This window comes from Dasypus novemcinctus, chromosome 2 (assembly GCF_030445035.2).
Source record: "Dasypus novemcinctus isolate mDasNov1 chromosome 2, mDasNov1.1.hap2, whole genome shotgun sequence".
NCBI lineage: Eukaryota > Metazoa > Chordata > Mammalia > Cingulata > Dasypodidae > Dasypus > Dasypus novemcinctus.
Window position 1 is genome coordinate 190,758,558 of NC_080674.1, and position 144,179 is coordinate 190,902,736.

At 43.7% G+C, this 144,179-nt stretch overlaps 2 protein-coding genes across 8 annotated transcripts; one reads left to right on the forward strand and one right to left on the reverse strand.

Annotated features, from left to right (window-relative positions):
- The first annotated feature begins 1,226 nt into the window (after window positions 1-1,226).
- HNRNPH1 (heterogeneous nuclear ribonucleoprotein H1) lies at window positions 1,227-10,456 on the forward strand. 6 transcript variants are annotated; one of them, XM_058283360.2, is made up of 14 exons: window positions 1,227-1,326; window positions 1,829-1,956; window positions 3,294-3,449; window positions 3,657-3,800; window positions 5,275-5,413; window positions 6,379-6,557; window positions 6,646-6,717; window positions 6,774-6,907; window positions 7,054-7,189; window positions 7,627-7,686; window positions 7,784-7,873; window positions 8,533-8,625; window positions 9,063-9,112; window positions 9,698-10,456. In XM_058283360.2, exons 2-13 carry the CDS (start codon window positions 1,860-1,862, stop codon window positions 9,110-9,112), a joined length of 1,350 nt encoding a protein of 449 aa, XP_058139343.1. In that variant the 5' UTR covers window positions 1,227-1,326; window positions 1,829-1,859; the 3' UTR covers window positions 9,698-10,456. The 6 variants fall into 6 exon arrangements, with proteins under 6 accessions (XP_058139343.1, XP_071067402.1, XP_071067403.1 ...); XM_071211301.1 differs by having other exon boundaries at window positions 7,784-7,843; XM_071211302.1 differs by lacking the exon at window positions 7,784-7,873 and having other exon boundaries at window positions 7,627-7,716.
- A 2,768-nt stretch (window positions 10,457-13,224) lies between these two features.
- RUFY1 (RUN and FYVE domain containing 1) lies at window positions 13,225-67,069 on the reverse strand. 2 transcript variants are annotated; one of them, XM_012524567.3, is made up of 18 exons: window positions 66,784-67,069; window positions 56,277-56,450; window positions 54,972-55,089; window positions 50,944-51,045; window positions 48,701-48,824; window positions 39,903-39,964; window positions 37,066-37,131; window positions 35,433-35,502; window positions 32,946-33,047; window positions 31,499-31,615; window positions 30,732-30,899; window positions 27,103-27,200; window positions 24,238-24,357; window positions 23,046-23,175; window positions 20,575-20,669; window positions 16,498-16,546; window positions 14,815-14,892; window positions 13,225-13,919 (listed from the first exon to the last, which is right to left on the reverse strand). In XM_012524567.3, exons 1-18 carry the CDS (start codon window positions 67,052-67,054, stop codon window positions 13,776-13,778), a joined length of 2,088 nt encoding a protein of 695 aa, XP_012380021.2. In that variant the 5' UTR covers window positions 67,055-67,069; the 3' UTR covers window positions 13,225-13,775. The 2 variants fall into 2 exon arrangements, with proteins under 2 accessions (XP_012380021.2, XP_023444108.2); XM_023588340.2 differs by lacking the exon at window positions 24,238-24,357.
- Window positions 67,070-144,179: the final 77,110 nt, after the last annotated feature.

The window sequence follows — 144,179 nt, forward strand, 5'->3', positions numbered from 1 at the left end:
GGGATCCATCTTCCCTTTTATCCCATTGTTGGCCTCCCCAGTTTTCTCCAATCTGTCAAAACTGCCTTCTGCCTCTAAGGCCCTGCTCTCGGGCGGAGGAACAGGCTTCCCTCGGTGGCCCTCGCCGAGGCCTGCTCCGCAGCAGTGCTGCGGCCCTGCCCGGCACGGCCTCGCTGTTAGCCTCCTCACCGCCCCCTCCGCCCAGGCCGCGGTGCGGGGGGCAGCCGGGGTCCGACACCGGGGGGCCCGGGCACGCTTCCCGCGGTGCGGCGGGAGGTCGCGGACATCCCTCTTTCCTGCCATAAGCGCTCAGAGCGGCCCCCACGAATTCAGAGTCTCCACCCGGGACAGGGACGTAAGGGTACCCGGGGAGGTGTTTTAAGCCTTGGGAGGATGAAGCGGGTACCCGCTCCCGGGCGGCGCACGCCCGCGGCTCAGGCAGCGCCCGCGAGGCCTGCGGGACGCGGCCCTCGGCTGGCCCCTCTCGTGCGAGCGCCCCGAGGCGTTCAGGACCCCCTGACCCCGGGGCGGGCAGGGGAGGAGGCTGCGTGTGGCCTAGGCTGCGAGTTCGTTAGGGCAAAGGCGGGTGCGGGACTGAGACGAGGGCACGGGGACCCCGCCAGGGCCGGGGCCCAGGCCAGACGGCGGCAGGTAAGGGCAAGCGGAGGCGCACTCGATTCGGCCGGGCCCCAGGGGCTGGGGGCGTGGGCTGGGCGCGGGAGGCCGCGGTCCCGCAGCACAGGGGAGAGGCCCGGGGGCCTGGGCTATGTTAGCTCCGGGGGCTCTAGGAAGAAAAGGGGCACAGGCGGCGTGGCGGCGTCGCGCGCCTGCCCGCTCCAAATTGACCAGAGGCGCGGAGAAAAGTTGGGGGAGTAGGAGGACCTCCGCCTCACCGTAACCCAGAGCCTGGGGCCCTCGGACCATCTTCCTACGAAATGGCCCGCCGCCATTCCCCTCCCCCATCCTGGCGGGTTAAGCGAGAGAACGGTTTGGAGGAGGACGCATGCGCAGGAAACTAAATTATAAACCGCTGAGGCTCGAAGTTCAATATTCGCGGGAAGGCGCAGGCGCGAAAGTAAACTCGGCGGGTTTAAAGCGGTGGGGGGTTGAGCCCCCAACGCCTGCGCGCTATAACCTGAGGGCGGGAGTTGGGCTCGTTCGCGAGATTACGCATGCGCCTGAGCTCTGTGTGACGCAAGGGCGCGGTGGGGGGGCCCTACCTGCGCAAGCGCAGAGCTTGCTCAAAGGGCTTTATTTAGGTTGCGCAGGCGCCCACTAGCCATTTCTTCTCAGGCACGCCGTAGCAGTGTGTCTTGATTAGAGCTGGTAGGTGGCTTCTTTTTTTGGTTTGCTTTCCAGCTGCCCCTGAGGATTCCGTTTTTTTAATGAGGATGGCTTACCGCCCGACCCCGGGTAGGGCCTCGGGGACCTTGGCGAACCGCGGGTTGCCGCCAGGAACCAGGAAGGGTGCGCGGAGCCTCGGTGGGGCCCCCGAGGCCTGCAGGCCGCGCCGCCTCTATTGTGTGAGATGTCGGAGAAGGCGGAGCGGAAGCGGCCGCCGCCATTTCCTCGCCTCCACGCTGGCCCCGGGCCTGGGCGCCCTGGGCTTGGGCCGCCGGCACCTGGTGCCCAGAAGGATTTGGGGGGCCGGGTGCGGGGTGCCCGCCCGCCGACCACGGGCGTGTGGGGTGGTTGGAGTTCGCGGGGGTTGGCGGTACCCGCGCGGGTTTCTGCTCTCATTGCGGGGTCTCGGGCCGCGCAGAGGGCGCGGAGGGATCTGCATTTTAGTGAGTGAGGCTCAGCCCCGACCCTCGTCCCCGCCTCGCAGTCTCTTCCGACGCCGAGACTACTAAGCGACCATGATGCTGGGCACTGAAGGCGGCGAGGGCTTCGTGGTGAAGGTGCGGGGCTTGCCCTGGTCGTGCTCTGCCGACGAGGTGCAGCGCTTTTTCTCCGGTGAGTTGGAAGCGGGTGGCGGGAGCTCGCGGCCGGGGCCGGCGGGCGGCCGGGCGGCCGGGCGGGCGGGGCGGGCCGGGGCGCCCCCTGGCGGGGCGCGGGCGGGCGGGCGCCGCTCCCCGGGGGCTGCTCGCGCCGCGCCGGCCGCGGTTACGCAATGGAAATTGCGAGAGCCCCGCCTTCCCTCCTCGGGGGCGGGGGGTGGCGGAGTGCGGCGGCGGCTCGGGCGGGCTTTATTTTACTTCATTTTGTTCTTTGCTTACCTGTAAGCGCCAGCCCTTCCATACGGATGTCCGTCGGCTCTCCTTTCCGAAAGAATAAATGGGGGGAGAGGGGAGTACCCCATCCTCAATGTGGAGGAAACCTCCGATTTTAGCTGGCCGTATGATTGTACTGTTTTGCCCTATTTGACGTGTAACGATTTCTTTTCCCATTTTTGGTGTTTCCTTGTAAAGCGGCATTGTGCTTCAGGAGCTAAAATGATCACTTTTTAATTTCAGACAATTTTCGTAATCAAGAGTTGGTAATTTTCCTAATCAAGAAGAGTTCTTGCTCATCTAGTTCTTGATCTGGCCCACTTTACAGTTGAGGACACTGAAGCCCGGGGAAGTTTCTTGTCTCTGTAGCTTTCTTTGAAGTAACGTAGGTTTCCGGCGTAATTTCTACGAGAATGTCCTTGTTGCTGTTACTATTGTAGGAGTAGAGTGATATTTGGAAGAAACTTAAGGTTTTGGAAAGACACTTGTAGTATTGACTTACTGTCTGAATTTAGACCTGTAAACCAAGAACCAAGTACACTGGAAGCTACCTTGCAAGGGGGCAAGACTGGGTTGGGCTTCAGCTGTGCTACTGGAGCATTTTAGCTTGGTAACAGTGATCCCCTTTCAGGTGAGTATTGGGCCTGCAGTTTGGATTTGAATGAGAAATTTTAAGAGTGGCTGCCGGTAAGGTAAAACCAACGAATGTCCCAGATCAAGACTCAGAATTAAGTATTTTCAGCAAATGCTGTAAAATCCAGAATTGCTCTTTCCTGAGAAGTTACTATATACAATATTTAATGAGGGCCTGGATTTAGAGAGAACTTTATAAGAAATTGCGTTGATTATTGGGTTTTCCTGATGGATTGGCAATTATATAGGGAATAAGGTAGCTTGAGAGGATGACTGCGTAGCTCTTAGCAGAAATTGCCAACAGTTGAAATTGGCAATATATTGGTCATCAATAGGCTTTACTGGAAAGGTTCTGCATTGTGGCAGGGATATGGATGGGTATTTCCTCTAGTACCCGGAGGTGGCTTTAGATTCTCAATTCTGTATTAACGATTGCTTTCTTTGCAGAATGCAAAATTCAAAATGGGGCTCAAGGTATTCGTTTCATCTACACCAGAGAAGGCAGACCAAGTGGCGAGGCTTTTGTTGAACTTGAATCAGAAGATGAAGTCAAATTGGCCCTGAAAAAAGACAGAGAAACTATGGGACACAGATATGTTGAAGGTTTGATTTATGTTGCCCTAGTAACAGTAAATAAAATGTTAAACACATAGAGGTCTTACCCCTTCTGAATTTTAGGTATTTGACCGCATGGAAATGGTCATCTAAGGGAGTTTGTGGCAGCTCTTCCTAGCTTATCTAAAGACCCAGGAAGTCTGAACTTCGTTCTCTAATTTTCCAAAATTGACTAATTCTAAGCACCTCTTTCAGTATTCAAGTCAAACAACGTTGAAATGGATTGGGTGTTGAAGCATACTGGTCCAAATAGTCCTGACACGGCCAATGATGGCTTTGTACGTCTTAGAGGACTTCCCTTTGGATGTAGCAAGGAAGAAATTGTTCAGTTCTTCTCAGGTATGTAGTCGTGTTTGTTGGTGAGCAGTGAGTTTTGGCTAGTTTTTGGCAACATGATTTTATAGACCCTTGAAGTTAAGTAGTATAGCTATTTTAACAGGTTAAGTATATGCAAGTGAATTAATGTTTTCTTCTTCCTGGAGACTTTCAAATAATTTAAGCCCATCTTAAAGGTGGAAATTTTAAGAACTCCGTGTGCTAAGTTTGCCTGTATTTAATGTAGTTTAGAGTAGTTTAGAGTGTCATCAGCGTAGCTTAACTATGTCCCTCAATTGCTATTGAGCAAAGTACTTCAATTTAAAGGTAAGATCCCTCACAGTGAGATTATATGAATTAGGCATTTGTAATTATAGTGTCTGTTCTAAGAGACACTGTGGGTCATGGACCAGAAATATCTCATGGCCTAATTCTCTTTTTGTAAAAGAAGCAACCTAATTTAGCTAGGCAATTACAAACTTAACTGAAAGTTAGTCTAATATAGTGAGAGAGGTTGAATGTTCTTGCAGTCTCAGTATCTGAAATACAGAAAGTGTTTTAAAATGGTTCTGGGCCTAAAGTATTTGAATGTTTTTATGCTGAAGAGCCGAGAATATTGCATGTGTAACAATGTTAGATTATATATTCTAAGTATTAGTCTTAATAATGTAATAAACTGGAATTAAAAGCAAATCCTTTCATGGTTTAGTAGATTATGTGTAAAGTCTTGAATTATTAGAACGTAACAAGTCCTAGAATTTTGTCAATTTTTGAAATCGAGTGTTTTTTTTTAATCTAAATTGGTGAGAACTGAATGCTATCTGTCAACGTTAAATATGAACATAATTTCATATCTTCTAGGAAAGTGCTTTAAGCCCTTTTTGTAAGCTTGGGAATGTATCCACGGAAAGGATTTTTCCATAGACGGAATTTCCAGAAGTGAATCATACTACTATTAGAACATAAGAGTGCATGATTGCTGTGTAGATCAGTTTGTTGAAAGATTAGATTGTATGTTTGTCAATTATATGACTTGAGCAATGTTTCAATTTATATATAAAATGTTTAAATGTATATTTCTTGAAGTTCCACTAATTTAAAATATTGAATTATTGAATGAGGTGAAAGGTGGTGTGTATTGATTGAATTTAGTAAAATTGTTGTATTTAATGTTTGAAACTTTATTGTAATAATTGTATAATATAATGTTGAACATTAAGTTGCATAGATAAGTATTCTTTATTGTTGAATTCTTAATGCATCCTGTGTTCAAATTTTTTCTTACGTTACTCTGCAATGGGGTGTGTTAAGAATAAGTTATACTTTGTAATATTGGAACTTCATATTACTGCAATGCATATTTAAAGAGTATTGTTGAAAGCATACCGTTCACCTAAAGTTAAAATTCTGGTTTATTTAAAGCTATAAGAAGATTCATTTCTGGGCTTGTGATGTTAATATTGCCCCCCTACTGGGGTTATTTGTCCTTGGGTTGAAGGGTTGGAAATCGTGCCAAATGGGATAACATTGCCGGTGGACTTCCAGGGGAGGAGTACGGGGGAGGCCTTCGTGCAGTTTGCTTCACAGGAAATAGCTGAAAAGGCTCTAAAGAAACACAAGGAAAGAATAGGGCACAGGTGGGGATGGATGGTTGGTTGGATATGTCACTTTTCTTATGGTAAACAATTAAATCCATATTCTCTCTGCTTAAAAGGAGGAAATTCATTTCTTAGTCCCAATTAATTGATGTTTTGCCCCATTTTTCAAACCTCTCATGTCAGAGTGTCCCATATCGCATCCAAATTAAATTTTAGGTTTTGAAATTGTCACCTCTTAATTTGGTCTACCCTGACAAATTTTGTAAATTCCAAACTTATTAACCCTAGGCAATGGAGTTGAGAGACTATGGCTTTAAAAAGTTAATGCAAACCTGGCTTTAGCTGTAATAACACCCACCTAGTAAATTATATTACCATAAGAAAATGTGATACTTTCTGATCTTGTTTTTAAAGTTGAAATGCAACAAACTTTTTCTTGCTGTATAAATATTCTGCATATGTATTAATAAGCATAGCTTTCAAGAAATTGTCACAAAAGGTTTTATTCTCTTTGCTTGTGACTATTTTTCATTGAAGCATGCGCTTACCTATGCTGATTCCTACTAAAAGCATAGGCTGGGGTATTTTATTGGCAAAAGGAAATGTGTAGTGTGGGCTAGACTGTTGGTGGAGGCTGGCTTTTTAGCCCACTTGCTATACATGCTGCCAAAGGATTAAAATCTTGAAATGTTGAAAGTTGAGTGGAATTATTTCCCTCCTAAAACATTTATTATTTACAGTACTCCTCTCTACCCCTAAGGTTGGGCTTCCAGCCCTAAGAGGAGTGATTTGTTGTTTTTTCTTTCTCTTAAGTTTAAATTAATCTTAAAATTGAGTGAATTTCTGGTCATAGCCTATGCAAATTTAAGAAATCTGGCTTTAAATACTTGTCAGTTTCATGGCTATGACTAGACTGTTTACTTGTATAACTAAATAACCTGTATGAAATGTACTAATGTTTTCTCTCCCCTCCCCATTCCTTTCCCTCATGAACAATGCTTTAGGTATATTGAAATATTTAAGAGCAGTCGAGCTGAAGTTCGAACTCACTATGATCCACCAAGAAAGCTCATGGCCATGCAGCGGCCAGGTCCCTATGACAGACCTGGGGCTGGCAGAGGGTATAACAGTATTGGCAGGGGAGCTGGCTTTGAAAGGATGAGACGTGGGGCTTACGGCGGAGGTATGTAATGATGAGCACGCGTTGAGAAGTCTGTTTATTCTTTGTCCAGGTGTTTGCATTTGATGAATGGTACTTATTTCTCTTTCAGGCTATGGAGGCTATGATGACTATAATGGCTACAATGATGGCTATGGATTTGGGTCTGATAGATTTGGAAGAGGTAAGGTAAGAATTGAAATTGTCAGCTGAAGGATATTTACACTCTTGTCCATCTAGACCTTAATTACTGTTTTTCAGGAATGTCTGATCACAGATATGGGGATGGTGGCTCTACTTTCCAGAGCACAACAGGACACTGTGTACACATGCGGGGATTACCTTACAGAGCTACTGAGAATGACATTTACAATGTAAGTATAAGTATAAGATGGATTTACAAGTATTTAGTCCTAGAGCAGTAAAAGTGTGGGCTTTATTCTATTTAAGTAAATGAAACACTGTTAACATCGTAACTTTGTAACATTACAGTTAACTTGATTCTTTGAATTACCTTCAGTTTTTTTCACCGCTCAATCCTGTGAGAGTACACATTGAAATTGGTCCTGATGGCAGAGTTACTGGTGAGGCAGATGTTGAGTTTGCTACTCATGAAGATGCTGTGGCAGCTATGTCAAAAGACAAAGCAAACATGCGTAAGTGTGGAGTGTATTGGGGGGACTCATTACAGGTGGTTGTGTGTCTAGTATCTTCCAGGATATGCTGTAGAGCAATGGTGTAAAGATGTAGGAGAAACTTGTCTGTCTCAGATCCGTTCTTACTGATATTGGGGGTTTATTTTAAAATTAGTATAAGAGGGTTTGTGGTAAGGACATTCATTGACTTGAAGGATATCCGAGTCAAACTTGCATTTTTGATTTGACAGACTAAAATGAGATTTCAATGAACATATGAAAAGGAAAATTCATGAAAGGCTAGTTTTTAAACCTGTGTAAGATAAATAACTTGAGAAGCTGGTAGGATTTTTTAAAAATATTGAGTATTTGAAGTTCACAGAATTAATTTAAGAGTTTTAAATGGGTTATGCTGCTTTCTTTAAACATTTTTCAAACTGATTTTTTTCTCATTTCAGAACACAGATATGTGGAGCTCTTCTTGAATTCTACAGCAGGAGCAAGCGGTGGTGCTTACGGTAGCCAAATGCTAGGAGGCATGGGTTTGTGTAAATATCGCTTTAGTGTTTTTTTTTTTTTTTAAGCTAACCTTGTATGCCTTTTCTCTCATTTCAGAACACAGATATGTAGAACTCTTCTTGAATTCTACAGCAGGAGCAAGCGGTGGTGCTTATGGTAGCCAAATGATGGGAGGCATGGGCTTGTGTAAATATCGTTAGTTTTTTTAAAAACCACAACATTTATATGTATAAGTCAATTATGTAAGTTAAGTTAATCTGTATTTAATGAGTTTAGCATAACAATTTGTTAGGCAAAGAGCTTGAGTTGAAAGAATTTGTGTCTGATTTACTAATTCTATGTGATATAAACTTAAAATAGATAATTCTATCTAAATACTACTGGGGGTGGGGATCACAGAATGAAACAGAATGCCTAAACATAATGTTTAGATCTGAAATAAATGGCAAAAGGGCAAAGAATCAAAATAACTTAGTTTTGTGGGCATAATTAGGTGTGCAGTGATAACCTGTGTGTTGCTGTATTTTAATATATAGCATATGAAAGTACAGTCAAGCAACTTTATAAGATCTTCACAAAATGCTTTTATTTTTAATAAATCATGTGGGTTTAGTCTGGCTGACAGGTATGCATACTGCTGGCCATTTGATTTGTAAATGTTTAACCCAAATGATATATAGAAGGGTAGTCTAATCATAGACAATAGGCAGAAAGAGGCAGGGAGTAATAGCTATAGCTATGTAAGATCAAGATTGGAAAATTTTAGCTGTAGACTTACAAGCCCGGTACCACCAGGTACCACATTGTATCAGGAACAAGGTGCTAATGTTTTCTTAACTTAACAGCAAACCAGTCCAGTTACGGTGGCCCAGCTAGCCAGCAGCTGAGTGGTGGTTATGGAGGTGGCTATGGTGGTCAGAGCAGCATGAGTGGATACGGTAAGCAAGTGTTTTTATTTACTTAAAATGAAGTTTCAGGCAGGTTTCTATAGTTGGGGAAAATGTACAGGTTCTTTTCTGGTAAAATTTTGCTGTTAAATGTTTAATAGTTTTACTTTTCAGAAGCAAGCATTGGGGAGGGGGAAGTTTTCTATAAAACTTAAAACTAGTCATTATTGTAACTTGGAAATCTGTCAAGCCAGAAACCTCTGCCTCCATTTATGAAATCATGGGATAAAGTAGTTCACTTTCTGTCTTTTGGTTAACATTAAATCAATTTTAGGTGGAGGGACAATTTTAAATAGTAGAATGGTGGTTGGGTGCAGGACCGTATTTATTAGTTAACCTAGGAATGGTTTTATTTTTATTTTTTTTCAATTGGTCTAAAGAATGGTGATTTTGGCATTATAGTCTTACCCTACAAAATCCTTTTGCAGACCAAGTTTTACAGGAAAACTCCAGTGATTTTCAATCAAACATTGCATAGGTAAATATTTTCTCCAGAAATATAATTTAAATTGCCAATAGCAAATACTGATATGTTGTAATAACACTTTTTATAGCAGTCAATGGCTCTGACTTAACTCCATGGAGGCTGCCATTTGGGGCACAGTGAGTTGCCTTTAGTCCATCTTTGTCATCTCACTTCTGCCCACTATGAATAGGGAAAGCAAGAGACTTCCCCTGTGCTCCCTATTCATACATGCCATTCGATGGACACATCGTGAATGTTTATGGTAAACTTTTTTGAAATGCCTTGTTTAGCTTTAAAAACAAAGTAATTTTGCAATTTTTGAAAAACACTAGTTTTCCTTTAAACTTAATTTTCCATGTTGATCCTCAACCTTCCAATTAAATGGTAGCACAAGTCTGGCAAGTTGGTACTGCAGAGAAAAGGGGTTAATTGAGAATTGTGCGGAGTTGGATTTCCCCTTTCCCAAACATGCTTCTCGCCACTTTGGACAGCAGCCATTTGTACTCGTACACTTTTTAAACTTTTTCTTGGAATGCTATTTGTATTTGACTGATAATCTGACAATTTTCCTAACTTGTCATACTGATCTCTTTGCAGGTAGCCAAGGAGCACTGAACAGCAGCTACTACAATAGTGGAAGCCGTGCATCTATGGGAGTGAACGGAATGGGAGGGATGTCTAGCATGTCCAGTATGAGTGGTGGATGGGGAATGTAATTGATCCTGATCACTGACTCTTGGTCAACATTTTTTTTTAGAAAAAAAAAAGTTTAACAGTTTTGCGATACAAGCTTGTGATTTATGCTTACTCTAAGTGGAAATCAGGATTGTTTTTAAAGACTTCAGGTTCAGTATTTGAACACAAACATTTATCTAGGATGTAACAGCGAAGTTTGAGTAAACTATAACTGTTGAACACTTTTCTGCTTTTTTCAAGTTAGTTATGTTGTAGGATGTACTTCAGCAGTAAGCGTATTTAGGTTAAAGCAGTTCAATTATGTTAAGTGTTGCTCTTATACCTACCACATGACATTGAGCACTGTTTGGATGCATGTTGAAAGACATGCTTTTTTTGTAAAACTCAATATAGGAGCTGTGTCTACAATTAAAAGTGAAATATTTGGCATGTTTGTTAATTATAGTTTCATTTAATAACCTGTAAGGCACGTAAGTTTAAGCTTTTTTAAGTTAATGGGGAAAATTGAGACGCAATACCAATACTTTAGGATTTTTGGTCTTGGTGTTTGTATGAAATTCTGAGGCCTTGATTTAAACCTTTCATTGTATTGTGATTTCCTTTTAGGTGTATTGCGCTAAGTGAAAATTGTCAAATAAATCTTCCTTTTAAAAACTGCAATTTGTCTTGTCTGTGCTTCAGTGTCATGTGGACTGTTTCTTGGTGCTCTAGTCCTGCTGGGGCGTAGGTGACAGTGGTCCACGTCTATCTGGCAGAGAGGCTCCGCAGTTGAGGCTGTTGTATAGATGTCTCCAGACGTCTCTTCCCTCCAGTGCAACTAAGGTAAACGTAGCTTCGGGGTCCGTTTTGGAAGGGCTGTGTTTGGCCTGCCTGCACGTGGCCTGATGGGAATTGCTTATAAATTGCTGGGCCCTTGCACAAAGGGGAAGGGATGCAAGTGGACCTTAACTGCATGGCCTGCATGCCAGCCAAGGCCCTTGGGCACAGCTGAGTAAGTTTCTAGAGGCAAGGGGATACTACTAGGAGGTGTCTTTTTGAACTTGATTCATTTTTTGGGTTTCTCTTACAGGTGGGTTGTCTTACAGAAGGAAAGGCATGCACGTTGAGGTCTTTGATAATTAATTTTTCTTTTCTGTAGAAATCAGGTACATCTACCTGAGGTAGAATACCCAGGAATCTGAGGGTAAGGACACCTAGTTTAAATCATTTGTTGATATCTGTTTCTCACATGGTAGGTTAGGACTCATTAATTTACTGTTTGCTGGGAAATATGTCTCTATAAGTTGCATTAAGCAGTTTTTAAAGATGTCTGAGTTTCTTTCAGTATATACTATATACTTAAGGGCTCTGCAGTTTGGAAACTGCTTCTGGAATGAGTCCAAGCCCAAAGTTTTGGATCATTTCTCTGAAGTCAAATGTATTGAGATTAGACCCTTAATGCCACAGGCCTGTGCTCTTTGAAGTGCCATGTCAGTATTTCCGTGATGGGGTTAAAGGTTTTGTCGCATTTGTTCCTGGCTATTGTTCACGCCTTAAGCCTGAGCCATTTCTAGTAGTCCTGTACATGGCAGTGATGTTTGAGACTAGGTACCTGAAGGAGCCTGTGGGGGTCCTGTCCTGAGGACCGGGAACCCATCTCCCACATGCCCTGCCTCAGTTAGCTGTACAACAGCTGAGGGAAAGACATAGGCTGCTGGTGGTAGAGGTTTTGTTTAAAATGCCTTGTGGAGCAGTTGAGAAAACAATTTTGAGGGGAGGCAGTATTGAGTTTTTAGCTGAGTATTGATTGGTACTCAAGTTTGGTGCTCTCGCTGAAGTTTTGATCAAGTCTCTGGTATTTGACACCTAGTGTTAAGAAAGGTTCGTTTCTTTGAGTCCTTTTAGTTGGCTTAAAGTTAGAGGAATAAGGAACATCTTTGCTGACAGAAATTTAGGCTAATCCGGAACTTTCTAGAATCCTGGTTTATTAGAACCTTGTGCTTCATCATCACCAGGAAGCAATTTAGAATGACTCACCCCCGACCCTCTTCATTGGATGCATTTTAGTAAGACAAGCCCTGCCTTACAGATTTCTCCTTGATCAGGTTGGAAGGTGGTACCACGGGTTCCCAACTTCAGGTGTACACATTTGGAAGAGTAGAAAAGGAGTCTCAGGCAGCTAAGCCTTGAAGTAAGGGGGACAGGAATCCTCTTCCCTATTGGTGTGTGCAGATAAGAGCTAAGGCTCAGATTTGTCTAATCCCTCCCCTCCTCCTCCTCTCCCCCCCAGCAAGCTGGGAGTCCAAATTGGGTGCATTGAAAACAAGGTAGACAGGTGATACCGAACAGTTCACAAGTAGTACAAAAAGGCAGTTTTCCTGGAAAAGTAGGGGCCCTAATGAGGTTAAAAACCTGCTTAGGTGACTCGAGGGAAGGGGGCTCTTTGCAGCTATTAACTGCTTCCCTGATTTAATTCGGTCTAAAAACCTGTAGCTTTGTGGCTTTGACGCTGGGCAGGCCTACTCTTGAATTCTGGCCCCCAGGTTCCTTAGCTGTAGGACCTTTTTGGGTTAGTGCTGGTACTTAACCTTGCTTGAACCACTTACTTCCTACACATAAAGTATAGATAGGTTTTAAGATGGGAAACAGATGTGGAATTTGATCTTAACTGAGTAAAACAAGTATAAGAACCTGTGCTGACCCAGCTTTCTGCTGGGGTCACTAAGAGGAACCCAGAAGGGCTGGCTGGCTGAGGAAGGACTGGTGGCAAGTGGGGCGGGGAGCAAGGAACAAAAGGTGTCCAGTCTGAGGGTGAAGAGGGATGAAGCCCAGAAACGGGGGATGACCCCATCTGATTTCCAGACAGTAGGCTTGTTTCTAGCCTAAGAAATTCTAGGTCACTGGATTAACTTTGAATGCACCTGGAATTAAGACTCCTTCATGGGGGGGGGGGGGGGGGGCGGGGACGGGGACGGGACAGGGACGACGACAGGGAGTAGGAGAGATGGGGAGTTGAGGTGCTCAGGGATACCAAAGGAAGACTGAGCAGTCTACAGTCCCACGAACTGCTTGTCTTAACATTGCTTTTGAAGTTTAAGTGACTTCCTGTCAGGTACCTTGCCACAGAACTCTTCATTACCCAGCCACCTCTTATCAGTGAACAGCTTGAGCCTCAGTGCAGTCCTACGGTCAGTTCCTTTGTGCCTTTGGGTTGATGGTGACCTTACCAGTGTGGTGCATACCCATTGTCTACCAAGGCCCTTCATCAGTCCCGTCTCACGTGGGCACAACACACTCAGGGCTAAGCAGGTCAATTCCCACCTTGCTTGTGTTCCCCAAACTGTGCCCTGCCCTTTCCACCTCAGGTTCAGCGCGCCTAGCGGACCTCTAGATAAGGGCTTGGTGGGTGAGCTTCACTGATGTTAACAGTTAATTTTATTGCATCCAAGTAAAAAATAAAGTATTTTATTACGGGGTAGTTAAAGGGCGTGAACATTTCTTGACTGCAGCAGAGGAGGCATGCTGACAGACCCTTACATGCTGTAAAGCATTTGGGCAAATCAAAGGTGTTTGGAGGATGGGGTGGGAGAGAATAGAACTGATTAATCACTAGTACAGCTGTTACAAATTAGGTTAATTCCTTGAAAAGCGAAAAACGACAGTTAAACTGAATTTACCTCTGAACAACAGCAGAAAAAAAACAAAAACCCAAGTGAGCAGTGGAAGAATTCCAACCCAGAGAGTAAATTCCATATAGCTCTGAAAGGGAAAGCTCTGTTGCATTCCAGCCGTGGCATGTTTTTTTCTGGTGTGCCAGCTGGCCAGGCAAGGATTTTTCTTTCCCTTGGTTTTCTTGGGAAGTGGTGATAAGCTTTCCCCAAAGCCTGGGGTTTCCCTGAGACCCAGAGAGTTCGGCACTGTTCCCGAGCCTGCCTTTGCCTGCTCCTCTGAGAGGCCAGGAGCTAGGAGCTGCTGTTGGCGTGTGTGGACCCCTCTGGCCTTAGGAGGTGGTGGAGGAGCAGCGCTGCAGGAGCAGGGTGTGGCAGCTGTCGCACACCCGCACTGGCTTGGGGTAGGATGGCAGGGCCAGCTCGTTGCTGGAGCACGTGTTGCAGAAGATGTGGCCACAGTTGCGGCAGTGGTGCTAGAAGATGAAGGGTCCCAGGTACATTACCCATCAGTGGGGCTGAGGCATTCTGCCCACCCATCCTGGTTTTTCTTAAACGTTTATATAAATTTTAAATTAAGAGGTGGTTGCAGTGAACCACCTCTTACGTGGTGGGCAGACCGCTGCTGCCAGCAGGTGCCCCCGTCAGGCTTGGAGGAAGGGGACCACTCCAAGTACTGGCCGCAGGCACGGCGGAGGCCCCTCCGCCTCTAGAACGAACGCCTGTGGGCACGTGCGCTGCTGCTGAGCAGCCTCTGGAGGCCTGTTCTAGATGAGTCGCACTGCAGGCACTGGCAGTTTAGGAGACGTTTTGCAGGCATTCCCCCTTCCTTTTCTGGACAGCCCACCAGTTCTGCTTGGAATCTATATCCCCTCCTGCTCGCTGCCCCGAGTTCTGTTGACTGGACCAAACGTGGGCCTGAGCCCTCCTCCTGTTACCAGAACCCGAAGGCAGGCTGCACAGGCCACACAGGCTGCAAGTGGCAGGCAGGCTGGCCCTGGGGCCCATGGGTTCCCCACAGATCCTTTCTGCCCAGCTCAGCTAGGTGTCGGTCCTGTTGCTTACAGGGAATTTTTAAGTGGTCTCACCTAGAGAGACTCTACAAGCAGCCCCAAATCCCAAAATTTGCCAGTTGTTGAAAGGACTGGTGGGGATGGGCCTGTGACAGACTGGCCGGGGCGCCTGTAACGAGGCGGCCAGGCTGGGAAGCCGTCTGTTGGAGTGGAGCTGTGGTAGGCTGACCACACCAGTGAGCAAGATTCCAGCACAGCGAAAGGTTCAGAGGGCATTTCTGGCTCATTTGGAGTCTCAGGAGGAGAATCCCAGCAGGGCAATGACCCCAGCCAGTGGGTAGAGGCCGCCCCTCCCTACCTTTCTCCGGGAAATGGAGAACTCCTTTTCACACTGCTTGCAGTGTGTGGCTTCGTCGTCTTTCAGCCATGCGTGGCCCTGAGGAAGAAAAACACCCCAGGGTCCCGTTTTGCCTGGCAGCCCATGCCAGTTGGCTGTGTTCTGGCTGCCCCTTGCTCCTCACCCCTTCCTAATACCATGTTGATTTGCTTTTTGAGGAATTGCCCTCTTTACACTAGGCATGGCCTCCTGGGACTGCAGCAAGGGGACCCCGTCCTCACCCTGACCGTGGCTGAAGTTCATGTGTTGCAGCCCTAGTGCCTGCCCCCTGCTCTCGAGCGAGCAACAGGTTCCAGCCACCTGTTAAGCTGAGAGGCATCCAGACCCTGCCAATACCTTTGGGCTGAGGTAACCAGAGTCAAATTCTGTTACTTGCAACCCCCAGGCCCTGACAGACAGTATCCCAAGTGACTAACTGAAGAGGCCAGAGGGAGGAGGGCCGACTCTGCGATGCTGCCTGGCCTCTCCCCCGGGCTGTGGGAAGCTAGCACCCCACACGCCATCGCCTGTTCCTCAAAGCAGTGCTGGGAAGCAGAATTCTACAGTACGACAGGCCACGGAGGTTTTGAAAGATGATCTTTTGGGAGTTCTTACTAGGGAAGACTAGGTTATGGGATTTATTTGGTTTCAGGGATTGAGGGGTCAAAGCCTTGGGGTTTTTCTGGTTCCTTAGCCTTGGTTGGGCCTCCCTTGCCTGATTTCACACAGCATCCTGCTCATGACTTTAATCCCAACGTGAGATAGCGATAGCCCCAAGTCTGCCAGAGCCCTGCTTTAGGGTTCCCTCCTCCCCTCCCCCATACTATTTTGCTGTCCTTATTTTGTGCGAAACACGTGGGCAGTGCAGACAAGCAGCTCACAAAGCAGTTACATCCAGGAGGATCCAGTAAATTGACATTGACCAGAACTCCAGGCTGCTGTTCCCTGATGTGGCAATTTCCTTCTCTGACCTGCTTTATGTACTTAGGGAAGAAACTAATTAAAGATGTTAAAACTTATACATAAAAAACTCAAATCAGGGGAGTTCTGACTCAGGGTTTCTCTGCTCTGGAATAAAGCAAGAGGCCTGTGGGGAGAAGCTGCCTGTTAAGGGGTGGGTGGTCCCCTGCTTGTGGACTGCAGGGAATGGGAGGCTGCTGGGCAGCCAGCCGGGAAGCGGAGGAATGGGCTGGCCGAGCCTCTGCCGCCTCCTGTTCCAGCCTCCCTCCCCAGCTGCTTGAGTCCACCCCCGGGACCCTGGCCTGCTCTCACCAAAATGGTCGAGGCACTTGGGCCAGCTCAGTTTGGCTTGAGTGGGCGGGCCCCAGAAAGGGCCCAGTGAACTTGATGACCACAGGCCCCCCTCAGGGAGTTTTCTCACTTATTTTAAATCCCTGAGCGCTCAAGTGACTTTCACTGGGGCACCTCTGATCCAGGCCAGTTCTTAAGCCCTTGGCATCAGATGGCCTTGGTGGTGGGGCGCCCTGCGTCCCACCGCTTTTCAGCATTGTCACCATGGCCAAACTGCTGTCTGAGCGGCATTTTCCTTACCTAAATCCATCTCAGCCACATGTTCTCACCCAGTCACGATAGAGGGAATATAAAGGACATAAGCCAGCTAGTAACCAGCTAGTATTGAATATGCTAATAACCTTAACCCAGTACCTTTAGTGCCTTATTTACTTCTTTTATGTCTTCCATCTTCAGCTTTGACCTAAAAACAAACAAAAACCCATTTAGAAGCAGTGACAGAGGCTCCAAAACTAACAAAGTCCCATTGTTGTTTGGGCTTTGAGATGATAAATTCTAAGGGGGGTGTACAATAATAGGACTTGTTCTAAAATGCTTTCTAACTCTATAAAAGTCCCTGGAGGCCCCTCATCATGAAGGCTCACATGTCCGCCTAGGTCTGAGGCCAGAAAACAGCCTGTGGACTGAAATCTGGCTCAGCGAGTGTTGAGCCTGCGAAGGTTTAGGAAGATTTCAAGAGTAGCACTCCTTTACAAACTGGGCTCATCGATTTGTCTTCTCTGCGTGGGGCATGTGCTGGGCATGTGCTGGGAGTGGGCGGCGACCTGCAGGCTCCGGGGGGGCTCTGCGGGCTCTGGTCGCTGCAGTGGCCTCCCCTGCCTGCTGAGGCGGGGAGGGCCTTGGAGGGCACAGTTGTTGGTCCTCACTCTGCTTTCCTTGGTTAACAGTTCCTTCGTTTTCCATGTAAATGACATGACTGGACAAAGGTAAATGGATAGACTGAAAGCCAAATAAAAGCCAACACAGTGCATTTTAAAATTTGTTCTGGACCCTGTCTTAAAAGCTGAGATTAGTCTAAACTGTCATTAGACCAGGCTGGAGTGTCAAAAAGGGAGGTCACAGGCTAGGCTTCTGTGAGTGGTGAGAAAACCAACCGCTGGGGCTTTTGGGGAAAAAACAAAAAACCCATGGTTTTTACTAACCACCACCAGCAGACAGCTCCTTCACTCCCTCCCTCCCCACCTTCAGAAAGAGACCAGCAGACTGACGGGCTCAGAGAAGCTGTTGGGATGGATGGATGGAGGGAGGGCGGATGGATGGAGGGAGGGCGGACGGGTGGAGCTCAGAACACCAGGTCAAGATGGCAGCCTTCGCATCCTGGAACTTCCTGGGAAGCGCCACGTGGAAAGAACCAGCCAGTTCCTGAGCTGAACTGGGAGCTGTTTCTGGGAGAGCTGGCGGAAGGGTCTAAGGACAGGCTGTTTTCTTCTGTGTCATCTGGTTCAGGCTTACAGAGATGGAGGGAGAAGTGGGGGGCAGCCACAGAGGGGTCCTGGGCTCATTCCAACGTAGGGCAAGTGGCAGCTCCCTGGGCACTGCATCCCGGCACCACCCGGCTCTGCCGCAAGGCACCCAGGAGCCGAGCAGCTCGGGCTGGGGTTCTGAAGCTCGGGGCGGGCAGCAGCATGCAGAGGCTGCCAAGGGCAGTGGTACGTTCTAAAGGTCAGAGACAATCCAACGACTCGGCAGGGGGAACAGTGCTGCGGGCACCGGAGGGAGGCCCTGCTCCTGAAGCCTCTGCCCCCGAGCACGGCCAGCCGCAAGCCCCAGAGCGGTCTCGCGCCTGGCTCTGGCTGGCACTCCCCAGCTGCCTTGCTAGCCATCTTGTGCTCTGAGCACTGGGGGCGACTCCCGGCCTCGCCCACTCTCGAGGTGCTCCCATCTGGGGCAGGGGGACGCCTCAGCTCAACAGTGGCAGGGAGAGCCTGGGCCCCAAGAGAGAAGCTGCCCAGCGCCATCTGCAAGTACCGTGGAGGAAGAGGTCCCGGGGAGTGGGAGAGCATGTGTGTGGGCGGTGAGGCTATCTTCATCCCAAACTCTCGGGGCAAAAAACTGGACCACTGCCCCATCGGAGTTCTATATCTAGTTCCCTTTCTTCTTCTCAGTGCTTGGGTGGAGCCTGCTACTCGGCCTGCGTGTTTCCACCTGCGCCCTGGCTTGCGGTGAGCAGCAGAGGCGTCCAGCTCGCAGCCCTCCCCTGTGCACTACTGTGTCTGGCCTGCTTCTTGTCAGCTTTCCTTTGGGATTAGACTTGATTGGAGGTTTGTCTGGGTCTCACAGTGTTTTTTTTTTTAATGGCATTAGTTGCCACCGCTAAAAACTGGGGAGGTGAGAGTCATCCTGTTGGGTGCCAAAAGTAAAAATATGCTTAGACTCGAAAAGAAAAGCTGTTGTTGATCCTTGGACTGGGGGAAGAGAACAGGAGACACTTTCTCCCGAGGTCACCCAGCAGCAGGAAAACGTCCCCACAGGCGCCTCTCGAGTGACTCCTGCTTTCTCACCACTGTGAGCCCAGCAGGCTGGCTTTGCTATTTTCTTTCTTTCTGGGAAGAGCCAATTGCAAATCTGCCCTGGCCTCCCGGCACGGGATTCCTGGCTGACCTTCCCTCCCTCCTCACCCTGCGGGGACACAGCAAGCGCTCCAGGGCTCTGCCCGCCTTGCCCTCCTCAGGATCCTTCCTGGGGGCCCGGCCTCAGAAGCGTCCCTCCAGCCATTCCGCGGCGCCCCTCGCTGCCCACGTCTGTTGATCTGATGGTGCCACACCGCGGCTGGTCCCTGGGGGTGGTTGCACTGTGAAGAGCGGCGTGCCCGGCGCCCAGGAAGCCGTGACAGCTCTGGCAACCCCCGGGGCGGCGAACGAGGGCAGCCAAGGAGGAAGGTGTGGTCCGGGCTGCTGCTGCCCCAGGCCTCACGCCCATCTCCCCAGAGAGGCAAGGCCCCGGGTCATCGGTGCCGACACTCCAGGGTCAGGCCACCTTCTTTTCTTCCCCCAACCCACGCGTCCCCCATGACCGAGTCCTCCGTACCCCTGATGGGTAGCCAGACTGATTTTAAGACCGAAAAGAAATTCCCCTTTTCTAGTTTTAGGAACCTGTGCACGGGGCCCTCTTGTCTAGAGGAGTGCTACACCACGTGCGGTGTGCGGGCTGCCTTTGCCAACTCTTTTCCGGGCCCTGGGGAGGTGCAGGGGCTGTCCACCCCCAGGAGGCCGAGCGTCGATACCTGCTCTGCCAGGCACCTCGCCTCCCTGCAGCGGCTCTGAGAGCCCTGGCCCCCGCCTCCCTGCTGTTGCACACCGCGCCGTACGCCACGGGGCATTTCTTGTTCACTCCTCTCTCAGTCCTGGCCTCAGGGCCTCTTCTGGTGACGTGGACTCAGAGCTGGGCCTCAGCCCAGGCTGTGCAGGGCGCGAGAACCCCCGCTCTCTGGTTGTAGCACTTGTGTCAGGTGTGTGTACAGGATTCAGATGGGAGCAACGAGGCAATGCAAGTGTTTCTGTGGGAACTCTGATTGTAAAAAAAACAGGTGCTTTCATTTCTCTGAGAGGGCAGGCTTGGCCCTGCTGGGGGGTCAGACCCACCTGGGAGGTGCGCAACAGAGAGGAGAGCAGAAGTAGGAGGTGGAGACAGACTCCAGATGGCTTTTCTGTACTTAAGCCGGTTTGAGCTGGATTTCTGTCACTTGCAATCGAAAGAGTCCTGACTTATCAGGAAGGAGAAAAAGCTACCCACTGAGCTGGAAAACGCCTAGGTTCCTACAAAACAGTGCGTCCCACAATCTGCAATATCACCTGTCTGCCAGGGCCAGGTGTGCAGGGAGCCTCCAGTGACTAGAATACAGGGGAGAACCGTAAAGGTAAGTGGGGGACAGAAGAGCCAGGGTTCCTTCGGCAGCTCCCAGCACTGAGCAGACAGTGCAGGCAAGGAGCCCGTTCCGAGAGCGCGGGCCTGGGCTGCAGCCGGGCTGAGAAGGCACGTTCCCCGTGGCCAGTTTAAGTTCCCAAAGCATCCTGCCCCTCTGGTCTGAGGAAAAGTAGTAACGCATCCTCCAGCTGAGAGTCTGACTACCCTCCTGAGGATTTCACGTTAGGGGAAAAAAAATTCGCCTCCTTTGACTCTCCGGGGAGGCTCTCCTCACCAACCTGGTTCCCTCAAGCACCTGGGTTCTACGTGAGTGAACATGACGAAAATATTCTCGACGAATTAGTTGGCTGGTGGCGGGTTAACGTCCCGTTTGGTCGGCACGAGTCAGCCTGGATTCCGAGGAGGCCGCCCGCCTCCCGACAGGGCCTGCCCTCCTTCAGACAACAGGAAAGGGGCTTGGGGCCTGAGGTGGGCGTCCCTGGGGAGAGGGAGGCACAGCGAGCCTGGGGGCGAGCCCGCCCTCCAGCCCTGGGTGAGGGGGAGGCCGACCCGGGGCCGGGTTCTTACTGGCTGAGGTGCAGGCCCATTTCTTGGAGCGCTTGTTCTTGCTCGTCACAAACCTTCTGTAAGTCCGTCTTCTCATCCTGGAGCTCCCGCAGCTCCTGAAAGGAACAAGCCTGATGCAGAACTGCAAGTCTCTTTTTTCTTTTTTAAGGTGAATAACCAGAGCCCAAAGCAGACCAGAATGTTTTTCAAAAGCCCAAAGCCATTTTCCTGTGTTAACCTCGTTCACGATGGGTTACTTAGCGGATGACTGCTCTCCAGCTTTGTTCCTGAGAACGGACACCTCAAGGGGAGTGCCTCCGGACGCTTGGCCCCTCCGGCACTGACCAGGGCACTGACCAGGGACCCGAAGCAGCTACTGTCACCCACAGGGGCCAACAGCTTTGCCCATCTGAGTGGCTGTTAAGAGACAGGCGTTTTGTTTTTTTTTCAAACAAAACAGCTCTTTTTTTCTCCACGAAGCCTACACAAAAGGAAGCCTGCACCTGTGAAGGCTAGTTTGAAAGGTGGCTTTTTTGGTTCAATGCTGAATAAACTTCTTTTTCTTCCCGTGGGAGGGGGCCGGTCAAACGCTCCTGGGAACGAATGGCCGAGGCTCCGGCTCGCGCCTGGCCTGAGGGAGAGGAGCGCCCCTGAGAGTCCTGTCGGGGTCCTGAGGAGCCTGGCAGCCCTCGCTGAGGGGCGCTCACCAGGGAACAGTGCTGACGGCGGCACGTACCTGGGGCCAGTGGCACCTGGAGGAGATGGCTTAGCAAGGTCTGAGACGAGGGCCCAGGAAACTAGGCCTGAACTCAAGTTCAGGGCCAGCTGAGCAGCCCCCTCCCCGGCCTCCTCCAGGGTCTTCAGACCTAGAACCCGTCAACCCAGAAGCACCTAAGAGGCAACCTGTGGTTACTGGTAATGTCGGACAAATCGCTGTGTTTCATTGTTTGGGAGTGTGTGGGTGGTGTAATTCACATCTGAGGTGTATTCTGAAGGGGAGCCAAGGGGATGTGTTTCCATGATATGGCAGAACTTTCTACAATTCCCCTTCTGCCCTGTGTCCTCCCTGTGAAAGCCCTTCCCTCTCCAAGCCTGACCCGGCTCTTTCCCCAACGAGCTCCCAGTCCTGGGTCTCATCTGCTCTTCCATAAGGGACTTTAGGTACCTGCCCATAGAAATCAAAAGAGCCTTCCTTCCTTTTTGTGTGATCTATGTATTTTTTTTTTTCAAAAAAGACAATAAAAAAATTAAAAAAAAAGACAAGATAGCAAATGGACACGGTGAGCTGACGCAGCAACAAGATGATGCAACAGGATGACATAACGAAGAGACAATAAGGAAGCACAATGAGAGACACAACAAGCAGGGAGCAGCAGTGGCTCAAGCCATTGGCTGCCTCCCTCCCACATGGGAAGTCCCAGGTTCAGTTCCTGGTGCCTCCATTTAAAAAACAAACAACGAGCACACAAAGAGCATCCAGTGAGTACAAATAACTGGGGCAGGGGAAGAAATAAAATAGAACAAATCTTGGAAAAAAGTGAATGGCACATTTTATAAAATGACCTCAGCATCTGTGGAGTTGATCATATGCCTGTTCATTTTGATCCATTAATACAAGCTATATTAACAAATGTCCTTATTTTGAACTATTCTTGCACTCTGGGGCATTTGGTCATACTGTGAACCTGTGTGTAGCTGATGTAATTTGATGGTATATTAACAAACAAAATTGGCCCATTCGAACTGCTCAGCTCTACTCGCTACCCTGTTCAACACGACAGAAGCCCGGGGGGCCCTAGGCACAAGCAGCGTCCCTCGCCCTGCCCCTGCAGCGCACCAGGCTGGCAGCACTGTGCAGAACTGGCAGCGCCCTCTCACCCTCTGGCGGCTTTGCGCCAGGGGAAGAAGTCCCGCCCCCTGGAGTTTCCTGTGAGGCCAGCTCTACAGCCTGTTAGGCCAGGCAATTCTCGGTGGGCTCCAGCACCACCCGCCGCCTCCCGAGCTTGGCGCCCAGGGAGCCCAAGCCAAGCCTTCGGGGTGCTGCTCCAGCCCGGGCGAGGCCTCCGGAGGCCGGAGGGGCTCCAAGGGCGAGCGGGAGCCCGGGAGTCTGTGAGAGGAGCCTCGGCTTCCCAGGGAGGAGCCAGGACATGCGACCCTGGGTGGTCTACAGACCAGCCTTTTGGGGCGAGCCCTCCTTCAGAAATACTGGGGACTTCTCTGGCTTTTCTTTCTGTTTTCACCACTTGTTTTTGTCCTCTCCTCCTGGAACCTGCCCTCTGGGGATGGGTCTGGGGCCCCTGCTTGCTGTCCCTGAGCAGGAACGCCCCCCAGCCCCGGGCGGTGCTGGGTGAGGAGCAGGGGCTCCTCGGGGTGCGGCTCCTGGGGTGCAGCTCCTGGGGTGCAGGCAGCGCAGCCTGCGGGGAGGTGCCTGCGCCGGGGCTCCTTCTCGGGGATTTTGGAGGCTGCTAGCAGCTCTATTTCTCCCATCTTACCTTTTTCAGTCCCTCCACTTGCTGCAGCTCTGTTCGGAGGAGGGAGGAGGTGTCTTTCTCGTGCTGTAATTCTCGCTGCAGAGCTTGCCTGTGCTCTTTTTCTGATTTCAGCTCTTTCTCTAGACTTGAGCTGTTTCCACAGGATAGAATCCAGTTAGTCTCGGGGGGAGATTTTCCTGGAAAACCCACGGGCCACAACCCAATTCACTCCCCGAAACGGGGAGGCCATCCGTGCCTCTTGGGCATTGAAGCCCTTGGACAAGGTGTGGAAGCAGAGGCTGCCCTCTCCCCTGGGCCCGCCCGCACTCACAAAGATGAGGAAGGCAGGCAGTACCTGCTTTTGGTTTACCGGGGGTGGGTGGGGGCGGGGGGGGGGGGGAGGAAAAGAGTTCTAAGAAACTTGGGATCACCAGGGTAGAATCCTCCACTGACATGGAAACCTGAGGAGAAAAAAGGGCCCTGGATGTAGTCTGCTTTTTACAACCCAGAGCCTGCTGACAAGAGGATACTAGGGGAAGCAGATGTGGCTCAGGCGATTGGGCTCCTGCCTACCACACGGGAGGTCCCTGGTTCAGTTCCCAGTGTCTCCTAAAGAAGACCGGAGCTGGCGTGACAGGCAGGCGCAGCGAGTTGGCAAAACAAGATGATGCAATAAGAAAAACACAACAAAGCAAGGAGCATATGTTCCTGGTACCTCCTAAAAAGGATGAGCAGGATGGCGAGCTGACACAGTAAGAGACACAAGAGGAAAAATATAACAAGAGACACAGCAGAGCAGGGAACAGAGGTGGCTTAAGCAACTAGGTGCCTCCCTCCCACATCGGAAGTCCCAGGTTCAGTTCCCGGTGCCTCCTAAAGAAACAAAGACGAACAGACAGAGAAAGTGCAAACCATGAGAGGGTGGGCAGAGATAAATCTTTTTTTTTTTTAAAAAGGATATAGGGAAGAGGGAAGAGAAGGGGGGTGAGCCTCAGTCTGAATTCTCACTCTTCGCCCCGGCTGAGTGACCTGGAAGTCTGTCTGTTCCCGTCACTGTCAGGCTTTTTTCACTTAGCACTTAGGCTCTCCTGTCTAATTCGAGCCTGACCAGGGGTAACTAACACCTGAAGGGGGCACTATCCGTCCCCGATTTCCTTTCCAGAGAGGAAAAGGCAAACCAGGCTGGGCCCCCCGGCTGGGCCGCGGTCCTCACCACTGGTCGTGCAGCTGGGAGAGCTGCTGCTGCAGGGCGCCCACCCTCCCGCCGAGCTCCTGCTGCAGCTTGCGGCTCCTCTCCTCCGCCCCCTGCCTGGCCCGCTCCGAGTGCTGCAACCTGGACCGAAACACAAGCAAGCCCACGTTGAGGGGCCCTCTGACGAGACCCATGCCCGCCACGGAAGGTGTGACTTCTGCAGACTCTCCCTGGCTTGGATTGTCTTCTTTTGAAATTAATGTGCCGTAAAATTGACCCCTCGGTTTCATGACTTTGTTTTTAGGAGGTACCAGGGCGTGAACTCAGGACCTCCTACATGGGAAGCAGGCGCTCAACCACTGAGCTCCCGTTTCATGAATTTTAACACATCTATCGTTTCAGGTCAGTATCTCCTCCCCCCGTCAAGTATACGGAACAGTTCCAACATCCCCTGAACCTCCCTTGTGCCACCGCTAGGCTGTCGTGCCTGCTCCCTGGCCTGGACCCCCGTCAGCTGCTGTGTCCCCTGGCACTATGGTTTTGTCTGTTTGAGAATGTCATCTAATTGGGATTGAACATTCCATCACCTTTTTGAGTCTGGCTTCTTTCTCTCCACAGGATACCACGGATGTCAGTCCAAAGTTTTCCTTGTAGCAATGGCTGATTAGTATTTCACTGCAGGGACGGGCCGCTGTTTATCTGGTTGCCCGATGAAGGGCATTTGGGTTGTTTGTGGGTTTTGGTAGTTATGACCGGAAATGCTATATCATGTTCAGTTTTTTTGGGCGAACATGACTTTTCATGTCTCTTGGGCAAATATGCAGGAAGGAGATCACTGGGCCAGATGCAAATGCGTTTTTTTGGTGGTCAAAAAACTTATATTTAGCAGTGGGTGTAGCTCAGTAGTGAAGTGTGTGCTTCACATGTACGAGGGGCCTGGGTTCAATCCCCGGTACCTCCTAAAAAACCACCAAGAGAGAAAAACACAACAAAAAGCACCTTATATTTAGAATTAGCCAGGTGGACTCAGTTTAGATGATCCTAATTTTGTTGGCAACATCCGATGCATCACAGTCAGGCACCAGCTACACATACGCTGTCTTCTCTCCTGCAGGCCTGAGCAGGGTGCTGCCCTCGTCCGTGCCGGTGTCACCGAGCTCCTTCACAGCTCGTCTGAGCTGGTGCTGCTGGCCTTGGCGAGCACAGTGAGCTCACACGCACTGCCGTCTTCTCTCCTGCAGGCCTGAGCAGGGTGCTGCCCTCGTCCGTGCCGGTGTCACTGAGCTCCTTCACAGCTCGTCTGAGCCGGTGCTGCTGGCCTTGGCGAGCACAATGAGCACACACCCACTGCCGTCTTTGCTCCTCTCGAGGCTGACTAGGTGGCCAGGGGGGATGTGAGGATGGCACAGTGGTCAGGCTGACTTCCCCCGGGGGGCACTCTTCCAAGGATATTTGGGCTGTCTTCTGAGTCACAGCATCTTGGGCCACTGGACAGTGGGTGATGCGCAGGACTTTTTTGGGGGGCAGTGGGCGCCTTCAGGACTGGCTTCTTGGACTTCAAAGCCTCTGCTTTGGCTTTGGGAGGGGCAGGGGCTTCCTTCTTTGCTTTCGGCACCATCTTCATGAAAAGAGCATGTTTACCTTTATAAGGAACTGATTTCCACAGTGGTTGTACCATTTTACGTTCTCAGTGGCAATGTGAGAGTACCAGTGGCTCTGCATCCCCACCAGCATGTAGCACGGTTGGTTAAAAACCATTCTAGGGGAGTGGAGGTAGCTCAGTGGCTGAGCTCCTGCTTGCCATGTACGAGGTCCTGGGTTCAACCCCTGGAACCTCCTAAAACAAACACAAACAAACAAAAACGCATTCTACTAGGTTATAGAGTGGATTCTCATTTTGATATAAAATAATTTTTAAAAAAATCAGAGCAGGTATGGTTTACAGGAAAAGCAGGCAAAAACTTCAGAGTCCTCCTAGCATGCCACGGGGACTTAAATTTCCCTTGCTCTAATGGCTCATGATGCCAAACAACATTTCCTGGGCTTATTCTCCATCCAAAGAGGTTTGGGATGAAGTGGTTACTCGAGCGGTTGACCTAGTTTTTATTGGATTGTTTATGGTTGAATTTTGAGAGTTCTTGGTGTTTTCTGAATATAAGTCCTTTGTTGCCTACGTGATTTGCCAATTTTCTCCCAGTCTGTAGCTTGACTTTTTATTCTCTTAAAAGTGTCTTTCTTGGCAAATTTGAATTTTGATAAAGTTCAATTTATAAAGTTTTTCTTTTATGGATCATGCTTTTAGTGTCTTATCTAAGCTCTCTTTGCCCAACTGAAGGTCAGGAAGATTCTCTCCTGTGCTTTTTCTTCTAGAAGTTTTAAGTTTTACATTTAGAATTATGGTTCATTTTGTGTTACTTTTATATAAGGTTTGAGAATGAGGTTCCTTTCTTTTTCTTTTTTTTTTTTTTAATCTGGACACCTAATTGTTCCAGTGTCATTTCTTAAGAAGACCACGCTTTCTCCACTGAACTGCCTTTGCACCTTTGTGAAAAACCAGCGGGTCCTATCTGGGTGTGTCTATTTTTGGACTCTGTTCTCATCCACAGCTGACCTACTTAAATGTACCTGTGACGAGAAGCTCACTGCATAGTTCTGACCCGCTGAAGACACGGAGGTGCAGAGGCCAAAAGGGATAAACTGAGCCCATGCTGAGTGGGGCAAGGCTGGTGAACCCGCTAATTTACTGGGCAAGACTATGAGCCTGACAGAGGACAGCCGCCCCAACTCATCTGTACCTTTGGGAGAGAACCCCTGAGTAGGTAGGTCCCCAGCCCCAGAGAATGTTCAGCACTTTCCAGGGAGTGTCTGCCAGGGAGCAGTGATTACCTTTCTTCCATCTGTTTCATGCTGGACATAGCTTGATTGGTTTTTCCTTCGAAAGACAAGATGGCTTCGTTTTTCTGCTGTAAATTGCTTTCGGCACTCTACAAAAATGAAGGAAAGTGGGCTCAGACTCTGCCTGCCCCCCACCCCCACTTGGGAATACAAATGGTTTTAAATAAATAAATAATTATAATCAATCTTAGTGAAACGTCTTCGTAGACCATAATTCCATCTACAGTGTATACAATCCAAGGCATTTGGTATAAATACAGAATTGTGCATTCTTCACTTAAATCGTTTTCATTAATTAAAAAAAAAAAAACCCAGAAAACCAAAAAAGGCAAAAACAAAAAGCCCTACCCTTTAGTAGTTACCTCTTATCCCTCTATCCTTCCCCTGCCATAAATAATTGTTAATCTATTTCCATCTCTATAATTTATTTGTACTTGCATTTTATATAGATGGAGTCAGACAATGTTTGTCTAGTTTCTTTCCCTTAGTGTACTTCCCTTGTTTTTCATACTGATGGAAGATTATTACTACACACTACTGTCCACAGTTGGCTTTGACTGTATTTCTGCTCAAACATCACTCTGATATTACCATCTTGTAAAATTAACATACATTTGTTTCTGTTTCAGAGAAAAAATTCTTATATGTACACTATTAGCCATACTCATTTTTCAGACAAATGGGGTTGAATCACTTAGCTGGTACTTTTATAACACTTTCAAGGGTGTTTCATTAATTGCTGCTCTTCCCTAGAGCCCTGGAAGGTAAACTGGGTCAGAGCTACGGGTTTCATCAATTGAGAGAAAGGTAAAGAGGGAATGAAGTCTTTTGTTCTTTCTCTACAAAGGCAATCTCCTCCTCTTTTTCTCTGTGCATGCTTTATTGTTTTTATTTTTTTAAAGTTTATTTAGACATAATTTCAAACCTAAAGGACAGTTGCAAAAATAATACAAAACCCCCAACATATGCCCCACGCAAATATGAAGCGCCTCCAACTTTGACCATTTTGCCGTTTTGACACATCATTCTACCTGTCCGTCTCTCTATTGCCTAAACATTTGAAACTGGGTTATATACCTCATGTTCCTTGATCACTTCCACGTATATCTTCAGAACAAGAAAATTCACTCATGTGGCTACTGTTATTACTGTTTCTGTTTTTGTTATCAGGTTTTAGGCAACGCCTCTAATGAATGATGCTATGGTTTGGAACCCTAGATCAGATGGTAAAGGGAGTGGGGAAGGGGAGGAAATCAGACTTTCTGAAGGTCTCCTGGTACCAAGCCTGTGTGAGACACCTTCACCCCATTATGTAAGCGAGTCTTCCCAACAACCTGCGGAGTGGGTGTCACTGCCTCTGGGTTGACCCTGACAAGCTGCGCTCACATGAGGGCTTAGTCACTGCCATAACCAGAAAGTCCCAGGCCAGGCGCTGCTGCCCACCCTACAGCTGCACTGCAGCCCGCTCCGCCTCGAGGGAACGCCGAGACTGCCCGCGCGGAGCGACCGAGCCGCGCCCGCGGGCCGGGCATCACACCCATCCCCTCCCTGGGCCCTCGCGGCTCTCCTGAGGGGCGCTGGGAGCCGCGACTTCTCTGACGGAGACGGGGAGGCTCAGAAGGAGCTATCAACTGGCCCAAGGTGACACGAGGGAGCAAGGGAGAGGCGGGCCTGCGGCTCAGGCCCAGGCCTGCAGGACCTGACGCAGGCGGGCGCTGAACCCCAAAAGAACCCGAGCCATCGGGAGGGGGGCCTCTGCGTTCCTCCCTGAGTGGTTCCAAGAGACTTTTTTTTTTTTTTTACTTATCCTTCTCTGCTTTATTAACTCAAATTATTATTATTATTTTTAGGAGGTACCAGGGACTGAACCCAGGACCTCGTACATGCGAAACAGGCGTTCAACCATTGAGCTACTCTTGCCTCCACTATTACCTCAAATTAACAACCACAATAAAGATTTTTAAAAGTCCAATATTTACACAGGAAAAAAAGTTACAAAATTCCTGTTAAAGTTCTTCGGTAGTTTTTCAGATTTTTCAAATTATAAAGTAATAACAAGCTTTGCTCTTTAATTAAAAAGATTTTAAAAAGAGGAAACAGGTAAATAAATTGGGAAATACATACATGGAGAAAACAAACGAAAATAAAATAAAAACCAAAAATGGGTGTGAACTAGGAAGGACGGATAAATCCAACAGCCAGCCTAGACCGCTGGCTGCCCCTGGGGTGGGGGGCGATGGGGAAGGATTTGGAAGTGTCAGGACCAGGGGATTAACTTACAGTCCAAGAGCCGGATGCTCTCTGGAAGTGCTCTGTAAGAACCCAGAGGACACTGAGAGGCTGAAGACAGATGAAGGTGTATAGGAAGGACTCTGGTTTCCAAGAACCCAGCTCCTGGGGCCGGGGGTGGGGAGTCACCTCGAAACTCCTGGGATTTCCCCAGGGACAGCAGTGTCCTGGAGGGCCCACATCTGAGGGACCATGTTAACGGGGGGATAGGCCTCAGGATTGTCTTGGGGTGGGAGTAAATCATGTCTTTCACGGATAATTCTGGGGCAAGGTGGGGAGGGCTGGAGATTTCCAACCACGTGGGCACTGATTTCACCACTGGGATCTATGTAATGAAGCCCTAGCAGAGCCTGTGATCTCCAGGCTCAGGTCGGCTTCCCTGGTTGGTAATCCAGGCTGATGTGACGGGAGGGGACGCGTCCTGGCCCCACGGGGAGAGAACACTGGGGCTTGCACCGTGAGACGCTCCCAGACCTCGTCCTAGGCAGTTCTTCTGGCTTCTTCGGATTTGGATCCTTTAGACTATGATAAAACTGAAATCCTAAGTCTAGTGCTTTCCCGAGTTCTGTGAGTCATTCCAAGGGATTGCCATGCATGGGAAGGTGGTGGGAACCCCCGAATTCGTAGAAGGGCAGGTGGCCCGGAAACCGGACTTGTGCCTGGTACCTGATGCGAGGGCAGTCTTGGGCATTTACCCTGGGAAATCTGACCTAACTCCAGGTAGTGCCGAAACTGCACTGTAGATGTTCTCATAAATTTCACAGAAATAAAAGACAGGCTGTATCCTTTGACCTTAATGCTATAAAATCAGATGTCAACAACAAAAGAATAGCTGAAAACACCTCATATCTGGAAACCAAATAGCATACTTACTACTAAAAAATTCCTGAGCTAGAACAATAAACTAGAAGGGAAATTTGGAAATATTTAGAGCCAAAAGACAAGGTAAACCCTAAGTTGTATATCACTCCATCTAAGATGCTACTGAGTATAAGATACACCACAATTTTATATATCATTGAGAAAGAAAAAACTGCAAATTGAAACATGCCATGCCATTGAATGTGGGATGATGTATTACATTTTCAGATGTTAAAATGTGAAAAACGTGCTTCTCAGATGAAATACTTTTTGTCAAAAGTTGAGGGACACAGCTAAAGTAGTACCTGGATAATTTTTAACTTGAAATACACTTTTTTAGGAATAAAAAAGATAAACCAAATAAACTAAGCATGTATTTCGGGAAAGAGGTACGGAGCAAACCTAGAAGGTAAGCAGTGGGTGAGCAGTAGGAAACGAGGCCGTAGGATGGACACAGGGCTAACTCCCACCTGCACTTTGTGAAACATCTGTAAATTAATTGCTTTGACGTCTTCCAGCTGCTGGCGAAGGGCCACGAGTGTGTCCTGCTTCTCATGGGTATCTTTTTCCAATAACTTCATTGCAATTTCCATTTCGGTTTTCATTCCGATTTGTAATTCCAGTTCTTTTTCTAGTTCCTAGTTAATGGGGAAACTATTATTAAAGATCATAGAAATGTGTTTAATTGAGGTGGCATCTGAGGCCATGCCAAAAATATAAACTGAAGTCAAGATAGGTCAGAAAGATTTAGAAAAGTCTGCCTGTGTGAGAGCACATAATTAGTTCAAGTTTTTCTCTCTTTCCCATTTTATAATTAAAACAGAAAGCTAGTAAGTGGTGATGTGAGCTGAGAGTTCCAGCAACCATATTTTTCTAAACCCCCGAATCAGAATGCACCATCTGAAGGAATGTCCATCTTGCAGCTGAGTGCTGGGAGATAACTGGATGTTGCTATGTTAGCATTTCTGGGATGGTTTGCTGCTTTATGGCAACAGAGGTGCAATTGTTTTGAAATCAGCCCTGTCCTGGATAATTTGGGACACATGTTCCCCACACCAAAGACTGAGTGACTAAACAGCCTTCAAAAAAAAAAAAGAGAGAGAAAAGGGACAACTTCTGCCTTTCTGTGAATGTCAGCAGATTTAGGCACGTTATGTGGAAAGTGCTGATGGAATGAACTTCCGAGGGTTACCGGAGAGTTCTCGAGTGCTTGCGAAAGCCAGGCTCACGCACTCACCAGTCGGACTCTCTTCTCCTCTTTTAGCTGCTTCCACACGTCACTGTACATTTCATCCAGACCTTGCCGAGTTTGCTTGTAAGTCTCCAGCTCAACTTTTGTATCCTGTTTTGTTATCTATAGCAAACAAGAACACTGAGAGGAGTGACTTGCTTATGGAAAGCAAGTTAACAACAAAGTATTTAAAAATATGCTTTAATTAAAAAAAAAAAATTTTTTTTAAATTTTCTAATTTTGTTTTTAAGCACAGAGGGCCTAACTGTTAAAGATATTGGAACTTGACGATCAAGGGCAAGAGCAAGCAAATGGAATTTTGAGAAGGAAAGCTAGGCTGGTCAAACAATTTAGATTTGCTTTTCTTTACAACAGAACAACGGGGAATTCTGGGAAACTGAGGTCAAAGTAAGTAGGCAGAGTCCGACTCCCTCCCAGAACTGATCACTCAGTATTTGCTGAGTATGTTTTCAGCACTGGGTGGATTTAGAGATGAATCACGTATTATCTGTACCCTCCAGTCATTAGGTGAGACAGAGCAGCAAGCAAGTGATATTATAAGACAATACACTAGTTGCTGTAATGGAGGAAGGTCTCAAGGGCCATAGGAACGAGGGAGGAGGAGGGTCTGGGCTGCCCACGGTGTGAGGGAGGGCATCACGAAGGAGGCAGCACGTCAGGGGAAGCAGAAGGATGATCATAAATAAGCTTGCATGTGCAAAGGCACAGGAGGCACTTTCCGGCATCCAGCAAAGGACATGTGGTAGTTTGAGTCTTTTATGGACCCCAGAAAATTATGTTCTTAAATTGACTCATTCCTGTGGCTGTGAACCTAGTGTGGGTGGAATCTTCTGATTAGATTCCACTAAGGGCTGTTTGATTAGATGACTTGAGTGAGGCATAGCCCAGGGTGGGTGCTGATCCTCTTACTGCGATCCTTTATAAACGGAACGAACCCAGGTAAAGGAGAGACAGAGAGAAACCCCCTAGAAGCTGAGAGAGGTTCTGGAGGCCACAAGCTGAAATCACAGAACGAGGGAGATAGATGGCTGCAGAGATGGAGAAGAAGCCACAGGAGAGGGAGAGGTGGCCACAGGAGCAAAGAGCTGAAATCAACAGAACCCAGGAGAGAGGGAGCTGGGAGCTGAGGCAGTGAAACCCGGAAGAGGAGGGAGAGGCCAGCAGATGCCTCCGTGGGCGGTCTTGGGGGACAGAATGGCCTGATGCCTTGATCTGGACACTGCGACAACCTCAGGACTGTCACTTGCAACCTAGCAACTCCCCAATGTACAAGCCAACCCATTTCTGGAAGATGGCCTTGGCAGCCTCTAGCAAACTAAAAAGGGGCCTGCACATCAGGAGGACGGGGCTACTGTCACCCACGAGCTTGAGGGTTACCATGGATACGTGTGAGTGAGAAGCAAGGCGCCCAGTTCCAAGGTCGGTTTCTCACCTCCACGCTCTTTTCACTTCTTTCGCGGATTAAGTCATTTTGTTCTCTTAATTGCTGCTGTTCTTGTTGAAGTGAACAGATCCGGTCGGTAGCAGCTGAGAGCTGATTGAGAGATTTTTAAACTTCTTAATATCAAAATGAATCTTACTGCTCAAATGAAGACGAACAATTCACAATGTACTTTCACGTTCTGATTATTTCCTTATTTTATTCAATTTGAATAGGTGATAAATTCCCACGGTTCAAAATTCCAAAGACATGAGAACATATAAAGTAAAATCTCTCTCCTATCCCTCCTGCTCGCCACTGCTGCCCTTCCCAATTTTCTCCCCTTCTACAAAAATGACAGCTTACTACCTAATGTGGGCAAAGATTTATAGACATGAAAAAGCAGAAACAGGCTTAATGTCCAATTATTAGTGAAATGGTTAAATAAATTACAGTGGCAGCATAAAACAGAAAAATGTAGTTATTAGAAGTTTTTATGACTTGAGTAAATACTTGTATTATCCATGGGGTGGGGGAAAGCAGGTTCTGTGGTGTGCTCTCAACTCGAATGGAAAAAAAAAATCAATTCTGTTAAAACTGCTAAGAAAAGGTGGGAAAGCTATATACCCAATGACAAAAGTAGCTGTCACTTAGCAAAGGGACAATGGGTATTTTTTTTCCTGATTTGTCATTCTTCACGGTTTTTCTAGCCAATGAGCAAAACTACATTTTATCTCTGGAGGGAGAATTGAAGAAGTTTGGGAGAGGAAGGAAGAACCAACCACCCAAGACATGGCCTAGAGGACGTCACTTCTTCCCCTGAATGAGTTACTGTAGTTAGGAACACGTATAGAAGCAGGAGGCCTTCGTGGATGTGAGGAGAGGCAAGGCAGACGAGGAAATATGCCAACCAACCCCTCCTAATTCCAGCTCAGAACCCACATTGGAGCAAGAAAGGTGAGGCTGGAAGGAGAAAGCAAGCTACTGCTCAAGCTTGGTGCCTCCCAAGCGCCTTCCGCAGTAGTGGAAGGACCTTGGAGCACTGGACTCATCCACAGAGCTAACCCCCCCCCCCCAAGTACTCTCGCGCAGACCCAGCTCCTGGGCCTGGCTTCTTCACCATAACTGCTGTGCCCAAATAAGGAATTTTAAAGATTTTAAAGGAGGCGTTAGCTGCTTAAAAGGAAGAAACAGGCAAAATCTTTAAGCTAATTCCATTCCATTCTCTGAAGGCACAGAAAGCATCCCCTCAAGAGAGGTGTACTTTTCTTTAAAGCACATTTTCCATGACAATCATTTGCCTCTAAAGACCAAAGTCTTCCATTTTTCAGGTTCCTAAGTTTGGTGAGACCTGTACACAAAAGCACATGACCTCGTCTGGGAAACCAAAGGGTGAATCTGCTTGTTCTAAAACTGACCAACATCTCGAGAGCCCCCCCACGCCAAGGGTTTGTATAAGGCACACTTAGATGATGTTAATCGAATTTCATCTCTACGGCAGTATTCTGAGTCTGTGTTATCAACCGATTTGGGGGTGTGAGAAGAGTAAGGCTCAAAGACCTACTGACGTAAGGCAAAATGAGTCCTTCCATTTTAAGTTCAGAGAAGAGTCCCTCGGGATGCCAAGCTGGGAATACCTGCCTCTGAATTCCCTTCTCATTCCACAAATCTGAGCTCCCCTCCTGAAAGCCTTTTGGTGCGGGCCCCTCAGGAGAGTGGTCGGCGCGACGCGAGCCTGACCCTGGGTCCTGCGTTCCAAAGGTGTGCTCTGAGAGATGCCCTCTCAGCTGGGGCCTGCCTCCAGCCGGGGAGGACGGGCATTCCCAAGCCTGCCTGGAAGTCCTTCTTCCTTCCCTGTGATCTGGCGGGGACAGCTGTGGGGCTGCGGCCTGTGGAAAGGCTCGGAAAAGCCGAGCCACCCGCCCCAGCTAACAGGAGACAAGGTGTGTCCACCAAGGAGGCTGCCGGGCGGGGGGCAGCAAGCTTTCTTCCTCAGCCTCAGCCCTCCTTCTTCCTGTCCCTTCATTCTCTCTCTGCCTAGTGAGAAAGGAGAAAAAGCCCATGCTGAGGAGAGAGGGGGTCTAGGTTTTGGAGAGGCCGAAACACCTAAGTATTTGCACCTCTGAGACAAGACCTGAGCCTTCTAGGGTGGCGGGGGAAGCAGGGAAGGTGGAAAAGGAGAAAGAAACAGGCATTTCACAGCAGAAGCTAGATTTTCCAAGGAGGAGCTTCTGTGGGGTTTCTTTGATGTGATCAAATGGAAGTCACTGCGAACTGGCTCCTGACTGGCCACACCACCTGAGCGGGAGCCCTGGCCAGGGCTGAACAGACATTCTGAGGACGCAGAGGTCTGAGAACGCCCATGCTACACGCAGCTCACCCCAAGCTTGGAGATGCCCATTCCTACCCTAGAGACCCTCTAGTTAGCTCAGCCAATGATACCGTTTCCCAGAACAGCAGGTAAATTCCATTTTGTGTAAGGATTTCAGTGGTACAAACCTCTTCCTGAAGCTTTGAATTTGTCTTTTCCAAGCCATCTACCTTGGCCTGCAGATCGCCAACTGTGCAGCTGTAGAAAATTAAAATAGCAAGGAAATATGAACTTACAGAAGCTATTTCCCAGCCTGTAAAAATTGAGAATAGAGGCTTCTAGATTTCCTATATGACGTGGAAAGCCAAAGGGTTTCCAATTAACTCAGGGGAGATGAGAATTCTAAATCTAACTATCTAAACATAAGAAAACGTGGTTAACATTTATATTGTCTGAGAAAATGGACATTGTGTTATATGTGTGAAGTAAAAAGTTTAGAAGTGGGTGCAACTTGTATTTCATTCAGATCTGAAAACTGTAACAAATGTGATTTACAATGTTACTTAAGTACATGAACATTGTGTTAAATGGGTGAAGTAAAGTAAAATATATTTTCTTAGAAAATACAATGACCAAAAATGATTTATCTGTAAGAAGTAGAAAATCTAAACGGACTACCAACTAAGGAAAAACTGAAAAGCTAGCAAAGTATTACCTCCACTTCAGGTTTTCAAGGAACAAACAGCACTCATGAATTAGGAGCCGTGCCCAGGCAAAGAAACAAGGCAAAGCTTCCTAATCCATTTTACAAAGCTGCATAATCCTGATCCAAGCCAGAGAAAGAAAAACTAGGGGACCATGAGTCAGGTGACATCTGAAGGGTGATTAAATCATCAAAGCTATAATCAAGGCGAGTTTATCACCGTGATAGACAGGAATGGTTCTGTATGAAGATGCCCATTAATAAAGCACATCACATCCAAAACTTAAAGGACAACAATCACAGTTACCTTAATGGATGTGGAAAGGCATCTGAAAAAATTCCACGTTTATTCCTGATAAAAAGTCTCTAGGATTAAAGGACCTCTCAAAGTGACAGCCCTTGGAGCAGCATTTCCCTGAGTGTGTTCTGACAAGGTGCCAGCTCCTTTGCGGGTTTAACCGGGCCTCTGAGGCCAGAGACGGGTTTCCTGTCTAACAAGGCCCACGTGCCACGTACACTCTCTAACAGGGTGACCAGGGAGAGAATCACCTGTCTCCCAAACACATGAGGCTGAGAATCTACCCCCCTCCCCCAACATCTCCAAAGGCCCGTGTTTCAGAAACACTTTAGCGGCTTTCCGGTTAAAATTAAAAATCAAGATAAAGATACCTGCCATCACTATCAAATTGTTCTGGAAAGCCTAGCCCAGTGGTTTTCAACTTTCTTCCTGCCCCCAGACACCGACAGGAATATCCTATTATTCCCAGCAGTTACAGAGCTTGCCGTGGCTGTGATTTTCAGCTCAGTGGCTGTGGAGTGGGGAATGAAGAGTCACATTTTAATTTATTTACCTCCTTAAAGTGGTAGTAACTTTAAGAAAAACAAGCAAACAAATGAAAATCAAAGAGTTCCCCAAAGCTTTTGAGCAATAAGAAATTATACTTCTTCAGTCTGCACGCATGCACATTGCCCGGATGGTAACTGTTTCTTACTTGTTTTGGGGAAAAGCCTATTATGAATGATGACTGTTAGTTACAAATATATGGCAACTCAAAAAAGCTGCCTGAACAAATCAGAGGCTGCTGAGTCTGTAACTGTAAGACAGGACTGGGGCCTACCTGAGGTGCCGGTTAAGTTCTTCCACGTAATTCTTCTGATCAAGGACGTCAGTAATTCTTTCGTGCCTTGTTTTTAAAAAAAGAGCATGGAAAAGGGAGAAGTATTTTTTTTACCGTTCATGATTTTTAACTACCCCCTCCCCAACCTGCCAAGCAGCTCGCAGATGCGCTGATGTCTTGAAGGAAACCAAGGGGCAGTCAGAGTTGAGTCCTGTCTGCAGGATTCCCGAGCGGGCAGAGGGCGCGGCTGCCTCAGGGCGGTCAGAGCCTGGGGACGCTGGCCCCTGCGGAGCAGGCTCCCTGCAGCGCCCTCCCTCGTCTGCAGAGGGGGCTGCGCGTTTGGCATGAGGAGAGCAAAGCCTCGGCTGACCAGGGGAAAGCACCAACCCGCCGTATCCCAGTGGCTCTTGGGACGTGGCAGGTGACGCAATCCTTAGGAGGCGGAAGGAAAGGAGGTCCACCCAGGAAAGGAGACCAGGGATTTCGTTTTGAAACACAAAGCATGGTCAGTTCTAAAGGCCAGGGAGGTTGGGGTTTTAAAAAAAGAAAAAACTTTAGGATTTTAAAAGTTAGGTCTCCCTCCCCTAATTTCTTTGTGCAGATAGGTACATATAAAATTTACACAGATGGGATAATTCTACACAGGCTCATGTCATCTGTGGATTAGTTAGTGCATTTTTATTATTTTATCTGCTTTCCCTGTTCTGCCCTTTGCAGAGTGCTTCCCAGGTAACCCTTGATAATGTGTTGAGCATCCTTCCGTATGCACATATAGACATATATATACCTACCGATATACGCATGCATACATGTTTGCATTTATGTATATGCATATACATATGTATGTGTGTATATGTATAATGATATATATAATTAAAATATTATATCTCAGGGATTTTTCTTTTGCTTACAAAAATGGGATATCATGACTACTTCTCAGTATCATACTTTGCTCACTCAATAATACCTTGTGGAAATCCCTCCAAGTCTACTCTAACAGCAGCTCAAATTTATTCTTTTTTATGTCTCCATAATATACCATACTGTGGAATACTATGGAAGTTCTTTAATTGATTCGATTATCCCCTATTGGTGGATGATCATTTTATTTCCACTTAACCTGCCTTCCAAGCCTGCCTCCCGTCTCCTTTCCCACTGGCACACACTGTTATCAGGGTCTCCGAGCCACTTTAGAAATGCTCCATGCGTGTGCAACCGTTAATGTGTAGAAATGTGTGCATATCCTTTTTTACTCTACTGTAAATGCTTCCATGGTGTACACACTGCTCTTTAACTTCCTTTTCTTATTTCCCTCCCCCAGATAACTCATTTTAAAAGAATGCTCTTGTTACAAGGATGAGAAAGAACTAGAAAGCTTCAGGAAAGACATCCAAGATACACTATGATCAAAGAACAGGTCAAAGGGTAATTCAAATAGTGCCATCCCGGGAAACGGACTTTGGCCCAGTGGATAGGGCATCTGTCTACCACATGGGAGGTCCGCGGTTCAAACCCCAGGCCTCCTTGACCCGTGTAGAGCTGGCCCATGCGCAGTGCTGATGCGCGCAAGGAGTGTCGTGCCATACAGGGGTGTCCCCCGCGTAGGGGAGCCCCACGCGCAAGGAGTGCACCCATAAGGAGAGCCGCCCAGCGCGAAGGAGGGAGCAGCCTGCCGAGGAATGGCGCCGCCCACACTTCCTGTGCCGCTGACGACAACAGAAGCGGACGAAGAAACAAGACACAGCAAAAAGACACAGAAAACAGAAGACCAGGGGAGGGGAGGGGAATTAAATAAATAAATTTAAAAAAAAAATAGCGCCATCCCATTGATATTCAAACAAACAATAAAGCAAAATGCCCTACCAACAAATATATATCTTAAGGCATTAAAAAAAGGTTTGGGGGGAGCAGATGTGGTTCAAGCAGTTGAGCGCCGCCTCCCACAGGGGAGGTCCCAGGTTCAGTTCCTGGCGCCTCCTGAAAACAAACAAAAAACTCAAAGAACAAGCAAAGAAATGGAAAAAACAAAACAAAAACAACTCAAAGGAGCTGATGTGGTTCGTTGTTGAGCCCTGGCCTCCCACATACAAGTTGGTTCAATCCCCGGTTCTAATAATTAAAAAAAAAAAGGTTTGGAAGGAGAGGACGAGTAGTTTTCTCTGAAGGGAGGAGTGGGATTGCAGTGGAGATGCGGGGGCAGTGTGAATGGAGAAATTCCACATTTACTCTATTCCCCTGAACAGCTGTGGTGGTTTGGAGTTGGATGTATCCCATGTTCTTAACTCCATTCTTGTGAGTGTAAGCAGAAACTTTGTAAGGAGGACGTTTTGACGAAGTTACCTCAGTTAAGGTGTGGCCCAATCTAAACAGAGGGATCGTAATCCTGTTGTTGGAGGCCTTTATAAGCAGGAAGAAATTCAGAGAGACAGAGAGAGAGAGAGAGAATGCACAGGAAGCATGAAGCTGGAGGTCAACCAAACCCAAAAGAGAGGGGAGAGGCCAGGAGAGGGGAGCCAAGGAGCCCCAGCACAACAGTCTCTGAGAAGAAAGCATCACCTTGATGACGCCTTGGCTTAGACTTTCCCTTAGCTGTATAACTGTGAGCTAATAAATTCCCATTGTTTAAGCCAGCCCACGGCATGATATTTGCTTGAGCAGCCAAGGAAACTGAAACAATAGCTTAATTTCTTAAACAAGGAGGATCATGAGTATATTAGCTCGTAGGGAAAAATAACAAAATAAACTAAAATAACAAATAAAGCAAGACCAAAGGCAGCATTCTTTACCAGAAGCTCATCTAAAATATAAAGCTCAGCAGCAAACAAGGCAGTACTTACTCTTTGCCACCATTGAGATCCTGGACGTCCCTGAGGTAGAGGGAAAAATCGATCACACCAACCTGTTCAAAATACAGAAACAACACGTCCTGTTTTCCACAAATCTCAGAAGCTTTAAAACTTGGGATATTTATATTCCTGTCTCATTCTTACACACAGGTTCTTACACACCAGCTCTAGAAAGTGGCAATCAATCAAATCAACCCAAAGAAAAACAACCCTACCACTTTCTAGAAAAGCTAACTAAAAATTATAATTTAACGAAATTGTCTGAAATCTTACCACCTAGTTAAGATTCATAATCATGTTGTTTACAAAGATCAACAAGTCCTGTGGGTACGAAGCAATTAAAAAAAAAAAAAAAAAAGGAGGCCTGCACCTCTAGGGCTAAAGTAGAAGCCTTAAGTGATACATCCGACTCTTTTTCTCAAATGTTGGTGAAGCAGTCCAGTCAGTATCATAGGGAGTAGTCTACATAATTGGTGGGAACTACAGAGGACTGAGACCCCTTATACATCTCAATGTCAAGGTCTTTGTCAAGAAGTAAAGCACTTGAGAAAGAATGAGTGAGGGTCCTCGCCAGACGCCATTCAGTCCACAGGGAGTAAATGAAGCCATTTCTATTTGAAATATAGAAGCTGCAACTGAAATGGCCATCAACAGAGAAACATTTGGATAATTCATGTCATAGCCACTTCATGAAACCCTATGCAACTGTGACAAAGAACGCAGGGCATTGATGTGTAACGATACGAAAAAAAGCTTCAGCATAAAATTTGTTTTTTCTTTAACTTTTTATTTTTAAATCATGTCAGACTTACATGCCAGTCCCCAAAATAACACAAAATCCTTATAGAAAACTCCAACATATCCCCAGAGATGCCCAGACCCACAAATGTTAACATTTTGCCCCACTTGACATATATTCTACGTATGTATCCAACCATCTATCCACTTCAATTTCTTCCTATGTACAGGATAAGATTTTAAGTCAAAGGATGATATGTACAATATTAACCCCATTACAGTTGCTGTACTTATGTTAAAAAAGAAACCTATGGGTGAGGGTTTGAAACCACGTCAGCAAATTCTTTGACATGCCTCTTGCCAAGAGGAATCTATATTCCTATTCCTGGAACCAGGGTGGCCTTCGTGTCTGCCTTGGTGAACAGAAAGCAGTGGAAATGATGCTGCGTGGCTTCTGTGGCCAGGTTTAAAAAGGCAGCATGTCTTCCGTCTGTCTTCTTCTTGGGGCATACGCCTTTGAAGTCCTGGGCTTCCAGGTAGGAGGTCTGGCTGCCCTGCAGCCTACCAGCTGAAGAGACCATGAGGTGAAAGAGATGCCCGAGAAGCCCCTGCTCTTTGAGTCTTCTCATCCCAGAAGACATGCATGTAAGAGAGCAAACCTTCCAGAAGATTCCATCTGATTGTCATCACAAGGGCCTTTGAGGAAAAACCACCTTGTTGAGCTCGGTCAACCCCCCGGGCCCTGAGAGATATAGTGCTTATTAAGTGACTCTTGGCGGCGGACTTGGCCCCGTGGTTAGGGGATCCGTCTACCACATGGGAGGTCTGCGGTTCAAACCCCGGGCCTCCTTGACCCGTGTGGAGCTGGCCCATGCGCAGTGCTGATGTGCACAAGGAATGCCATGCCATGCAGGGGTGTCCCCCGCGTAGGGGAGCCCCACGCGCAAGGAGTGCGCCCTGTAAGGAGAGCTGCCCAGCGCGAAAGAAAGTGCAGCCTGCCCAGGAATGGCGCCGCACACACAGAGAGCTGACGCAGCAAGATGATGCAAAAAAAAGAAACACAGATTCCCGTGCCGCTGACAACAGAAAGCAGGCAAAGAAGACGTAGCAAATAGACACAGAGAACAGACAATGGGGTGGGGGGGGGGGTGGGGGAAAGGGGAGAGAAACAAATAGATAAATCTTTAAGTGACTCTTACTGACCAGTTACGTAGCAACAGACAACCAGAACAGACTGAATTTAAAATAAAACCTACGGGTACATAAATGCATGGAAAAAGTAGAAAAGATTCTAGAAAGATTTCCCCCTAAAACATTACCATCATGTGGGGAAAAGAGTAGGATTGGGGTGGGGAGTGGAGAAGGGAAGTTTGAATTTCATTTTTCACTCTAAACACTTCTGTATTGCTTAACGTTTTTCTCCACAGGTTTGTATTTCTTTTGTAATAAAACAATTAAACCATAAACAATGTATATTCAAGGAAGTGGATGTGGCTCATGCAGCTGGGCTCCTGCCTACCACATGGGAGGTCCTGGTTTTGGTTCCTGATGCCTAAGGAAGATGAGCAAGACAGCAAGCTAGCCAAGAGTGCCTACAGCTGCAAGCAGGAGAACTGCATCCATCATCCAAGTGGAATCTAAGCCACCTCTCGACTGAAAGGTGGAGTGGACATAACCATCCCAGGGCCCACAGGATGGAGGAATAGAGTATGCATTAGAGTGGACTACTGATATTATACTATGGAAATACTGTGATTCATAATGGAAGTAAATGTAGCATTGATGTGGAGAAAGTGGCCATGGTAGCTGCTGAGGGTAGGGAGTGGGAAGAAGAGATGTGATGTGGGGGCATTTTCAGGACTTGGAGTTGTCCTGGGTGGTACTGCAGGGACAGTTACTGGACACTGTATGTCCTCCCATGGCCCACTGGGTGGATTGGGGGAGAGTGTAGACTATAATGTGGACCATTGACCATGTGGTGCAGCAGTGCTCAGAGATGTATTCACCAAGTGCAATGAATGTCCCATGATGATGGAGGAGGTTGTTATGGGAGGAGTGGGGTGAGGGGGGTAGGGGGAATAAGGGGACCTCATATTTTTTGAATGTAACATTAAAAAGAATAAATAAAGACAAAAAAAAAAAAGACAGCAAGCTGATACGACAGGCTGGCACAATGAGCTGATGCAAAAAGATGATGCAGTGAGATGACACAACCAAGAGACACAGCAAGGAAACACAATGAGAGACACAACAAACAGGGAGCAGAGGTGGCTCAAGCGATTAGGTGCCTCCTGCCCACATGGGAGGCCCTGGGTTTGGTTCCCGTTGCCTCCTAAAAAGAAGACGTGCAGAGTGAGCACAAACAACAGGGGGAGGGGGAAATAAATAAATCTTAAAAAAAAAGAACAACACATATTCGACTGGGAAAAAAAACAACCAACAGTAATTCAAACGGGAAAGAATTAAGACCAAAAGATAGCAAATAAAGTCCTCTCCCCAAAGGAGAACTGATAAATAAAACCAAGAAAGGGCTCTTCCGAGTTCAACAAAAAGGAGATAAATCTCTACCAAGTATGATCAATATGTATAATATTACAAATGAGAACAATGAAATTTAAAAACATGAAAGAGGGAAACGGACTTTGGCCCAGTGGTTAGGGCGTCCGTCTACCACATGGGAGGTCCGCGGTTCAGACCCCGGGCCTCCTTGACCCGTGTGGAGCTGGTCCACATGCAGTGCTGATGCGCGCAAGGAGTGCCGTGCCACGCAGGGGTGTCCCCCGCGTGGGGGAGCCCCATGCGCAAGGAGTGCACCCATAAGGAGAGCCGCCCAGCGCGAAAGAAAGTGCAGCCTGCCCAGGAATGGCGCCGCCCACACTTCCCGTGCCGCTGACGACAACAGAAGTGGACAAAGAAACAAGACGCAGCAAATAGACACAGAGAACAGACAACCAGGGGAGGGGGGGGAATTAAATAAATAAAAATAAATCTTTAAAAAAATAAAAAAAAAAAATAAAAACATGAAAGAGATACTCTCAAACAACTCTAGTTTAATAGGTCTGAATGAAATCAATTTCTAGAAAAATATAAATCACTAAAAAATTGTCCTAAGACTCAGGAAAACAATAAATTGACCAAAAGTTATGAAGAGGTTGGTGAAAGGGTTGAATAGGACCAAAGAAGGCATAGGCTGAACTGATACCAGTGCTGTAGCAAATCTTCAAAGAAAAAATAAATCCTATGATGATAAACTGCTGTCGAAATCCAGAAAAGAACATTTCATCCTGCCACTTAAAAGTGATGAAGACAGTTAAGGCAAATTCAGAACAGTTTCGCTTATAAGCAAACATGCAAGCAGTCCAAGTAAAGCATACACATATTAAATCCAGGAGTACTTTAAAAGAATAATACACCATGACCAAGTAGGGCTTATTTTAGGAATGCAGGCATAATAACTCTAAGAGGAACCCTATACATTAATTCAATTATCTTCTGGGTTAAAAATAGATATGATATCTCAATAGATGTCAAAAAAGGTATCTGATAACAAAGTTAATTTTTAATAAAAACTCTAAGTAAATTAGAATAGAATGATACTTCCCAACCAGGAGAAAGACATCAAGAGTTAACATCATACTAATACATTAGAGGCTTTTTTTTTTTCTTTAATAAAAATCACAATGGAGTTTGTATCTTGAAATTTGACCAAATAATGTTCAAGTTCATCTGACAGAATGGGTAATCAAGAAATAGTTGACAAAGAAGTATAACAAAGTAGGCTGGAGGTTGAACTACCAGGCTGTAAGGCATACTCTGTGTGGTGGTTTGAAGCTGTATGTGCTCCTGAAAAACAAGTTCTTAAGCTTCATCCCCTTCTGTGGGTGTGAACCCATCGTAAGGAGGACTTCTGCATGTGGCTCCTGCAGTGAGGCGTGGCCGCCTCAGTCAGGATGGGTCTTCATCCTATTACTGGGGTCCTATATAAGTGGAATGAAATTCAGACAGAGACAAAGTCACAGGAAACAAGAAGCAGAAATGGAACCCAGAAGAAAAGGTAGACACCAGGAGGCACTGCCATGTGCCCACCTAAGGAGGAAGGCACTGCTGGCAGCCAGCCCCAGAAGCCACAGTCTTTGGGGAGAGAGCATTGTCTTGATGATGCCTTGATTTGGACTTCTCCCCAGCCTCAAACCGTGCCCTAATACATTCCCATTGTTTAAGCTGAACCATTTCATCAGATTTGCTTCAGCAGCCTAGGAAACGAAAACACCATGCTAGTAGTTAAGAGAGTGCTACTCAGTGAGCCCCGAGGTGGATGAGACTCGTGGTTGATGGCACAGACAGATGCAAGATTGTTCTTCCGTGAGCTAGAGCGGTTGTATGTCACTATGCAGGCTGCTGGGAATATGCAGAAGCATGGACAAAATACAATTAGTGTGCCCTATGGACCGTGGTTAATAGCAACACTGTAATATTCTTGCATCAACGCCAAAGATGTACTGTGTTGATAATGGGGGGGGCATGGAAAAAGTGTGTAAGATGTACACTATGGGCCACGGTTGGTGGCAGTAGTCTGATGACATTATCTCATAAGCTGTAACAAATATTTTACCATGGTGTGGTGTGTTGGTGAAGTTACTGTATGGGAATTCCACACATGTGCGTGATTGTTTTATAAGTTCACAACCTCTACAATAAAAATGTATCTTTAAAAAATGAAGGTATCTAGACTTCCCTGAATGTACCTTCTTTTGTAGTTTTGGTTTTGGAACCATGTAATAATTTTTACATAATCTTAAAACAATTAAGATGAAAAAACACTGAATATCAAGTTGATGGCTTAACCATACAGAGAGAAATTATTTCCAGTGAATTTAAAACAATTATTTGGTGGATATCTTTAGTGGGATTTATCTTAAAGGAAAAAAAGACTGCAAAAAATTACATTTTCAATAATAGTACTGCTGGTAAAAATAGTTATTTTGGTTATTCATAGATAAATTAAATCAGACATTAGGAATCCAATTTTATGATAACAGAAAGATATGAAAAATAAGAAATGAAGTTTAAAAATGATGTAATAGTTTATTAAAATTGAAACTATCAAGATAAAGAAATAATAGGGTGGATTGAGGGAAAAATACACCAAATGTAAGGTAGGAATACTGTTAGTAGTAATTTTTATTTTTATGTTTTTGTGGTACTGGGGGCCAGGGATTGAATCTGGAACCTTGTATGTGGGAAGCTGGCACTCAACCACAAGCCACATCAGTGTCCCTGAGTTGATTTTTTCATTTGTTTTGCTTGTTGTTTGTTTTTGCTTTTTGAGGAGGCACCAGGAACTGAACCTGGGACCTCCCATGTGGGAAGTGGGTGCTCAACCACTTGAGCCACCTCTCCCCCGGCAGTAATATTTTGATCATGCTCTTGCATAGTATCAAATGTTTCACAACAATACAAGATTTTGGTGGTGAGGTGATGTATGGACCCCTGTATGATGTTATGTATGTTTGTTCTGTAAGTTTACAACTTACACTGAATACTTATTATTTATGTATGTTCATGTATGAATGATATACTTCAATAAAATAAAAATAAAAAAAAATAGAATATTAAGACAAAAAGTGTGCTACTAGTGTAGGAATAAAGAGATGCACAGACTGACCAGAAATAAACCTAAGTGTACTATGGATGTTTCACAGTTGATAAAGGTGGACTTTCAAGTTGGTAGAAAAATAATACATTTAATAAATGATATCAAGAAAACTGGTTCAGCATTTGTAAAAGAAATGTAAATTCCTACTTCACACTATGTTAAAAAAAAGATTATTTGAATGTAAAAAATACATACTTGATTTTTTAAATTAGGTTAATTTTTTATTTTTCAGGAGGTACCAGGGATTGAACCTAGGACCTTGTACATGGGGGCAGGCGATCAATCACTTGAGCTACATCTGCTCCCTGAGGTTAATTTTTAAGGATGAGGAAGAAACTTCTAAGCACAACATCCTATAGGAAACTATCAAGGAAAAGTCAGTTAAATTTGCCAAAAAAGGAAAACTTTCTACAGGGCAAACCACTGCTGAGAAGCCAGAAAAACAAAAACAAAAAACACTGATAGCAAGACATTTAGACAAAAGGTGAACAGCCTTAATCGATAATAAAGAAGTGGAAAAAGGTGAAAAACAGGCAAGGATATGAACAGGTCATCACAAAAGCTGAACTGCCAAAGGGAACTCAAATGTGAAAAAAACACTTGACCTCACTAGCTCTCAAAATGAGATGAAGAATGGTTTTTTGCTTATCAGATTGAAAAAATTCCAACAACGCCCATCACATCCAGTGCTGGTGGGAAGAACGGGGTTCTGCAGATAGAGGTGTGACACTGAAGACCTTTCTGGAGGAGTGTTACCTGTAAAAATGCCGAATATGTGTACTGTGGTGCAGCAATCCCCAAATTTATCCTAAGGAAATAAATGGGTGAGAGTACAAAGAGGTATAAAGATGTTTATAATACGGCTGAGGCGGCACTGGTTAAATTATTCTATTATTTACCGGACTGTATACTTGAGAGTAATTAAAATGGGAAATGTTACGTTGCAGTTATGTTACCATGATAAACAAAGGTATTGTATAGTCATAAAATGGAACACTATGCAGCCATTTCAAGTGGTGTACATCTCTCTATTGACATTAAAAGCCCTGTGGAACATATTGCTACATTAAAAAAAAAAAGATTACAAAATGGTGTGTTTAGAATAATCAGATTTTGCTTTAATAAGAAAACTCCAAACGTCTTTCTCTAAAATACATAAACACACCCACACACCCGTTCATTCACAATCTGGAAGGATATACACCAAGATGTAACAAGGAATTAACCATCCCCGAGTCATGAGATTAGCGTGATGTTCACTTGCTTTTTAAATGTACTTGGGACTTTGTGAAAAGTTCTGTGTGCAAAAGCAATGAAAGTATTAAGAGGATAGGGGAGAGGGTGAGGTTCAGTGGCTGAGCACCTGCTTCCCATGTATGAGGGCCCAGGTGCAATCCTGTTTTTTTTTTCTAAAAAAAAAACACACACATTAAAAAAAAGGAGCAGAAGGGTGCAGGTGGGGAGTAGGAAGAATTGACCGGCGTTTAGAGAGATTAGGGAAGCCTTAGATTCTTCTGGCCCAAAAATACAGTGGGAAGACGGCTGGGCAGTGGCTTGGCTGGCGACAGATGCCCTGAAGAGGGGTAGAGAGGGAGGCTGGTTCCGTGTTTCTGTTCCCCTCACACTCACAGTTGCTGCCACCAGGAGTTCAGGCCTCAGCTGGGGCCACCAGCTGCCGGAAGGAAGAAAGCCCGTCCTCGAAGGCAGGGCTATCCCTGCAGGACACGCCTTGCCTCACCGCCTACTTCCACTTGGGCCCCAGTTTACCAGCCTGACTTCCCACATCTCTCCAACTCTGTCTTTCCATTCTCCATCCTCATGTCACCCCCTTCTAGAACAGTCTGCTCAGTATTTCTGCCCTCTCCGTCCTTGGCCGTGCTAGCTCACAACCTGAACGGCTCCAGGTTGTTCTTTCTCCACCCTGGGCCTGGTCAAGCCTGGGCACTGCTTCAAAACCTCCAGTGGCTTCCCCAAGCCCAAGGGATCAACTATGAACCCTGCAGTGTGTCACTTAAGGCCTGAGACTGGCCCAGACGCCACCTTCACCTCACTCATTGAGTGAGTGTCCCAGGTGTGTTCCAGCCACGGAGAACTGTTAGCCTGTCGCCAAAACACTGCGCACTTTTTGGGCATGTCCTGTGCCTTTGCCCCTGCTTGTTTTCTCACCTTTCCCTGAGCCACCTGTCTTCATGCTATGGCTCCAACGGCCCTTCCTCCCCGAGACCCTCGGGGGTCCCTTCCCGCTCTGCCCCGGCACAGCCTCTCGTACAGTCCTCTCTCGGAAGGGCCCTTGCCATTTGCTGTTTCTAAGGTTCAGCGCACCAGGTCTGCAGATCCTGGATTAAACTCTCTGGCCTCACGAAGGCAGAGCAGCTCAGCCGAAATTCAGCTTTACCTGAGAATCCAAGTCTTCTCCCTTTAAGCAGAGATTGGCATCAAGAACGTTGAGTCCCACGAGCAGACCGACAATCACCATCCCTTCTTCCTCCATCATTAATGCCTCCGGCTCATAGAACTCACTAGAAGAGATTTGACATAATAGGGGAGCTGCTCAGAAATACCTTCTGCCTCTCTACTTTTCCACCCCGGCCTGCCTTGCCTTTTAGACTTGCAGCTGCCGGCCTGGCTTCTAGCTTCACGGAGAAGCCAGAAACTACCTAGTATGGACATCCTTCTTTCCTTTCACTCTCCCCTATTGCTTCAAGGGACGCTACTTCTTCTCCACCCTCTTCTCTGTTCTCGGGTCTAGAAGGGGCTCCTCTTTTCTTCTGTCTTTGGTGGAACTCCTCCGTTTGGAGGAGCCTTTGTAGCTCTTCTTGGCTGTTGACAAGTCTCCACTGGTTCCTTCTTCCACATTTACTGAACTACTCCTACACTTACACTCATACAAACAGGAATAGGGATCCCATAGCCACCCCACACCCCAAAACAAAACTCTTCCATCTTCCTTGGGTCCCAATGAGCAATATTTGCTGCTTATGCTTCCCATCTGCTATCATCTCAGCCATTTGCAATGTGGCTCTGCTCTCTCCCTATTACTGCTTCTGGACACCAGTGATTTGCTAATTTACCAGATCCAGTGGCACCCAGGCCATTGTGTATGCATGGGAAAGTATTGTCCTAAGCATTAGTTCACTAGAACAAAATTTGTAACTCAAAGTTACTCAGTGTAACTGTATTCAAAGCACTGAAGATAGGAAATACTTAAAATCAGTATTCGTCGTGTAAAGATAAGCCATCATTTGAAAACACTGAAAAATTGTGGGTGATATGCCAAGCTGCAAGAAACATTTCTTACTCCAGTTAGGCAAGGGAATTAAACTTTAGAGAGAGTCATCTCTTGTAAATTCTCATTGTCCTAAGAAAATTCCGTTTATAATGATTATGTTTGATTACATGGTAATAAATAGTGTTAACCACTTTAAGTCTTTACTGATATTTAGAGATAACAACATTTTACAAGCTGGATATGGAATCCTAAAATAGGTAATTTAGGTATGTTCTCTTACAAAAAAATACCTTAAAATTACCTACCGCACCTAGTTCTAAAGTCATTTTTCCTATTATCATCCAATCTAATAAATAGTATTTCTTTAAAACTTAATGGAACAGGCTTTAAGTGCCTGTTCCTAAGTATTGATATCTTTGAAGAATTATCTTCAAAATGACACTATACCCATTAAATATATGTCCCAGAGACTTAAATCTTTGGTCTGTTCATTTGCCATTGAGGCCTGAATCTCAGAAGAGTTGCAGCCAACACCTACTCTCCAGTTCACTGCACTCGCCCAGGACAACTACAAAAGGATGATGATGGACAACACCCATCCCAAAAAACAAGGAGTGTCTTCTACTGCAAGCAAGACAGTTCCAAACACCTGCCCCATGGGATCTGAGTGCGCTCTCAGTCCTAAGCAGAGTCAGCCTCACCATCCTCAAATCCTCAATACTGAGGAATGAACAAACATAAGAGGGGGATGCAACTATGGACCAAAGTAGACTTATTATTCTAGCAATGGACGACCCTGTAACACTGATACAAAGACAGCAGTCACAGAGCTTCCGAGGGGAGGGAGAGGGAAGAACAGGTGTCATATGGGGCATTTTTTGGACATTAGAATTGATATGCACAGTATTGCAATGACAGATAAAGGTCATTACACGTTTTGTCAAAACCTATAAAATTGTGTGCTGCAAAGTGTAATCCACAGTGTAAACCACAGACCATGGGTAGCAGCAATGCCTCCATATTTGTTCATCAATGGTAAACAAATGCACCACGCTAATGAAAGATGCTGTTACTGGGTGAAAGTGTGAGAGGGGGAGGAGGTGGGGTGCATGGGAATCCCCCCATATTTTCAATGTAACTTTTATTTAACCTAAAACTTCTTTAAAAATGAAAAAAACATTTAAGCACTTTTCATTTTGAAATGCCACATGAATCTTCATTTATAATGACTTTCAGATATCAGAGGTCAAAAAATGAAATACTGCTATTTTAAAACTAAGCCACAGACTGCTTAAGATTGGTAATGATTTAAATAAAATTACATGCTTTTGCTTTAATTAAAATGATCTACAGAGTTATTTTCTAATTATTTACAAAGCTGTCATAAGCCAAGGTAGGTGATAATATACCTTAAGAGATGTTTATTGTCTGTAAGCACTTTCAGATAATCTGCCAGTTTCTTTTGCATGAGTGCAAGATAAAGCCAAGCTCTTCCTCTTCCCACAGCTGTCCTAGAATTAAAACAGATAAACTGTTGCTACATAACAACAAAGAAAATAATCTCAATTTAGCCAGAGCGCCTACAAGGCTCATACACAAGCTTGTAAATAGAGAGTATATTGTTAAAGAAGAGTTGCTTTTATGCTGGGGAGGGACACTGCTGGGGATGGCCAAGAAAACTATGTACCTTTTGTACTGTTTGAATTTTGCACCATGAGTGTAGCAGGTGTGTGTATCTTTTATTTCAATACAAAAGGAAAAAAATCTGACTTCTGGAACAAATACAATTAGATAAAACTTTGTGCAGCTTCACAACTTTTCCCAGGGAGTCAGGAACAATTGGGTAAAATTTGTATAGTGAATACACATTCTTTCAAAAAGCCTAATATAAAACATAGTCATTGCCTGTTAAAGTGTTGAAGTCTCATAAACCTTCTAAGGCCTTAGCTCAAAGGTACGGTTTTGAAAAAGTCTGTTTTTCTCCTCATTAAACATTCAAGAAGACAAAACCCTCCTAATTGCAGACCTAAAACTGTTCAAGAAAAAGAAAAAAAAAGTTCTGTTCCAGCAGAGTAAACTGCATTTTGTAACATCCAAGGAAGTGTAAGGGGAATGTGTATCAATCATCTGCAGAAAAGGAAGCTCTCTGAGCCGTGGTATTACCCCAGGGTGAAACGGACCTCAGTGATTTCAGAAGCTGGGCTTCTGAAATTATCTTAACCTAATTTCATTAATTCAAAAGGCTTTGGAACACGCACACAAAAACTGTTAAATCACAGCAGAAGGATAAAGTACAAAGAAAAAGTTATTTAATGATTGCGTGATGTGAAAAAATGGCCACTGCCACACACTGCTGGGAGTGTGAACTGGTGTAACATCTTTTCTAAAGATGACATCAGGTATCAAAACTCTACACCTAATAACACATCCTAAGGCTGTAACTCGGGACAGACATAAAGACACTGTAATGTTCGGGGATGTTCACCGCAGCGCTGCTTGTGAACGTGAGCATTTGAAGACAACCACAAAGCCCAAAGGCGGTTAAACACACCGTGCAACAGAACCGTTTGGCCACTGAAAACAATGATGTTGTGAATTTGACATGGAAAAAGTTTTAAATCTAATACTAAATGGAAATAAGGCTACAAAACAGTGTTTTAATACTTTTTATACATTTTAATACTTAAATTGTTTTATTTTTGTTTCCTTTTAAATAAGCAGCAATACCTCTAGTTGGTTCAAAAAGTCTTAAAAGGCCAACAGTTGCAAAACTCCCTTTTGACTCTTCTCCACCTTCCTACTTCCCTCTTCCCCATATATTAATATTCTCTTCTTAGTTAAGGTTGATGAATGACCAAAACGTTTTAAGCATATGGAAACAAGTACAAAAGTCCCCTTTCCACAAAAAAATTACCATACTATACATGCTGGTCTACAATTTGTTTATTTCCCTATTTATCTTGAAAATCTATCCATTATCAGTACACAAAGACGGCAATCATTTTTTACAGCTACAGAGTGTTTTGTTATAGGAATGAACCAATTTATTTAACAGGTTCTCTAGGTTGTTTCTAATCTTCTGCTGTTACAAATAATGCTGCTATAAAATAATTCTGTATATGTATCATTTTGCATGTATCCTTCTTTAGGATAAAATGCCTAGAAGTAGGATGCTAGGTCAAAGGGTGGATGTATTTTATGATTTTTGTGGATAGCACCAAACTGTCCTTCACAGAAACAAGTGCAATATGAGGCTACTGGGAGAGGGAATAAAATAAAAATAGAATCTTATCTGACTATGCACGGAAGAATCTGGAAGGATACTGACCAGGATATCAGTAGGTTTTTTGCTGGAGAGTGAGATAATGAAAGTTTTATGTCAGCTTTGTTTTTTGTTTTTGTACATTTTTACCTCCTAATTAAAAATTAAACAATAAGAAAAGAGGATTATTATTGTTTTTAAAGAAGGTTATTTTAATTTTCAAAAGAGAGAGAGAACACTTGTCTGGGCTTAAGTGTGAATATTTGAAATTCTATTTATTATATAAAGCCATGTTCAATTAAGCAATGACTTGAAAACACGGACAAAGTTTAGGTGATCGGCCATATTATATAAGATAATTTTTAATCTCAATTAGACAAGGAGTGCAAAATTCATTTTGCAAGTTTCAAACTGCCTTAGACTGAAACAATTTCCTAAAACAAAAAACATGAGTCATAACTTCCAAAATTCTGTACAAATTTCAGAACTTTTGTTCCTTTTTAATGAAATAGTAAAAATGCTGTGTGTTTTTACAAAGTAAAACAGCAGCTCTTCCCACATGGTCTCTCCATGTCTCCTCTAGAGGCACCAAGGGAAGGGAACTACTTGTGCATTTATTTTACTTTTTGGCAGCGTGAGGATTTATCCTACCTGAGCTTGTCACCTGTTTGGTAGCCACAGGATTCATGAGAAAACAGATGTGGTGGATTTAGCTCACAGAGAGCTTTGAGTTAGCACAACAAGACTTTGAATCCCTACAACACTCAAGGTCAGGAGTTCTTAACAAGGGGTCTGTGGGCTTGAATTGAAATTCAAAAAACCATTATTCTTGTGGGGACATGTTGCTGTGGGTGTGATATATTTATTAAATAACACACCGTACATTGTGGACTTAGTAAGGAGTCTGTGGTTTTTACCTGACTGGCAAACGGGTTTGTGGAACAAAAAAGGTTAGGAAACTCTGGCTAGGTGCTTTACTTTTGAGGGAGTGAGTTGGATGGGAAGGTAGTTAGAAATCATATCATATAAAGAACTAAAGAAACAAGGCAGAAGACTCAGTAGGCCGAGGAGAGAGGTCACCAAATAAATATTTGGAAGGCTGTCATGTGCAAAAGACTTTTTAACACATATCTGGTGGAGGCCCAGAGGGTGACCCAGGCATGGGGACAAAAGGCTTAAGTCCAGTCTTCAGGGGGATGTACAAGGGCTTGACAGCAATGGAGTTTAATGGGAAAATCATGGGTTTCAAGAGTCCAAGAGACCTGTGTTCTCTTCCTGGCTCCACCACTCACTTGCTGAGGGACCTTGGGCAAGCTACTTAACCACTCTGAGCCTCAGTTTCCACACTTGTAAATGGCATATCAACAGCTATTGTTGCGGAGAAGTCAATGCAATAATGAAAAATAAATGTCCTTAGCACAATGCCCGGCATGTACGTGGCCCTTCATAGATGGCGATGCTTATTATTTTATTGTTTGAAGAGAGAATGGGCTGGCAGCAAAGAAGGAACAAATGAAAAAAAAGGCTCAACAGTCCAGTCCCACCTAGGAGATGCTGCAAAAATTCTTTCCCCTCAGCCCCAAGATTCTTGAGGGGGACTAAATGCCAGATTCCATGATGACACCTTATTTGTGTTCTGTCCAGGTTTTGATTTTCAGTCTATGCAGGGGGGTACCACAGACAAACTCAGACATGGGAAATGACTCCTGAGCCCCAGTCCATTCGCAAGTGCCCCTTGTCCTGGAATCTAAAATCTGGGCAGAAAACTGCCCAGATGTACCCAAAGCAGTGATTCCAGGAGTGTAACAGTGATTCCTTTTATTTCTCTAACTGCTCTTTGGTTTACAATGTTGTTTTTCACACACCCCCCACCCCCGACCTACTTGTTGCTCAGAATAGTCCTGTGTGGCAAGCAAGAATCACTATCCCCATTTTAAAGAAAAGGAAACTGAGGCTCAGAGCAGGGTGAATCTTGCTCAAGATCTTGTGGATAATGAGCAGCAGAACTGGGAGTAAAGTCTAAGTAGGGTTGGAACCTGCTACGATTTGTTTTAAATTAGAAAAAGTTTCATCAGCAAGGAATTGAGAAATAGGCAAAATAGAAGGGAGGTTTTTGTTCGTTTACTTGTTTGTTTTTCCCCAAATATCAAATCAGTGAAACTACTTCTCACTCACTTTAATTCTGGCAGATTTTTGACACTAGTGGCTATATCTGATGCTTCTGGACAAAGTTTCTCCACCAGCTCCAAAGGACCAAAGAAAGATTTATTTTGGCCAATAAAACTCTTCTTAACTAAAAGGGAAAACAAAAGAGTTATTCATTAGAAGAGGCAGCAGAATCTCCTCAGGGGCCCCCAGTTTTTCCCCTAAAAGCCAAGTGAAAGCTGCAGAGCTCCACTGCTTAATCCTTCTGTTGTAGCCTTGAGGCCTGGCAGAGAGGTCAAGTAACAAACCAGCTCTCTCCTCCTCTGGCAACAGGGTTTCTCTGATATACCTACCATGCCTCATACCATGGCTTGTGAATTCTTCCTTTTTCTCCCTCCTACCTGATGATAAATCAGTGCTTGATTTCCTCAACTCATCACCACCATTTCTCACCTGTATTGCTGCAATAACCTCCTAATTGGTCTCCCTGCTTCTAATACTGTCTCCATCCCAATCTTAGAATCTGTTCTCAATCTATTAAAGTTCTTTCAAATATAAGTCAAGTCACATTACTTCCTTGCTTAAAACTCTACAAATACATTTAGAAATAGCATCCAATTCCTTGCCATGGCCTCTAAGAACCTACTGATTCAGCTCCTCCCCCTCACTGCGCAGCTCAGTGACCTGGTAAGTCTTCCTCAAACCAAGCCCCCGCAACTCAAGGACTTGTCTGTTCCTTTGGCTAAGAACGTTTTTGCCTCAAATCTTTGGGAGGCTAACTCCTTTTCCTTGAGGCCTCAGCTCAGGCTTCACTTTCCCTCTCATCCTAGCTGAAAGGCTGAACCCATTTCGGTTTCTTCAGTTAGTAGCAGTTTGTAATTATGATTCTGCCTTTGTCTCTTCCTCTAGAACTGCGCTGTCCAACACGGCAGCCACACGCGCTCCTGAACACTTGAAAAGTAGCTCAGGTGCGAGTGAGGACCTGAGTTAGTTGAGATGTTCTGTAAGTATAAAACGTACAGTGGATTTCTAAAGAGGTCAATATGATAATATTTAAGCTTTATCGGGTTAAAGTATATTAACATTAATTTCACCTGTTTCTTTTTCCTTCTTTTCAACGTGGCAATTAGACAACTAAAAATTGCATTTGTGTTTTTTGCTTTATACAATCCTGCCTTCTGTTCCTCTCGGACAGCGCTGCTCTAGAGCGTCAGCTTCTTGAGGGCAGGGACCTTGCTCGGTACGCTGCTGTTATCCCGGCACCCAGAACTGTGTTTGGCAGAGGAATAAATCTTAGCCCACGGTCCACACTACGGAACACTCACTCAGGCTCACCTTTCAGCCCGTGTTTGAGGCAGTGCTCCATCACTACAAAGAACTGCTGCAGGGGCGCGTGGTCCGCATCGAGGCTGCGGCCCAGGCTCAGGGCGGACTGGAGCAGGACCTTGATGCTGAGCTTCATCATGTGCATCAGGTTGACGCGCTCCTCCATCATCTGGCTCTTGGAGGCTGCGGGGGCAGAAGCAGGGACAGCTGGGTTGGCGGGCCGATGCGGGTGGCAGCCGGGGCAAGAGAGGCAAGACGGGTCCGGCGGTGCCCAGGCGGCCTGCTCGCGGCGCGGACGTCACGGAGCCCCGGCCGAGCTCAGCCCACCGCGCCGGCCGGGAGTCAGAACAGAACCGCCGGGCTCCCTCCTGGAGTCCCCTCCTAGGCGGGTCCGCGCGTTGCTAGGACAACAGCTCTACCAAGACTCGCCGCGATTGGCCACCCGGACCACCCCGGAATTCTATTTCTGACCAATGAGAGCGCGCAAGCTACGGGAAGCCAAGAGGCTGTGCGGAGAAAGTGCCCCGTCCCCGGACCTTCCTATTGGGCTAACCCAGCCCAAGGCCACGCCCACGAGGCTGGTGGGCGCCATTTTACGTTCTCTAACCGCGACGTAAATCGCTCTAGCGTCACAGCCCCCGCTACGTCTTGCCGAGATTACTCTTGTGTCCGGCTGTTCCGGGCGGGTTCTTGCCGGGAGATATCTTCCCTTAGTTCTGGACTCCAATCTTCGTTGCCACAGTTGTCCCTTTGTGCACAATTATTGCGCGTTACGAGTTTAACGCACTTCAAAAAAAAGAAAACCGGTAGAATCAGATGAACTTAGCTATGTTTCTATTTAAAGTCCATTGAACTTATCCTTTTGTTTTGAGAGTAAAAAAGACTCTGATCTATACCGGATACATGGTAAGTGCTAACCAATGTTGCCTCAAACCCAGAAAGCTGTCATTCTAGAAAAATAAAAAGTTAGACCCCAGACTAAGAGTCCTGGCAGGAAAACTAACCCTAGATCCAAAACAGCCCTTTCCGGGGCCGGCGGGCGCGTTCCTTCACACCCGCACCACCTGTCAATTTTTTACAAACTTGCCAGTTAGAGGTGGGGAGGAGGGATCGTATTGATTTAGTTTTCAGTTGTCTGATTACTATGAGGTGAGGTTAAGCAAGTTTTCATAAATTTATTGCCTCCTTGTATGTCTTCTGCGAATTGCCTATTAAACCTTTTATCCTCTTAAATGTTGAATTGTTTGCCTAGATATTAATCCCTTTCCGTGCTTCATTTCATGGACATTAATTAATATGGACGTACAAATAGTTAAAAGGAGCGCAGCATATCTGTATATAGTTAACTCTAAAAGGGAGATAACATTCCGACTGTGAATTTGTAACAAAGGTATTACGTAAATATTGTGACAGTTTAGGACTAAACATTCTAATTTCTCTCAGCAAAACCTAAGAAGGGAGGGGGAGAGAAAAACTGGCTTAAACATTTCATCTTGGTTGTGCATAGGGAAAGGCGGGACAGTATTTGGATGGGGGAGCTACAGTTATTTTTAAGTTTTGAGAAAACCCTATATGTAAATTTACAATTTGAGAATGTTAATGAAATGGAAGATTGTCAAAGCAAATAAAAATCTGTAAAGCCTGAATGGGCTGATAACCACAGAAGCAATCTGTAAATATATTTACGTATAAGAAGACATCTAGCCCAGTTCTATAAATAATAGTGGTCTTCAAGAGAGTACATGAACAGGAAGTCTTGCTTACAGCTAGGCACACCCACATGTTTTAAGGAAATCCACATCCAGATCCTCAAGTTTCACAGACACTCCAGTCCCTATCTCATATCTTCCTCTTTATGCACTGACTCGGCGTATAGAAAGTTACAGAATACAAAAAATGGAGGGGGAACCTTCCTTAAAGATTAAGCAACTCACCCAAAACATGAAGTTTCCAAGTCTCTCATTGCCTCATTGTACTTAAGGAAGCCTGGTCTTGGGGGAATGGGGTGGTCCTTACTTTCTGCTGGGTATTCTCATTTCAGGTACATGGAATGGGTGGTGGGAGTGAAGACAATTTTCGTTTGATTTTCACCTCTTCCATCCTCCAATTATTGTCAAAGTGTTTCCCTCTTATGACCGTCCCAGTGGAAAAAAAAAAGCAAAATTTAAAATGCTAAAAAAAGCTAGAAAGTTTAAAAGTTTTTTGCCCTCAAATATAAATATATGTAATTATTGTGTCAATACTCATCCCTAGTATGTCCCATTAATTGGTAGTCATTTCCATTAGCTAAGTGAGCCAAAATGGCAGCTCCAAGTTTTTGATAAAAATGTATTTGAAGTACACAATAAATTATAAACCTTTTAATCAAAAAATACTGTGTTGGCAAAGGAAAGTATGATGAAATATGCAATATTTAGGTGTCCCCAACCATTTTTGAGTATTCTGGGTTAAACAAGGTGCTTCTAAGTGAAAGAATAACAAGTTTAATTAATAGTCATTTGATAAGTCTTAGTAAGTACTTTTTTTTAAATTAACATCCAGAAGTTGAGAAATTTCTTTAATGACTAGGCTGTATCCTTTTGCAAGTCCGGTGGTTTTCAATTATTTGCTTTGAATTAAAAAAAAATTTTTTTTTAAATTAAGATCAATGTGATTTGACTAAGGCATATAACTTGAAAGGTGCTCAAAGACTGGAGCAACACTGCTATAATAAAACTTTCTATTTCTTATTTATGTGAACCAGGTTTCTCAGGGATCACATTGATTTTAAAAATTGCAATAATTTTGATGCTGAGTCATGTTACACTTTGGCAGTAAACCACATATATTCATCTACAGATACATGCTAAATGGCAAAAACCATTCAGCTCATTTCAATGAGTTTATTCTTGTATAATATTTATAAAAATTGTGATACATTTACGTTGCTTTGACCATTGTCTTACTACTAATAATTCTAAAGGTAATTCATTCCAGAAGAAAAAGCTTTTAAACACCGAGAGCCTTAGTCACAAGAAAAAATTTATTAAATTTCCATTTATTTACATGATTTTTGCTCAGAAGTATGAGAGAATGACCAATATGATTTTTTAAAACACCCAAATCTACTCCATTAAGAAATGATTCTGGAACATACAGAAGAATTGTCAGTATACATAAAAGATAACATCTTACAGTTATGGAAGGTACAATGCAAAAAAAAATTGGTTTTGTTTTTGTGGAGGTTTTAGGTTACAGAAAAGTTACTACTATGGCAGGGGAGGACCACTGGTGCAGGGTCAGTGGTGGGGGGATGTGTGGGAAAGGATGCACCTGGGGCATGTCTCTATGGATATGAATGTGTTCATGTGGTCATGGGTATTATCTCAGTGGCTTGAGACCCACATATTAATTAACAAAATATTACAGTCCTGGGAGTCCTGCTGCATTTTCTAACAGAGTGACAAGAATCTCTAGAGTACATGGACAGTGCCTAGCAAAAAAGGACAGACAAATACACCAGGCCTTTGATTTTAATGCTTCTACTTATGAACCTTATTCTTATAAAATTTAAACTTTGCCTAGTAATACCTATTGCCCAAGAGTTACCTCCTGAAAACCTCCTTGCTACTCAAATGTGGCCCCTCTAAGCCAAACCCAGCATATAAACTCACTGCCTTCCCCTTGGCATGGGACATGACTCCGGGGATGGGCCTCCCTGGCACCAAGGGATTATTACCAAGTGCCAACTAGTGATGTATCTGAAAAAAGACCTTGACCAAAAGGGGGAAATATAAATACAAATGAGTTTTTATGGCTAAGAGATTTCAAAGTGAGTCAGGAGGTTGTTCCAGAGGTTACATTTATGTATATCTCACTAACTGCTTCAATAAACAATGCCTCAAGTAGGGGTGCTTCTGAGGGCTGTAGGGACATCTAGACACCATGGGCAGGGCAGACAACCCCAGGAAGTTGGCACTCTGTTGGTGGGCCTTACCTTGGAATATATGATAACCCATCTCTCTAATCTATCAGAGTTAGACTCATTTATAATTTTCCTACACATGGTTCTGCCCCTTTTATTTCAACCTATAATTAGCACTACACCTGTTAAATATATGTCCCAGAGACTTAAATCTTTGATCTGTTCATATGCCGGTTGAGCCCTGAATCTCAGTAGAGCTGCAGCCAACATTTACTCTCCGATCATCAGACTCACTCAGGACAACTAACAAAAGGATGATGATGGATAACACCCATCCCAAAAATCAGAGCATCTGCAACTGTAAGCAAGACAGTTCCATCCATCTGCCCCATGGGATTAAGGCCCCTCTCAATCGGAAGCAGAGTGGGCCTCACCATCCCCAAATCCTCAAGATTGAGGAATGAACAAATATAAGGGGAATCCAACTATGAACCAAAGTAGACAACATTATTCTAGTAATGGAAGAACTTGTAACATTGATATAAAGACAGTGGAAACCAGAGGTTCCAAGGGGAGGGAGAGGGAAGAATAGATGTCACATGAGGCATTTTTGGGACTTTGGAATTATTCTGCATGACATTGCAATGATGGATTCAGGCCATTATACATTTTGTGAAAACCTATAAAATTATGCAGTGCAAATTATAAACCATAATGTATAGACCCTGATGAGTAGCAATGTTTCAATATTTGTTCATCAACTGTAACAAATGTACTACACTAATGAAAGATGTGGGAAACGGCTGTGGCTCAAGCGATTGAGCTCCCACCTACCACATGGGAGGTCCATGGTTTGGTTCCCTGTATCTCCTAAAGAAGACAGCAAGCTGGTATGACGGGCAGGCGCAGCAAGCTGACAGAACAAGATGATGCAACAAGAGACACAAGAAGGAAAACAATGAGAGACATAACAAAGCAGGAAGCAGAGGTTCCCGGTGTCTCCCAAAGGAGATGAGCAAACAGCAAGTTGACTTGATGGGCAGGCGTGGCGAGCTGACACGGTAAGATGGTGCAACAAGAAACACAGGAGGAAATGCACAATGAGAGATGCAGCAAAGCAGGGACAGAGGTGGCTCAAGTGATTAGGCACCTCCCTCCCATATTGGCGATCCTGGGTTCAGTTTCCAGTGCCTCCTAAAGAAACAGAGAAGATGGACAGATACAGCAAGTGCAAACAATGGGGGAGGGAGAAAATAAATCTTAAAAATATATTGGTTTTAAAAAAAAAATATGTGAATGGGGGAAAGTGTAAGGGGGGAGGGGGCAGGGTATATGGGATTCCCCTATATTTTCAATTTAACTTTTATGTGATCTAAATAAAGCATCTTTGGGGAAGCGGACTTTGTCCAATGGATAGGGCATCCGCCTACCACATGGGAGGTCTGTGGTTCAAACCCTGGGCCTCCTAGACCTGTGTGGAGCTGGCCCATGTGCAATGCTGATGCACTCAAGAAGTGCCCTGCCATGCAGGGGTGTCCCCCATGTAGGGGAGCCCCATGCACAAGGAGTGCGCCCCGTAAGGAGAGCCGCCCAGCACGAAGGAAAGTGCAGCCTGCCCAGGAATGGTGCCGCACACACGGAGAGGTGACACAAGATGATGCAATAAAAAAACACAGATTCCTGGTGCCACTGATAAGGACAGAAGCAGTCACAAAAGAACACACAGCAAATTGACACAGAGCAGACAACTGGGGGGTGGGGAAGGGGAGAGAAATAAATTTTAAAAATCTTTAAAAATATATATATAAAAAAATAAAGCATCTTTAAAAATAAGTTAAAAAAGAGGGGAAGCAGATGTGGCTCGAGCAACTGGGCTCCTGTCTACCACATAGGAGGCCCAGGGTTTGATTCCTGGGGCCTCCTGGTGAAGGCGAGTTGGCCCGCACGGTGAGCTGGCCCTTGTGGGTTGCTGGCCTGCGTGCAGTGCTGACTTGCATGGCCTGCTGGCCTGTGCAGGAGTGCTGGCCCATGTGGAGAGCTGGAGCAGCAAGATGATGCAGTAAAAAGAGACACAGAGGAAAAACAATAAGAGATGCACCAGACCAGGGAGCTGAGGTGGTGCAAGAGATTGAGTGCCTCTTTCCCATTTCAGAGCGTCCTAGCATTGGTTCCTGGTGTCACCTAAAGAGAAGAGAAGCAGATACAGAAGAACACACGGCAAATGGACACAGAGAGTGGACCATGAGCACAAAAGAATGGTGTGGGGGGGTAAATAAATCTTAAAAAACAAGAAAAGATATGATTCGGGGGGAGGGAGTAGCCTAGACTGGAAGTTAGAGTTTAAGGGAAAAAAGGGAAAATGAAAATTTCAAATTTAAAGAACACATTTTTAGGATGGATGATGGTGCTTATCACATCATGAAGATATTCACTAGATAACATTTAATAATATCATTGTTAAAAAAAGTCAATATTAACAAGCCAGAAAATGTATTCAGAGCAGCCTTAAATTTATGACAAAGAATTTCATGTCAACTTTAAATGTTGGGGATGGATGTTTTTAGGGAGTCACATGAGCAGAAAGTATGACGACCCCTGTCCCTGAAAATCAGAGTTGGGTGGCAGCAGCTCTAACCAACATTTCTGGGTACACGGTTATGTTCTGTAGCCAACTCATCCACCCCCTGCTCTGTGAGTCACCAGTTCCCATTTGTGCTCAATTTATATTCACGGAAAATCAGAGTTGGCAGGACCTTTGGGCCATTCCATCTCTTTCAGTCTTACTAGTTTTGTGACCTTGGCCAAGCTATTGTCTCTAAGCTTTGTTAATCACAGCTCAACACAACAGGGTCACAAAGTTCTACACTTATTGAATGGACGAATCCATGGTCTGATCAGGGATCTCAAACTTGGCTATCTAACGAGGTCGGGCCTATAACATAAATGAGGGCAGCTTTCAGAGGAAGAGCTCAACCCCTCCTGAGCGCCACCCTCTTGCTGGGTGAATGCTGGTCAGAGGCCAGATCTGAGCTTTCCGCAGAATCTGGAGATCAGGAATTTCATCTAAAACCTGCTGATTGGCTTAAAAAAAATATATATATATATATGTTTGCTTATTTATTTGAATGCTTATATTCTGTAAAACAGGACAGAAAAAAGCGCAACTGCCAGCCACAAACAGCTCCAAGGGCTACAGGTTGGTAACCTTTGGTATAAGTACTCAGGAAGGGGAATGGGTTTTAGGGATTTTGCATGTGGGTTGGGAATTATAGTGAAGTGACTAGATTCTTTATAGATTTGATTTTTAGTTTCGAGTAACCCTGTTTAGTCTTGAAAGAGGTTATAACACAGGATGGTGCGATCCATACTAATAAGGATGATGGATGTTTTTTACACTTGGATAATTTTCAGGAGTGTTCCTTCTCATCTCAATGGCTAATTGAAGGAGTTCAGCCGAGTGCAGGAGGAAAAAGTTACTGTGCTTTTTTTGGGCAGGAGCTGCACCACTGGTGTGGGGGGTTCTTGAGAAACGGAAGAGAGCAGGGAAAGACATAAAGGCAGATTTAAATTTAAAAAGACAAGACCACCTCCTCCTGTACCCACGTGAAAGATACTGTGCTTCGCATGCTAAATCTTATGAATAAGCACGTTTTGCTGTTCATCCTTTGGAAGACATCATTTAAAAAAGGAAGATGTGCAACATTATATCCTGTTGCTTGTGTGAAAAGTGTGTGTGTAGAAATAAAAGGACGTGCTGTATGCATAGACTATTTCTGAAAGACACTCTACTGGTGATAGTTTCTGGGTGAAAGTCTGGGAAGGAGGACTTTATACACTGAACATTTTTTTTGTATGTTTTTTTTTTTTTAAGCCATGTGCATTTATTACCTTTGTAAAAACAAAACAAAGCAAACAAAACAACTATGGACAACAAAATCCACGGTGGCAAGCTGTGTGTTACCTTCTCATGGGGGATAACATTTAAAAACAAGCATTCAAAACATTCTGCAACTTTCCATAACATTTTCCATGAGCCTATATCACCAAAAAATGTTATCTGGCAAGAGGGCTGCTCACTTTCAATCTCTGTGCTCCCTCCCTGCTCCCTCTGGAAAAATCTCACTGTTAGTATAAGCAGATAAAAGGCTTTGGGACACTGCAGGAAGAGAGAGAAATGAGCTGACCTCACCTTGGCCTTGCATGAAGGAGCAGCTGTATTCTCCCCACCTACCTTTTCTGAGCTCTTATCCCACAATCATGTCCTTTACCCCATCCACCTCCAGTCCTACCTGCTGGCTACCAATCCTAGTTACTTTCTGGGGCTGCTGCACAGCCCAGCAGTTTCCCACATTTTCAGTCTTTTGTAAATCATGTTCGCAATTTTTGCCAGATCTGAGGGGCAACTGCTGACTTCATACTTTCTTTGAATTAATTAAAACATCCATATGGCATCTATTAATATTATGACATTGGACTTCTGAGTTAAGAGAGAAGCAGCAGGGTGATGTGATTAAGAGCATGGGATGGAGAGGCAGACTATTTGGGTTCAAGTCTTGGCTCTGCCACTTCGAAGTGACTTGGTTGAGTAACTGAACATCTCTTTAATTCCGTTTTCCTCTTTACAAAGCAGGCATAAAAACGTCACCTAACCTAAGGCAGGGCCTGCTACATCATTTGCAGGGCCCAGTGCAAAATATGAGCCCTGGCTGGAGGCAGGGAAGCCCATCTCCCTTCCCAGGGCCCTAATGGATTACAACTTTTGTACAGGGATGCAGTCGGTGTCTGGAACAGGGGTGGGGGCTGGGAGGGGTGGCATGCTGAATTGCGGGCCTGATGTTGCTGTGGTGCTGCCAGCATCTTGGGCAGGGTAGTGGAAACCTTGCCCCACCCTGACACCCTCCCTAGGCAGCAGTGGCCCCAAGGTAGGGGCAAGGACGGGGGAGGGAGAGGCCATGTGGGCCAGGGGATGGGGGCGTGTAGCTGTGCTGTCCAGAGCAGGCAGGGGGAGGTGGGACCACCCTTGGGCCAGACTCCAAGACCCCGGTGCTCGCTCCTTTGTCCCATTGGACTTCACTTACAAAACACAAATTCAAAAGTGAAGTTCTTAAGAACTTCAAGCATGGGGCGCTTCTGAGTGCCTGGCCCTGCGCAACCTACCCTGATGGAAGCGTGCACTGGTTGCACGCCCATGAAGCCAGCCTAAGCTATCACACAGGGTTATTGTGAAGATTAAATGAACTGATACAAGTACCGATCTTAGACTGATGCCCGGCACCTAGCAAGCACAATAGAGTGCTATTATAAATACTTATATCACTACCATATATGGAAAACTAGTATTTTTCAAATATGCCTTTGTTCATCAATTTGTTTTGTGCCAGGCATAGTTCTAGACTCTGGCCTGTTTTATTTTTCAAAGAACGGCTAACATATATTGTTTTCTTATTATGTGCAAACTTTACATGCGGTCTTCAAAAGACCCCATGCCTTGATTCTCAGGAACAACCATCAATATGTATACAATCAAATGTCCACTGAGAAGCTGAAGTTTCCAGAAAAGGTGGAAACAGATTATGGGTCCCAGGTAGAGAGGAAGGGGCTGAAAAGAACTACTTTCCTCTGCTGGACAGGCTCCCTCATTACGTTCTAGATTTCCCACTACCAGAATTTCAAAAACAGCCAGCTTTCAAATTTACTGCTTAATCCTTGACCACCGAAAAGCTCACAATTCACTATTCTGGTGCCAGGGCTGACATCTACAGCAAAGTGATCCAGGATAAGGGAGGAAATCAATAAACCTCAAAGGTAGCTCTAAGGCTTCTTAGAAAGTACCCCAGTCTTTAGTCAGCTCTCTCCACAGAACTTTTTGTGAAGACGGAAATTTTATATACTGTGCTGTCCAAGACAGCGGCTACTGTACTGGATAGCAGAGTTCTAGATATTTATAGAGGTTTCTAAATTAGAATCATAGTATCATAAGTATTTAATGTTTCCAAGGCATAGGCTTTGCTTTTCACTGATATATTTAAAGTCCATTGCAGATTATATGCACTGAAAAGGACTTTAAAGAGACCCCTCAGACGAATAAAAAAAGTCCCTTATTTTACAGGCTGGGAAAATGTGACCAGGAGAGGCAGTGATTTGTGCACATCAGAGAGCAAGTTAGCGGCAGAGCAAAGCTGGAAACCAAAACCTCCTGACTTCTGATTTGGCTCTTATTCCAAGATGAGTCTGGGATGCGCTGTTAACACTGGGAAGAAGTGGCATTTTGAGATTTGACAGCGAAGAAAAGTACTGGGTCCATTTCTTAAGTAGTTTTTAAAAATGCATACAGATGATTTTAGTTTAAATTCGCCCACTGCTGTTCTGGGGAACACAGTTTAAAATAAAGGGTCACATATGATGCCCCCAATTTAGACCGTCCAGTCCCGCGTAGGGAGCTGGGTTCGGCCTCTAGGGAAACCGACGTGTGAACAGGTGGTTTTCTTAACACCTCGTGCAACCAGCTGCGGAGGTTACACGCCCGCGCCCGCAGCGCATCCCGCCACCTGCCACTCAGGGGAAGCGCGCGCGGCGGCCGCGGGCGGGGGGCGCGTCCCCGGCCCGTCCTACCTGCGCGCGCCGCGCCGTCCGCGCCGCCGTCCAGCCCCGCGGCCGCGCGCAGCGCGCTCCCGCAGCTCGCCGACAGATTCCCCGTCGCCCGGCGCGCCAGGGTCAGGATGGGCGCCGACCAGCTCTCCGCCGCCGCCCGCGGCCTCGCCGAGCCCCGCAGCTCGCCCGGGCCCGGCAGCTGGCTCCGGTCCACGATCTCGAACTCTTCTCCGGGGTCCGGCCCCGGCCCGGGCCCCCGCCCGGCGGGGCCGCCGTCCTCCCCGTCGGCCATCTTGGCCGCGTCACGTGACCCGCGGGCGGCGCGGGCGCTCGGGGCGGGGAAGGGCGGGCCTGGGCGCTCGCCGCCCGGGGTCTGGATTTGTGTTTGGCGGGATTGCTTCTTTCTCCTCACCGTCCTCCTTTTTTTTTCTTGGACGTTGCAAAGGTGGGGAAAGGCACAGAGCTTCTCCTGAGAAACACCCACATCCCCGCCAGCCGCGAGAACTTGCCAGCCTCCGAAGCTGTTGCCGAGCTTTCTGCCAGCGCAGATGGGACGCAGCCCTCCGCCCGGCGGACGACAGAGCCCCCGAGACCTCGCTTTTGTTTGTGAAATTATTTCCTCTTTCTGATGTTCATTTCATCTTTTGTATTTCCTGCTAGGTGATTTTTCTGCGACAGTCTAAAGAGCAAGTCCTAGAAGGATGGGTGAAGAGACTGGGGCAAGGAAAAGCAGGATTTTTTTTTTTTTTAAGATGAAATGATTAAATAGGGCGATGTGTCAGCAGAGAGCACACTGTGGTGGACTGGGAATCAGAAATTCTGGATTCCGTTACTAATTAGTTAAGTGAGGACACGCCTAGAACCTACCTCCTTAGTAAAAATTTTCCATGTAAGGAGTTCAGTGACTGGCACATGGACAGATGACAGCAGTTGTGATTGCTGTGTCTGTTATCCAGCCACCAGGCTTGGGAAACCACTCTACACTTCAGTTATTCATAGTCTGTATCCTCACTAGGAAAAAAGGAAATTTGACTAGAAATTCAAATTTCACTAGCATTTGACTTTTTGCGAAGTGTGGCACACACCACGCCAAACCAGCCGCACTGTTTCGTTTGGTTCTTATAACGTTTAACTTTTTAAAAAAGCTGTTGCAGATAACTTAGAAATCAAAAGAGTTCACATAAAACTCTGGATTTTTGGTTGTGTGTCTTGGAATATTGTATGGTATGTGGTTATATCTCAAAACTGTTTTAAAAAGAAAGCCACAACAACCAGGATTTTGACTTCCTCTTAAAATATAAAAAAATTTGTAAACTTGCGTGTGTTTTTTGTTGGCAGCAAATTGCTGGAGTGGGCAATGGCTGCTCCCTTTGGAAGTCAGAGTGCTTCCTGGTTCTCAGTCTTGGTCCAGCTCACTTCAGTAATTTTCATTACCTCGTAACTGAAGGCCGGTTCTCAGCAGACTAGTGCCACTTCATAGAGGAGTCTTTCGGGAATTTGTGATGTTTGAGTTGTCCCTGTGATTGAGGGGTGCACCTAGTTTATCAGATGGACAGACATCAGTGTGGAGTAACAACCTCCTGCATCCTTCATGACTTTCCAGTGTCACTGGACATTTATGTAGATGAAAAACTTGTTTGTAATGATCAGAGATTCAACATAATTCCATTTTGTATAACAATATAAACTTTTGGGGGGCGCACAGTTTTAATATTGTATATGGCTAGGTTATGCCTGGGTAACAACCCCAAATCTCTGTGGCTTAACATAACAAAAGTTTGTTTCTCATCACGCTACATGCCCAGTGTAGGGGGATGCTCTGTTCTGCTCATCAGAGTCGCATGGGGCCCCAGGCTGCTGGAAGCCCTATTACTTGGAGGAAAGGTGGAGTGTTGTGCATAAACATAGTGAAAGTCAACTTGGAGTTGAGTTTGTAGACAATGGTATTTTATTTAGGGACACCAAAATTTTGCTGCAGCAAAGATAGGTCACTCACAAGAAGAGAAGTAGCTTCAAGGTTCTGGGGATGGCAAACGATTTTAATAGACATAAAAAAGAAGTTGTCTTGTACTGATTGGACAAGGGTTTCTCTGTCTTTTAGGGGTGGCTTTAAGGTAGGCGGGCTTTATTTTGTATTGGGTCAAAGTAATGAACCAGGAGCTTGACTGGCTACCTGGATTAGCTGTATTGGTGAGGATTTTGTAACTGAGCTTTAGGAAATAACAAATGATTATGATTCTTGAATCATTATATACAGAAGTGTTTTGTTTTCTAATATGTTGTAGAATAGCCAAAAATAAATACCCGAAATGACTGAAACTTGCTGAACTTGAACCTAGATGCCTTGATCTTTGATAATGACTCTAAAACTATATAGCCTTTATCTTGTAATTGTAAAAACCTCTTGACTGGCCTTGCCTGTACTCCCTTATCCCATTTAATAACTTTGAAATCTTATGATCACTAGACAGCCCCCTAATGTTTATTAATGAAGGAACTTGAATTAGCCCATAACTAATCCACCCAATTCCTAAGCTGTTTTACTAGACGAAGCTAGATCTCACCAAAATTGACCTGTCTGACATGTGCGGTAGCTTAAAACTTAATCTACAAGTGACCCGTACCTCATTATAATACTAAAAATCACACCCATCACCTTTGAAGCCACCATTTTCTTACATATGTTCTGTGACTAGGCGTGCTGTCAATCTGCACATGCTGGGTGAGATCAGCTCTAACTTCTTCACTTCCAGCCACTGTACTTGTTAGCATAAACCTACCTGTCTTTATTTTATTTTATTTTTTTAAGATTTATTTTATTTATTTATCTCCCCTTCCACCCCGTTGTCTGCTCTCTGTGTCCATTCACTGTGTATTCTGTGTCTGCTTGCATTATCAGGCGGCACTGGGAATCTGTGTCTCTTTTTTGTTGCATCATCTTGCTGTGTCAGCTCTCTGTGTGTGGCACCACTCGTGGGCAAGCTGTGCTTTTTTCATGCAGGGCGGCTCTCCTGTGCGGGGGCATCCCTGTGTGGCACTGCACTCCTTGTGCGTGGGACAGCTCACCACATGGGTCAGGAGGCCCTGGGGACTGAACCCTGGACCCTCCATATGATAGGCGGACGTTCTATCAGTTGAGGAGAGACAGATTTTACTCTTTTAGGAGAGACATCTAATCTCCTATTTGTGCTTAGCAGTAAACTCTCTTTTTGAAACCCTGATGTCTCAGAAATTGGTCATTTTAGTGTGTCAGACAGAGCACACCTGCTTTGATAAGTAATTTAAAGTTTCAAGATACAAGAGGGAGTTAAAGAGGAAGTAGGGCACTTTTTTTTTGGCTCTGGGGTTTCCCCAGGGCTTTCTCTATATAATCTTATCAACATTAAATGCTCCAGCCTGAAAGTTACATACTTTACCTCTGCACATTTCAAGGACCAAAGCAAGTCACCTGGCCACTTCTCACTTCAAGGGAGTTGGGAAATTCAGTCTTACTAGTGTCTGGAAAAAGGAGAACTGGAAATATTGATGAGCAGGGATTATAATAAATATACCCAGAATTTTCCAGGAAGGCAAATTAATTTGTTCAGAAACCTTAGAGTTATTAGCTGTCTCAGTTTGCCACAGGGCTGTCAATGCAAAGTACCAGAAACGTCTTGGCTTTTATTTATTTATTTTAAAGATTTTTTTTCTCTCTCTCCCCCCACCCCCTCAGTTGTCTGCTTTCTGTGTTCATTTGCTGTGTGTTCTGTGTCCGCTTGTATCTTGTCAGCAGCACCCAGAATCTGTGTTTCTTTTTGTTGTGTCATCTTGCTGTGTCAGCTCTCCGTGTGTGTGGCACTATTCCTGGGCAGGCTGCACTTTCTTTGGCGCTGGGTGGCTCTTCTTACGGGGTGCATTCCTTGCATGTGGGGCTCCCCTACGCGGGGGACACCCCTGCATGGCAGGGCACTCCTTGTGCACATCAGCACTGCGCATGGGCCAGCTCCACACGGGTCGAGAAGGCCCGGGGTTTGAACCAAGGACCTCCCATGTGGTAGACGGACGCCCTAACCACTGGGCCAAGTCCACTTCCCTGTCTTGGCTTTTATAAGGGGAGTTTTATTAGGGGAAAATCTTTCAGTTCCAAGGCCATGAAATGTCCAAACCAAGGCACTATCGGAGATGTTTTCTCACCAAAGTCTGCTACTGGTGTTCCTGGCATCCTGCTACTGGTGAGGCAAGAGGGCGAGTGATCTCTCCGGAGGTCCCTGCCTTCCCCTCAAGGCTCACTGTCTCCCAGAGTTCAGCTGTGGACCATCAGGCATATGGCAGGGCTTGTCTGCTCAGCCTTGAGCTGCTCTGTGGGCCCAGCCCCTTGGGGGCTTCTTTCTTTCTTTCAAAAAAAAAAAAAAAAGTATTTATATATTTTCGAAAAGATACTTAGATTACATAAATGTTATATGAAAAATAGAGGTGATCCCCATATTCCCGACTCCCTACACCTCCCACACTTTCCCGCATTAACAGCATCCTTTATTCATATGGTCTCTTCATTACAATTGATGAACACAATTTGGAGCATTGCCACTAAGCATGGATTATAGTTTACATTGTAGTTTACACTCTTTCCCACACAATTTTGTAGGTTATGGCAAGATATGTAAAAAGGCCTGTATCTGTCATTGCAGTGCCATTCAGAACAATTCCCATGTCCCGAAAATGGGGGCTTGTTTCTGTGCTGCTGTGCTCTGCTGAGTCCAGACTCTGGGACCTCTCTGGGGCGTCTCTGTTTTCCTGTAGTCTCTCACATGGAAGGCTCAAAATGGCAACTTCCTTTCTCTGGGTCTCCATTTATATAAGGTTCCAGAGGACGGAGACCCAACCTGAGTCATGCTTCACTGATGTAGTCCAATCAAAATCAATCTAGGGAAGTGGATGTGGCTCAAGCAGTTGGGCACCAGCCTAAATATGGGAAGTCCCAAGTCTGGTTCCCAATGCCTCCTATAGAAGAAGAGCAAGACGGCGAGCTGAAGCAATGGTCTGGTCAGTGAGCCGATGTACACAAGTTTACACAATGAGATGATACAATGAGGAGACACAAGCAGGGAGCAGAGGTGGCTCAAGCAGAGGTGCTCGAGCAATTGGGCACCTCACTCCCACATGGGAGGTCCTGGGTTCGGTTCCCAGTGCCTCCTAAAAAAGAAGACAAGCACACAACGAAACAGATAGAGAGAGCAAACAACGATGGGGAGAGAAATAAATAAATAATTCCTTAAAAAAAATTAACCAAGTGATCTAATCAAGGTCCTTAACCAAATCAAATGCAATCAAAAGGTCTCACACCCACAGGAATGTTAAAAAACACAATCTCTTTTTGGAATTCACCAAATTCAAATGGTCACATTAACCATTTCAGAAAATTAAATGACCCTCAACCATCCTGTTTTGGGTATTTGAGTCATCAATATAATACCTGAAACAGTTGACATCTGTGCTGTCACAATCATGGCAATTCTACATGTCTGATACATTTTTCTTTTAGTGGTAGTTGTGCCTCATTTACATATTGAAATTATGTTTATTTCTCCTTTATATTACAATTAGCATATGAATTTTTTTGAAAATTTGATTGTCAGTAGGCTTATCATCTACGTATTTCCCTTCAAGAAAAATTAATAGGTTTACATGCACAGGAATGGGTTAGCTTAGGAACAGAGACTCAAACCAGGACATCACCTAATTTCTTAGACCTTTGTCGCTCATCCCTGGCCCTATCCTTTTACCCCTCTTGTCACTGCTGTCTTGATTCTCACCTAGGTTTTGCGGTCTCTCTCTGGCTTTCCTTCCTCCTTTCTTTTCTAGACTCTACCTCCTGAAGGACTCTTTAAGACACAGTTCTGATCCTGTGGCCTTTCTGCTTCTCTCCCTTCACTTGCCCATCATAGGATGCTGGATAGGGGTTATATTGCTCAGTCTTGTCAGGTGCTGCAGTTGCAGATTGCTAATTTCCTACTTGGTGTGGACAAAAAAATTAGCTAGGCAGGCACCATCCAAACCCCCTAGGTGGGTTGCTGACTTCCTTGGGCCCATACAGCATTCAGAGCTGGTTCCTGATGGCTTCACTGTGGTTAGCCATCGCAGCAGAGAGCAGCTGAGGATTTTCCTAGCCTTATGTCACATACAAATTTTATCATCCTAGTGATCTTTACAATCTGGGCATAAATGGCTCCCTGGTACCCAGGAATTGGTCATCAAAGTCAAAGCAGGGGAGCCGATGTAGCTCAAGTGATTGAGCACCTGCTTTCCACGTACAAAGCCCTGGGTTCGATCTCTAGTACCTCCTGAAAACATCCAAATGAGAAAACCCACTCTCATTGGGGAGCAGGTGTAGCTCAGTCATTGAGCTCCTGTAAAGCCAGCCAAGCCTTTAGAGCAGCACTGTCCAATCGAACCTTCTGAGAGGATGGAAATGTCCTGTATGATGGCCACTAGCCATGTGTAACTATATCCCAAGAACTAGAAAAGGGGCTCATGGGATCAAGGAACTGAATTTTACTTTATTTTTCATTTAAATAGCCAAATGTGGCTAGTGGCTACACTATTGGACAGCAGAACTTTAGATGTAACTTCCAGTTTCCAGAAAATAGAGAAAGGAAACTGTTAAACAGCTGCACTAGTCAACAGTGAGACACACCCAAAAGGGAAGTGTCACACTGAACCTCTGAACTAAGAGAAAACCCTGCTTAGACCCTGGTAAGAACAACCTACTGAGAAAGCCAGCCTGCCTGCCTACCTCCCTATCTCCCTCCCTCCCTCTTTGCCTCCTTTTCTTTTTCCTTTCTTCCTTCTTTTTTTTTTTGGTATGATGTATTGTATTAGTCAGCCAAAGGGGTGCTGATGCAAAGTATCAGAAATCTGTTGGTTTTTATAAAGGGTATTTATTTGGGGTAAAAGCTTACAGTTACAAAGGCCCTAAAGAATCCAACTGAAGGCACCATAAGAGGCATTTTCTCACCCAAAGTCTATTGCCATGTGTTGACGCAAGATGGCGGGCGACATCTGCGAGGCTCGGCCTTCCTCTTTGCTCTCGAGGCTCTGTGGGCCCAGCCTCTTCTGATCTCAGCTGGCACGGGGCTCTGCTGCTCTGTTCTCTTCAGCTGCAAGCTCTCAGGCGAATGGCTCATCTCTCCTCGGTGTCCCAGCATCAAGTTCTCTCCTCTTCCGTGTCTGTGGAGCTTTCTCTGTCCCTCTGTGTATCTGCTCCTGTGTTCTCCTTGAGTGAGTGTCCTTTTGCAGAGCCCACCAGGGGGCAGGGACTCAACCCTGACCACACCCTAGTGACGTGGTCACCTCAAAGCCCTGATCATGATTTCCTCAGGTAGACTTACAGCCTTTGCATTTAAATCAACCGAAGGTGTCACACCCAGAGGAACAGGCCAGTTTTCAAACATAATCAATATCTCTTTTTTTTTGGAATTCATAAATAATATCAAACTGCCATAGGTGTCAATTGGGAAAATTTGAGTATGGACTAGATAATAGATGATATTATGGAATTTTGTTGTGATAATGAACTGTGGTTATATGGGGAAATGCCTTTATTGTTTCAGAGCTTCATTGGAGAGTATTAAGTGGTAACATCATGATACCTGTAATTTACTCCAAAATACTCCAGCAAAAGATAATATATGAAGCAAATATAGCAAGAGGTACAAAATCTCTAAATTTAGGTAATGAGTATAAGAGTTTATTGTATATTCTCTTCACTTTTCTGAATGCTTGAATTTTCATAATAAAAAGTAAAACAAAAAAAGTAAATCCATATGAAACAGTGTAGGGAAACCCACAAAAGGCTTGATTGGGATTTTATATTGAATAATGAAAACAAAAATTATAAGTATATTTTATCTCATGTTTAGCAAATTTAGAATGGGTTGGGAGCCAGGTATGAATAAAGAATAAATAAGTGTTGATTTCTTTTTGCATATTTTTTTTTGAAAAAAATGGCATGATAAAAGATACAGCATCATTTATTCCATATTTAACTTTCCGTGGAATCAGAGAGTACAAAATTATTAAATCTGTAATCTTTTAATAGCCAAGTCATACGTGTTTTTGGTGTGTCTGTGGTTCCATTTTATTTTTCTCTCTTTGGACATAGCTAATACTCAAGCTAAGTGGCCAGAAGTGGTAAAGTAGTGATTCCATTCACCATGCTATGATCATTTTGGATGTTATCATGGGATGGCTCATGGAAAAAAATAAGTCATTTTATGATATTGTTACTTTATATTTTGGGCCTATCTAAGGTCATTTTTCACTTAAAACTTTTATTGTGGTAACATATATGCAACACAAAATTTCCCCTTTCAACCACTTTCATGTGAACAATTCAGCGGCATTAGTTACATACACAGTATCAGTGCTACACAACGACCACCTATTACTGAAACTTTCTTCACCCCAAACAGAGAAAGTCTGTATCCATTGACCAATAACTCCTCAGTTCCCCCAGGCCACTCTGGCTCCTGGTAACTTGTAAGCTACTACCTGTCTCTAGTGTTTGCTTATTTCACGTAAGTGCGATAATACAATATTTATCTTTTTGTGTCAGGCTTATGTCACTCAACATGCCTTCAGGGTTCACTCATGTTGTAGCATGTATCAGAATTTCATTCCTTTTTATGACTGTGATATTCCATTGTATGTATACACCACATTAATTTATCCACTCCTCTGTTAATGAACACTTGGGTTGCTTCCATCTTTTGGCTATTGTGAATAATGCCACTACAGACATTGGTGTACAACTATCTAGTCAAGTCCCCGTTTTCAGTTCTTTTGAGTATACACCTACAAGTGCCAGGTCATATGGGAATTCTGAAGAACTGCCAAACTCTTTTTCACAGTGACTGCAGCATTTTATATTCCCACAAGCAACGTGCAAGTATTCCCATTTCTCCTTATTCTCCCCAATACTTGTTATTTTCCATTAAAAAAAGAAAAAAAAAAAAACCAGCCATTCTAGTGTTGTGAAATGGTATTTTATTGTGATTTATATTTTTTAAAGGAGGTACCAGAGATTGAACCCAGGACCTCATGGGAAGAGAGAGGGAATCAGGTTCTCAACCACTGAGCTACACCCACTCCCTCTTGCTGTGATTTTGATTTGCATTTCTCTAATGGCTAATGATGTTGAACATCTTTTATGTATTTATTGGCCATTTGTATATCTTCTTTGGAGAAACATCTATTCAATCCTTTGCTCACTTTTTATTGGTTTATTTGTCTTTTTGTTGATGAGCTGTAGAAGTTCTTTATATATCCTGGATATTAAACTCTTATCAGATATATAATTTTCAAATATTTTCTCCCATTCTATAGGTTGTCTTTTTGATGTGGGCTATGGGTGGAAGGCTCTTTGTCTCTTCAGAGATAACCTAAGCTGAAGGCTGTGGGTGTGGAACGGTAAGAGGCTGCAGTCCTGCCCTTAGGGACAATGACAACAGGCTCCAGTCCCAGGAAACAGTTTAACAATGCAAGGGCTATAAACTTTAAGTATTTAGGGAAATGCAAAAAGTAAATATGCTAAAAGCTTATCTAGAATATCTGGAGTCCATGCTAAAAGCTTACCTAAGATGTGGAAGATATATATGCTAATTGAAGCCTATTGAGAACTGAAACAAAGGGACCATTTGGCCTTTCCTCTCTGTATAAAAGACGTTTGAAAATCTTGTTCAGGGCTCGGGATTCAAACAGAAGTTTCCGAGTCCAGCCGGCCGTCAATAAACCAGGCCGTCAATAAACCATTTTTCCTTCTCAAAATCATTCCTGAGTCCTGGCCTCTCTATACTCAAATAATTGAACTTCTCTCAAATTCTACAACATTTTTGGCGACTCTGGTGGGACAACAAAGGAAGGCCAGAGACGGTAGCATTTTGCTGCCCCTTCCAAATCCCCGAGGAAGCCGGGAGGATTTGGGTGAACCCCATATCTGGGCGCCCCTGGATTAAATTTAATCCAGAAAAGATGTGGGCTCCACCAGAATCTTCCCGACAAAAATCGAGGGCAATGGAAGGTCTGAAGAGAAAGATTCTGGGAACGAAAAAGAACTCCGAACTTGGAAGAAGGTAAGACTCCCCAGGTGAGCACAGTTTGGAAGGCCCTAGCTTTAATTGCTAGGAAGAGGAGGCTGATCACCTCCCGAGAGAACCCTAGTAGCCCCAGAAGGCTGGGGGGAAGCCGTTCTCTCTAGGCTTGGGAAAAGGAGAAAAACCGGGGAAAAGCCCTGGTGTTTTGGGTTTGTCTAACTGCATGTTAGAATCTGGTACTGGTCTTATATCCACTAAAGGAGTGGAGTCTCGATTTTAATAGGAAGGGCTATTTATAGGTTCAAGTCCTAATGTCCTGGAAATTGGTCTAGATTAAGGAAAACAAAACTTGGTTACAGGAAAATGGATCGGCTTTTCTGGTGGAGCTTGTTCTGGGTGTAAAGTTTAAACAGTGGAAAAGTCTAGCTGAAATCTTTTGTTATGGTGCTAAATTGTGAATGAATTCGCTTTATACCAAATGTTAAGTGTTCTGAGGTTTGTGATGGCTGTGGGGGCAGCCATGGTGAAAATAAATATATAAACTTGTGGGTCAGATTAGTGACCTTTGTGCTTCTGTCTGTGTCAGCTCAATGCTGGTGTTGGAGTTGTGTCCTTATGTAAAGTGGAATTACAGCTGAGCTGGAGCCCTCCCTTGCCATTGGCAAGGGGGTGAAATGATTCTGGGGCAAAAGCTGAGGAGTCTGGATGTTTGTGCATGCTCTGCTGTCTTGTCTCTGGTCTGGCCCTTTGCCGGGGCTTGGAGGCCATCTGTGTCCGTGCCAAGCACCCAAGTTTGTTGGGAATGTCCCAGTCAGGGCGGCTGGGTTCCTGGGAGAGTTGCCAAATTTGAGTAGGTTCTGTCTGCCCATTTTGGCTGAAAGCTGGAAAGGTAGGAGTGGCTTGCCCCTTTCCAGTGAGTCCACCCTTCTATTCATAAGCCGCATTCCTTTTTGTTGTGCACCCGACTGCCTGGAAGCGGGGGAAGTGAAGGGGGTGAAAAGCAGAATCAGAATAAATGCAGTAAAGTTCCCTCCTTAGGGTGTCAAAGCCAAAATACCTTTGCTTTCTGCCCAGGTTCTTAGAAGGTATTGTAGTAACTTTAAGTAAGAGAATGTGTTGTGTGAAGGTAAAATTTGTCTTAAGGGTATAAATAATTATAAAAGTTTTACAAAGCATTGTTTAAATTAAGGTATTTAAATGGCTAATTGCAGAAAGTCATTATTTAACAAAACTGAATTGATAATAATAATAATAAAAGGCAATTTTATAACAAACTTATTCGGCAGCCAATCTCCCCTGCCAACTTGCTTCCCAAAAAAACTTTCTGGTATTACATGCTACTAAGTATTTAAAGTGAAGAAAAGTTCATTATTTTAACAAGCTTGTTTAGTATTAATGGCAATTATATGTTGTAAGAAGTTTGCCTGGTAACTTAGTATGTGGGATATATGGAGTGTGTTTTTATTGTTAAGGAAACAGAAGATGATTTTGTCCTAAGATAAAATGATTGATTATTGGAAAGAGTAGAGTGTGGGACAGAACCTGAATGAATACTGAAAGTGTAGAAGGTTTGTGGAAGGAAAATTTTTATGATTAAAATTGAGTAAGATCAATATACAAAGAAAATCTTTTATCAATAGCTTCTTGTGCTTTAACCTCATCATTTCCTCAGTGTTTAAAGAAGAGTCTTACCTCTTTTAAAAGAACATTTATGTTCTAGAAATCAAATCCTGAAAAGTAGCTTTTTATTTCAAACTAACTGCAAGAGATTTATTCTTTTACTTTAAAGGAAAAATTAAAGTAATGGTTAAGTTCATTTAATATGTTATAAGTCGAATGAAAGGTATTTAAAGGTGTTATAAAATTAATAGGTTTTTTAAAAAAATTAATAAAAACTGTAACTAAGAGTTAAAATCATTTATAAATGCATTTATATTATAAAACAGTGGAAAGACAATAACTGAAATTATAGCTGGGTGAATTTAGCCTGAAACTATTATTTAAGTGTAAATTCTAAACTAACCTTTCCTTTGTTTATGGTTACTTCAAGCCTAACCTCACCCTTTGCCTTTGCCTATGATTATTTCATAATTGAGAAGAGCTGGGACATCACTGTCTCCTCTCCTGGTATTAGTAACCCTTTCTCTCATGAATTCAAGTGTAACCTAAATAAATGGCTGCCTGATAGAATAAGGTTAAATGACCACTGGAATTTTATTATCTCCAAAATCAAAAAGGGGGGTGGAGAGGGAGAAGTCTCCTGCCTTGATGGTCAGTGTTCCTAAGAGTGGCAATTCATGAGAGAAAGCAGTCTGTCTCCCTGAGGCTTCAAATAGCCTCAGTAAATATATATAAAATTAATCTTGTTGCTTATCCAAAATTCTGCTAATTTCAAGGTAAAATATAAAGTTCTAAAACAAAATGGTGCTAAGGCATTGAGAACATTTTGGTTATTACAGTCCATTAAGTAAGAAGGAAAATTCTTGTGGTAAACTGCATGGTCATAGTGCAAATTAAGAAGAGTTTCAAGAGTCTTTGAAATGTTTGCAGTCACACTTGTTTTGTAAAGATTAGAAGTTTAAAGTAATTAAAGTTATGTTTTTGTCTCAAACTATTTATATCTGCCTATTTGCTCAAATTGTTGAGGTTAAATATGCAGTTATATAAGTAATATGTATTTCTGGACCCCTAATTAATTAAGCTAAACAGTATATAAAATAATGCAAATTATAAGTAATATCAATGAGTTGTGTTTGTGTCTAACTCTTTGTGTCTGCCCATTTTAAAAAAATGCTCAATGTATGTCTTCATACATCAGGATAATATCAAATTAACAAATAAAAATTCTTAAAAGAGGTCTATTCAAATTGTTAAAAATTAAATATGCAGTTATATTTGTAAATATTCTTAAAGCCCAAATTAAACTAAGCAGGATGAAAAAGTCATAGAAATCTGATTATAGAAACAGTTGGGAAAGGGCCTCCTCTTTGCAAGAGCTTTTAAGGCAAGACTAGGTGTGGCAGATTAAACCTATCTAGTAGGCTAGGGAATTAAGAATCAGTTTGCCCTGTAATTTCCCAGTTTAAACCTTTTGTCAGCCATAAAATAAAACAAACAAACAAACAAAGATTAGGTTAATTTTCACGTAAGGAAAAAATTGTTGATTGGTGTAACCTGGCAGCCTGCTGCCTCAGTCTCCCACTCCTGGGTTGGACAGCAGTGGAGGGGACCAGTTTAGACCAGTCCTGTGGGCAGTGGAAGGATGCCCAAGAAGGACTAAGTCGATGCCATTTCAGCACTAAATTCTATTCCTTATTTGACAAAGGGGAGCAGGTGAAAACTAAAATGGTTGGAATGTGATAGAGGAAGCAGTTAAATCACAAACATTTGCGAGGGAAGGTTAGATCTCAGATAAGCTGTAACTTCTGAAGTATCCAATCTATGGAAAAACAGAGGAAGAGCTTGCATGCTAGGCTTAGGGGTATAAATTGTGTCATTTTTCTTTGTTCGGGGCACCAGCCATATCTGGCTCTGCGCCCCTTCTTGCAAGATTGAGAATAAATTCTTTTCTTCTCCACAATCTGGTGAGCCTTATTTTCTTTCAGAAGATTTCTTTCCAGCAAAATAAAGGTAATTAGTGGCTCTATTAACAAATTTCAGTAAGTAAAGGAAAGTCCATAAAAACTATGGAGAGATCTTTCCTGGGTTATGATTAAAAAAAAAAAAAATCAAGTAATTGTGTAATGTGTTTTAAAACCTGGTAGTCAGTATGCATGTGTTTTAAAACCTGGTAGTCAGTATGCTTTTAAATTATTAATTTTCATAACTTAAACAAAAAAAGAAGTTTTTAGCTTCCTGTAAGGGAAAAAGAGAACATTCCTTGCATAAACTATTATGGTTTCAATTTTATTTAACTTTAGTGTAATCTCCCATAGTTAATTTATAAACTAAATTAACATTATATGTACAAAATCTTTACAGTAATGAAAATTGTAAGTTCACATTGGTGAAATTAGGCTAAAGGAAAAAGATTGTAGATATGCTCTCTTAAATAAAGAGTAAATTTCTTTCATTGGTAATTGTAATTTAGTAAGTTTATTTAAACATGAGGTGGCTAGTCAATGTGGTTATAGTCAATTATAAAGAGTTTGTAAAACATCTTCCAAACTGAAAATGTTTAAATAGTTCTAGTTGTAGAAGTCATTGTTAACTAAAAAACTTAGATTGGTATTGGTAGCAGAAATAACTTCATGATAATAAACCTGTCTGAAGGCCACTGCAAAGTACACATTTAAGTAAATGGTAATAAAAAGTTGTCTTGATTCTATTGGAAATATTCTGTTTTCATTCTAACAATGAAAAATAATATTTTTCCTCTATTACTAAAGTATAGTACCTACTGTTATCTTCATAGTAAAATTGTGTAAGTAAACAGTCATTTGATATATGTGTTGCATTAAGTTGTTTAAAATATATATAAAAATAAGGAATAAACTTTAACATTGTCAAACTCTTGTGCATTCAAACCAGGCCTTGAATACATTACAGGTGGCCTCTCCATGTGAGTTATTGGCTAGGCTGGTCACTGACCCCTCAATTAAAATATGTGCTATATCAGTCTCTGGTTCTGCTCCTGAAGTCGATGGAAACTATATTGCAGTTTCAAGCTCCTGCAGCCAATAATGACTTGGAACAGCCAAGTGTACAATGGATATCGCCTCCAGACTGGCACTGTTCCATAGTGCCAGAGAGCACTATGCACCAGGCTAGTGGAATACTGGAAAATCTCTCTAAGATGAAGGATGCTGCAACTTGCTCACTGCGTTGAAGAACATGCTAAGTGGAGCCATGATACCAGGATACTGTAAGTGAAACTTAAACACAATTGGCATTATGGCCTGCTCTCATGGAGAGATAACATGTAAGGTATTACAAACCTGAAACTTAAAACTAATAATTGCAACTCTGAATCCTTATGCATTAAGTAATACATTAGTTAATATTAAGTGCTGTACTTTTATCCTGTACTAAATATATGCCTAATAATTGTAATGTTATCTTTTCTATTTTGGATCAAGTGCAGAAGTATATTAGACATGTTAAATTCCTGGTAAAATCATTTTCTAAACAGTTAATAACATGTCTATAGAATAAGGTGGCAGTCTCAGCCAGTCTCAGTCAACTTCTGTATTCTGCTGTACTCTGCTGTGTAGCAAAAGTGAGGCTTGCTTGCTGATGGTGAGTCACCTATTGAACAAGTCAAAATTGCTAGAAATTGTACAATGAAAACCAAGGTGTAAAAATCTTTATTCTGTAGTTCTGATCACTCCCACAGGTGAAAACTAAGAGTATTTCCAAATTAGTGTTCTAATCCTGAGTGAAGCCAGTTGCCCAAGGAGTGCCAGTTCACCAGGAGCATCTGACAGAGCGAATGAGTGTCAATCATTGAACAGCTTGGAATGTGTCTTCAGACAAAGCTAAGTGTCTGTTGCAATTTCTCTCTAAAGATGGATAACTTAAAAAAGAATATATATGCTGTTCCCACCAGCTTTTAAAGAGTGCCATCTTTATAGGCACCTAACCTTGTCTACCTCTGTAATCCAATGTCCTCTTTTAAAAACGGGTATTCCAAATTTTTAATTAAGTTTGTTTCTTTCAGAGTAAACATCTTATTAACCATATGAAAACTTCATCCAACTTCGTACAGAATGCCAGATCCATCTTCCTCCAGTTAAAATAAATTAATAAGAGTTTTACACCTTATTAGGCAAAAACTACAGCCCATGGCCAGCAGGAAGCAGTTACAGAAAAGAGATCGTCTCCCTTTAAATTAAAGGTGTAAACTCTTTAAGAGTAAAATAAAAGTAATAGATGGATCTGGAACCTGACTGGAAATCCACGTGAGTGCCACTGGCAGCAGAATAACTGCAGGAGGCCCCTGCCCAAGATTCTGCTGTCCAGAATGAAAAGTTCTAAACTTCTAAAAACAGTCCTGGATGCTGTACTAAAGACTGATAAATAATCAATCAAAACAACAAACAGCCATCCACCTCATAGCTCCAACAATAATTATGCCAAAGCTTAGCAAGTTAAACTTTGGCAAAAGGGGGTGAATGATGTGGGCTATGGGTGGAAGGCTCTTTGTCTCTTCAGAGATAACCTAAGCTGAAGGCTGTGGGTGTGGAACGGTAAGAGGCTGCAGTCCTGCCCTTAGGGACAATGACAACAGGCTCCAGTCCCAGGAAACAGTTTAACAATGCAAGGGCTATAAACTTTAAGTATTTAGGGGAAACGCAAAAAGTAAATTTGCTAAAAGCTTATCTAGAATATCTGGAGTCCATGCAAAAAGCTTACCTAAGATGTGGAAGATATATATGCTAATTGAAGCCTATTGAGAACTGAAACAAAGGGACCATTTGGCCTTTCCTCTCTGTATAAAAGACGTTTGAAAATCTTGTTCGGGGCTCGGGATTCAAACAGAAGTTCCCGAGTCCAGCCGGCTGTCAATAAACCATTTTTCCTTCTCAAAATCATTCCTGAGTCCTGGCCTCTCTATACTCAAATAATTGAACTTCTCTCAAATTCTACAACATTTTCACTTTCTTTTTTCTTTTTTGGGAGGTTGTGATTTTATTTCATGAACTTTATTTCAGACTCAAAAAAAAACACACAAAAAAACAAAAAACAGACAAAAGGCAGCTCAACAAACCATGGACATATCTCCTTAAAAAATTCTCTCCAAGCACATTTATCCTATCCAATCCCCAAAACCAATTTAACTGTTTTGTGTTCTGAAATAGGAACAAATTAGCACAGATTGGTCAAATGACATGACCAAGTTCTCCTTGTTAATGAAAAAATGAAAAAAAAAATGCTTGGACGTATTTACATCTCATAAAACTAATTCCCATATTCTTTTTTTTTTTTTAAGTTTTAGCATTGTTATAGTACATTCTTTGCCTTTGCTACAAAAATATTACAATACTACTGTGAACTATAATCTAAAATTACATTAGTGTATTTTCCCCACATATCACCACTTTCTTAATACCCTGTAATAGAGAAATATCCTTGTATTTGTATTATGAACCACAATCCTCATCTACCACTGAAATCACTGTATCATATAGTCCCCAAATATCCTCTAGTTGTCTTTCAATTAACATTAACCTCCCTTTCAGCCACAGTCACATTTATAAATCAGCAGTGTTAGTTGTAGTCATTATACTCTTTTTTTTGAAGTGTTTAATTTTTTTTCTTCTCTCCCTCCACCTCCCTGCTGTTTTTCCTATCTGTGTACATTCGCTCTGTGATCTTCTGTATCTATTCTCTTTTTGTCTTCTCATCTTTCTCTTCTAGGATTCAGAGGAATTTAATCCTGGGAACAGCTGTGGAGAGAGGTTCCCTGTCAATTGCTCCACCTCAGTTCCTGTCTCGCTGCGCTTCACCTTGACTCTCCCCTTCGTCTCTTCTGTTGCATCATCATCTTGCTGCGTGCCTCACTTGCGCGGGCACTGGCTCACCGCATGGGCACTCACGCAGGCACTTGGCTCACCACGTGGGCACTTGTGGGTACTTGGCTCGCCACATGGACACTCGGCTCACTGCGTGGGCACTGGCTCACTGTGCAAGCACGCTTTCTCTTCTTTTTCATCAGGAGGCCCCAGGGATGGAACCCCAGTCCTCCCACATGGTAGGCGGAGGCCCTATCACTTGAGCCACATCTGCTTCTCTCATTATACCCTTGTCACTTTCTTGATATGTTCTTTGATGCATCAACATTTTTAATTTTGATAAAATCCGATTTATGTCTTTTTCTTTTGTTGCTTGTGCTTTTGTGTCATGTCTGAGAATGCCCTGCTTAGTGGATGATCTTGAAGATTTTCCCATTTTCATCTAAGAGTTGTATAGTTTTGGCTCGTATATTTAGGCCATTGATCCATTTTGAGTTACCGTCTATATGCGGTGTTAGGTAGGAGTCCAAGTCCATTCTTTTGCAGGTGGATAGCTTGTTGTCCCAACATCATTTGTTCAAGAAACTATTCTTTCCCCATTGAGTGGACTTGGCACACTTGTTGAAAATCAGATGGCCATAGATGTGAGGGTTTATTTCTGAATTCTCAATTCTATTCCATTAGTCTATATGTTTGTCTTTTGGCCAGTACCACACTGTTTTTGCTACTGTTATTTTATTTTTTACATGATTATATTTCTTGTAATTTATTTGGTAAGACAAGTTGTTTACTGCTAGGAAATGCTATACAAGTAAAGGTCTTGTGTTTCAGCTTATACTGAATACTAAATATTATTGATAAAATGACTAGGGTGATAAATTCAAGAGAGTTCTGTAAACACAGTGTACTTTTATTTCAGAAGTGTTTTTGGATACAGTGGTGGAAAATGTTGATTTGCTTATGGCCAAGCAAATACAGATGAAGATCTGAGAATCTGAGAACAGGAACAAAGCATGTATTGTCCCTTTTCTTAAAGATTTTATACTCAGAGTGTTACAAGATGAAGTAGAAAGAATATCCTTGATAATCGTGGAATATAATAAAACTTCTAAAAACAAGTGATTTGTAAAGTAAAATTATCATGATTTAAATTCAGAGAAAACAATTGATGCCTGAGGTCTACAGTTCACAATTTCTAATTTCCTAATTATATCGTTACCTGCTATACATGCATGAAGATTGTACTTTACAAATAAAGTAGCATTAGATACATTTGCTAGCTGTCAGCACCTCGGGTTTGGTTAACCCTTTGTTTTATAACAGACTTTTTCCTTTTGCGAGAGAAGCATGAACTTAGCAAACTACCTTTAAGTTAAGGCCTTGGTTTCTTCTTTCTGTGTAGATAAAGGGAGACAAGCTAAAGTGACTCTAATAGACACTGACAAGGCCCTCTGTATGGGCCAGGAAGGGACCGAATTGGTACCAGCTCTTTATAATGTCCAGTTTTTAAACTTTAGTTGAAATTGTAAACGTCATTGTTACAAATTGCTAAACTGCTGTGGTACTGATCCGTGAGCAGCACAAGGCTTAACCACTTCTCCTCAGGCCAGGCAGAGGATTTTACACTAGTAACCATGCATGTTACTGTTGTTTTATAGTATGGTTTGAAATTGGGAATTAGGAGGCCTCCAATTTTATTGTTTTTCAAGGTTATTTTGGTCATTTGGGACTACTTCCATTCCATATGAATTTAAGAATTGGCTTTTTCATTTCTGTGAAGAAGGCTGCTGGAATTTTGATTGGGATTGTGTTGAATCTGTAAATCATTTCAGGTAATATTGACATCTTAGCAATATTCAGTCTCCATACCCATTAAGTGGGATGTTTTTGCCATTTATTTAGGACTTCTTTAATATCTTTCAGCAGTGTTTTGTAGTTTTTAGTGCATTAGTCTTTTCCATCCTTGGTTAAGTTGATTCCTTTTTTTTCTTTTAGATGCTACTGTAAATGCAATTGTTTTCTTGAATTCCTTTTTGGATTGTTCATTACTGGAGTTGGACCATTTTGAGTTAAAATTTGTATATGGTGTGAGTCTGGGGTCCACTTTCACTCTTTTGCATGTGATTAACCAGTTTTTCCAGCACCATTTGTTGAAGACGACTCTTTCCCCATTGGGTACTTGGTAACCTTGTTGAAATCAGCTGGCTTTAGATATGCGGGCTTATTTCTGTTTTCTAGTCTCAATTCTATACCAGTGGTCTGTATGTCTATCTGTATGCCAGTTCCACACAATTTCAATTACTGTAGCTTTGTAGTAAGTTTTGAAATCAGAATTCCAACTTTGTTCTTTCTTTTCGAGATTGTTTTGGCTATTCAGGGCCCTCACAATTCCCTATGAAGTATAAGAGCTAAAACCATAAAACTCTTAGAAGGCTGCTTCATTCTGCACGTTTAATAATCGCTTTAAATCTATTTATTTGTAGTTTTTCTACCATTCTATTTCGAAGCCCCCATCAAGGCATCAACATTGATATCCTTTTCCTCAATTATTGACTGATCTATAACTCTGCCAGCCTCAGGTGCTAGGACTTTGCGTGGGAATTGAATGAATGGATCTTGAGCATCGTTTTTGTTTACTTTGTGAACTCTTGAATTTATTAATCAGTCATTTAATGGATTAATTAATGGATTTACATCGTAGACATCTGACGACACAAGAGACTGGCCTGGCCATTAGTGTGGTACAAGGGAAAGAGGTTTTGGGGTTCAGCAGGGAGTGAGTTTTGAGTAGGGACCAACTTTATAAGTGGCTAGTTCGTAATGAATAATTTAAAGTAAGGAAGACTCTGGCTTCTCTAAATAGTCTCCTACTTAAGGTACTTGGGTAAAATATTAGGTCATGGGGACCCCTCTATTTTGAGTTTAGAACTTTAGAGTTTGCGTGGTGGCTCTAACTAAATGGGCTAGGCACTGTCACTGAGATGGCATAAAAGTAAAGCAATTATTTTGAGGACATAATCTCATATTAATTCAACATTAGACAGAGCGCTTGCAAAAGAGGCCACCCGAGAATTTGCCTAACGCTTCCCTTGAAGGAGAGAGCCATCGTTACTTCGCTGTGTGACTGACTCTTCCCCTACTTGGCACGTCGCAGTGGCCGTGGGCAGTTGGAGGGAATCCTGAAGCAGCTGAACGCGTGCTGTTTTAGGGTGCTTTATGCTGCCAAAGCAATATACCGGAGATGAGTGGCTAGTACCCTGGGATTTAGTAGGTTAAAAGCGTACAGCTCTGAGGCCGTGAGAGGGTCCACATCAAGGCTCCATGGGGCATGCGTGCCCCGAGCGGCCGCCGTGGGCGATGGGCACGCGGCAGCGCGCAGGGCCAGGCCGCTTGCCCCTCTCCTCGGGCCGCCTTCCTCCAGCTTGGGGCTGCTCTGTCCATGGCTCTTCTCTCCCTAAGGCTGGTTAACTTTTGGATGCCTCTCTCGGTCTGCAGCCTTCTTTCTGGGTCTGTGGCTTTTTATTCCTCGTTTTTTATAAAGGACCCCAGTAAAAGGATTAAGGCCCACCCTTGGCAGCCCAATCTAACCAGTGGCCTTTAGTGAGGCAATTTAATCCAAACGTCCAGCCTACAGTAGGTTTAACACACAGGAATGGGTTAGCTCTAAAACCGTGATCTCCCGGGGTCCCCCCAGCTTCAAACTGTCACACACGCTTTCTAAGGAAAGACCAGGAGACAGCAGGCACAGGAGAGTGAACTTTAAATCCCCCCCAGAGGCTTCTAAAACACTGGCTTTTTGATTTGGTAACATTTTTTCATGACAGGCCATATAAATTTGCCTAGTTCTCCTGCCACCGCCACCACCAAGCTATCTGATGAAAAAATCTCCAAACATACGGTATAACATTTTTTTTTCATGTGAAACAATTTCATGGAAGTATAGCATTCATACATGAACATACATAAATAGTAAGTGTATAGTAGAAGTTTTGAACTTACAAAACAAACATTCTTATCATCATACAGGACTCACACGCATCACCCCACCACCAACACCTTGCGCTGTTGTCTAACATTTGCTACAAACTATAAAGGAGCATCATCAAAATATTACTACTTCACTATAGCCCATATCTTACATTTGGTGTCTTTTGCCCCCAAGCCAGCCAATTAGTAACACCTTTTTTTAGTATTATATATTTGCTATAGTTCACGAAAGAATATTCTAATATTTGTTCTGTTAATCACAGTCCATGTTCCACCCCAGGCTTTACTATGTTATACAGTCTCATGCTTTGTACAATGCATTCAATTCAAAGTGTACACTTAGTGACTCTTATTTTCATCAAAAAAGTTGTGCTGGGAGGCGGACTTGGCCCAGTGGTTAGGGCGTCCGTCTGCCACATGGGAGGTCCGCGGTTCAAACCCCGGGCCTCCTTGACCCGTGTGGAGCTGGCCCATGCGCAGTGCTGATGCGCGCAAGGAGTGCCCTGCCACGCAGGGGTGTCCCCCGCGTAGGGGAGCCCCACACACAGGGAGTGCGCCCCGTAAGGAGAGCCGCCCAGCGCGAAAGAAAGTGCAGCCTGCCCAGGAATGGCGCTGCCCACACAGAGAGCTGACACAACAGGATGACGCAACCAAAAGAAAACAGACTCCCGGTGCCTCTGATAAGGATAGAAGTGGTCACAGAAGAACACAGCGAATGGACACAGAGAGCAGACAACTGGGGCAGGGGAGGGGAAAAGGAGAGAAATAAAAAATAAATCTTAAAAAAAAATTGTGCTGTCATCATCTCAGTCATTTTTAGAACATTTTCACTGCTCCAAAAGGAAAAACTCCATATCTGCTTATTCCCCCCATTGTTGTTTCTTAGAATTGATACATTTTCTGTCATTGCTGCAAAAATACACATCACTTTTAACAGTAATGTGATATTCCCATGTTTCACCATATTCTGAACACTTTATAAAAGAAGAATGTACAGTACTTACGTTTTTCCTAACAACCACAATCATCATCCACCACCGAAATCACTGTTAAAGCCCCTAGATTATTCTCTAACTATCTTTTAATTGACATCTATCCCCACAGACTACTCCTTTCCTATACAATCACATTTATAAGTCAGTAGTGTTAGTTATGCTATGGTGTGATACATTCCTGGAGTATAACATTTTATCATTGTCTATCCATTGCCTATCCCTGTATCCATTAATCCATCTTATTTTTATATATTTCAAAGGAAATTCCAGACCCTAATACCTTAAAAAATTTTAATTTAGAAATAATTTCAATCTTACAGAAAAGTTGCAAGAATACAAAGTACATCTGTATACCCTTAACCCAAATCCACTTGTAGTTAACATTTCACTTCATTTGCTGACTCATTTACCTGTGCTCTCTATTTATATACGCACATGTTTGTTTGTTTTTCTGGGACATTTTGAGTGTAAGTTACATACATCATGGCCCTTTTCTATTAAGTCTTCAGGGTGTAATTCTTGAGCATTGGGATATTCTCTTATGTAAGTATGATAAGGTTATTAACTTTAATACATTTCACATTGATATGCACACTTAATCTAATTCCTGTTTAAGGAAGTATTAGGGACTGAACCCAGGACCGCATACATGGGAAGCAGGCGCTCAATGAGAACGGGTCTTCTCGCTTGTTTGTTTGGGTTTAGGAACTCCTGGGGATCGAACCCAGGACCTTGTACATGGGAAGCAGGCGCTCAACCGCTGAGCTACATCCGCTCCCCTAATCTTTTATTTGTACCCCATGCCTAACTAAAAAAAAAAAAAATGTATTCCATTACACTGTGTGGGGGCATCTTCATTTATTTAACCGATTTCCTGTAGTCGGGTATGTGGTAGTTTCCTATTTTCAATATTCTAAATAACATTTTATCTTTGTGTATTTATCTCCTTATAACTTTCTAGGAGTGGAATTGCTGGGTCAAGGTGTCTTAACATTTTTAAAAAATCTTGTTATGCAGTTTTTTTTGACAAATAAGGATTGTATACTTCTACCAATAAATTACAAAAATGTTCATCTTCTTCCATCTTTCAACACTTAGATATTATCAACCTTTTAAAATTTGGGCTAATTTGATAAGCAAAAAAGATCTCTCATTTTAATTAGTGCTTCTTTGATTTTTAATGTAGGACATACAGTGTAGCCAATATCCATTCCCCCTTCTTTTTTGCTAACAGAACCCTGATTTTCTTAGTAGTCCTTGCCCTAGGTGAGGTACTCGTGTTTATAACCTCCCTGGCAGAAAGGGTTGCTATGTGACATATTTCTGTCCTAAGAGCTATAACCAGAAGTCTTTTGGGGGGACTCTGGGAAGTCTTCTGCTTTTCCTGATAAATGAAAAAATAAAGGTGACGATTATGCCCCTTTCTCTTGCTTGAATGTAGATGTGATGCCTGGAACCAGGGCAGCCATTATGCCCTCATAAGGTGACAAGCACGAGGGAATGGTCTATTTGTAAATCTCTTACTTGCAGATGAAAGCATTCCTAACAGATGTGCCTAGTGAGGCTGAACTTCATTTCATGTACTTATTGACCGTGATAAATAACATCATGCTGAATGACATCTTGCCTTGATTTGCCTGTCTGGCTCTTTACAGGGAAAGATCCTTGAGAAAAGGGACTACCTGACAATTAGACCCACTTCCGTGTTGCAGATTAGACACAGAATGTGTGCTCACTCAGTGTGAGTTGAAGGAATTAATGGCATAATTTGATTCCATATGCAAATTATTTTTTAAAATGTTGAGTCCCGGACAGGTATTTACTTTTCTAGGGTGGGTGGCTCTTCCAGGTAATTTCCTAGATCAATGTTCCAAAACTTTTCTTTTTTTTAAAAGATACATAGATCACACAAAACTTTTTTTTTTTTACATTAGTCAGGAAACTCTGTTGTGCTCTAAAGAGGATTGAAGGCTTGTCTACTTCCCAGTGCAGAATATGACATATTTCTTTAAAATTTATGCCAATAGAAAGCCGGCATTGTGTAACAAATGAAAATGTTTTGCTGCCACCTAGTGGTCTAAAGCAGACATGTTTCTAACATCTAAGATATGGTAGTTTCTATGTGACCATCCGTACATCCATCTCTCTATTCAGAGCTACAAGGTCTTATGTGATCTGGCCCCTGCCAAAATTTCTGACCCTATTTCATACCATTGGATGTGTATTTGTTATGTTATCACATGACTTCTTTCTGTTCTTTAAACACACTAACCTTGTTCTTTGGGTATGAATGATTTTCTCCTAGTCTTAGCATGACTGGCTTTTACGTCATCGTTAGTATCAAAGCTCAACGCTACTTTTCAGGGAGGTTTTTCCCACCTGCTCTGTCTAAAGTACGCACCCCTCCCAGCTTCCAGTCCCTTTCTGTCATTTAACCCAGTTTTATTTCCTTCATAGCACTCGCCGCTTCCTGATATTTTCCTCCTAGTTTTATGTGATAGAGCCTACCTTCCCAACCAGAATGTAGCTCTGAGGACCTCTTGTTCACTGCTGCATCCCCTCTGCTAGAACAAACCACCCCCAAAAGTTAGTGACTTTTTAAAAAATATATTGGTTATTTTTTTAAAGGATGCTTAGATTATACAAAATGTTACAGAAAAAAATATAAGGGATTCCCATATGCCCCACTCCCCACACCTCCCCCCCTTCCCCACCTTAACAATTTCTGTCATTAGTGTGGTACATTCACTGCAAATGATGAGCGCATTTGGAGCATTGCCGCTAAGCATGGATTATAGTTTACATTGTAGTTTACACTCTCTCCCACTCAACTCTATAGGTCACGGCAGGATATAGAATGGCTGGTATCTGCCGTTGCAATGTCATTCAGGTCAATGACAAGGCTCAAAAATGCCCCTCTATCACACCTGTTTTCCCTTCTCCCTATCCCCAGGACCTCCAGTGGCCACTGTCTCCATATCAATGGTACAATTTCTTCCATTGCTAGAATCACAATAAGTCTATAATAGATTACCAGTATATCCACTCTAGTCCATATTTTATTCCCCAATCCTGAGGATTCTGGGATGGTGATTGTAGCAGTTTGATATAGATATTGGATTATGTTTGTAATCTGGTCTGTACCTGGGCATGATTAATTTATGATTATGGCTTTGATTGGGCCAGGTCAGTAAGGCATTGAGTCCTCACCCCTGAGATAAAAGGCATGGCAAAGGACAGAGTTGGGGGGTTTTTGATGTTGGAGTTTGATGATGAAGCCTTAAGCTGGAGCCCCAGCAAGTAAGCTCACAGAGGAAAGAGAAGCCAGCCCCAGGAAGAGAGGAACCCAGGAAGCCTGAACCCTCACAGACGTCGGCAGCCATCTTGCTCCAACACCTGAAAATAGACTTTGGTGAGGGAAGGAACTTGTGCTTTATGGCCTGGTATCTGTAAGCTCCTACCCCAAATAAACACCCTTCATAAAAACCAACTAATTTCTGGTATTTTGCATCAGCACCCCATTTTGGCTGACTAATTTAGTGATGCCCACTCCATCTCTAATTGAGAGGGGGCTTAGATCCCATGTGGCTGATGGATGGGACTCTCCTGCTTGCAGTTGTAGGCTCTCTAGGTTCTTGGTGTGGTGGTTGTCCATCCTCACCTCCTTATTAGTTGTCCTGGGTGAGTCCAATGAACAGGATAGTAGGTATTGCAACTCTGCTGAGGCTCAGGGCCCAGCTGGCACATGGACAGCCCAGAGATTCAAGTTTCTTGGACGTACGCTTACCAACTCCAGCACCAAATATAGGTTCAAATAAAAGGGACAGAAGAGGCAAGTGTAGAGAAGTCACAACTGAGTTCAACTGTCACACTCAGGAGCACAAACTCGAAAGCAGGGCCCACAGGCTAGACACCAAACTCCAGAGCTATCTGCTATGACCGTAACACCTGGGTGTCTCCAGAGCCCTCAGGAGCCCCACTATTGGGGTAGTATCTACTTTGGCTGTCTATGAGATCCTGCTGCGATGTGCATAAGCATTGCCTCTAGGATGATCTCCCAACTCACTTTGAAGTCTCTTAGCCATATAAACTCATTTGTCTTTACCTCTTCCCCCTTTTATTCAAGGCCTTTTCCCAGTTGCATTGCTAGTTGATGCTTAGCCCACAGCACTGGACTAAGTTGCAGTTTCAAGAGCAAAGGCTCATAAGCACAGTCATCAATCCCAGGGGTCCATCAGTGGACCACCCTTCTTCACTAGTCATCGCCCTGGGGATTGCTGCTGTTCCATTAGAAAACGTGGCAGAGCTCCCCGGGAAGGGAATTCAAGATTCTTTCGCTTACTGTGTGAACCTCCACCCACCGTGACAATGCCCCATGAACACTTGGACACATTCCTATGCCTCCTGTGTATGCCTAGGTGAACCTCCTCCCTTGTATCCCCATTCCTGACACCCCACGCAAAGGGCCCTCCCCTGCCACAGCTGTAACCCTTCTGTGATCCAAAACCTCTTCAAATATGAAGCCACGAATATCGCCAAATACAATTAATAGGAAGATGAAATAATAACGATGGGCTGAAACATAATAAAATACAGATTAATGTAGAAAAACTAAAACTAAACTAGAATTTAAACATCGGAATATTTTAAAAAATGAAAAATATTAAAAAAATTTTTTTTGGATGTTTTGCCTTTCATCACTGTTGATATCTATTGTCCTGTATGTATGGTGACATTTTCTTCCATTTCAAATGATAGTGACTTTGAACAATAAAAATTTATTTCGCGCTCACTCTGCACCTTGGGGTGGCAAAGTTACTGCACACTCCTCGCTTTAAGACCCCGCTGGCTGAGCCCCCACCCTCTGGAACTTTCTTTACCTCCTCAGTGGGGAGGGGGGGGGGTAGGGGAAACAGCAGTAGGGGGAGGATAAGAAGGTGCATAGTGACCTCTTAAAGGCTTCCTTTTTATTTTTTTTAAGTTAAAAAAAAAGACTTATTTATTTCCATCCCCCCCCCCCCCCCGCAACTTGCTTGCTGTCTTCTCTCTGTGTCCATTCTCTGCGAGTTCTTCTGTGTTTGCTTGTCTCCCTTTGTTGCGTCATCTTGCTGCGTCAGCTCCCTGTGTGTGCGGCACCACTTTTTGGGCAGCTCTCCTTACGGGGCGCACTCCTCACGCATGGGGCTTCCCTACACGGGGACACCCCTGCGTGCCAGGGCACTCCTTGTGCGCATCAGCACTGCGCATGGGCCAGCTCCACATGGGTCAAGGAGGCCCTGGGTTTGAACCCTGGACCTCCTATGTGGTAGGTGGATGCCCTATCAGTTGACCCAAAGCCGCTTCCCTTCTGTAATGCTGAAGACATGAAAGCTGGACCTTTTGGTATTGTCTTACAGTTCCCTGAGGCCCTGTTCATTTTTTTCAATCCTTTTAGTCTCTGCTCTTAGGACTGGATAACATCCATTGATCTATCTTCAAGTTCATAGGGTTTTTTTTTTTTTCGTTTCCAGTCTGTTTTTGAGCCCATACAATTAATTTTTTATCTCAGTTATTATATTTTTCAGTTCTACAATTTTCTCCTATTTTATGATGGAATTGCATTAAATTTATAGAAATTCAACAATTAATTTGAGAGAAGCCCTGGTGTGTTTCTCTATTCAGATAATGCTTTATGTCATTTCCTTCCTTCCTCCTTTCCTCCCTTCCTCCCTTCTTCCCTTCTTCCCTTCCTCTGTTTCTTTCTTTGTACTGGGGATTGAACCTAGAACCTTGTAAATGCAAAGCAGGGGCTCACCCACTGACCTACACCTGCTCTGCGCATTATGTCCTTTTTTTTTTTTTTTTAATTAGGCCAGTAAAAAGAATTTATTTGGCAAATGGAAGAAGAACAGAGTTTGGTGAGAAATGGGAGATAAAGGTAGAAACACACACCAATATTTGGCGTGGTGCCCTCTGGGCACGGGCAGTGTGCTCTGCGTCACGGGCTTACCTTCTAAGCTGTTAATTCCCTCTCCCCCTTCCTAACGATAAGGGGACGGGCCCCAGCTGTCACTGGTTGCCCCACCCATGGTGGGACCCATGCTGAGGACTGTTTGGAATATCCCGGGCCAAAGGGAAGTCCCGGAAGGAGAACCTGGGAGCTCCCGGTTACACTGAGGTCCCAGCGGGTCCTGCGGCCTTGCTGTCTGCTGCCATGCTGGGGGGCGTCTTCTCCTTGTTTCCCTGGATAGCCTGCCACAGCTCCCCTTCGAGAGGTCACGCCCTTGTCCTTAAGGGGGAGCTGAGGGGCGGTCGTTCTTCTGTAGCTGCTTCCTGCTGGTTAGGGCAGCAGTCCCTGCCTGGCGGGCGGAAGCCCTCTGCCCACTCTGTCGAGGTCGAGGAGAGACGGTTCCAACACTGTGGTTGGAACCGGCTGGAAGCCCTGTGTGACCAGTGTCTTGTTCTGGAAGGTGTTCATTCTGGAAGAAAGAAACTTAGAATTTTGAAGATGTATGGTCCCACTAAAAGAATAAAGAAGATGGTGGTAAGTGGGCCCAAAAAGTGGCCTAGCTATGTTATGTCCTTTTAAAGAGTTAAAAATTTTCTCCATAGTAGTTTTGTGCATATTAACGTAAAAATTATGCATAGTCTATATTTGCTATTGAGCATGCTATCTTATTTACTATGTTTGTGCTACTGTGAATAAAGGTAATTCATCTGTATATATTGTATATACATCTGTGTATATTGACTTTTCATCTGGCAAACCAGCTGAATCCTTTTATTCTAATTGTTATTTTGGATGCTTTTTTCTAGGTGGGTGGTGACATCATCTTCAAATTATGACAATTTTGTCTCTTATCTTCCAATCCTTATACCTTTTATTTATTTTTCTTTCCTCATGGTCTTGGCCAGAACATTCAGTTCTATGTTAAACCACAGGAGATAGCAAGTCTTAATTAATTTTGACCTTAAAGTGGATGCTTTGAAATTTTCTCTAGCACATAAAATCTTGATACGGATTTTTGGTATATGACATTAACTAGTTGAGGAAGTTTCCTTCTTGTCTTAATTAGCTAAGAGGATTTTATAAAAAAATCATAAACATACTTTGAATCTTATCAGATTTGTTTTTTCCTAAATAGATTGAGATATTCATGATTTTTCTCTTATTAATGTGGTGGATTATATTAATAGATTTTCTGGTGTTGAAGAATCTTAACATTCCTATTCTAAGTTCTGATTATGATAAATTAAGAAATACAGTGTTTGATTCTATTAGCTATATTTTGTTTTACATCTATGATCATAAGTAAAATGGTTCTCTAATTTTATTTTCTTATGTTATCTGTATCTGGCTTGAGAATCAAGAATTCTAGTCTCATAAAATGAACTGGGGGAAGCAGATGTGGCTCAGGCAACTGGGCTCCTGCCTACCACACGGGAGGTTGCTGGTTCAGATCCTGGTGCCTCCTAAAGAAAATGGTGAGCTGGTACAACGGGCAGGTGAAACAAACTGACACAACATGAGACATAAGGAGAAAAAATATAATGAGAGCTACAACAAAGCAGGGAGCAGAGGTTCCTGGTGCCTCCTAAAGAAGACGGTGAGCTGATGGGACTGGCAGGCGTGGCAACCTGATAGAACAAGAGACACAGGGAGGGAAAACATGATGAGAGACAAACAAAGCAGGGAGTGGAGGTGACTCAAGTGATTAGGCACCTCCCTCCCACATCAGAGGTCCTGGGTTTGGCTCCCGGTGCCTCCTAAAGAAACAAGGAAGATGAGAATAGGCACGGCAAATGAAAGACAACAAGGGGGTGGGGAGAAATAAGTAAATAAAATAAATCTTTAAAAAAAATGAACTAGGCAATTTTTACCCATTTTCTATTTTTTTTCCATACAGCACAGTCCAATGGAAACATAAAGCAAGGTATATAGTAGCCACTTTAAAAAGAGTAAAAAGAAAGATGTGAAATTAATTTTAATAATGTATTTATTTCATCTAATATATCCAGAACAGTACCATTGCAGTATGTAATCAAAAATAAAATTATTAATGCAATATTTTACCTTTTTTCATATTAAGTGTTTGAGAGTGGTATGTATTTTACACTTATAGCACTTCTCAATTCAGATACTAAGTTTTCATAAGAAATAAATGATCTGTATTTAGATTTCATAAAATTTAAGGTTGAAAAAAGTGGGTTCACCTGCCCAAGTTGTTTCAAATATATGTAAAGTTACATCCATAGCTAGACTCAAAATGTTTCCATTTATAGGACATTCTGGAAAAGGCAAAATTATAGGGACAGGGAACAGATCAGTGGTTGTCAGAGGTTAAGAGTGGAGGAAGGGTTTTACCAAAAAGAAGTACCAGAGGAATTTTGGGAGTGAGATAACTGTTCTGTACTCTGATTGTGGTGTTGGTTACTGGTCTCTACGCATTTAGCAAAGCTCACAGACCTGTACACTGAAAGTAATGACTTTTACTTTATGTAATTAAAAAAAAAAAGAGGTGGCAGACTTGGCCCAGTGGTTAGGGCGTCCATCTACCACATGGGAGGTCCACGGTTCAAACCCCGGGCCTCCTTGACCCGTGTGGGGCTGGCCCATGCACAGTGCTGATGCGTGCAAGGAGTGCCGCGCCACACAGGGGTGTCCCCCGCGTAGGGGAGCCCCCGTGCAAGGAGTGTGCCCCGTAAGGAGAGCCGCCCAGTGCGAAAGAAAATGCAGCCTGCACAGGAATGGTGCCACACACACACGGAGAGCTGACACAACAAGATGATGCAACAAAGAGAAACTCAGATTCCCATGCTACTGACAACAACAGAAGAGGACGAAGAAGACGCAGGGAATAGATACAGAGAACAGACAACTGGGGTGGGGGGGAAGGGGAGAGAAATAAATAAATAAATAAATCTTAAAAAAAAAAAAAAAGAATGCCACAACTGAATATGCTTAATTCATGCCAAACTTAATAACATTAACACATTTTCCAATACCTGAAATAAGTATCAGTTTTTAAATTAAAATTGATTAAAGTGAAATAAAACAAAAGATTCAGGTGTCCAGTCACACTAGCTACGTTTCAGGAGCTCATATCCGTGTGTTTGGAGGCTGCTGAACTGGATGGTGTGGTTCTAGAACAACTAGCGTAAGAGGAGAACTCACTGTTCCTTGAAGGCGTGGAAGGGCTCATCTGTAAAATACCTGCGCTAGGGCCAGGGTTCTTTTTTTTTGGTCTTGAGTGGGAGGAGCTCTTAGACTACCGTTCACATTAACTCTCCTTCTGCAATTTTGGTGTTTTAAATTATGTCTGTGAATTTAACCACTTGATATAGCTTTAAAAATCATTAGCATTCTTTAATTTATTTTATTTTTAAAAAATGCACATCAGCACTGCACATGGGTCAGCTCCACACGGGTCAAGGAGGCCCAGGGTTTGAACCGCAGAACTCCCATGTGGTAGACGGACGCCCTAACCACTGGGCCAAAGTTTGCCACCTGCATTCTTTGATTTATTAATATGGTTCAGTAACACGAGGGGCTCCAAATTCCAGAGGGCCATCTCAGTTTCCAATTTGAAGGATTTCTCTGCCTGGTGGAATTCATTCCTCCCTTAAATATTACGATTTTCTAACTCACTGAGCCTAAGCAAGTGGAGGATGGGAAAAATATCTTTAGTGGATGACTTGGTGCAATTGTGAGACGGGCCATTCCCATCTCTAGCCCTGGTTCCTGGAGTCATGTTTTAAAAATTTAACTATCTATCTATCTATCTATCTCCCCTTCCCTGTGCCTCCCTCCCCCCCCACCCTGTGTGTTCTCATGCGTTTGCTTCTATCCTTATCAGCAGCACTGGGAATCTGTGTTTCTTTTTGTTGCGTCATCTTGCTGTGTCGGTTCTCCGTGTGTGTGGCGCCATTCCTAGGCAGGCTGCACTTTCTTTTGCGCTGGGCGGCTCTCCTTACGGGGTGCACTCCTTGCATGTGGGGCTCCCCTATGCAGGGGACACCCCTGCGTGGCACGGCACTCCTTGCGCTCATCAGCACTGCGCATGGGCCAGCTCCACACGGGTCAAGGAGGCCTGGGGTTTGATCCCTGGACCTCTCATGTGGTAGGCGGACGCCCTATCCGTTGGGTCAAGTCCGCTTCCCCAGGGTCATGTGTTATAGCTCTGGATGAGAGGGCACCTACTGGCTGCTGGCTTAAAGCATATACTGTATTCAGTAGGCTAGTCTGCAAACCCTGCTGTTGCTTCCTAGTTGGTGCAGTAACTGGGCCTTCAGCAGACCATTCCACACAGTTCCATCGGGCAGCTGCTTCTGGGTGCCAGAGCACGTGGAGGACAAGTGCCCAAGTCCATTGTTGCACTGCTTCCACCTTAAAATGCGCACCGTGATCAGAAGCAACGTTGCGTGGGAAAGCATGGAAGTGGATACTGCATTCTCTAGATGGACGATGGTGGAGCTGGCAGAAGTAGCGTGTCTGTCCCTGGGAGGACGAATCAGTGCCCCTCTGTGACAGGAGTGGTCTGGTAGACCCAACCCAGCTCCAGCTGGCTGAGTGGCCTCCCCAGTAAGGGGTGCCGTGTTCACACTGCCTTTGGCGGGCTGGGCCCTCGGTGCCTGTGGCCCGAACGACCTCAAGGAGGGTGTGACAGCTTGAATCTGGTGAATCCCCCCAAAAGACTGTGTTCTTCAACTAATCTATGCCTGTGGGTGTGGTACCCCCTGATTGCATTAGATTCACTTCATTTATTTTTAAAGATTTATTTTATTTATTTCTCCCCCTGCCCCGCCCCATTCCCCCGTTGTCTGCTCTGTGTCACTCGCTGTGTGTTCCTCTGTGTCTGCTTGTATTCTCATTAGGCGTCTCCAGGAACCGATCCCGGGACCTTCTGGAGTGGGAGAGAGGCGATTACTCTCTTGCGCCACCTCAGCTCCCTGTTCTGCTACATCTGCGAGGCGGCATTCCCAAGCAGGGCACCTCTCCTGCATAGGGCCACAGTCCCACGTGGGCTGGCACTCTGCATGGGCCAGCTTGCTCTCACCAGGAGGCCCTGGGTGTCGAACCCTGGACCTCCTATGTGGTAGGTGGGAGCCCAATTGCTTGAGCAACATCTGCTTCCCTAGATTCATGTTAGATCACTTGATTAGACTGCTTTTGATTGGTCTCTGTCGGCGAGGCGTGACTCAGGTTGGGTTTCTGCCCTCTTGCTGGGTCTTATATGAAAAGAGACACAGCAAAAGAGATAGAGAGAGAAAGGAAGCTGCCACATTGATCCTGCCACGAGTGAGAGAGGGAAACAGAGAAGCCCCCAGAGGCTGAGAGAGGGCCCAAGGCTGACACCAGCAGAGCACAGAGGCATGGAAAGAGGTCCCCAGGGGCAGGTCCACAGAGCGGCTCAAGGCTGAGGAAATGAGCCCTGCCATTGGCCTGATCGCCACGTGGCAGGACGCCAGGATCAACGGTAGCTGGCTTTGGTGAGGAGCATCTCTGACAGTGCCTTTTTTCTTTTTTTTAGATTTATTTTATTTTTTTTAAATTTCTCCCACCTTTTCCCCTCCCCACCCCGGTTGTCTGCTCTCTGTGTCCATTTGCTGCGTGTTCTTCTTTTGTCCGCTTCTGTTGTTGTCAGCGGCACGGGAATCTGTGTTTCTTTTTGTTGCATCATCTTGTTGTGTCAGCTCTCTGTGTGGGCGGCGCCATTCCTGGGCAGGCTGCACTTTCTTTCGCGCTGGGCGGCTCTCCTTACGGGGCGCACTCCTTGTGCATGGGGCTCCCCTATGCGGGGGACACCCCTGCGTGGCAGGGCACTCCTTGCGCACATCAGCACTGCATGTGGACCAGCTCCACACGGGTCAAGGAGGCCTGGGGTTTGAACTGTGGACCTCCCATGTGGTAGGCGGACGCCCTAACCACTGGGCCAAGTCCACTTCCCCCCTCATGGTGCCTTGATTGGACATTTCACAGCCTCAGTGGTGCCCAAACACCTGATATGTGCACTTTGCCGTGGAGGCCCTAGGAAACCAAGACAGGGAGTTCTTTCTTTGTGTATTTACTCAACAAACATTTCTGAGGCCCTGCTCTGTGCAGGTCACTGTTTTAGGCACTTGGGTAATATCGGTGAACAAGACAAAGACTCCTGCCTTCACCGATGCTCCATTTTCGTGGGAGGGAACAGCTAGTAAATAACCATAAAGAAAAAGTAGATCCTATATTGTTGTAGAAGGTGACAGGTACTAGAGGAAAAAAAGAAAGAAGTAGAGGAGGGTAAGGAGGATTGAGAATGGGGAGGCAGGGGGTGGTTTTTAAATTTTAAATAGAGGGTTCAGGGCATTAGTCAGAATTCTGCAGAGAAACAGAACTGATATATACACACATACATATTAAGAGATAGGTTATAGGAACTGGCTAACATGACTGTGGGGACTGGCAAGTCTGAATTCTGTTGGGCAGGCCATGAGCTGGGAACTCTGATGAAGGTAAAGTTGTATCCCCCAGGAGAAGGTGACTGACTGAAGAAAAGGCCAAAATTATTCTTTCTGATTTCAGAAACCCTCAGTTCTCAGTTTAACACCTCCAAGTAAATGGATGAAGAAGCTTACCTAATTGCTGAAGGCAATCTCCTCTGCTGATTGTAGAAGCAATTAATTGTAGATGCAGCCAACTAACTAATGATGTAAATCCCCCTACAAAAATACCCTCAGAATAACAATCAGTCCAGTGCTTGCTTGACCGAACAACCGGACACCATCACTGAGTCAAGTTAACATATGAAATTAACCATCACAATAGGCCTCATTGGGAAGGTGAAATTTGCAAAAACACTTTAGCAGGGTGAGGGAGTGAGCCATGCAGGATATGGGGAAAGAGCATTTCAGGAAGCAGCTAGCACAAAGGCCCAAGATGCGAGTGTGCCTGGCATGTCGGCGGAAGAACAAGGAGGCTTGGTGGTGAGACTCACACAGGGTGAGGGGTTCAGGGAGAAGGTGGTAATAAGAACCTAGATAATTTAGGACCTTGTGGGCCACCATAAAACCTGGTTTTATTCTGTTTAAAATGGGAAGCCATCTATATTAGTCAGTCAAAGGGGTGCTAATGCAAGATATCAGAAACCAGTTGGTTTTTATAAAGGGTATTTATGTGGGGTAGAAACTTGCAGTTACCTGGCCATAAAGCATAAGTTACTTGCCTCACCAAAGTCTTTTGCCACATGTTGGAGCAAGATGGCTGCTGACATCTGCCAGGGTTTGGGCTACCTGGGGTTCATTTCTCTCTGGGTTCAGCTCCTCTGTTTTCTCCACAAGGTCAGGTGTAGACGATGAGGCTCTCTAGGCTTTGCCTCTCTCCACAAGGTCAACTGTTGACTATTAGGTGAGCGGCTTGTTTATTTTCCTGGGGCCTACTCTCTTTCCTCACAACCAAACTCCTCTGTGTGTTCGCTTCCCGGGGCTCCAGCTCAAGACTCCAGCATCAAAACTCCAACATCAAATCTCCAACTCTGTCCTTTGCAATGTCTTTTATCTGTGAGTCCCCACCCACCAAGGGTCGGGGACTTAACACCCTACTGATGTGGCCCAATCCAAGCCCTAATCATAACTTAATCATGCCCAGGTACAGACCAGATTACAAACATAATCCAAGATCTATTTTTGGAATTCATAAATCATATCAAACTGCTACACCATCATAGTTTTTTTAAAAATACGAACACACTAGATTGAATTCTACATTTGAATAAACAAGCTATTTGTGGCTGATCATAGGGAAACACAAAAACAAAACAAAACAAAAAAACAAAACAACCTGTCCCAGGACAATGTGTACTTGCTCGACAAGGTGAGTTTTCCAGTCTGAAGACGCGTTTGGATACTCAGGAAGCTCTGTGGTCTGAAAGTTCATTTTCATTGAATCTGTAAGCACTGGTATATTTTGGATCTTAGCCAACAAAATGCTGTCATTAGGACTGTTAGCTTTGAAGACTACTCAGAAGCATCAGCTGGCCCATACAATCCATATACATGAAGTCAATTATAAAAGTGAATAATTTGGAGGCGGGACAAGATGGCATCTGAGGGAAACGGACTTTGGCCCAGTGGTTAGGGCGTCCGTCTACCACATGGGAGGCCCGCGGTTCAAGCCCCGGGCCTCCTTGACCCGTGTGGAGCTGGCCCATGCGCAGTGCTGATGCGCGCAAGGAGTGCCGTGCCACGCAGGGGTGTCCCCCGCGTAGGGGAGCCCCACGCGCAAGGAGTGCACCCATAAGGAGAGCCGCCCAGCGCGAAGGAGGGAGCAGCCTGCCCAGGAATGGTGCTGCCCACACTTCCCGTGCCGCTGACGACAACAGAAGCGGACAAAGAAACAAGACGCAGCAAAAAGACACAGAAAAACAGACAACCGGGGGAGGGGAGGGGAATTAAATAAATAAAAATAAAATCTTAAAAAAAAAAAAAAGTGAGGAAATAAGGCAATTTAAAAAAAAAAAAAAAAAGATGGCATCTGAGTGAGTACACCTCATAATTTCTCCTGCAAAGAAGTGGCTGAGTAGGGTAGGAGTCCTGCTGGACAGGGCTATTTCAGGTGTTTGAAAGACAGGAGGTGTCTGGATGTGGATTTGGTGAGACAGTGACAGAGGAGATTCTTGCAAGAGGTAGAATTTTGGGTCTCTTATGTGGAGCTCAGAGGTTGTGGGCAGCGATTCCTGAAAACTTTGTTGTGCTGAGGTGTTCCCAAACCCTGAGTGGGCTGTTTCAGGGGCTTGCAGGGCGGGAGGTGTCTGGATGTCGATTTGGTGAGACAGTGATGGAGGAGATTCTTGCGAGAGGTGGAATTTCGGGTTTCTGACATGGAGGTCAGAGGTTGTGGGTGTGACCCGTCCCCCTAGGGCTGGCGGCCCGGCCATGGCAATCCCTGAAGGCTTTCTTGTGCTGTGGTGTTCCCAGGTCCCATGTTAACTGGATGTGTGGTTCCCAGGTCTGTGTCTCCTAAACCCTGGTGGCCCACTCTCCAGAGACTAACACACCTTGAGTCTGCAATATCACAGACTTCCCATCCCCTAATCCACTGCTCCCTGAGGCCCGTCTGAGGTTCTTGATTACCCTAGCACTCCGTGTTTTTTGTGTTTGTTTTTTCCCTTGAGCTTGGAGGAGTGTACCAGCTGACTTGGAGAGAGTCTAGGAAGAAAGGAGAGGCAAATCTGCTGAGAAAGTCTAATTTACCTAAACATCCTGGGATAGGAAACTTGGTCTGGGAGAAGGTGCAGTCAGAAAATCAATTAGACCTCTCCTAGCACCCCTAAGGGGGAGGGACTGTAGGAGGTGCTATCCAAGCTTCCAGTAGCATATTTGGGGTTTCTGGTGAGGTGTAGGTGCTATCAGGCTGGAAATAAAGAGTCACAGTCTTCTGTGTTGAGTTGGTTCAACAAGAACCCACTTGAATCTACCAGACCTCTCAGGCAGCTTTCCTGCTGCCCTGGGAGAGAGAGAAGTGAGGAAGGGAGAAAGGGGAAGGTCAGGTCCCTAAGCATTTGATTTAACTGCAAAGAGGATTCCTAGCTTGAAACATTGGTTCTTTTCTTTGTTTTGTTTTGTTTTGTCGTGGTTGATAATACTGCATTGTCTCCTAGTCTTTTCTCTCATTTTATCCCCCAAGGTCCTTTCTCATTTATTTAGTTTTTTTTTCTCTTTTTCTTTTTCTTGCTTGTTTCCCCCCCTTTTTCTTTGCCCCCCCTTTCTCTTCTCTTTTTTTTTCTTTTCTCTCTTTTTATTCTTTTTTATTTTATTTTCTTTATATAATAGGTGCTGCAGGGAGTGCTTCATGTTTGCTGTGTTTCCTCTTCCTTCATTTCCTCTTTTCTGTGTGTCTTGATTTTGGCCACCTATACTACCCCCTTTCCCCTACATCTTTCTATCCTCCATCATCTACTGTCTCTCTTACATTCCACCACCCTTTCTTTGGCCCCCAAATTGTCTGACTTTTTATTTCTAATACCTTTGTTCTGTTTTCTGTCTTTTATCCACTCTTGATATTATTGTCTTTCTTCTCTCTTTCCCTCTCTTATGAAAACACTGGCCTTTTAATTCATACTATATTCCTCCTCATATTCAGTTGACTGTCTCATTATAGGTACTCTACTTACTGCTATAACTCTACACAACTTACATGAGTCTAATATCCATTCTCCTAGATCTCACATTGTTGCTCTGTTAACATTTATTACCAATACTACTTTATACATTTTCTTTTCTTACTCATTTTTCTTTCCCTGGCCCTAATATTTTCCTTCAAAGTGAACTTAGCCAGCAACAAGAAAATAGAGTAAGAAGAACACAGTGACAAAGAGAAGACATAACACTTACACACAAACAATAACTAATTAATCCCCAAGACTAGACAAAGAAGCTAAAGAACTGATTAAACATGTCAAGATAAATTGATGAACAGACAGCAACAAAAAACTACAAACCAAACCAATAATCAGGAAAACATGGCCGAATCCAATGAACAAACTAAAAACCAGGAAGAGGAGCAGAACATCAGACAAGTAATTAAAGATCTCAAAACATGTATTAGAGACCAACTTAATGAAGTAAAGGAAGAGATTAACAATATGAAGAAAACACTTGGAGATGAAATTGCAGACATACACAAAAAGAAAACAGATATGATGGTGATGAACACCACAGTTCAAGAAATCAAAAATGCAGTCTCAGCAAATAGCAGCAGATTAGAAGAGGCAGAGGAGAGAATTAGTGATGCAGAAGACAGTACATCTGAAATCAAACAGATAGTAGAACTGATAGATAAAAAGATAGAAAAAATCCAGTTGGGACTTAGGGACCTGAATGACAATGCAAAACACACAAACATACATATTATAGGCATCCCAGAAAGAGAAGAGAAGGAAAAGCGGACAGAAGGGGTGTTGGAGGAAATAATGGCTGAAAACTTCCCAAATCTACTGAGAGAGATGGATGTACATGTCCAGGAAGCACAATGCACCCCAAACACCATAAATCCCAACAGACCTACCCCAAGGCATATACTTGTCAAATTACCCAATGCTCAAGAAAAGGGAAAATTCTAAAAGCAGCAAGAGAAAAGAGAATCATCACATACAAGGGAGACTCCATAAGATTAGTGCCGATTTCTCATCTGAAACCATGGAGGCAAGAAGGCAGTGGTATGATATAGTCAAGGTACTAAAAGAAAAAAATTTCCAACCAAGAATACTCTACCCAGCTAAGCTAGCATTCAGAAATGATGGAGAGTTCAAAATATTCACAGATAAACAGAAATTAAAAGAGTATGCTACAAAGAACGCTGCCCTTCAAGGAATACTAAAGGGAGTTCTGCAGGAAGAAAGAAAAAAACAGAAAAGGCAGAGTTGGAGGAGAGTGTAAGAGCAACAACAACAAAAAAAAGACAAAAAGAGAAGGAAATAAACACACAAACTATGACAAACACAAGTCCAAACAAAATATGGCTAACATAAATAATTCCTTGAAAGTAATAACACTGAATGTCAATGGATTAAACTCACCTGTCAAAAGATTCAGACTGGAAGATTGGATAAGGAAATATGACCCATCTATATGCTGTCTACAAGAAACACATCTTAGACCCAGGGATTCAAGGAGGTTGAAAGTGAATGGCTGGAAAATAATCTTACAAGCAAACAATAACAAAAAAAAAAAAAAAAAAAAAAAGAAAAGCAGGAGTAGCTATATTAATATCAGACAAAATAGACTGTAAATGCAAAACAATTGTGAGAGACAAAGATGGATACTACATATTAGTGAAAGTGATACTCTTTCAAGAAGAACGAACAATCATAAATATTTATGCTTCTAACAAGGGAGCCTCCAAATATGTGAGGCAAACACTGGAAAAACTAAGTGAAAGAATAGATGCCTATACAATTATAGTGGGAGACTTTAATATACCACTATCAACTTTAGACAGAACATCTCAAAAGAGAATCAATAAAGAAACAAAAACTTTGAACAGTATATTAGAGGAGCTGGACCTAATAGACATATACAGATCATTACACATGAATATAGCAGGATATACATTTTTCTCAAGTGCACATGGATCATTCTCCAAGATAGACCATATGCTAGGCCCAAAAGAAAGGCTCAATGAATTCAGAAAGATTGAAATCATACAAAATAATATCTCTGACCACAGTGGAGTGAAGCTGGAAATCTGCAAGGGACAGAGGCCCAGATTCCACACCAAGATATGGAAATTAAACAGCACCCTCTTAGAAAAACAGTGGGTCAAAGAGGAAATCTCAAAAGAAATTAATAACTACCTTGAAACTAATGAAAATGATAACACAACATACCAAAATTTATGGGACGCAGCAAAAGCAGTACTGAGAGGGAAATTTATAGCCATAAATTCATACATCAAAAAAGAAGAAAGAGCAAAAATTGAAGAACTAACTGCACATTGGAGGAATTAGTAAAAAAACAACAAAGTAACCCCACAGGAAGAAGAAAGAAAGAAATAACAAAGATAAGAGCAGAACTAAATGAAATAGAAAATAAGAAAGCACTTGAAAAGATAAACAAGACCAAGAGCTGGTTCTCTGAGAAGATCAATAAAATTGACAAACCCTTAGCAAGACTAACAAAGAAAAAAAAGAGAGAAGATGCAAATACACAAAATAAGAAATGAGAAAGGAGATATCACCACTGACCCCACAGAAATAAAGACTATCATAAGAGGATACTTTGAAAAACTATATTCCAACAAAAATGACAATTCAGAGGAAATGGACAAATTCCTAGAAACACATAAGCAGCCTATATTGATGAAAGAAGAAATTGATGATCTCAACAAACCAACCACAAGTAAGAGATAGAATCAGTCATTAAAAACCTCCCAACTAAGAAGAGCCCAGGGCCAGACAGTTTCACAGGTGAATTCTACAAAAATTCCAAAAAGAACAAACGCCAATCTTTCTGAAACTCTTCCAAAAAATCAAAACAGAAGGAACATTGCCTAACTCATTCTATGATGCCAACATTACCCTAGTACCAAAGCCAAACAAAGACACCACAAGAAAGGAAAATTACAGACCAATTTCTGTAATGAACCTAGACACAAACATCCTCAACAAAATACTTGCTAACCATATTCAACAACACATTAAACGAATTATACACCATGACCAAGTGGGATTCATTCTAGGTATGCAAGGATGGTTCAACATAAGAAAATCAATCAATGTAATACACCATATAAACAGATTGAAGGAAAAAAATCACATGATTACATCTATAGATGCAGAAAAAGCATTTGACAAAATACAGCACCCTTGCTTGATAAAAACACTGCAGAAGATTGGAATTCAAGGAAATTTTCTGAACATGATAAAGAGTATATATGAAAAACCCACAGCCAACATCGTTTACAATGGGGAAATCCTAAAATATTTCCCTCTAAGATCAAGAACAAGACAAGGATGCCCACTATCACCTCTTCTATTTAACATGGTCTTAGAAGTACTTGCTTGAGCACTGAGGCAAGAACCAGATATAACAGGCATTCATATTGGAAAGGAAGAAGTCAAAATATCATTATTTGCAGATGACATGATCCTATACATAGAAAACCCTGAGAGGTCTACAACAAAGCTTCTAGAACTCATAAATGAGTTTAGTAAAGTCGCAGGTTATAAGATCAATGCGCAAAAATCAGCAGCATTTCTGTACACCAATAGTGAGCAGGCTCAGGAGGAAATCAAGAAACAAATACCATTTACAATAGTAAATAAAAAAATCAAATACCTAGGAATAAATTTAACTAAAGATGTAAAAAACTTATACATAGAGAACTACACAACACTGTTTAAGGAAATCAAAGAAGACCTAAATAAATGGAAGAATATTTCCTGTTCATGGATATGAAGACTAAATATTATCGAGATGTCTATCTTACCAAAACTGATCTACACATTCAATGCAATCCCAATAAAAATCAACACAAAGTTCTTTAATGAACTAGAAAAACTAGCTTTGAAATTGATTTGGAAAGGAAAGAGGCCATGAATAGCCAAAGACATATTGAAAAAGAAAAACGAAATTGGAGGAATCACACTACCTGACTTCAAAACATACCACAAAGCTACAGTAGTGAAAACAGCATGGTATTGGCACAAGGAGAGTCACACAGACCAATGGAACCGAATTGAGAGTTCTGATATAGAGCCTCATATATATAGTCATTTAATATTTGATAAAGCCACCAAACCCTCTCAACTGGGAGAGAATGGACTCTTCAACAAATGGTGCCTGGAGAACTGGATATCCATATGTAAAAGAATGAAAGAGGATTACCAACTCACACCTTATACAAAAATCAACTCAAGATGGATCAAAGACCTAAATATAAGAGCCAAGACCGTAAAGACTTTGGAAAGCAGTGTAGGGAAGCATCTACAGGACCTTATAATAGGAAATGGCTTCATGAACTTCACACCAAAAGCACAAGCAGCAAAAGAACAAATCGATAAATGGGACTTTCTCAAAATTAAAGCCTTCTGCACCTCAAAGGAGTTTGTCAAGAAAGTGAAAAGAGAGCCTACACAATGGGAGAAAATATTTTGTAACCATATATTGATAGGAGACTTATAACCTGCATATATAAAGAATTCCTATATCTTGAAAATAAAAAGACAAACAACCCATTTAAAAAATGGGAAAAAGATTTAAACAGACACTTCTCCAAAGAAGAAATACAAATGGCTAAAAAGCACATGTAAAAATGCTCCAAATCTCTAGCTATTAGGGAAATGTATATCAAAACTACAATGAGATACCATCTTACTTCCATAAGATTGGCAGCTTTGAAAAAAACAGAAGACTACAAATGCTGGAGAGGATGTGCAGGAATGGGAACACTCATCCACTGCTGGTGGGAATGCAGAAGGATCCGGCCATTCTGGAGGACAGTTTGGTGGTTTCTCAAAAAACTAGCTATAGATTTTCCATATGACCCAGCAATTCCACTGCTGGGTATATACCCAGTAGAACTGAAAACAAGGACACAAACCGAAATATGCACACCAGTGTTCATAGCAGCATTGTTCACTATCGCCAAAAGTTGGAATCAACCCAAATGCCCATCAACAGATGAATGGATAAATATAATGTGGTATATACATACAATGGAATACTACTCAGCTGTAAGAACGAATACACTACAAACACATGTGATAACATGGATAAATCTTGAGAACCTTATGTTGAGTGAAGCAACCCAGGCATTGAAGGACAAATACTACATGACCTCAATGATATGAAATAAGTAAACCAAGCTGCCTCAGAGAGCTAGAGACTGGATGATAGGCTTACAGGAAATCGGGGGGTAGAGGAAGGATGTAAGCTGACACCTACATGGATGAAATCTTTGATAAACTGGAGGTAAGTATTTGTACAAGGAAGGGATAAAATGGGGGAATAGGGTTACCTTTGGGTGGGGCTTTGTGGGCTTGATGGGGGCTAGGGATGGGAAGATGGGTAATATTGCCCAAGAAATTTGGGGGAGGGTGGGGGATCATATGAACATAGGAGATTGTCAGGTATTTGGTTGAGAGTATAATGCTGAGAAACTTTTTCAAAAATATAATAAGGAAGGTTACCTGTTTAAGATGCTTAAAGGGGATAATCTGATGCAGGACAGGCTCCTAGGGAGTATGTGAGTGCTCATTTTGCCATAGTGGGTTATATCATTGGATAGAGATCCATATAATGAGAGTGAAGGTATACTCACATCCTGGGGAGGACTGATGTTCTCAAGTAGAGGGAACTGTATCTCTCAAGAGAAATGGTGGCTCCCAATGCATTAGGGCAGTTGAGCAAGTCAAGCCCTCAACACTGTTGCAAGTGTCTCTGAACATGGCCCTTCAAGCAATGAAGATTGACTGTCACTGTGGGCCCTAGGGGGAGGGGGAAAGAGGTATTGAATAGATGGAACCAGTGTAACTGTGTGGGCAATAGAAGTGTCCCACAAGATTATGCAAGGATGGATATAAGACATGTTAAATTACACCAAAAAATATATAGGGGCTGATAGGCTAAAAAGTAAATCATAATGTAAAACATAAGATAACTAAAAATTTAGAAAATTGTATAGTCTAAAATATAAACCACAATGTAAACCCAAATGTTACCTTGTTTGAAAGCTATTGTCTCAATATCTGTACATCAGTTTCAGTAAATATAGTATGAATATGTAAAAAGATTATTGCTGTGGAAGGGAAAAGGGTTTTATGTTCGATATGTGGGAGTACTGTATATTGTATATATGAATTACTGTGATCTAAAACTTTTGTGAAGACAAGCCTAATAATTAGGAAAAAAATAGAAAGGATGTAGACACTGAGGAAAAGATGGAAGAAGTTGCCTTGCCAATTTGCATACAGGGCAACACTTATTGCAGTGATGGAAGGCAAAACATCAAAAACAAAGCTTTTACATTTTTAAATTTTTTGATACCTCAATTTATTTTTACCTTAATTTTTCTAAATTAATATGTATTCTATATTTAACCTTAAAACTCATCACTATATTCCATTTTACTATTAATGGAACCTGGCAATATATTGGGCCTCATTTTTTAAGAAGTTTTGGATCACAGAGAGGTTCAACAATAGCAGCAGAGGAATACTGGTGTGGGATGTTATTGACATGGGCATATATCCAGGGTACATAAAAATGTTTGGATATTTTCATAGTGGTTACAATTAAAAACAACAACTGAGGGAGTGCTGAGTTCCTAGCCAGGGGAGCTCTATCACAGTTCCTAAAGGAACAGCAACAATCCCCCAAGTGCAACGGCAAAGACCAATAAAGAAGGAAGGCCCAACAATGAACCTTTGACACTACTGACTATGCTTGTAAGCCTGTGCACCTGAAATAGGAACAAGGCTTAGAGCTGCAGGGTGCCTAAGGGTTACCTCCTGAGAGCCTCCATGTTGCTCAAATGTGGCCAGTCTCGAAGCCAAACTCAGCATGTAAATGTGTTGCCTTCCCCCCAGCGTGGGACATGACTCCCAGGGATGAGCCTTGCTGGCGCCGAGGAATTACTACCAAGTACTAGCTGATGATGTAACTAGAAAATGACCTTGAATAAAAGGGTCAACTCGGACCAGGAGAATATCTCAGTCTACACATAATACCAGGAGTTAAAAATGCTTTTTGACCTGAATAAAAGGGGGAAATGGAAAGGACAAATGAGTTTATATGGCTGTGAGTCTCCAAAAAGAGCCGGGAGGTTATCAGAGGGGTTGTCCTTATGCACACCTCAGCAGAGTCCCAGAGACAGATAAAGTAGATACAACCCCAGGTATTCGTTCTTCTGAGGGCTACAGAGACCCACAGGTTCTATGGTCATGGCAGATGGAGTTCAGTGCCATATCAGTTGGCCCTACTTTGGAGTTGGTGTTTCTGTGTGATGGAGCTGGACTCAGATGTGATCTTTGTTCACAAGCCTCTCCTGTTACTTTTACTGGAACTGCATTTGGTGCTGGGGTTTAATGTATACCCAAGGGACCTGAATCTCTGGACTGACCATGTGATAGCCAGGCCCTGAGCCTCAACAGACTTCAGCTCCTACACTCTGGTTTATTGGACTTACCCAACTCAGCTAACATGGAGGTGAAGAAGGTCAACCACCACACCAGGGACCCAAGAGTGCCTACAACTGAAAGCAGGAGGATTGCATCCAGCATCCATGTGGAATCTAAGCCCCCTCTTGATATAGATGTGGAGTGGACACAACCATTCTAAGGTCCACAGGATGGAGGAATAGAGTATGGATTAGAGTAGACTTACTGATATTCTATTCATGAACTATTGTGATTAGTAATCGAAGAAAATGTGGCATTGGTGTGGAGAAAGTGGCCATGGTGGCTGCTGGGGGTAGGGAATAGGAGGAAGAGATGTGAAGTGGGGGCATTTTCGGGGGTTGGAGTTGTCCTGGGTGGTGCTGCAGGGACAGTTACTGGACATTGTATGTCCTCCCATGGCCCACTGGGTGGACTGTGGAAGAGTGTGGGCTATGGTGCACCATGAGGGGCAGTGGTGCTCAGAGATGTATTCACCAAATGCAATAAATGTCTCATGATGATGGAGGAGGTTGTTGTTATGGGGGGAGGAGTGGGGTGAGGGTGGTGGGGGGTATATGGGGACCTCATATTTTTTGAATGTACAAATAAAGACAAAAAAAAAAACATTAAAAAAAAGTGAATAATTTACTTGCCTGACCAAGAAATTCAAGGTGAGATTTCAATATTGCTCTTTTATCTATTTATACATTGGCATTGTTGTGGCAGCGTTGTTGAGTTTTGAGACATAAGAATGCTCGATCTCACTTAGGTTATACAAGGTTCTCTCTGGCTGACCTGTTGGGAATAGATTGTATGGGGCTAAGGTAGAAGCAGAAGATCTGAGAGGAGGCTTCCGTAGCACGTCAGATGCTTGGTGATGGTGGTTTGGATAAGGGTGGTAGAGGAAGGGGTTAGTGCCGAATTGCAAGTTGCCACCATCTGAAATGGGAAAGATTATGGGGGTAAAATCAAGAATTCCATTTTGGATGGGTGATGTTTGAGGTGTCAAAAATCCGAGGGTAATAGAGTGGGGGTATTTCAGTGCCTCAATCCCTAGTACTGCCTAAAAAGAAAAAAAATCCAAGGTGAGATGTTGAGGGGGCTGTTGGCTATTTGAGTCTGGAGTCCAGGAGACCAATTTGAGCTGGGTTTATAGATTTGAGAGTTACTGGCCTAAAGACAGTAGTTAAAACGGCAAGACTGAATGAGATAATGGTATTGGTCAGGATAAGGTAGGCTTCTGCCTCGGTAACAAACAGCTCCCACATGCCAGTGGCTTGCCACACACAGGTTTCTTTTTCAACCATGCAAAGTCTGTTGTGTATCTGGGCACTTTTCCAGGACATCTGTCTTTCTTGTAGTGACTCAGTGATCAGGCTGCTTTGATGTTTAACAGTCCCACATCTCAACATGTGGCTCTCTTCAAATAGCTGCAGCAGGAAAAAAAAAAAAAGGCAGCTGGAGACTCGCGTGCTCGGCTTTGGCTAGGCAGTGACCCTTCTCTTCTGCTTACAACCCGCTAGGTAGAACTAGTCACATGCAGGCTTCCACGTGCCCGGAAGGGGCGGAAGGAGAAATGCATGAGCTCTGCTGACCTTAACCAGTCACCAGGAAAGCCACAGTTGATGGATGCTTGCAATTTTCTCCAGCCATTGCCTGCTGGAGAGTTGGATATAACTGGATTGGAAGTGACAGGACTAGGGAGTTTAGGGTGTGTGCGAGGGAATGCTTATTATAATTATGACAGTGTTAGCTCTGTTTGATCTGTTGGATCATGAATTGTGTTGCTAACAGCATCCATCTTATTTTTCACTTCCTCTGCTGAATTTTATAGTCTGAATATGTATTTAGATATTATGCATGCCTGTATGTATATATATCCCCAAATCTTTTTTTTTTTTCTCATTGTTTGGTTGCAATGTCTTCTTCTATTTTAAAAACAAATCAATTTTCTCGATACATCGTAATAAAACATACAGTTTATCCAGAGTTACAATCAAGCACTGTCTTCTTGACTCTCCTTCATGGTTCTAGTGACTGTTACTTTTCAAACTCAATCTTTCATTTCTTCTATAAAGTCCGCCTCTCCAGGGACCACCCGCTCTGATAGTTGGTCTCTGTCCCACCTCCGTCAAGCCTCTGGGTCCTTCACATCATCCCTGCTCAAGGGTAGTCCTGGACCAGAGGCACTGCCATTCACCTGACTGGGCAAATGCGGATTCTCGGATTCCGCCAGATGCCCCTAGAGTCAAGTCTGTGTGTGTGGGGCCCAGGCACGTGGAATGAGTGCTCGACTCCCCGAGTGATTCTGCTGAGAACATCTGCTTACTTACCCGGTGCCCTTTCCTTTCCTTCTCAATGTGGGGACAGGTCCCCCTCCCCTGCCCCGTGCACTCCCCCACTCCCAGATCTGCACTGTCAGGACCTGGGGTTCTCGTGGTCTGCCCTGGGAAGCTGGCAGGAGGCATGGAGCTGAATTTTTTTTTTTTTTTCGGGGGGCGGGTGGGAATGGCCAGTGAGCTGGACAACAAGGGTTCCTGCAGCTGTGACATCTGAGAGAGGCTCCTCCTTTCTCAGGGTCTTCCGTGCAGGTGTTCTGAGGTGCCTTGAGCGCCCGGTCAGCTCCCTGTCTTATTAACTGTTCTTATTTTCTTGTTGAACTTTCTTAGTGCTCCTTCTTTGGCTCAGGGAAAGGAGGACAAGGCGATCTCAGACTTAGAGAGAACAAAGTGACCGGCTGAGTTTCTCAATGGGTTTTAAGAACCCATAGCCCACAGTTTTGTGATGAAAATGAGAGCCACTGAGTGTACACGTTGAATGGATTGCACAAAGCATGGCGCTGTATAACGCAGGGAATCCAGGGGTGGACGATGGACTGTGGTTAGCAGGACATTTATGAGGCAGTTCTCTCATGAACAATAACAAATATATAATACTAATATAGGGGGCTAATAATCGGGTGGGCTGGGGGAAAATACACCAAATGGAAGATATGGGCTATAGTTAGCAGTAATATTTTTTATTTTTATTTTTTTAATTACTTTTTTTAAAGTTAATAAATCACACAAAACATTACATTAAAAAACAGAAGAGGTTCCCATATACCCCACTCCCCACTCCCATCAATTTTTTTAATTGTATTTTTTTGAAGATACATAGATCACAAAAAATGTTACATTCAAAAAAATATGAGGTCCCCATATACCCCACCCTCCCTCACCCCACTCCTCCCACATCAACAACCTCTTTCATCATTGTGGCACATTCATTGCATTTGGTGAATACATTTTGGAGCACTGCTACACAGCATGGATTATAGTTTACATTGCAGTTTACCCTCTCCCCAGTACATTCAGTGGGTATGGCAGGATATATAATGTCCAGCATCTGTCCCTGCAATATCATTTAGGACAACTCCAAGTCCTGAAAATGCCCCCACATCACAGCTCTTCTTCCCTCTCCCCGCCCTCAGCAACTACCATTTTGACGATGCTCTTTCATAGTTTGTAGCAAAAGTTTCATAACAGTGTAAGGTGTTGATGGTGGGGTGATGTGTGGGACCCCTGTATGATGATATGCATGCTTTGTGAGTTCACAACTTTTACTATACACTTATTGTTTATGTATGTTCATGTATGAATGATAGAGTTCAATAACATTTTTTTTAAATGAAAACATGAAGAACCAATAACCAAGGAACAAGCGTGGAAATCAAGATGCTCTTTGAGTTGCTTTGGATATGGAGAGAGACATCCTGAAAGATTCAGGGTCCCAGCACCCCCGACTGGAAGGGGGAGCAGCTGGCATCCCTGGGATACTTGAGAGAGGACTGGTGAACTTCAGGGACATTCTCAGCCCAGACAGAAGCATGCAGAGTGCGTCTCCCCGCAACCCGTCCCACTGCTGGGAGGACCAGCCATCCTTCCCTCCTCCTGACTCTGGGGCTCCACCCCGAGGACAGGGCAGAAGGGCGAGGAGGACTGAATCTGTCCCGACTGTCTGAACGACCGTAAAGCTGCGTTTTCCTGGGAGGGAAGTACTTGCCTTTTCAGAAAGTGCAGTCAGAGATGAACAACGAGGGGGAGCGGGTGCAGCTCAGTGGCTTGAGCACCTGCTCCCCAGGTGTGGGGGCCTGGGCTCAGTCTCCAGCACCTCCTGAAAGAAAAAAGAACATTGAGTGGTGAAAAGGGAAGCAACATTCTGCACTTGCGACTTTCAGGACTGAGAATTTGTCCTGGCCATGGCTAATAGTTGAACGCGAGCGGCATCTTGCAGGGGGCAGGTGGCCAGCAAGTGCCAGTTACCATCTTCCCAAGTACGCCCATTGCCTGAATAGGTGCCCACACACGTGCTCGCACACCGGTGGAAAGATTGGGGAGCAGAGAGAAGGCCCCAGGTGATGTTTTTATTCAGAAGTGTGTTTGCTTTCGTCTTCATTCATTCATTCATTCATTCATTCATTCACATTAGAGAAGCTGTGAGTTTACAAAACAATCAAGCATCCCATACAAGTTTCCCCATACATGGTCCCATCACCACCTTGCATTGTGGGACTTCTGTTACAAATGATGCAAGAACAAAATGTTCCTGCTAACTATAGTCCATAGCTTTCACTGGGTGTCTTTTCCCCACAAACCACCCTATTATTAACACCAGATGTTAGTACTGTGTAATTATTTTAATTTAATTTAATTTATTTATTTCTCCCCCCCAGTTGTCTGCTCTGAGTCCATTCACTGTGTGTTCTTCTGTGACCGCTTCTATCCTTATCAGTGGCACCAGGAATCTGTGTTTCTTTTTGTTGCATCATCTTGCTGTGTCAGCTCTCCATGTGGACGGCGCCATTCCTGGGCAGGCTGCACTTTCTTTCACACTGGGTGGCTCTCCTTACGGGCGCACTCCTTGAGCGTGGGGCTCCCCTACGCGGGGGACACCCCTGCGTGGCACGGCACTCCTTGCGCGCATCAGCACTGAGCATGGGCCAGCTCCACATGGGTCAAGGAGGCCCGGGGTTTGAACCACGGACCTCCCATGTGGTAGGTGGATGCTCTATCCATTGGTCCAAGTCCACTTCCTTCATTATTTTTTTTTGTTATGGAAATTTTCAAGCATAAATAATAAGTAGAGAGAAGACTGTAAGGACTCCTGCTTCCTACCCACATCAGTTTAAAGTCATCTCTCCCTACCCACATCCCCGCCCTGGGATTATTTTAGAACAAACTCCAGCCATTCTATTATTTGACCCATTCAGACTTCAGTTATCTCTAAAACATAAAGGCAGTGCCTCTAAATTGCATGAATTCCTTTGAAAAACATGACCGCAAGACCACTGATAGATTAAAAATATCACCATGGTTCTTCTATACCATCCTGTCTGAATACGTTCACATTTCTCTGATTGTCTCATTAATGATTTTTTAGAAGTTATTTTGTTTCAATGAGGATCCAAATTTACACAATTTTGATCATACTGTATAAGTGATTTTTAAAATAACCTTAGAGATAATTATGAGTACAAAATACTCAAATGCACTGCATTTCCTAATAAGAACTCATATGTCTATTTCTTTTCCCTCTCTCTTTCTCCTCCGAAATGATTAAATTACTCATTGGTCAGAAGCAATAGGTCTGAATCCTGGATTGGCCGCTGAACTCTCTGGGGAGCCTTGAGCAAGTGACTTTACCTCTAGGAGTCTTCACTGTGAGGTGGAAGGAACGCCCAAGGCAGGGAGCTGTTGGAGACAATGAATGACGGTCTCTGGAGAACAAACACCGTCCTGGTACTCCACTGGGGGAGTCATCAATCAAAGGATTTAGCATTGAGCCAGGCACACATGAAGAGTGGTGAACTCTTAATTCCATGCTCCTGTGTACGAGTCCTAACCCCACACCCCAAACTCACATGCCATAAACACGTGTCCCATGAGCATACACACCAAAAGGCATCTATGCATCTGCTGCACACACATACCCCATCCATCCACACACATCTTATGCAAACACACATGCACCATGCAAACACACTCCACATGAGCACACACACATCACGTGCACACACATGCAACACATGCACACACAAGCCACACCCAGTACACCACGTACACACACACCACACACACATATATATACACTGCGTACACACATATACCTTGGGTACCATGGAATTGCAATAATTGAAGGCACCACTAGGTGGCACCATGTCATTTTTATTCAGAACATTTTATTTGCCTATTTTTATACAGTCATTACATTCTATAGCAGCAGTTCTCCAAGTGCGGTCAAAACTACTTTTGTAATAACAATACTAAGATGTCATTTGCCTTTTTTCAACTCTCTCCTTCTCTCAGGAGTGTACAATGGAATTTTCCTCAATGCAATAGGCTGAAACCTGGAGCTGATCTGAGAATCGGCTGTCTTCCACCAAGCATGGCACCAAAGAGATTTGCAGGAATGTAAAACAATCCTTCTCTTCTCACGAATTCTTTTTGCTATGAAAGGTAGAGCTGTTTTTCATCAAATGTTACTTATGTTAAAATGGAATGGGCTTATTCTTATTTATAGATGAATACATACATCTTCCAAAATCTCCTTAATTTTAATGTCTAGTAAAACCCATAGCTATAATTCCCATAAACAGAAGCTCTTTAAGGTCTGCAGTAATTTTTTTAGGAGGACAAAGATATCCTAAGATCATAACATTTGAGAATTGCTCTTCTTTATGCCATTACATGTCCATAAACACGTTTCAGTGTTTTTCTTTTATTTACAGATTTGTAAAGAACCAGCAAGGACAAAGGAGAAGAACATCTCTTACCTGATTACCAGGAGAGGATCATGATTGACATTTTGCCATGTTTTTTTCCAACTGTCTTTCTGGACATATTTTTCTGTGGCTTAATGCACACTGAGTATAAGCCAAATGTCTGAGACTGTGCCAGCCGGATGTCTCATGCATCTCCTTGACAGTCACATGTGGGTCTGCAGCCCCAAAGCTCAGAGCCTTCACCTGCTCATACTGGCGGCCCAGGGCCCTGGGGAAGTGCCTTATTCCTCCATATTTCTAGGAACCTCCAAGGCGTCTTATTTTTATCTATCTATCTATCTATCTATCTATCTATCTATCTATCTATCTATCTATCTATCTATTTATTTATCCTCCCCCCCCAGTTGTCTGCTCTCTGTGTCCATTCACTGTATTTTCTTCTGTGTCTGCCTGTATTCTTGTCAGCCGCACTGGGAATCTGTGTCCCTCTTTGTTGCGTCATCTTGCTGCATCAGCTCTCTGTGTATGCGGTGCCACTCCTGGGCGGGCTGTGTGGAGTGCATTCCTTGTACATGGGGCTCCTCTACACGGGGGACACCCCTGCATGGCAGGGCACTCCTTGCACATGGCAGGACTGTGTGTGGGCCAGCTCACCATATGGGTCAGGAGGCCCTGGGTTTGAACCTTGGACCTTCCGTATGGTAGGCGGACGCTCTATCAGTTGAGCCAAATCTGCTTCCCCAAGGCGTCTGTTTTGAGCCTCCCCAGTAGCTTGTCAGCTTGTGGGGTCCGGCGAAGCCATGTCCCCGTGGTCAGTGCCCCTTTCAGCTGCGTGGCAACCCTCAGCCCTCGTGCCTTGGTGCTCCCTGCCTCCCGTACTCCAAGAGGCGGTCATCCCTGCTTGCCTGACCCCGGCCTGACCTCTTTCCTCCTGGGTCAGGACCCCTGCCCTGCCATCCACCGACGCCTTTTTCAAGGCTCGGTCTGGGTCACTAATCTGCCCACTTCTGCCCCCTCCCGTTGGTGTCCACGTCTTTGGCATCTGTGGCAGAGGGGGTTCTGTCTCTGGGATTCAGGAACTAGCCATCCCCCTTCTCTCTCTCTTGTAAAATGGCTGAGAAATGCCTGCCTTGTCCACGTTCAACTGCTTTGGAATGACTGGATGGATGGAATGGGGAGTTGCATAAGAACCTTATTGGAACACTGCCTTAGTTTCCCAGCTGCTGTAACAAACATCACACTGAGGGATGGCTTAAACGACGGGGTATTTATCGTCTCATCATTCTGGAGGCTGGAAGGCTTGCGTCTTCCCGGGGTCATCAGTGTTCTGTCTTGCCAGCAAACCTTGGGGAGAGACAGAATGCTTGCCTTTCCCACCGCACAACAGTGTCCTCTCCTTTCTCTTTTGGGTTCCATTGACCTCCAGTTTCTTAGTTTTTTCTTCCTCCAGCCTCCACTTAATAGGATTAAGGTCCACCTTTATTCCATTGGGCCCCACCTTAATTAAAAATCACATCCTCAAAAGGACACATTTACAATGGGCTCACACCCACAGGGATGGAACAAAGATTAAGAAATCAGATTACCACAGGGAGCCTAGCTGGGAAGAAGGGAGGTGTCAATGAAGGAGGGCTCAACTCTGCCTCCCCAAAGATTGTGGGGACTCCAGGGTGGGCTGCCCAGGGATTCGGGGCTTTTGCTCTCACCTCAAGCCTTGTTGCCGCCTCTGCTCATCTGCTGGCCTCCTTGCTCAACTGTCTCCCCGATTGTGAGAGTGTGAATTTGGTGAATCCCAAAAAAGAGATTATATTTTTGAACTAATCCATTCCTGTAGGCATGAGACCCTTTGATGCCATTCTATTCTGTTAAGGGACCTTGATTAGATCACTTGGTTAGGGAGCTTTTGATTGGACTACATCAGTGACTAAGGCTGGGTCTCTGCCCTCATGCTGAAGCATTATATAAACTGAGGACACTCAGAGACAGAGACACACAGCAAAGGGAGCTTTGCCGTTTTAATCCTGCCACGTGAGGATCGCAAGCAGCTGAGGCACAAAGCCCCCAGGAGGCTGCGCCCACAGAGCAGCTCCAGGCTGAAGAGATGGTGAGCCTGGAGGGGAAGGCAGGGACCTCACAGAGACGGCCGCCATCTTGCCTCACCACGTGGCGGGACGCCAGGATCAACAGCGGCTGACTTTGTCGAGAAAGCATCTCTGATGATGCCTTGACTTGGACATTTCATGGCCTCAGAACTGTAAGTGTTTACCCTGATAAGTTCCCCATTATAAAAGCCACACATTTCTGGTGCCCTGCGGCAATCTACGACACTGACCTCCAGGAGATAGGTTTCCATGCAGTCAGGAACCCCGTCGAAGGGTGCAGGGAGGGTGAAGGATCAGGGCCACATATTGTAATCTATCACACCCCTGCTGTTGTGAGTAGAAGAAGGTTCTTTATTGGATTTGAAAGGATCTAGGAGAGATTTAGGTTTAACTTGATGTGTTGACATATTAGGAATTCTCGTTTTTCATATTGCAGGGAACCAGTACTCTCTTTCTTTCTTTTGGGAGATACCGGGATTGAACCCAGGACCTTGTACATGTGAAGCAGGTGCTCAACTCCTGAGCTACATTCGCTCCCCAAGTGCTCTCTTTTAAAAGGACTTGTCAGGATATAGCTACTTTCTGTAGAGTTCCTAATTTTATGTGGCCTCTCTCCCATCCCAGGTGGCCATCCAGTGAGCATGATCTGCTTTCCTGCAGTTTAAAAGATAAACAGGTGCTAAAAAGGACATGGGATGATTTAAATGAGTTTCTTAGCTGGGTTTCCCATCCCCTACCCTTCTGCCTGTCCTTGAGCGAATTCAAAGACACAAAATTTGTAACCCCTCTCATTAACTTAAACAAGGCAAAACTGGTTTATTAGTCCAATTATTTGTGCATCAGCACAGCTTATTAAAAACCTTACATTAAGTTATTTTCAGAAGAGTGGCAGTATTAATTGGACAATTTGCAAAACGAACGGTTCTTGCAGTTGGACAGTAACATCTGCACTTGGAGTGTGATTTCTCTCTGCTGCACCCGCTGTCCCTGCCACCAGCTCTCTACCACGCTGAGCTCATTTGAAAATTTAATTCCAGCTTGAAATTCGACGTTTTTTTAAACCTTATCTGTCAACACTAAGTTTTCCCTTTATATTCCCCTCCATTCCTTATTGTCTTCTCTATCTCCTACTTTCTTGGATTCCCTGGGGTGGTGGTGGTGGTGGTGTATTGTCTATGGGTGGTACACATATGTAACTGCTGGGGAATGTATCTACTGATGGTGCCTTGAGAATGTATAGATTATGCACCCTTGCTGGAACGCTCGTTTGGCTGGGGAATGATTGGATTCCAGGCTGAAACTAATTTTCCTTCAGAACGCTAGAGAAATTGCTCTCTTGCCTTCTCGCCTTAGGGGTTAATGAGGAGAAGTCCCATGTCAAGCTGACTGTCATTGTATTGAGATAGCCTCTTGTCTCTTTCTGGAAGTTATTAGGATTTTCCCTTTTATCCTTGGTATTCCAACTTCCCTGCAATGTGTCTAGATTTTTAAATGTTCTATTTCACTTTCACTCAACCTGCTTAATATTCAGTGGACCCTATCCATCTGAAGGCTGATATCTTTCTTCAGGTCTGGAATCCCCCCTATCCCACCTGTTATTTCTTTTTTTTTTTTTAAGATTTCTTTCTTTCTTTCTCTCCCCTTCCCCCCCCCCCCCGGCGGCTGTCTGTTCTCTGTGTCTATTTGCTGCGTGTTCTTCTTTGTCCGCTTCTGTAGTTGTCAGCTGCACGGGAATCTGTGTTTCTCTTTGTTGCGTCATCTTGCTGTGTCAGCTCTCCGTGTGGCGGTGTCACCCTTGGGCAGGCTGCACTTTCTTTCACGCTGGGCGGCTTTCCCCACAGGGCGCGCTCCCTGCATGTGGGGCTCCCCCACGTGGGGGACACCCCTGAGTGGCAGGGCATTCCTTGCGCGCATCAGCACTGAGCATGGGCCAGCTCCACACGGGTCAAGGAGGCCCGGGGTTTGAAACGCGGACCTCCCATGTGGTAGACGGATGCCCTAACCACTGGGCCAAGTCCACTGCCCTGTTATTTCTTTGAGTATTTCTTCATTTTCATTTTATCTGTTTTCTTCATTTGGAATCCTAGTAGGTAGACATTGAACTTTCCGGGTCTCGCCTCCATGACCTTTGACTTTTTTTTATGGTTAAAAAAATTATTGTGGATATATATACACACATATATACATATATATAACAAAATTTCCCATTGTAACCATTTTTAAATGTAAAGTTCAGTGGTATTGATTACATTCACAACGTTGTGCTACTATCACCCACCATCATTACCAAAACTTTTCTATCAACCCAAACAGATACTCCATATCTATTAATCAATCACTTTCCCATTTCCTGCTCCTTAAAGACTCTGATAACCTCCAATCCACTCTCTATCTCTATGACTTTGCTTTTTCTCAATAGGTTATAGAAGTGAAATCATAAAATATTTACGTTATTGTGTCTGGCTTATTTCACACAACATAATATATCAAGGTTTTGTCCATGTTATAGCATGGATCAGGAGTTCATTCCTTTCCATGGCTGAATGATATTTCTTTTGTATGTATATACCACATTTTTTTAATCCACTCATTTGTTGATGGACATATGGCTTATTTCCAGTTTGGCGATTGTGAATAATGCTGCTATGAATATTGATATATAAAGGTATCTGTTTTGAGTCCCAGCTTTCACTTCTTTTGGGTATATACCAAGAAGTGGGATCGCTGGGTCATATGGTTGTTCTAAGTTTAAATATTTTGAGGAACTGCCCAACTCTTTTCCACAGTAGCTGCACCATTTTACATTCCCATCAACAATGCACAAATGTCTCAGTTTCTCTGTGAACACTGGTTATTTTCAGATTTTAAAAAATTGTAGCCATCTTACTGAGTATGAATTATTATTTCATGGTGGTTTTGATTTTCATTTCCTTACTGTCCAAAATGTTGATCATTTGTTCATGTGCTGATTGGCCATTTGTAAATCTTCTCTGGAGAAATGTCTATTCAAGTCTTTTGTTTTTAATTGGATCACTTGAATAGTTGTTGATTTGAAGGAGTTCTTTACATATTCTTGATATTAAACCCCTGTCAGGTATAAGATTTTCCAATGTTTTCTTCCATTCTATAGGTTGCCTTTTCATGTTTTTGATGATATCCTTAGATACACAACAGTTTTAGTTTTAAAGATGTCTAGGGAAACGGACTTGGCCCAGTGGTTAGGGCGTCCGTCTACCACATGGGAGGTCCGTGGTTCAAACCCCGGGCCTCCTTGACCCATGTGGAGCTGGCCCATGCGCAGTGCTGATGCGCACAAGGAGTGCCCTGCCACGCAGGGGTGTCCCCCATGTAGGGGAGCCCCACGCGCAAGGAGTGCGCCCACACATGGAGAGCTGACACAACAAAGATGACGCAACAACAAGAAACACAGATTCCTGTGCTGCTGATAACAACAGAAGCAGACAAAGAAGAGTGCGCAGTGAGTGGACACAGAGAATAGACAACTGGGGCAGGGGCGTGGAAGGGGAGAGAAATAAATAAAATAAACAAATCTTAAAAAAAAAAAAGGAGTCTAGTTAATTTTTTTGTCGCAAGTACTTTTATATTATATCTAAAATTCCATTGCCAAAGACAAAGTCATGTAGATTTTTACCTAAAATATATTCTGAGAGTTTTATGGTTTTAGCTCTTGTGTTAAATCCTTATCCATTTTGAGTTAATTTTTGTATGTGCTGTGAAGTCCATCTTCATTTTTTTGCTTGTGGACGTCCAGTTTTCCCAGTACCACTTGCTAAAGGTATTGTCCCCCCCCACCCCATGAATGTACTTAGCACTCTAGTTGAAAATCAGTCTTCTTAGATATGCAGGTTTATTTCTGGACTCTCAATCGCATTCCATTTGTCGATATAGCTATACACGAGCCAGTACCACACAGTTTTGGTTACTATAGCTTTATAGTAAGTTTTGAAATTGGAAAGTAATCATTTGTGTTGTAAGTGTACTGTTAATTATAGTCCCTGGTTTACATTAGGACTCACCGTGTTTTTTGTCCTTTTTTTAAAAAAACTTAAAATCTAGTAACGTATATACAACCTAAAATTTCCCTTTTCAGCCACATACTAATATGTAATTCGGCGGTGTTATTTATATTCACTATGTTGTGTTACCATCACCACCGTCCATTACCAAAACTTTTCCATCACTCCAAACAGAAACTACATGTATTAAGCATTCATTCCCTATCCCCTACCCCTACCCCTGGTAACCTGTGTTCTAGTTGCTGACTCTATGAATTTACTTTTTCTAATTATTTCATAGCAGTGAGATCATACAATATTTGACTTTTGGGTCTGGCTTATTTCGTGCAACATGATGTCTTCAAGGCTCATCTATGTTTTTGCATGTATTAGAATTCATTCCTTTTCACAAATGAATAATATTCCTTTGAAGTTTCTACCTCATTTTGTTTATCAGTTCATCTCTTGATGGACCCTGGCGTTGTTTCCATCTTTTGGCAATTTTGAATAATGCTATTAGGAATATCAGTGTGCAAATATCTGTTTGAACCTCTGCTTTCAATTCTTTTGGGCATATACTTGGAAGTAGGATTGCTGGGTCATATGGCAATCATATACTTAACTTTCTGAGGAATCACCAAGCTGTTTTCCACAATAACTGCACCATTACACATTACCACCAGCAGTGAATGAGTGTTCCTATTTCTCCACATCCTCTCCAACACTTGTTATTTATTTTTTAATACTAGCCATTCAAGCAGGTGTGAAATGGTATCTCATTGTGGTCCTGATTTGCGTCTCTCTGATGGCTAAGGATGTTAAGCATCTTCTCATGTGCTTTTTGGTAATTTTCATATCTTTTTAAAAAAGCAATTTTATTGAGATATATTCACATACTGTACAATCCATCTAAAGTGTGTAATCAGTTGGCCATTTGTATATCTTATTTGGAGAGATGCCATCAACTGAATTTTTGATGTTAATATTCAGTTTCTACTCCTTGTAATTAATTTTTTATGGATAAAATAGCCTTTCTTACCTCCCTGAAGACAGCAATTATGCTGATTAAAATGGTTTCTTTATTTTCTCTCTCAATTTTCTTCGGTTATAGTTCTTCTATGCTGTGCTCGATGTCTTCTTTTTACTCACAGTGTTGGGTTTTTTCCAATGTTTGGTGATTCCTGGTCAGCTGTCCATCTTTATATTTAAGAATTCCTATTAGCCCGGCTTATTCTGTCTACCACGGTTGCCCCTGATGGTTTTTGGGGTGGGACAGGGTCTGTAGCTCACAGTGGCATGGGTTGTCTGGCCTTCCCGGGTTCACTTGTCACTCACTGTTCCGGCTTATCTCTCTGGACCACCGATTCACACTCAGTGTTAGCCTGGGGGCAAATACCGTTGTCCAGTGATGGTGGTCTTTCTATTTTCCCACGCCATTATGAATTTGTTTTTCCTTTCCTTTCCTTCTCCTTTTTCACTCGTTCTAATTAAACAGCTCCTTTACATCATTCATGGGTTTTTGTTTAGGAGGGAGGTCAAATGGGGGTGCTTGGTCCTCCATCTGGCTCCGATCTGCATTTTTAGCACAACAACTAAGTTTGGAAGTTTGAAACTAACGACATTAGGGCTGAGAGATTTCTTAATGTAAATGTAAATATATTTCAGCAGAGTTAATGAAAACTTGGAGTGCTTACAAAGTTGGATATATTACATGTGTGACAAATTATATATAAACCAGACTTCATTTCCTGTTTTTTTTTTTTTTCTTTTTCATCAGCAAAAGAAAAATGGCAAGAGAACCAAGTCTCTTATATCTGAGCTTCGCGTTTTAGGGAACAATGCATAATGCATATTTAAATGTTTTCAGCATTTGCTGTTAAAATGAATTAAAGTTGACAATAAAATCCCCCCCCAAAGCATAAAGTTACAGCTAGCAATGAACCTCCTGTGCAGATAAGGTCTGATTTTGTCCCGGACTGCTGTTGTTATGTTAGCAACCGTGGTGTCATTTTTCTCACTCGTCTCTCATCACTATGGTGATTTCTTTTAAAATAAAGTGAACAGTTCCCTTCATGTGCATTGACGACTGGTTTGGCATTTTATCAGTAGCTGTCAGTTTCCACACAAGAATATGAACAACGAAAGCAAGGACTTTTTGAATACCTCCTGCCCTCCCGGTCCCTGCCGACTCAAGGATGGAGAGGGCTAACTGTTTTCCCTCAGGGAAGCTTTCTACAGAGAAGGAATGGCAAGACCGACCAACCAACCAACCAGCCAACCAACCAAACAACCAAACAACCAACCAACCAACCAACCAACCAACCAACCAACCAAACAACCAAACAACCAGCCAGCCAACCAACCAACCAACCAACCAACCAACCAAACAAACAAACAAACAAACAAACAAACAAACAACCAAACAAACAAACAACCAACCAACCAACCAACCAACCAACCAACCAACCAACCAACCAACCAGCCAACCAAAAGAAAACCACCTAGATTCCATGGATCCCCCAGCAACTGGAGCCCAACTTTACATGTTATTGGGAAGTTACTTAATTGAGAAATATTTTATGTTTGTGTGGGTAGAATCCTTCTGAAAAAATTACAGCTCACTTTGGAATGGGAGATACCTGACATGGTTCAAAAGTCAAAATAATGTAATAAAAAGCCTGTTTTCTTTCCCTTCTCGGTAAGCATTTGCATTCGAGGCTTGTTTATACTTCTAGTGCTTTCTCATGCCATTATATGAGACGATCTGGTCTAATTATTTCTTTCTTCCAGAATGGCATGCTCTGCACTTGCCAATATATCCTGGAGAGCTTATCGTATCGGTCCTTAGAGGTTTCCCTCACTGGCTTTTCAGCTTTTAATATCTCACTAGGTGGCTGTGTCATAACACATTAACCCGCCTTCTATGGTTGGCCACTTGGGAGGTTTCCAATCTTCTGCCATTACCAACGAGGCCCCAGTGAGTGATCTTGTGTGTGAGCCAGTTACCTGCGTGCAGGGGTATCTGTGTAGAGTTGACATCCTGCAGTGGGGTCAGCTGGATCAGAGGGTGCTTGCAGCTAGGCCAGGGATTCTTTTTTTTTTTTTTTTTTTTTAAAGATTTATTTTTATTTATTTAATTCCCCTCCTCTCCCCCGGTTGTCTGTTTTTCTGTGTCTTTTTGCTGCGTCTTGTTTCTTTGTCCGCTTCTGTTGTCGTCAGCGGCACGGGAAGTGTGGGCGGCGCCATTCCTGGGCAGGCTGCTCCCTCCTTCGCGCTGGGCGGCTCTCCTTATGGGTGCACTCCTTGCGCGTGGGGCTCCCCTACGCGGGGGTAGGCCAGGGATTCTTAACCAGGGGTCCACGGACCCGCAAGGAAAGATTTCAGGGGGTCTGTGAGCTTGCATTGAAAAAATTCAACTTATTATCTTTATTTTCTCTGACCTCTAACTGAAATCTAGCATTTCCTTCACTTATGAATGTATGCAATAAATTACAGTAGCATTCATTTCATGTCACATCACAGTTGCATATCTCAAAAAATTGCTTACGTGCAACCATACTTTGAAATTATAGTAGTTGTTAGACCTGATGCTAATTGAATGTCATAAAACTATCTGCTGCTACATTCTGAGAAGGGTCTGTGGTTTTCACCTGATTGACAAAGAGGTCCTTGGGACAAAAAAGGTTAACAAACCCTGCTCTGGGATTTTTGGCAGATTTTGCCAGATGTCCCTCAATGCCTTAGAGAAATTTGTCTGTCTGGGTGAGGGTATTTCTAATCCTTTTTTGTCTTCTAGTAGCGGCTAATACTTGTACCTTTGTTTCTCCATCATGCATTTGTTCTTGAGCATCATCAGAGTCTCCCTTAGCCCAAGTGAAGCCACTCGTAAGTGGACAATACGTCATACTTGCTTGACGGCGCCCCAAATGAGGAAGCAGTTGAAGGGGATGTTTGAGGGTCAATGTGAAGGGCAGGCTGGCGGGGCTCCAGGTTCAAACTGTTGAGCGTCAAGCAGTGGAAGGCAAGACTGAGTCAGAGAGTAGAGAAGTTAGGCTGCCTCACGTTAGAGCTCCAGATTGTTCTTGCAGGCAATGGGCAGCCACTGAGAGTTTCGAAGTGGAGGAAGGAAATGATTAGAACGATGTCGAGGCAGATTTTAATTCCAGTGGCAGGATAGGGACAGAGACTAGAGAGAGATTCTCAGTTTTTTAAAAAAATATTTATTTATTTTTTATTTATTTCTCTCCTCTCTGCCCCCCCCCCAGTCGTCTGCTCTCTCTGTCCATTTGCTGTGTAGTTCTTCTGTGACTGCTTCTATCCTTATCAGTGGCACTGGGAATCTGTGTTTCTTTTTGTTGCGTCATCTTGTTGTGTCAGCTCTCTGTGTGTGTGGCACCACTCCTGGGCAGGCTGTGCTTTCTTCACAGGGGGCACACTCCTTTCGCGTGGGGCTCCCCTATGCACTCCTTGTGCACATCAGCACTGTGCATGGGCCAGCTCCACACGGGTCAAGGAAGCCCGGGGTTTGAACTGTGGACCTCCCATGTGGTAGACGGACGCCCTATCCATTGGGCCAAGTCTGCTTCCCTAGACTCTCAGTTTTAATTCTTAAACTGACCTGTCATGGCTTACTATGGTGCTAACTGTATCATATTACTAGGCAGTAGCAGTTGTCTAGTTAAATCTCTTGGAGGGGCTTGGGGGGGGGGGATCCTTGGGCAGGAAGGGTAATTCTTCCATTAAGTTCTCTGATGACGAGGGGCAAGGGGCCACTTTCTCACTTGGTTTCCCTCAAGGGCCGCCCTTTATGTGTTGGCATTCAGGCACCCGGATTGAAACGCCAGTGAGCGACTCGAAGCTCACAGAGTGGCTGGGGGGTCCTTATCCTCCCGTTTCCCCACACGACTCCCCACGTCAGAGGGTGAGAGTTATGAACGGGGCCATGCCTGGTCCCAGATCCTGGGGTGGGAGGGCATCGAACCCGGGCAAGGAAGGCCAGCTCCCACAGTCTCTGCTCAGCTCTTTCCTACCCACCGCACGGCTTTGCCAACTGCAGTCGTCTGGCTCCTTGAGGGTGCCAGGAGGCAGGCGACGCTGCGAGTGGTTGCCATGGCAACCAGCAGCCGAGGTCCGTGGGGGCCGAGGAGGGTCGCCCGCCTGGCCATTGGCAGCCTCGGTGACAGGGGGCAACGGCAGCCTTCTTCAGCCTCTCCTGAGGGATGGGGTTTTCAGGATGTCTCTCTGACTCCCTCCAGAAGGCTGATCCTTGTGGGAGAGACCCTTCAAGTTCTGGGCTGATGAAAGCTGGGACTTCCTCTCAGAGCAGAGTGAGCGGCTGTGGTTCAGGGCACCAGGGGTGGAGAAGACCCAGAGGGATACACGTCTTGTGCGGGAAATGAGTCTGGAACTCAGGGGCGAAGCTGAGAGTGGGGGGTGCAGGGAGAATGCTTTCCAGGGCAGAATGTGAGGGTCAGCCCTGAAGGGCCGCAGGTGTCATTGACACCGGCTGTGAGGATTCGGGGTCTGGCCCTCCTTGTTTCATGCGGGTCTCCTCGTTTAATTAACTGGAGAACACCGTGCATGCCGGTGTTATCTGCTGCAGCCTGGGAACGTGGGTTTAATCACGGTGCTGCTATTTTCCAGGGGAAATGTCATTGCAGGATGTCTTAGTTTGCCAATGCAAGATACCAGAAGTGGGGTGGGAATTTTATTAGGATAAAAGCTTACAGTTCTGAGGCTGCAAAAATGTCCAAATCAAGGCATCATCAGAGGTGTTTTCTTACCAAAGTTCAGCTGCTGGCCAGCCCTGGAGTCCTGCCACGTGGTGAGGCAAGATGGCAGCTCAGCCGCTCTCTCTCTACTTCTTGAGCTCAGTCATCTCTCTCTGAGCCTTGTCTCCTTGAGCCTCTCGGGGTTTCTTCTTTCTGTAGCTATAGGTGGACCTGGAGTCTGCTCTCTTACATGGCAGGGTAAAGACGGTGGTGACACTCCTTTTTTTCTGTGTCTGCTTTCAGTTCTCAGTTTATCCAAGACCCAGCAAGAGGGCGGAGACCCAACCTGGGTCATGTCTCACTGACACAGTCCAATCGGAAACCCTGAAGCAATCTAATCAAGGGCCCCTTACCTGAATTTAGTGCAATCAAAGACCCCACACCCACAGGAATGGATTAGCTCAAGAGCATAATCTTTTCTGGGATTCACAAAATTCACAGGGTCACATGAGATGACTAGGAATTCAGAGACATAGGGAAAAACAGGGTCTCAAACTGAGAAGGATATCAGAGCCAGATCCAAGGTCATGGTGTGTGTTTTTCAGCAAGCGCCTCCTGAGTGGGACCTCGTCCACAGGCTGTAGCTGCAGGGTTTGTAGTCCAGTGGTCCCAGGGATGGGATGGCCGACTCCACAGGCATGGAAGCCTGTGAGGCCAGCCTAGCAAGGACAGCAAGCTGGGAGGTTCTGCCTTTGATTTAGGTTCCGGCGGTCTGCAAGCGGTCTTTACACAACCAGCTAACTCTTACAAGAAATGTATGACAGGGACAGAGAGAAATATTTGGGGTCATTGATGCGGACTTTGGCTTGGGGAATGAAGATGCTTTGAGCCAATGCTATGAATGTCATGATGTATTAATAGAGGGTGTCTTAGTCAGCCAAAGAAGTGCTGGGACAAAATACCAGAAATTGGTTGGTTTTTATAAAGGATATTTATTTGGGGTAGGAGCTTACAGATACCAGGCCATAAAGCATAAATTACTTCCCTCACCAAAGTCTGTTTTCACATGTTGGAGCAAGATGGCTGCCGACGTCTGCGAGGGTTCGGGCTTCCTGGGTTCCTCTGGGCTCAGCTCCTCTGGTTCCTCCACAAGGTCAGCTGTAGACTATGAGACTCTCCAGGCTTTGCCTCTCTCCACAAGGTCAGCTGTAGACTATCAGGTGAACAACGGCTCTGTCTCTCTCCCCGGGGCTCCAGCTTGAGACTTCAGCATCAAACTCCAACATCAAAACTCCAGCATCAAGAACCCCAACTCTGTCCTTTGCCAAGCCTTTTGTCTGTGAGTCCCCACCCACCCAGGGGCAGGTACTCAACACCCTACTGACACAAGAGCTTTAGTTGATTAAGTAATCAAGTAAACCTCTGAATCTAATATAATCTCATATGCCCAGAGGAAAAGACCAGTTTACAAACATAATCCAGTATTTCTTTTTGGAATTCATCAATAATATCAAACTGCTACAAAGGGGTTGCCAGGCAGGGGGCAGAATAAAGCTCTTCCCAACTGCTTACGACCCTAAAGAAATGACCCCAAGGAAGTGGCCCTGAAGGTACATGTTCCTCTTGGACATAACAAAGAATCAACCAGCAAAGTGGATTGTATTCTGGTATCAAGGACCACTGGGAAACAAAAGCTGATCAACTTATGACCACGTACAAGTCAAATTTATTTAGATTCCCTAAGGGACAAAATATTCTTTGCCTCATCATTAGCAGTTCAATCATGAAAGGAGGCAATGCAATTCCCTTTGGTAAACACTCAAACTAATTAAACACGGCTTTGGTTCCTTTTTATGGCCAGTTTAAAGGAGAAGGAGAGAGGGAAAGAAGGGGTGAATTAATTCATTCAATCTCTCCTCTGGTAGCTATTGAGTACTTAGTACGTTCCAGGCTCTGAAGCAGGAACTAACCCAGGCTTCAGCCTCCAAGGCCAGGTCTGTTGGGGGTTCTGAAGCCAGTAGCAGAGTCATACCTGGACGCCAGCTCCCATGCATAATGCCGTGGGCTCAGAGGTCACCAGGCCAGGGGACAGCAGAGGGGCATGCAGGAAGGGAGGCAGGGTAAGACCTCTGCAGGCGACAGGGTTGGGAAAGAGGAAATGTTTATGAAAAGGTGCAGAGGTGAGAGCGGGAGGCCCATTCTAGGCTCAGAATGGAGGTGGTGGGAGACAGGGAGGCCTCCTGACATAGGCGTAGGGTCTCTCTCCTGCACCCAGGCGAGGCCTTTGAAGGCTCTAAACACGGAGAACCACATATTGAATGGGATCATGAGAGCTACCTGGGCAAGTCTAAAATCCATAGGGTGGACTGGAAATTCTCTGGGTGGAAGACGACGTTGCAGCCGCAGGGTGAATTCCTTCTTCCGCAGAGAAGCCTCAGTGTTTGCTCTTCAGGCCATCAAGTGATGAGATGAGGCAGGCCCAGATTTTCCAGGACAATTTTCTTAACTTAAAGCCAACCGACTGTAGACTTTGATCATATCTACGAAACACTTCCCCAGCCGCATCTAGGTTAATGTTTGTTTGAATAACCGGAAACAATAGCCCAGCCAAGTTGAAAAGTAAAACTAACCATCACAGGTAGAAAACCACACATGGAGTAAAATACTCCAGTGGAAGAAAACGATTGAGGTGAACAATGTGTTCCTTCCATTCCAGCCTCCCAGAACATCTCCTGGGGAAACCCCAGCTCAGAGTTTCTTCAGGGGATTTGGACAGGAAGTAGAGACTGGGAGGTCTTTAGGATCTGGGTGGGATGTGAAGCCAGGGGGACTGGGTGAAATCCACCAAGGAGGGTGTGGAAAGTCATGAGACACAGATGGTCTTAGTTTGCCAGGGCTGCGGTGACAAGTACTGCAAGAGTGGACTGGCTTAACAGGAGTTTAGAGGCCAAAATCGAGGTCTCCGCAGGCCACGCTTTCTCCTAGAGTCTGTAGCATTCTGGCAATCCTCTGTCACAGGGCAGTCTCTCTCTCCTTGTGTCTGTTTCCCTGGTTTCTGCTCACTTCTGGCTTCTACTTCTGTGCCCAGTTTCCTATGCCTGCAAGGACTCCAGCCGTGTTGGTTTAAGGCCCATCCTCATTCAGTTTGGCCACAACTTAAGTAATAACAGCATCTTCCAAGGTCCTATTTACAAAGGTTTGTCTCTCATGGGAAGGTGGGTTAAGACTTGAACATCTTGCAGAGATCATGTTGAATGAAATAAGCCAGTTCCAAAAGGACAAATACTGTATGATCTCACTGATGTGAAATAATTAGAATAAGCAAATTCCTAGGGTCAGAATCTAGAATATAGGTCACCAGGGAATGGGGTGGGGATAAGGAGATGGGAAATGAAGGCTTAAAATGTATGGAGTTCTTACTTGGAATGATGGAAATGTTTTGGTAATGGATGGTTGTGAGGGTAGCACAACATTGTAAACATAATTAACAGCACTGAAATATAGATCTGAATGTAATTAAAAGGGGAAATGTTAGATTGTATATATGGTAACAGAATAAAAATTTTTAAAAATCCATGGAACTTCACTGCACTGTGAACTAAGTTAACCCACAGTCTTTAGTAAATAGTACAACTATAAAAATGTGCTGCCGTCAATTGTAACAAACGTCCCATGCCAATGCAAGGGGTTGACAAGAGGGTGGTGTATGGGAATCCTGAATTTTACTGATGATTGTTCTGTAAACCCACAACTTCTCTAAAAAATTTTAAAAATCCACACAGAAAAAGGCTGGAACATATCTGTTGTAGGGTCATGGTTCAATCCCTGGCACAGAAAAAGAGGACAGAACTCTGGGGACACTGTGTGCAGAGGACAGGAGAGGAGGGGTCCCAGGAGAAGAGCATCCCAGAAACCACCTGCTACAGAACCCCAGCATACTCAAGTGAGGTGAGGAAGGCGCCAAGGGACATCAGCAGAGGGAGGGGAAGGATGGGTGTTCTCCCTCCCTGGTAAAGCAGGAAGAAACACCTCCCACCACCCATCTCTGAGTTGGAAGGTCCTGGTAAAAGCAGCTCCAGGCTATGGTGAAGAAGAAAAGGCAACGCCAATGCTTCTAACTTGGCACTGTGGAGGGCAGAGGCCAAGGGTAGTTGGTGCTTTGTTTTGGAGCCCTTTCCATGGGTTTCTGGTTGAACAAAGCTTTGTCCTGGAGCCTCATTTGGGCTTGTGGAGGGAAGTAAGTTAAAGTTTACCTCTTTTTAGTGCTCTTCACAGACATTCCTTTTTTTTTTGCAAATTGAAGGTCTGTGCAACCCTTCATTGAACAAGTCTATGGTTGCCATTTTCCCCACAGCAAATCCTCATGTTGTGTCTCTGTGTCACATTTTAATTAAGGTATGTACTTTTTTAAAAAGATGGTACCAGGGATCACCCCCAGGACCTCATACATGGGAAGCAGGTGCTCAACCACTTGAGCTACATCAATTCCCTGTACATTGTTTTTTCTAGACATAAGGCTCTTGCACACTTAATAGGCTACAGTATAGTGTAAACATAATTTTAGCAGCACTGGGAAACAAAAAAATTCATGTGACTGGTTTTATTGCAAGGTGAAACGCAGCAGAAACCAGGAACTGAGGTGGTGCTATTGACAGGGAACCTGTCTCCACATCAGAGGTCTCCAGGATCGAATCCCAGTGACTCCTAGAGGAGAAAAAGTGAGAAGAGAAGACAACACAGCAAAAAACAGCAGGGCAGGAGGAGGGGAAGGGGGAAAAATAAATAAATCTTAGAAGAAAAAAAAAAGAAGTAACGAGACAAGAGGAGACAGCCAGATAGCAGGTGGATAATAGGGACTAGCAGAAGTTAGAAAAGAAATAGAAGAAAATGAGCACTAAATTAAAAGGAGCTCAAGGGAGAATCAAAGAGTCGAAAACAATGAGGCAAAGAGAGGATAGAAATGAGGAAAGTGAAAACACATGGGACAGAAATAAATAAAGGAAATGAAAGAGATTGGAGATGTCAGAAAAAATTGTGGAATATTTTAAAATGGATCAGAAGGAATCTTGGGTACCTTCACTAGCTTTGGAGTACAATGGAAATCTGAATCATTCCCTTCTGGGATGTTTTATATATTTTATGAATTGTAGATAACCAATAGCAAATGATTCTTAGCAGTAGTTGTGCTAGTTTGAGTCTTCTGTGGAACCCAGAAAGACATGTGATTAAAGTGAACCCATTCCTGTGCATGGAGACCTATGGTAGTGGGGAACTCTCGATCGAGTTACTTCTGTTAAGGGCCTTTGATTAGATTGTGTGACCCAGGGTGAGTCTTAACCCTCTTACTGGAGTCCTTTATGAATGGAGGACTAAAAGCAGCCGACACAGAGAAAAAGCTGCAGAGACAGAGAGAAGGAACCCAGGAGCTCAGAGAGGAGCCCTAGAAAGAGGAAGCCATAGACGGAGCAGCCAGAAGCTGAAGCCATGAGACCCAGGAAAGAAACCGATGCCACCGTGTGTCTTGCCACGTGGCAGGAGTTCAGGATTGCCAGTGGCCGGTCTCCCAATGATGCCTTGATTTGACACATTCATGGCCTCAGGACTGTGCTTTACAATTAATAAATCCCAATTTATTAGCTTTAAAACTAATAAATAAACTAACAAAAGCCCAAACCATTTCTGGTATGTTGTTCCCAGCAACTTTTAGCAAACTAAAATGGTAGACATGCAAATTAACTCTTTCTGGGTGGAATGGCTGATACCCCACTATAGTAGGTGAAATAATGGACCCCCGAAGACCTCTTTGTCTTTATCCCTGGAACTGGTAAATATGTCACCTAACACCACCAAAGTACTTTACAGTTATGATTAGGTTAAGAGTCTTGAGATGGGGAGATTATCTCAGATTAACCTGGTGGGCCTCATGTAATCATAAGTCATTAGAAGAGGAAGGCAGGAGGGCAGAGTTAGAGAAGGAAATGTGATGACAAAAGCAGGGGTTGGATTGATGTGGGGCCATGAGTCAAGGAATATGGGTAGCCTCTCAAAGCTGAAAAAGGCAAAGAAGCAAGTTTCCCCCTACAGCCTCCCCTCGAACACTGCCCTGATGACCCATTTTAGACTTCTGACTTCCAGAACTATAAGATATTAAATTTGTGTTGTTTTAAGCCACTAAGTTTGGGATAATTTGTTAAAGCAGCAGCAGGAATCTAATACACCCCTCCCCTCTGATAAAGCTATTTTACATCTATTTGTAAATTCATTTCATGATCTATGTCTCTGTTCTTTGAATTCTCCTTTAAACTGAGTGTAGTCTCCTTTTACTGTTTTCATTATTAATTAATGGGTTAAATAAAATCTTTGACATGTTTATTTTATATTTTTGTAAGACATAATTTTATACTTTAAAAAAAATCTTTTAAGAGTGAGAAAGTGATAAGTATAGAAAGCAGGTAAGGGAGACCCGATATACACATACTTGGGATCTTCAAAGAAGGAAACCGAAACAGAATGAATATTTAAAAATATAATTTAAGAAAGTTTGCTGAGGGAGAGAGAGTAAACTACAATGTAAACTATAATCCATGCTCAGTGGCAATGTTCCAAAATGTGTTCATTAATTGTAACAAATCTACCACACTAATGAAGGATGCTAATGTGGAAAAATGTGGGAGGGGTAGGGAATGGAACATATGGGAATCCCCTACATTTTTAATGTAACATTTATGTAATCTAAGTATCTTAAAAAAAAGTATATATAAAAAAATCAATTAAACATACAGAAAAGAATCCTTGCCTAAGATGAAGGTTTTAATTTCCATATTGAGAGAGCCCATTGCATTCCAGAAAAAATTAGCACAGAACGAAAATACTGAGGCACCTCCTAGAAAACAATTGGAATTTAAAGATAAAGAAATAATCCTTGGCACAGCCAGGCAAAAATATTACTTCACTTGTGAGGTAAAGGAAATCCAGTTAGCACTGTACTTCTCTACCTCAACATTCAGAGTCTTAAGATGGTGGAGACACACCTATTAATATAAGATATTCGACAGAAGAATGTGTGAACCAAGGATTATCAGTCAGGCTATACTTCAAATTTGAAGGCTATAGTCATGTTTTAAATATTCAAGAACATAGATGAGACTGTTCCCATGAGCACTTGCTGAGGAATCTTCCGGAAGATGAGGTCCAACCAAATAAGAGACGAGAAGGAAACTTCAGCAAAAGTCTGATGGTGAACAGTGGATATAAGAATTTTACATGGGAAGCAGACTAGGCCCAATGGATAGGGTGTCTGCCTACCGCGTGGGAGGTCTGTGGTTCAAACCCGGGGCCTCCTTGACCCATGTGGAGCTACTCCACGTGCAGTGCTGATGTGCGCAAGGAGTGCTGTGCCGTCCTGCATAGGGAAGCCCCACGCGTGAAGAGTGCACCCCGTAAGGAGAGCCGCCCAGCGCAAAAGAAAGTGCAGCCTGCCCAGGAATGGCGCCACACACACGGAGAGCTGACACAAGATGACACAACAAAAAGAAACACAGATTCCCGGTACCACTGATAAGGGTAGAAGTGGTCACAGAAGAACACACAGCGAGTGGACCCAGAGAGCAGACAACTGGGGAGGGGAAGGGGAGAGAAATAAAAAAAATAAAACTTGAAAAAAAAAAATTGTACAGCTAAGACTAAATGGGGGGAGCAAGGGACATCAGAGCAGAAGGAAAATGTTATATGCCTTAACAAAATAGACATGATCAATTTACAAAAAATGGGAGAAGAGAGAAAGAAGGTGGAAGGAAGAATAAATTTGCTGATCGCCTAATATGCAACAGCCAGAAGTTAAAGGAGGTCTCTGTAAAACCAACAAATTAAGTGCTAGAGGTTTACTCATATTAAAGAGGATAATGATAAACAAAGATAAAAAAAGGTAAACAAAGGTAAAGAAAGATAACACTATGATTGTGGTTGAAAGGCGTAGTCTAGGGATAGAAATGTCAATTGAAAGGAAACTGGAGAATAATCTAGGAATGTATAACAGTGATTTTGGTGATGGATGAAGATCGTGGTTAGCAGTAAAAATATAAAAATGCTCTTCTTTTACAAAGTGCTAAGAATATGGTGATACACACAAAAATTACAACTAATGTAACTTATTGATGATAGTTTACTAATATTGTAATATTTTGCAGCAGTGGCAAGAAGATATTTCAATTGTAAGGGACAACGATAGGGGGCATAAAGGAGTATAGGAGTTTTCCTTTTGGAGTAATGAAAATGTGCTAGAGAAGACACAATACACACACAAGAATAGCACCCAAATAAACCCCAAGGCTAGAAGGAGAAGCTAATCACCTGAACAAACCCATCAGGATAAAATGATGATAAGATAGCAACAAAAAATTACAAATCATGCCAATAATCAGGAAGACATGGCCCAATCCAGTGAACAGACTAAAAACCAGGAAGAGGGGCAGAACATTGAACAACTCATCAAAGCTCTCCAAACAAATATCATGGACCAATTTAATGAACTGAAGGAAGACATTAAGGATATTAAGAAAACACTTGGAGAGCATACAGAAGAAATTGTAAGTGTATGCAAAAAGATAATGGGTATGATGGTGATGAACAGCACAATTCAAGAAATAAAAAATACACTCTCAGCAAATAATAGAAGATTTGAAAAGGCAGAGGAAAGAATTAGTGATGTGGAAGATAGTGCATCTGAAATCAAACAGATAGTAGAACTGATCAATTAAAAGATAGAAAAAATCCAGCAGAGCCTTAGGGACCTGAACGACAATGCAAAATGCACAAACATATGCATTATAAGCGTCCCAGAAGGAGGAGAGAAGGAAAAGGGGACAGAAGGGGTGTTGGAGGAAATAATGGCTGAAAATTTCCCAAACCTATTGAGGGAGATGGATGTACATGTCCAGGAAGCACAACACACCCCGAACAGCATAAATCCCAACAGGTCTACCCCAAGACATATACTTGTCAAATTATCCAATGCATAAGACAAAGAGAAAATACTAAAAGCAGCAAGAGAAAAGAGAACCATCACATACAAAGGAAATTCAATAAGATTAAGTGCTGATTTCTCATCTGAAACCATGGAGGCAAGAAGGCAGTGGTATGACATAGTCAAGGTACTAAAAGAAAAAAGTTCCAGCCAAGAATACTCTATCCAGCAAAGCTGGCATTCAAAAATGATGGAGAGTTCAAAATATTCACGGATAAACAGATACTAAGAGTATGCCAACAAAAAACCTGCCCTTCAAGAAACACTAAAGGGAGTTCTGCAGGAGGAAAGAAAAAACAGGAGAGACAGAGTTTGAGGGGAGTGTAAGAACAACTAAAAAGACAAAAGAAAAAAATCAACATATGACATACACAAATCCAAAGAAAATATGGCTAATGTAAGTAATTCCTTGAGAGTAATAACACTGGATGTCAATGGATTAAACACACCTGTCAAGAGACAAAGATTGGAAGAATGGATAAGGAAATATGACCCATCTTTATGTCATCTACAAGAAATCCATCTAAGACCCAGGGATTCAAGGAGATTGAAAGTGAATGACTGGAAAAAAATCTTACAAGCAAACAATAACCAAAAAAGGGCAGAAGTAGCTATATTAATATCAGACAAAATAGACTTTAAGTGCAAAACTATTGTGAAAGACACTGCATATTAGTAAAAGGAGTAATCTTTCAAGAAGAAAGAACAATCACAAACATTTATGCTCTTAACCAGGGCATCTCCAAATACATGAGGCAAACACTGGAAAAATTAAGTGAAGGAATAGATGCCTCTACAATTAAAGTGGGGGACTTTAATATACCACTATCACCTTTGGACAGAACACCTGAACAGAAAATCAATAAAGAAACAAAGATTTTGAACAATATATTAGAGGAACTGGACCTAATAGACATATACAGAACATTACACCCCAAAACAGCAGGATATACATTCTTCCTAAGTGCACATGGATCATTCTCCAAGATAGACCATACTCTAGGTCACAGAGAAAGTCTCAATGAATTCAGAAAGATGGAAATCATACAAAATAACTTCTTTGACCACAGTGGAATGAAGCTGGACATCTGCAAGGGCTAGAGACCCAGATTAGGCACCAAGATATGGAAGTTAAACAACACACTCTTAGACAAACAGTGGGTCAAGGAAGAAATCTCAAAAGAAATTAGTAACTACCTTGAAACTAATGAAAATGACAACACAACATATCAAAACTTATGGGATACAGCAAAAGCTGAACTGAGAGAGAAATTCATAGCCATAAATTCATACATCAAAAAAGCAGAAAGAACTAAAATTGAAGACCTAACTGCACACTTGGAGGAATTAGTAAAACAATAACAAACAAACCCCAAAGGAAGAAGAAAGAAAGAAAGAACAAGGATCAGAGCAAAACTAAATGAAATAGAAAATAAGAAAGCACACAAAAAATGAACAAAACAAAGAGCAGGTTCTTTTAGAAGATTAATAAAATTGACAAACCCTTAGCTAGACTAATGAAGAAAAAAAGAGAGAAGATGCAAATACACAAAATAAGAAATGAGACAGGGGATATCACCACTGACCCCACAGAAATAAACACTATCATAAGAGGATACTTTGAAAAACTATATGGCAACAAGAAGGACAATTTAGAGGAAATGGACAAATTCCTAGAAACACGTAAGCAGCCTACATTGACGAAAGAAGAAATTGATGATCTCAACAAAACAATCACAAGTAAAGAGATAGAATCAGTCATCAAAAACCTCCTAACTAAGAAGAGTCCTGGGCCAAATGGCTTCATAGGTGAATTCTACCAAGCATTCCAGAAATAACTAACACCAATCTTGCTTAAACTCTTTCAAAATTTCAAAATAGAAGGAACATTGCCTAACTCATTCTGTGATGCCAACATTACCTTAATACAAAAGCCAAAGACACCACAAGAAAGGAAAATTATGGCCTAATCTCTCTAGTGAACCTAGATTCAAAAATCCTCAACAAAATACTTGCTAAAAGTATTCAACAATACAGTAAATGAATTATACACCATGACCAAGTGGGTTTCATCCCTGGTATGCAAGGATGGTTCAACATAAGAAAATCAATCAATGTAATACACCATATAAACAGACTGAAGGAAAAAACACCTGGTCATATCTATGGATGCAGAAAAAGCATTTGACAAAATATAGCACCCTTTCTTGATAAAAACACTGCAAAAGATAGGAATAGAAGGAGACTTTCTGAACATGATAAAGGGTATATATGAAAAACTGACATCTAACATCATTTACAATGGTGAAATCCTAAAATCTTTCCTTCTAAGATCAGGAACAAGACAAGGATACCCTCTATCACCCCTTCTATTTAACATTGTCTTAGAAGTACTTGCTCGAGCACTGAGGCAAGAACCAGATATAAAAGGCATACAAATTGGAAAGGAAGAAGTCAAAATTTCACTATTTGCAGATGAAATGATCCTATACATAGAAAGCCCTGCTAGATCTATAACAAAGCTTCTAGAACTTATAAATGACTTCAGTAAAGTCACAGGTTATAAGATCAATGTGCAAAATTAGTAGCATTTCTGTACACCAATAATGAGCAATCTGAGGTGGAACTCAAGAAACAAATACCATTTAAATAGTAAATTAAAAAAATTCAAAAACCTAGGAATAAATTTAACTAAAGATGTAAAAGACTTATACACAGAAAACTACACAACACTGTTAAAGGAAATCAAAGAAGACTTAAATAAATGGAAGAATATTCCCTGTTCATGGATAGGAAGACTAAATATCATTAAGATGTTTGTCCTACCCTAGCTGATCTACAGATTTAATGCAATCCCAATAAAGATCAACAGAGCATTTTTTAATGAACTAGAATAACTAACTATGAAATTTATTTGGAAAAGAAAGAGGCCCTGAATAGCCAAAGACATATTGGAAAAAGAAAAATGAAATTGGAGGAATCACACTATCTGACTTTAAAACATACTACAAAGCTACAGTGGTCAAAACAGCATGATACTGGCACAAGGATAGATATACTGACCGATGGAACTGAATTGAGAGTTCTGATATAGATCCTCACATGTACAGTCATCGGATATTAGACAAGGCCACCAAGCCCACTCAACTGGGAGAGAATGGCCTCTTCAACAAATGGTGCCTAGAGAAATGGATATCCATATGCAAAAGAATGAAAGAGGATTACCATTTTACACCTTATACAAAAATCAACTCGAGATGGATCAAAGACCTAAATATAAGAGCCAAGATCATAAAGACCTTGGAAAACAAAGTAGGGAACCATCTAAAGGAACTTGTAATAGGAAATGGCTTTATGAACTTCACATCCAAATCATGAGCAGGAAAAGAACAAATAGGTAAATGGGACCTTCTCAAAATTAAAACCTTTTGCACCTCAAAGGAGTTTGTCAAGAAAGTGAAAAGACAGTCTACCCAATGGGAGAAAATATTTGGTAATCATATATCTGATAGGAGACTAATATCCTGCATATATAAAGAAATCCTAGATCTCAAAAATAAAAAGACAAACAATCCATTTAAAAAATGGGCAAGAGATCTGAACAGATGCTTCTCCAAAGAAGAAATACAAATGGCTAAAAAGCACATGAAAAGATGCTCAAAATCACTAGCTATTAGGGAAATAC

Coding starts and splice junctions, on each gene's coding strand:
- HNRNPH1 (XM_058283354.2), top strand. CDS start 1,860: ATGATGCTGGGCACTGAAGGCGGCGAGGGCTTCGTGGTGAAGGTGCGG. Junction 7,190..7,626: donor AAAAGACAAAGCAAACATGC/GTAAGTGTGGAG, acceptor TTCTCATTTCAG/AACACAGATATGTGGAGCTC. Junction 7,687..7,783: donor AGCAAGCGGTGGTGCTTACG/GTAGCCAAATGC, acceptor CTCTCATTTCAG/AACACAGATATGTAGAACTC.
- RUFY1 (XM_012524567.3), bottom strand. CDS start 67,054: ATGGCCGACGGGGAGGACGGCGGCCCCGCCGGGCGGGGGCCCGGGCCG. Junction 37,132..39,902: donor GATCTCAATGGTGGCAAAGA/GTAAGTACTGCC, acceptor TTTAAAAACAAG/GCACGAAAGAATTACTGACG. Junction 24,358..27,102: donor ATGAAACAGATGGAAGAAAG/GTAATCACTGCT, acceptor GTTTCGGTCCAG/GTTGCAGCACTCGGAGCGGG.